The sequence below is a fragment of the Pteronotus mesoamericanus genome, unplaced genomic scaffold (genome assembly GCF_021234165.1).
Source record: "Pteronotus mesoamericanus isolate MK-2021 breed Mesoamerican mustached bat unplaced genomic scaffold, CSHL_Meso_final contig_24, whole genome shotgun sequence".
Taxonomy (NCBI): domain Eukaryota; kingdom Metazoa; phylum Chordata; class Mammalia; order Chiroptera; family Mormoopidae; genus Pteronotus; species Pteronotus mesoamericanus.
The window spans coordinates 27917118-28039013 of record NW_026555100.1 but is presented as its reverse complement, the minus strand read 5'-3'; the positions used below and the strand labels follow the sequence as shown (position 1 = coordinate 28039013).

Below are 121896 nucleotides of genomic sequence, written 5' to 3'. Positions count from 1 at the left end.
TATACTTAGCATATACCCAGACCTTCAACTTACCTGTGGCGCAGCGTGGGATTCTGATTTCTCATGGAGAACTTTGTTTCTGAGCTCCTAGACAGTTGTGCTAGTCCTGTTTGGAAGGGAGTAAGTTATAACTCCCTTTTCTCCTGCGTGCCTGGAACCAAGTCTTTTATCCTTACAAAGGTATTAGGATCTTTGTCCCTATGTTCTTCAACAACTTCACTGGCTTGAGGGAATTTACCAGAGACGAGGAATCCTTTTTCTTGAAGCAGGAGGCGACTTTTGTCTCCTTAGAGATGATGGCTGGCACTTACGTGTGTCAACAGTACACATTTTCTGCTAATTGGCATAGCTCCAGTTTTTGATTTATTGATTTACACTGAATACTCTGGCACTTGATAACATATTTACCTGCAATCGATTTCACTTAGAGCCCACTGATGCCAGCATATATTCTGGGAAATTGAGGTTTTTCTTTAATTAGGGAGAAGATTCTATTGAGATTATTTGAAATGATGGAATGCTTATTACTCTTTTATAATTTCTACTCTTAGAGGCAAAATTGGGGATACTATAAGTGGTCACATTCTCAAACAGCTTCACTGAAGTATTTACTTTTGAATAAGCTTATACTATACTGGGTCAATCAGTCCAACATCAGACTTTAACCCTTATTATTATAAGCTCCCGTTGAAAGACGAGAACCATTTTTGGAGAAATGTCTGTGGATATAGTCATATAGCAAAATTATACACAGAACCCTAAATTTTAATATTTCTTTAGTCCTAAAAACTGTTTCCTATAGGAATATCATGACAACTGATAATATCTGAATAGGTATTTTTAACTGAAATTTTCTGAGACAAAAAAAAGAGGGAGAACAGCATAATGGATATCCATGAACCCAAACACAGTTTAAAATGTTAACATTCTCTCATACTTGTTGTTTCCCACATTCACATATTGGAAAAAAAATTACCATATCATTAACACAGCCACAAAATTAACAGCTGTAATTTCTTTAATATCATTCTGACTCAGTTTAATTCTCCACATGTAGCCAATATTCTTAGGCTGCCCTACTATGACTCTTGCCTGTCTGGGCTACTAGAAATACTACTCTTAAAATTTAAACTGCCTCAACATCTTACTTCCAGCCGTGTTATTGCAATTTGGAAACAACTTTCACTTATGGTGTGAATTTTCTTATTTCTTTAATAATATACTGCTTCCTACATATTCTTAGAAAATATTAATTACTCTGAGCTATGTTAAATAGATGGCTTATGGAAATAGCATATAAATAGTTAATTTAAAAAATTAAACTCAGGCCCTGATCGAGTGGTTGGATCATCATCTCACATGACAAAAAGTTGCAGGTTTGATCCTCAGTTGGGGCGCATATGGGAATCAACCAATCAATATCTCTCTCCCAAAAATCAACACACACATCCTCAGGTAAGGATTAAAAAGTTTCAAATCAGAAATCCTGGCTCAGCTAGCCAGTGCTATATACAATGGATGTTCTATATAAAATCGGGAGTTTCCTTTCAATCCATCTTTTACAATTTGAGTGTAAATCTTAAACAATGAAGCAATTAACCGTTAGTAAGAAAAAGGTGTTGAGTTTTTCTAGAATCTATATACATAAGCTACTCATTTTAATCTTTTTCTAAAAATCATTTTGTACAAATAAAACACAGTTGCATACATTTTACAGTGTCAATCTTATTTATTATTCTCTGTGGAATGCTAGGTTTAATGGTACAGTATGGTTGTCAAAGCTACTGAAATGTGACAAATGTCCATGTCTAAATGCTGCAGAACAGTATAACTAATGATTTTAAACAGAAGTGTTATTTTAGAGCTGAGGTCTGATGGTTTTTAAACCAATACCTATGTGTATGGCCAGCCACAAACTTTGGGGATGTTCATTTCCTGTACATGTATATACAAATATATCCCATACATATATATATGCACACAGGCATGTATTAATTTATGTGTGAAATTTATAAAATTATATACATAGACATACATGCACATCTATACACACATACCCACCCTCACCATTGAGCTCACTTTTCTAACACTAGTTAATCAGCTTCAGGCCCAGTTATTATTGCTGCCCAGTATAATGACTACATGATTTTAGTACCAATACCTAGCACCTTTTTGGATGCAGGATAGGTGTATGCCTGTGCATAGAGATATGTATATTTATGTATGTTTGTACATATAAAGGAATTATTTCTCCCTTTTATGCATCAGTCATGCATTACTTCAATAAACAGTCTTATCACCATAGGTTTTGGAATTCTAAACAGTGTAAAATCTACTTCTGGAAAACTGTATTATGTTCATAGTTACAAAAAATATATATATATATATGATTGAAACCTATTGCGTACATATGTTCTCTGAATCTGGCTATGTCCTAGCCATTACATAAATTAAAAACAAAACAAAACAAACACCCTCTTAATAGGATGTTATTATGATAGCCTTAAATAGACCATTACATGTGTTTAGAATAATTGATAGATTTTAAAAGTTGACAAAATGATGTTAAAGACTTGAAAAACACTATGCATCTGCATTAAATATATAAAGATTTCCACCAAGGGCATGTTCAATTCATTGTCGAAGATTTTTCATGTTCCAAGAGTGACCAATATCATAGTCATTATTCTTAAAATTATGGCTCATTAAGGCCTTTTATACAAAAAAGCCCTATTTTTAATCATATATAAAAAACAAGTTTCATTTAAAAGAAAAAATGCACATGAACACTAAAGTCTTACGCATGGATATTCATCCTGTACAAAGTGACTATGTAAAGACAGGAGGCTCGTTCCCAGTAAGAACACCTCGTGGTAGCACATGTAAACCTGGTTTGGTTTCTCTGCTCTGCAGCTATTCAGCATGTAAAATTTAAACCATTTCACATTAACATTTAAATTTAATACAGTGCAAATATTTGAGAATAACTTGTTCCCCCCAGTGAAACAAGAACCAGCGTTATGCTGAATATTTTTCAGATCTATTTACACATTGAGCTAAAAGTTCACCATAAACTTTGAAATTTGCTGAATATCAGCAGAAATGTAACTGAACTAGCAGCAATTGCATTAACAATATTTGATAGTTACTTGAGAGATTGCATAAAATTTTCCAGGCTGTATTCTGAATCATATTGCTCTTGATCCCAAAGATCACTCAGGTTTTCAAGAATTGATTTTATACTTGCTTTCCCAGAAGTGGAGGTGTCAGCTTTTTCTGATTTTCCATCCTTAAGAAAAATTGGCAGAAAAATAAAATGAAAGATTATTAACTTCAAAAATTAGATTCCTTTAAAATATCATACTGGTTTCTAACATTGCACTTATGCCACAAATACTTCAAGTGATGGGTAAGTTCGTAAGATAGTTTATTCTGTTTTCCTAAAGACCTAATAATTTTATCTATCATTTTAACCTTTGAAAGGGAAGAATTTCAAGATTACAGAATTAAAAAAGAACAGTACAAAGAACTCACTGTTCACTGTGTCACATTGGCTTTGTAATCTGTGTGTGTGTGTGTGTATGAGCTAAATATATAGCGCAATAATAATCAGCTTTTTATCCAAACCATTCAAGAGTATGTTGTTGTTATGATCCTTTATCCCTAAAAAGAAGCTTGTATTCCTAAAAACTAAAATATAAAGATCAAATTAAGAAAACTTAATACAAGCTGATATATTAAAATGATCTAATATGCAGTTCATATTCAAATTTTCCTCTTTGTCCCAATAGTATCCTTTATAGCAACAGTTCTTGTTTACCTGGAACATCCCCAAGACCAGTTCTCCTTGCTAGAAGGCACACATAAGAATATTCTTTCAAACAAAAAAGAAGCTATTTGAAAGCAGCAATCCACATTACTTTGAGCCTTCTCTTTGGTAGGTTATACTGATACATGTCCTGTTTTTTCAATGTTACCTTACATAACATGATGGAAGAGCCTACCTGCATTCTGGCCATCTCTCAGGGACTTACATAATATTCTAAAAGTGGCTGAACACACGGAGTACAGTGGACCGACTTTCCCTCAGATGTGGATATTACATTTCTGTTATTACAGCTCGTTTAATTACATTATCTAAGGTCAGTTCTCACCATAATTTATATGGGTGTACAGCTGATTTTCTCAACCTAATGCAGGACTTTAAATCCAACCCCATTAATTTTACATTATTAGACTGACCAATACTTCCAGATGGTGCATCCTTTGATTATGGATCATACAATAACAACAATGGCTACTATTTACTGAGAATCTATACTAGCTACACTTCCCAAGTGTTTCCATATATTATTTTAACTTCATAACCATGCAGTAATATAGGCACTGTTATTCTCCCAAGGGTGTAGATGCTCAAAGGAGTTAACTTGCCTAAGGTTACCAGTTAACAGAAGGCAGGGCAAGAAACAAAGACCCAGGTTTAGCTGACTTCAGTGACAGATGTCCTTCAGCAGGAAAGGACTGAAGAAAGAAATCTTGGTGCAAGACACTGGAGACATTAATCAAAGTCAAAACTTCAAACATCCCCTAGAATCCTGGAGAGTTTTATCTGGATATCAAAAATTTCCTCAAAATGTTGTCTAGTTGATACTAAAGTGAAGGCCTTTTGCCACTCCTTTCAATAGTTTCACCAAGCACTCCCAGGAAGTCTGTGCATGCGTTAAGAGAAAGCAAACTGTGTAAGTCCGTTACCTTATCAAGTGTAAACAGATCGAGAAGTTGATCTGTCCCCATACTCTGCAAACTAGAATTCTCTTGGCTAATAACTGTATTTGCTATGTTCATCTTGAATTTCTGCAAACCCATTATTTTCTCTTCCAACGTTCCTCTTGTTATCAATCGGTACACGTTTACCACACGTTTCTGAATTAAGAAAAAGAAGTTAAGCAACTGTAGCACAAATTAATTGATAAGGTTTGAGGTTCAACAAACGAGGGGGCTTACATACTTAACTACCATCTAATTATGATTGGGTTTTCTTTATCTGGCCCCAGGAGCTTAAAATGTTTGCAAAGAATCACAGAATATTAGGAATGGAGAGTGTACCACTTTTCTTAGCCCAAGTCACTTCATTTAATGCATGAGGAAGTGATGCCTCAGAATTAAGTGACTTGCCTAAGGTGAAACATTTGTAACATCACAGTAGGAACTTAAACCAATTCTTGTCTCTTTGAGAGGTTTTCCCAGTTCACAGGTTAACACCTGTGAGTGGTGACTTTTTACCTGACCAATACGATGGGCCCGATCCATGGCTTGTAGATCACGCATGGGATTCCAGTCATGCTCCACAAATACCACTGTGTCAGCGCCTGTTAAGTTAAGCCCCAGGCCACCAACATGAGTTGTAAGTAAGAGAACGTCTATGGATGGATCATTGTTAAACCTAAAAATATAGATATTTAAAAATATAATTAGTACATTTCTTCCTAAGGCAGCTACATCACAGAAATAGGACATTTAATAAAAATTAAAGAACACAAATGAGAATTTAGGAGCGTTTAGTTATCTTTAACTTAATCCAAAACAATTTTGTTACACTGTATTGTGACAGGTGTCACATCAACATGTATTTAAAAAAACTTATCAAAATTGGTGAACTTTTGGGTAGCCATTTTAATATTGAAGATGGAAGAAAATACACATTTTCAGCATATTATGCTTTATTATTTTAAGAAAGGTAAAAACGCAACTGAAATGCTAAAAGATTTGTTCAGTGTATGGAGAAGGTGCTGTGACTGAACCTGTCAAAACTGATTTGTGAAGTTTTGTCCTGGAGAGTTGTCACAACGTTCCATGACTGGGTAGACCAGTTGAAGTTGATAGCAATCAAACTGAGACATTAATTGTGAACAATCAACATTCTACCATGTGGAAGATAGCTGACATACTCAAAATATCCAAATCAATAAACTTATTGGTGAAAATGAGAAATGTGTATTTTATTTTATGGAAAAAACTAAATGGACTTTTTGGCCAACCCAGTAATATATAGGGTGGGGCAAAAGTAGGTTCACATTTGATCGTATGGAAAATAATACAAGAATAAACTGTTTCACATACCAGCAATTGTAAACCTACTTTTGCCCCATCATGTACATAACATCTTTAGTAGCAGAAAGAATGTATTCTAGAACATGTCAGAAATTTTACAAACAGAAATAAATCCAACTGGATTATGTTTTAGAGTATCAGATAAAGACTAAATTGCAAAAATGTAATTAAACTAATTATAATTAAGACAAAACTCAACTATGAACCTTTCATGTATGGAGACAGAAGAGGACAATGGGGGAAAAGGCTGCATCAATTGCAGAAGGTACAGGATAAGTTGTTGAGGCTGCTATTGTACTAGTCCTAGAAGATATTGACAAAGGACACTAGTAACTTCTAGGAAAAGAAAAACTAACACTAATACCAAGCTACCTTTTATTACATCTCACCATGAGACAAACAATGGGCTTTGTACTTTATAGGCACTGTCAATTGTTAAAACAGCTCTATGAGGATATTATCATTGACCTTATTTTAGAAAGACTCAGACTCTGTGGATGATAAACAGGCCCAAAAGAACACTGCCTAAATAGCTGAGTCAGGAGTCAAAGCTAGGTATCTCTGCCTCCAAAGTCCTTTCACACATCTCTAACTGTATTGTGCCTAACAATCTCTTAAGGATGCTTGTCAAAAATGCTTACTCTTGAAGTTAGCAGGTCTGGAACAGAACCTAGGAATATGCATGTAGAAATCTGCCATTTCTAAAGCAGAGGGTGCAGGCCACACTTACAAAACACTGTACTCACTGATTTTGCTTCCTAGTTGGGCCAACTCCCAACTAACTCTTAGCAGAGACACAGAGATCAGGATACGGAACTCAGCTAAGCCATTTATTTGCTTCCTCCCACCCAAACTCCTCCCAAAAAGGTGAGGTGAAATGTAGTTATACCTATTTATTGTTGCCTTAAATTTCATATCTTTCAAAGTGCTATCCTAATATAGTCACACTTTTTTGTTTAAACATTTATTCAACTATATTTCTGTAGGTCTACATTTTTTGTTGTTTATCTTTTCTTATCAATTTGCTTTGTAGTTCTATATTTTTAAATGAGGCAAACTTCTATGTAAGTAATAATATGCTAACTACAGTCTTGATTTACAAGAGTTTTACAAGCCACTTACCGTGAAACAATGGAATGCCTTTGACCAGGAGGTATGCTTCCATCTAATCTCAAGTAAGTGACAGAGGGTAAGTGGGGTTTGAGAAGATCATATTCTACTATATCAAGCATGCTTTTGAGCTGACAGAAGATCAGGATCCTGTGCTGGGCCACAACAGACTCTGTGCCACTCTCTGAAGTGCTGCCATTCCCCAAACCACAGTCCAACAGCAACTTGAAAAAAGAGTAAATTCTTACGCAGGTGTTCAATAAAAGTAGGCAAGCAATAGTTTTTCAAGCTATACCTCATATAAAATGGTTTCTAGATTATTTATTTTAGTTATATACTTATATACTTATAGTGACCAAACTACAAATGATACTCAAAATTTGGTCTGACTGATATGAAATACAGTGAATCTGTCCTGGCTGGTGTGGCTCAGTGGCGGGCGCACCGGCCTGCGAACCAAAGCGTGGCCAGTTCAATTCCCAGTCAGGGCACATGCCTGGGTTGTGGGCCAGGTTCCCAAGTGGGGGCACTCAAGAGGCAACCACACATTGGTGTTTCTCTCCCTCCCCTCCTCCCTCCCTTCCCCTCTCTAAAAATAAATAAAAATCTTAAAAAAAAAACAACAGTGAAACTGTGATGACCTCATTACAATGCATTAATCATACCAAGATCATATTAGTTTTATTAACTGGCAACTAATTCATACAGGTGTGTAGAAAACTTGCCATCAAAGCAAACTCAACTTTACCCTATATAAAATGTTTGCCAAGTGTAACAATTTATTATATATTTACCTAAGTGTTTTCTTTTAAAATTGACTCTACTTATCACCATTAAATGTCACCTAGAGTTTCAGTTCATTCCACTCTACTGAAATTTTAAAATTCTGGCTCTAGCAATATTAGATACTTCTGGCACTATTACCTGCTGATAAACATATTTCTTTATTTCTACTGCCAGGTTTTTTTCAAAGCAAGTAAGATTTTTCCTCTACTTCAGAGAACAGACATATTTTAAATAAAAGAAAGCAAGCTAGTACTTTCCTGAGACAGAACTTTTACTCTGAATAGCTGAAAAGATCTAGGGAAATGTAAAAGGGTTCTAGAAAAGCCCTCCATGAGTATAGCCAAAAATAACCTGGGCCTGAATTGCAGAGTTCTTAAACTTCTTAATTCCAGACACTTCAGGGTGACAAGAGGCACTCTAAAAGAAGGGATTAGTTTAAGTAATAATTGCAGGTAAAAAAGTAATGTGCAAAAGTATAAGCTAAAAATAATTTAAAGCCTGTACTATAATTAAAATGTGGATGAAATTCAATTTTTATTTAAAGATAGATCCACACTGACACATTATAATCAAACTATTGAAAAACAAAATCTTAAAAGGAAAAAAAAGAAAAAAAAAGAAAAAAGTGACTTGTTATGTAAAAGAGATCCTCTTCAATAAGATTAACACTTGATTTCTCATGAGAAACTATGGAGGACATTATCAAGAAAGGGAAAGACAATATACAGGAAGGGGAGTAAATATTCAACATTTGCAAATCATATTTGGTAAGGGTTTAATATCTACAAAATATAAAAGATTCCCTAAAACTCAACCAAAAGACAAGCAATCCAATTCAAAAATGGTCAATGGACTTAAACAGGCGTTTTCCCAAATATACATAAATATCAAATGAGCACATGAAAAGAAGCTCAACATCACTGGTCATGAGGGACAGTAAATCAACAAGATGCCACATAAAAAAGCCTACTGGGATGACTATAATAAAAAAAAAATATTGGGGAGAATGTGGAGAAATTGCTGGTGGGAATGTAAATGGTGCACAAACAATGGAAAATAATTTGGCAACTCCTGAAAAATTTAAACAGAATTGCTGTAAGATGCAGCCAGCAATTCCACTCCCAGGTCTACATCCAAAAGAACTGAAAAGACAGACACAAATACTTTTAAGCCAATATTCACTGCAGTGTTATTCACAATAGCCAAAAGGTAAAACAGCTTATGACTGGATAAACAAAATGTGGTATATAAATGATAGTAGTAGTAATGGAAACTATTCAGCCATAAAAATGAAGTACCAGTCCATGCCAACAGGAATAAACCTTGAAGACAAGTGAAATAAGCCAGTCACAAAAGGACAAATATGACTCTACTTACATGAACTATTTAGAACATGAAAATTCAGAGACAAAGTAATCCAGAGAGACTGGATTAGAGGTAATCCAGTGTTGGGGGAAAAGGAGAATGGGAAGTTATTGTTCAATGGGTACAGAGTTTCTGTTTGACGATAGGAAAAAAAATTATTTTTAAAGATTATATTTTTTTTTAGAGAAAGGGGAAGGGAGGGAGAAAAAGAGGGAGAGATACATCAATGTGTGATTGCCTCTTGCATGGCCCTCCCCCCACTACACTACTGGGGACCCAGCCAGCAACCTAAGCATGTGCTCTGACTGGGAATTAAACCGGTGACCCCCTGGCTCGCAGGCCAGCACTCCACCACTGAGCCACACCAAGGCAGGGTGACAGAAAAATTTTTTAAATAAATAGTGGTACCAGTTCACACTGTGAATATAAATAATATCAGAGAATTATACACTTAATAATGGTTAAAACAGCACATCTTATGCCATATATATATTTTACCACAATTTTTTAAAAAGCTATACCAAAAACTTAACAAACCAAATTAAAAAATAAACAAAGTGGTGGATATATCAGTAATCTATTGGAAGTGCAATTTTACCTAGATTAGGAATGTTTAAGAGCTAACACTTAAAAGACCTACTTACTTGTTTCAAAGCTGAGAGTTTGGGGGCATGTTGAATATCATGAAGAGAAGAATTCTGAACTGCCAGTTTTTCAGTAGTGCTCTTGAACTCTGGATGTTGAGGTGTTAAGACTAAGGCTGGATGGTTGCACAGTTTACGTAAGTACTGCAATGCCTTTAAAAGGAAAAAAGTCTATATAAAAGTCCACTTCACATGCCACAGATGTTTGTACCTTATCTTTTCCTACTCTATTCTGTTTAGAATGCCTTTCCTTCCTATTCTGACTACTCCTACTCACTCATCCTTCAGGAACCAGTTCAAATATCTCATTTGTGATGCCTTCATCTGCATTTCTTGTGCGATTTGTATTTATTTTTGAGAGCATTTATAACTTATATAAATTGTACTGTTAATGTCTGTATTCCCTACTAGACAGTGAGCTGCTTATGGCAGAAAGAGTCTTATTCTGGTTTGATAGGTCTATGGCAGGGTGTTGGCTTGAAGCTAGGTGGTTATTTCAAGTGGTTGTGTTTGAGAATCAGAACCCTATAGGATCTCTTCCTTCTTTTCTCTGATTCAGCCACACCTTTTCTCTTTTGCTTTTTACTTGGGTTGTGATGATTTGTCTCTCACCCTTGGCATAGAGATTTGTAGTAGCAAGCTCCACCAACAAGGCTCAAGAGACTGTTGGGCACTCTAATAGAAACTGTAGGAGAAACATAAGCCTTTATAGCCAGCTACCTTTTCCCTTTTCTATCTTTAAAAATGCTACACTATTTAATTTATTGGTAGCAAGGGGGGTTGGTAGGTTTCCTATAGTGGAACATTTCAAACGGGGGAAAAAAGTAAGCTGACATTTTCCATGTCTTTTTCATCATGCTATGCCCTTGAGCACAAGGCATCAGGCCTCAGGACTTCTGTGCTTTTTGTACCCTCTGTCCAGAATTGCTTCCCCCTACACATCCGCCATTCCTCAGTCTTCCTTCAGATCTCTGCTAAGATTTCACTTTCTCAGTGAGTTCATCCCTCTTCCCTCAATGAAAAATCACAACCTGAATTCTATACTGGATAACCCATACTCTGCTTTTTTTCTCTTACATAATATGTATTTTACTTACTCATTTTTCATATCTACAAGGGAGGGAATCTGTTTTGTCTACTGCTTTAATTAATTCCTGAGCTTAAAAAAAGTACTGCCTTGTGGTAGGTGTTCAATATAAGATTCTCAATACTAAAACCCTTTTCCTGTAATAGACACATGCACCTTACATTTTTTACATTTAATTTTAACATTAAATTGTTAATTAGTAATTACAAATTAATATGAAAATAAAATTTGCTGCATTGAAGAATATTCTTAAGCAACGCTTAAAAGGTGGATTAGAATCTATACCTGGAATACATGGCCCGTAGCTTTAAGTTTTGGTTTTTCAGTTTCTTCGGAAAGTGCAGCTGTAGAAACTGTTTCATCAACATCACACTTGGCGCGAGACTTAGCAAAATCCTCATAGAGCTGAACCTGTAAAATTTCCCGAAAAAAGAAGTATATGTATTTTCAGTTGTTGAAAAAATAATTAGCACAGGCCAGTAAGAGCAATAATTTAAATTGACCATCATTAAAGAAATTAAGTGATGACACCTATACTTCACTACTAATTACAGATAATACACTGCATCTTGGTAAATTCCTTTAAATTTATATTTAGAAAACAAGTATAACATTAAGTTTGGCTGCTAAAATATTAAAAAATTAGTCAAATAGTTCTAAATTCAAATGTTCCGCTCCGTTCAGAAGATACCACTAAATACAACACCAGTAAAAGAGAACCTGAACCCTTACAAGTAAATGAGTAAACCTCCCTTAAGTGAAGTTATGTGATCAAGACTCTCCCTAGGTACATTTCAAGAGACCAACTTTTAAAAGAATACTGCTGCCTGAAAAGGGAACGCGTATCAAATCTGAAGTATTACCTTAGGGTCTGGGCTGTACTTGTACATGCTAAAACAGTGCAAAGGCAAGAAAATCTAGGGTGCTAAAGAACAGAAGTCAGAGTATAAAAACCATGAAAGCTGAATAAAGCCAATGTCACTTCCCTCCTCAACTCCCTTCCTCCAGGCTACTAATGTGTTTTATGCTCATGTCTTAACACCATTACTAGTATATCAACACTGCCTTTTTTCATATGGCACCTTTTCTTTATTGTATTTTAAAAAGCCTTCATCTCATTGCCCATAAAGTATTTCTTTTAAGAAACATTACTCTTATTTTTATAAATAAGGAATGGAGGACCAGAGAGATGAGGTAGACAAGATAAATGGTCATAGAATACTTAGCATCTAGATTAGTGTCTTGCCCTAAACTCAAGTTGTATAGACAAATACTAACAGGTTAACTGTCCATTTACTGGAGAGGAAAGAAGGTAGGTTTGTAGGGGTATGTCTATGTATTTTTAATTTATCTCATCAATGCATACTACTGAAATAGACTGATGAATAGTAACCTGGAACATAAAGTATTCAAACAGAAAATTCTGAGTGTAGGCCATATCTTAGTGGGACATGGCCTGTAAGAGATAGTTTCCTCTTACAAAATGCTCTATAAGGAAAGGCATACAATAAATTCCTTTCATAATGATCTCTATGTACGAAATCACAACTGGGCAGAAGCCAAATTTAATTTTGAAAATTTATTGGCAATGCAATAATCCTTTAAAAGGGGTGAGGTACCCCTTACCCAAGGCTTGAAACTCAGCCCTGACATGTATTAGCTATATAACCTTGAACAAGCTGCTTAGCTTTCTGAGCTTCAGTTTCCTTATTTTTAAAAATAGGGATTGATGATGCCTTATAATACTGTTGTGAGGATAAGACATTATAGGCAGATTTTTGGCCCTAAGAAATATTTCCAAAATTTAACCTTGCAACTTTTTCAATTAACTAGACATATAAAAGCAACTATGAGACTGAATTTTGTGTTTTAATGCTACAATCAAAATGCACATATCCAAATGTACCCACATACACAAACAGATTCACTTAGGTATCATCGACATCTGTTTGAAACAGAATATTTTTCAAGTCTAGGGAAGTAGAAGCTAGATTAGAGTGATAAGCCAAAGGCTATTCCCCTTTATTCAATCCTTTTGTGGCTTATTCAAAACATTCCACTAATAAATGTATCACCAGATTCCTAACCTGGAGAGGACTGAGATTACAGTAATAGTCTTGGATAATTTTGGGTGGCAGGTCCTGCAGAACATCTTCTTTCATCCTTCTCAAAAGAAATGGTAGGACTTGGCGGTGCAGTGCATCCATTGCAAGGACACCTGTTAATAATAGGAGAAAATGGCTCAAAAAAGTTAGAAATATATCATATCCACTTGTACAGAGAATATAATTATCTCTTTCTCATACCTGCTTCTTGTTCTCGACTGGAGCTTCGAGCATCCCTACTTGCTAATATAGGTTTACCATATCGAGCAGCAAACTGGCGTTCAGTCCCCAGAAATCCTGGCATGAGGAAATCAAATAATGACCACAGCTCCAAAACGTTGTTCTGAATACAAGAAAGGAACACGTGTTACCTTTTGCACTGGGATTATTTACTTAACACTTAAAAAATGAAACATTAACGAAAGCCCATTCTAATGACACAGATGAGAGATTATCACCACATTTTTAGGTGTATAATATAAGCCTATATTTTAATGTGTAAAATTCATGTCAGCATCCTTGGAGAAAATACTTTATCTTGCTTGGAGAGAAATTTCAAGTTTCCTCCACCAGATAAGTCTTGGTCCATAGTGTTTAAGTCCCACTGTTGGCATAAAGTAGTACATAAAGAGCAGAAGTTTGAATGAATGTGTTTCTGATTCTTTTAGTTTTGACACTCAAATTAATGGCAAAATTTAAGGAATTTGGCCAACATCACCATTTCTTCAACAAAGGAAAAACCTAAAAGAGTTTGGTGATATATCAAGTCTGTCCAATATTTATGAGTTATGATGAACAGGCAGAAGCTCTTCCCAATTCTGCTGAAGTTTCATGAGGAGGATGAGGGGGGGAGGGAGAAAGAAATGGTCTCATTTTGGATGCTTTCCCAGTATGTGTGATTCCTAAGGTACCACCGCACCCTTTAACCAAGGGGTCCCCAACTTCAAGAATGGAACCGGTCTGTGGCCTGTTAGGAACCGGGCCTTACAGCAGGAGGTAAGCACCGGCAAGCAAGCAAAGCTTTGAATTACTGCCTGAGCTGCCTCCTGTTTCATCCCAGCCCCACCTCCCCCACTCCCCCATCTCTGTCCATGGAAAACTGTCTGACATGAAACTGGTCCCTGGTGCCAAAAAGGTTGGGGACCGCTGCTTTAACCCTTCCAGATGTCCTCCTCACCCTGTTCATGCTCTAGCTCACCGTGCTGTACTGCCCTCCCATATGGTGGACACCCTTCAAATCTCACTTAAGTTTGACCCCCAACTCAGGGCTACCATGGCTCTTCGGTGCAGAAACCCACCTTAGAGCTTCAGACTTGAACTGTTCATGTGGGTATGAGGGAAAAGAAGATTGCCTTTAAGCAAACAAACCAAAACCAAAACAAACAGAAAAAAAAACCCTCTTTTATTGCCAACGCAATAAACTGTTTAAAAATACTGTGAAATTTCCATGTAATTTTAAATGGAAACAAAATAAATCTTGATAATTCAAGCCTAAAGAATCTTTCCCCGCCCCCCCATTAAAGGTACCTTTTCTTACTTGTAAAAACTTCTTGTGATTAAGTGATCTCTTGTGGTTATTAAAATCTGTGGTGTTCACTTAATGGACAAAACCCTAACACAATAATCAGTCCATCACAAAAAATAATTTTAAAGAAAAGTAACAAATAAATAAAAAATTTCAGAGTCAGACAGACTTAAAGGTCAGACTTGGTGTTTATCCTCCCACTAATTGGGGAGTGATGAAGGGTATCTTCCGATCAGAGTGGACTATCCAAGCTAGGTGTGAACATTTGCAACCAATTCTTCTGGAAAATAACACTTTTACATACTCAACCATCTTCTTCCTTTTTCAATATAAACTTCGACAATCTCCTTCCTTCAACTGCTCCCTAACCTCAAGTATTTGCACTCCTTACTATGTGAAGATTCACCTCTGAATCAGCACTAGCTTTTCAGTGTTAAATCACGTTGTGCTGAATTACTACACAAGGAGAATGGCAAGTCTGGAACAGAGTCTGACTGATGTCTCCCAGACTTTACACATAAGACTTGTATTTACATAGCCTAAAATTACATTTTAAATGACTTTAAAAACCTAGTTTGCTCAGATACTGCTACATACCAAATGAATCATTATAAAAGCAAGATAATTACTAGAAATTATCATTCCTATTAAACAAAAAAAAGAAACCCTCTTATTTAATTTACTGTCAATGTCAAGCCTTCTCTTCATATGGCACATAGTTAAAAAAAAAAAAAAGTAAATAATTACCTGTATTGGTGTTCCAGAAAGAATAATCCTGTAATTAGCAGTTAGTTGTTTTACTGCTTTTGACAATTTTGTTTTTCCATTTTTGATGACATGGCCTTCATCAAGAATACAGTAGTTAAATTTAATATTTCTAAGGGAGAATAAATAAAAACTTTTAGCGTCTTTTACTATATGTGAGGAACTATATGAAGAGTCTTTGAGGCAGGAAAATACAGTTTCTCCAAATGTGATACTAAGTTTCTCTAAATAAAAAATTTAATTCTTACCTAAAGAAATCTATGTCATTCCTCACAACATCATAAGAAGCCACTATCAGATTATGCCTTTTTACTTGATGCTGTAACCTGTATTTAAAAATAAATAAGATTAGGAAACGGGGAATCAGAGGGAAACTACAGCTACCATCATATGAGATGTTTTCCATCTGCCTACTAAAACTAACATTCCTTTCCATTTACAGTTACAACCCTGCTACTTGAAGGCCACTCTTTGTTTGTTTGAAGGTCATTCTTCTTCTAAGTGGGCCTTACTGCCCTAACTTAGTCTGATTAGAAAAGAGACGGATACCTGACTCAAAATGTGGTGAACATTTTAATTTTCCTTGCCAACAACTCTTCCTTGGAAGCAGTGTTCCCTCACTACTCAATCTTGTGTTGGGGGTTGAGGAGGAGCTATCAATCACATGTCCCGATATCCTCCAGAGATGAAGCATTTGAATCAGGTCAAGCCATTCACAGTATTTTATTCCCTGACCACAAAGGGCTGGTTTGTGGGCATGACCGAAACAAGACCAGTCAGTCATCTCCAATATCAATATATTCATGACTGGAGAGAGAAGATCTGGTTACTGTAGTTTCCAGCTTGAGAATGTGGGCCTAAGACTGCTCATGATCATCTTATCCACCAAATGGAGACTAACATCCCACACAGACCAAATACGACAAGTTATATATGAGGAGAAAGGGCAAACGAGAGTAATCTAGATGTGCCTGAAACAAGAACTCACTTCTGAAATTCTCAACTTAGTGAATTAGTGAATTTTCTACTTGCTTGAGCTAGTCTGATTTGAGTTTCTATCACATATAAATAAATGAATTCTAACTAACAGTAATTACAGTAAATTTAAGAGTGCAAGCTGTTGAACTGCCTGTTCAAATCTCACCCTGCTCATTTAATGAGCTGAATGACCTCAGACCTGGGCCCCATGTCCTAGACTGCTCATCTGCAAAATGGGAACAACAATTGTACTTACACCTCATAAGGTGATTGTGAGAATACACAATACAAAACTGCTTAAAACAATGCCTAGCCAGTAAGTGCTCAATACATGCTAGCTACTATCAATACAGAAAGGCAGCAAATCTAAGGACTAATCAGCAATCTCTGACTAATGCAAGCTTTGAAAGATGAACTGAAATCAACAAGATTCCCTCTTCAAAATTTATACTTAGGAAAAGAAGAGATGTCCCAGTGAATACAGAGAGGATAAAGCAAATAGAACTCTAGGGTTGCTACCATAGTAGCTGCCCTGATACGGGGGCACTGTGGACCAAAAGCACTTTTGAGAAGAGGGAACTCTTAGGGAAAGTGAACAGATCATGACACCTACGAGATGCTATGATCACAAGGCTCCTAACAAGGGCATAGAGAATGGATCTGGTTCCAGAAGTTTCCTAGCTCCAATACTTAGCCCAACTGATTGTTAACAATAGCTGAAGTCCTTGAATTATTTTTAAAAGGAACTTTAAATTTTATTTTTCAGTCACAGTTTACATTCCATATTATTTTTTATTAGTTTCAGGTATACAGCATAGTGGTTAGACAATATATACAAAGTGTTCTCCCCCAGTATTTCCAGTACCCATCTGGCACCACATACAGTTATTACAATATTATTGATTATATTCATTATTCTGTACTTTACATCCCTGTGACATCCCTTCACCTTTTCACTCAGTCCCGCAACTCCCTCCCCTCTGGGAACCAGTCTGTTCCCTGTGTCTATGAATCTGTTTTAGTTTTGTTTATTTTGTTCTTTAAATTCTAGATAAGTGAAAAAAATATGGTATTTGTCTTTCTCTGAGTGACTGATTTCACTTCGTATACTACCACCTAGAGTCATCCATGCTGTCACAAATGGTAAGATTTCATTCTTTTTTATGGCTAGTATTCCACTTTTTTATCTACTGTCTATTGATAGGCACTTGGGTTGTTTCCATATCTTGGCTATTGTAAGTAACAATGAAAATGGGGGGCTGTGGTGTGGGGGGTGTGGGGGTGTGTGTGTGTTCTTTTGAATTAGTGTTTTGGGTAAAGTCCTTAAATTTTCATGCGTGAGACTTATATATTATCTTTAAAATATATGTGCACTCACCTTTCTTAAATAAGTTTCTGTGTTTGACAACAAAAAAGCTAACTAAATTCACCCTCAATAAATTTCATTCTTCCAAACTACTTAGAGCAAAAGATTTCAGATTTTTTGGTTATACAATTCTTACCTTATTCTTTCAGTAGGAGGTCCGGTATAGTGCAATGGATTGAGATATTCTCTGGAGCAAAATTTACCTACTTCATCCACCCAGTGACCTGTTAATGTTGGTGGACAAACCACCAAGGAAGGAAGTGGCATACATTCTGCCAATTTTGACCTTGCATATTCCTGTGCCCTTTAAAACAAACAAAACAAAACAAAAACCCCATTTTATTTATTTACCTTTAGAGAGAGGGCAAGGGAGAGAATAAGTGAGGAGAGAAACATCAATGTGTCAGGGATACATTGATCTGTTGCCTCATGTTGCCAAATGGGGGCCTAGCTTCAATTCAGGCACATGCCTAACTGGGAATTGAACCGGTGACCTTTGGGTTTGCAGGATGGTGCTCAATCCACTGAGCCGCACCAGCCAGGGCTGGGAGCCTTCTTTTAATATAACATTTAAAATTACCTGTGACAGTGATCTCCTGCTAAAATGCAGATGGACTGTAAAGTTTTTCCTAAACCCATGTCATCACATAGAATTCCATGAAGTTTATACTTATTAAGAAATGCTAACCAGTTCACACCATCCTGAAATGTTGAAAGAGAAAAATTATTTTTACAGGCATGAGAGAAATAAATGGGTATAAGATAATAATCACAAGATTTTAGTAAATGAATTTAAAACACTCTGTTAGGTACATTTGAAAGGAATAGTCACTATTTATATTTACTAGGTAAGTATAAACTTTACCTGCTGATATTTTCTGAGTTCAGCATTGATTGGTACTGGAATTTTGTAATTTTCTAATTTCTTCCCATCTAACAATTGCTCCAAAAAGTGTCGCTCCTTGGCTTTCAGTTGGATTAATTCTTCTGACATATTTGGAGGGTCTGGAATGCCTGCCTAAAATGATTTTATAAAGTGTATTAAAACTGTTTACTCATAATTTTTTCATCTGTAGCTTATGCAATAATTTTAAGTCTTATCAAAATGTAAATGCAGAGAAAAAACTAATTCAAATTTGTATAATTTTAAAGATTGGACGACAGAGTTCAATGAACTTGGCAGGTATCAAAATGTTGCAATGAGACTACTAAACAAACACATCTGAGTTATTCTAAAGAACACATGTACAACTTAATTTTTCCCGTACCATGCATTACTTGATAAACAGGCAAACAAAGTTGTATAGATTATTTTTAGTGAAATGCTGTCACTGGAGCGTCTTAATTTTAGTGTTATGATGTCCCAGGATACTGGTTCTCAAAATGTGGGCTGCAGACCCCTCAGGATCCCCAAGACCTTTTCAAAGGGTCATGAGGTCAAAACTATTTCATAATAAAAGATATTGTTTACTTTTTTCACTGTGTTGACATTTGCACTGATGATACGAAAGTAATAATGGGCAAAACTCCTTGAGCATCAGAAAGAATCAGGGCAATGGCAACAAATACCACTAGTCACTGTACTCCTCACAGTCATGCACCAGCATTTTTAAAACAGCTGGTTTCATTTAGGAATGTTCTTGAAGTAGTAAAATTAATTTAATTAAACCTCAACCCTGAATGCACATCTTTTAAACATTCTATACAATAAGACGTGAAGTACAAATAAAACACTTCTACTTTTTAAGTTGAGGAAGAGTTCTTGTGAGTTTGCTTACATTGTGAGCTGACCTAGACATTTTTCATAGAACATTTTATCTGACTGGACTGATAAACTACTGTTATTCTGAGTCGGGTATCTGGCAGACATTTTCTCAAATATAAATTTGTCAATTCAAGGAGAACCACTGACATAACTTGTTGCCAATTACAAAATTCAAGCTGTCAAGAAAACAACTAAACACTGTGAACTTGACAGCTTCCCAATACTTAAAAGGAATTTTCTGTTGAAGTTATTAATTTGATGTTTTGCTACAGTATGGTGAAAATATACCAACCTTTAAAAACTTTACAAAACAGGGAATCAATACTTTCCAAATGACCAATGCACAATGCTACAAAACATGTACGGGGAAAAAATCTACTCAAAAGTGTAATATTAACCGATTAATTTTAAAGTGAGAGAAATTACACGTTCATTGATAGTATGTAGATTCTACACTGCAAATAAATTTAACAAGCTTTCTCTTTTTGAGTTTTGGTATGCTATCAGATAAAAGAATATCAATACTTATTTTGAAAAGGCGGTCAAAATGCTGTTCACTTTTCCAACTACCTATCTCTATGGGGCTTTCTTTGTATACCTCAATGTCCAGAACATACGGCAACAGACTAAATAAATGCCCAAGGAAATACAAGAATGTAGCTATTTACACTAGTTCAGGAATAAAAGAAATTTGCAAAAATGTCAAACACTGTGATTTTTCTACTAACTTATTTTTGTTTTAGAAAATACTTATTTTTCATTAAAATGTTACATATGATAACATCTAATGGTTTATTAAATAAATACTTTCACATTTATCAGTTTTACCTTTTATTACAGAAAATATGATACACAAAAGCTCTTTGGGGTCTTCAATTTTTGAAAGTGTAGCCTTGGCCTAGTGGCTCATGTAGTTGGAGCATTGTCCCATACACCAAAAAGATTATGAACTCTTTTGAAATCTTAATCAAAAAAGATTATTGAACTGATGGAAGAAATAGAAATTATCTATGGTTAACATTATTATAACCTGAAAATACTTCCAAAAGTACAGGGACAGGTTGGCTCCACACTATCACGAAAAGGTTTTACTAAAATGGCAGTGGCACTTACTATTTGCTAAGGGAGCTACTGTGGCCTTGTGCCCCTGTACAGGATCTTAAGAACAAAAATTGACTGCAGTGTACTCTGAAGACCATCAAGCCAGATCTGGGAGGGCTCAAGTGCCCTCTGAATGAGTATGTAGTGCTGAGGGGACAGGCTCCTCCGTGCTGAAATAAGTGGCTCACTGACTGGGATGTAGTCTGTACACTTTAGAGGTGCTGTGAGTGAGAGGGAATCTATCACCAAGCCCTGCAGATACTGCTCCCATAAGAGAAAAAAAAAAATTCTCCTGAACCACATACGCTTCCATTCCTTTCAGGAAATTTGGCTCCATTATAATCTTATGGGACCACCATAAAATATGTGGTCTGTTGTTAACCAAAAATGTTATGTGGCACAGAAGTATTTGTAATTATATTTTTTATTTATAGAAGTTCAATTTAGGTTGTTTTCATATTTCCCATTTTGCTCATTACACTCATGCTACCTTCTTGAACATATGGAGTATATTTTATGTATTTTAAAGTCCTTGTCTACTAATTCTATTATGTGGGCCATTTCAGAATCTGTTTCTATTAACTGACTTTTTTCGTCATTATTGGAAATATTTACATACCTAATAATTTTTTCAGGGATGTTAAACATCTTAAGTTTTACACTGTTAGGTGCTGGACTTTTTTGGTTTCAATATTTTTGCTTTTCCTTTTTTCGTGGAATGTAGTTTAGTTATTTGAAATTAACTTGATCCTTCTAAGGCTTTAGCTGAGTTCAAATGAAGCCTTTGTCAAGGCCTAATTTGGCCCCACTACTCAGGCAACAGACTTCTAACAACTGTATTTGATGCTCTGTATGGTAGGTCTTTTGACTCAGTTTGGTGGGCGCACAAACTATTCTGGTCCCATACAAGCTCTGGAAATTGTTCCACCTAGTCCTTTCTGTATTTCTCCCAGTCTCAAACATATTCTCATACATATGCCTGGATAAATGCTCAGCCCTTTTGGGGACCTCTGGAGCTTCCTCTCTGCACTACTTCCTGTTGGGTGCTTTGCCTTGCAAAGTATTGCCATCTTGTCCTCCCTGCACTCTATATTCTGACTCTTCAACTTGGCAAGACTACTAGGCTGTTTAGGTTTCACTTTCCTGTTTGATGGCCTGGAAACACTCTAGGCAGTAAACTAGGGCAGTTCATTTGTTTCCCTTCTCTATGAATCACTATTCTGTGCTGCCTGTTGTTCAACATCTGAACATCATTGTTTCATTCACCTTGTCTAGTTTTCTGGTTCAAGTAGAAGGATAAATATGGTCCCTGTTTTTCCATCATGGCTGGAAGCAAAATACGCATCACATTTTTATAATTTTCACATCAAAGGGAACCTTACTATATCTCTAACGTCGAAATCTCTTTTCTCTGCCAATGTTATCAAGCACTAACATTGCTTTTATAATCTCCTTTGCTCAAAGAATGCATGATTGTTTCCCATCACTCATTGATTCCAAAACTAAAAAGGGATAAGGTGACTAAATAAAACCCATTTAGTTTACAGATAAAATGATGGAAAGCTCAAGAGTTGAATGATATAAATAAGACCTAGGAAGCAGAGGATGAAAACAATTCTGGATATGTCACTTGGGTCCTTTGATACAATAGTCTAGTTTTTTTTGTTTTTTGGTTTTTTTTGGCAAGCTGTTTAACATTTTTATTGTGAAAATATCTATGTAGAGAAATATATAAATAAGCATACAGTTTAATAAATTATAAAACAAACACATCTATAACCATTATCCGATCAAGAAAAATAGCTCTGCCATCATCCTGAAAGATCCCCTATGTCCCTTCCCAGTGATAACTCACCCTGCTTTACCACACAGTACACATGCTATGGCCACACAGTACACATGCTCACTCAATGGTGTCTACTGTCCCCACTGACAAGTACGGTGAAACTGTCATTGTTTACGCATGCACATTCCAGACCACTGTCCTTGGCAGCCAAGTTACACTGATGTAGCGCAAACCGTTCTCATTATGTTAACAATGGTTTGACTTTTACTGGACAGACCTCACATAGTATAACATGAACTACATATCTACTTATTTCCTGAATTACAAAAATCCCACCAAAATATTTTAAGAGGCTTGGTGGCGGGGTTCTGGGTCTTCCCTTGCTTTAAGCCACAATATCCTTGTATTGGCCATAAATGTTATTTCTGCTTCATGAATATATTCCAAAATTCTCCAACTTTAGCCCTTCTAGTCTGCTTTCTCCATACTTCAACTGCTTTACATTTTCAATTGCCATCTCTCAAATTTACCTTTCATGTAAACTTCAGCACAGAATCCTTACATGGATGTTAGAAACAATTCTATTTCTAGAATAGTATCAATGAATTATTCTTTTAGGAACCATAGTTTTACTTAAAACCCTGTTTTTAAAAAATTACCCATTAAAATGTAAATATCTTAATGCTTGTAACAAACATATTCAACATTATTTTTAAAAACCTGACATTCTTTAAAAAGAATTACAATTACTGTGAAGTTATGAAAAATATTAAGTCCAAAAACCAAGTATCTTCCACTTACCTCAAGTGGCATGAGTCTAATTAATGTTGCAAAGCACTGCGTAGCCATGAATCTTACACTGTCTGTCTGATCGCTCATTCTTCCCAACACAGGCACAACTAAAAGGACAATATATGGAACAATACCAACATCCAGTTGTTCCATTACACCTGAGTAAGTTATTAAGGAAAATTTCCAAGTGGTTCTGAGGTAGATGTTTTCACAGATTGATACACCAAGATTATATATGCTAAAACAGTTCCTCATTTTCCCATCTGTTTTGAGGAACTAGACTGCCCTTCAATGTCTGATTCATTTATAACAGCATTTAAACACTGCTGCTCCTTTGTAAACATCATATAGTTTTCCCATGATTAAGAACATAAAAGCCCTAGCTGGTATGGCTCAGTGGATTGAGTGTTGGCCTGCAAACCGAAAGGTCACTGGGTCAATTCCCAGTTGGGGGACATGTGTGGGTTACAGGACAGGTCCCCATTTGGGGGCATGCAAGAGGCAACTGATTACTGTATCTTTTGCACATCGATGTTTCTCTCCCTTTCTCCCTGCTTTCCCTTCTGTCTAAAAATAATAAATAGAATATTTTTTAAAAAAAGAAAATTACGTTTTCATCTGAGGCAAGTTAGAAAAAGTTTTACTAATAAGATTTATTCCATTCCTGTAAGTTTCTAGACTACCAATGTGAAAATAAAATGAGTTAAATTACAAGCAGGGAGTACAACACTCCAAGGTTAATTCCAAATTCGCACCAAAATCATGACCATCATAAACTGGACATAGGCCAAGTAAGTTCAGTTCTCCTATAATCTTCAGCATTTCTGAACCTGATTTTTTCCTGATTTCCATCCATGTTTCTTGCTCTTAGAAATATCTTTCACAGAGATTCTCCATGATGGAAGCCTTGTTAACATGCCTCACATACTCACACAACCACATCAAAATTACAACTAAACTATGGAACAACCATTACTCACAACCACCAGAAATTAAGCTGAATGGAAGTCCTACAACTAAGGAATTAAAGAGGAAACCACACCCATCCAGAGAGGTAGGAGGACAGAGAGGCAGAGAGATGGAAGAGGCTGGTCCCACACCCATGTGTGGTGGGAAAAAATCGGGAGGATTATCTCAGGAGTTAGAGGTCCCAGCCCCATACCAGGCCCTCCCTACCCAGCATTCCAGAACCAGGAAGATAAGTCCCCATAACTCTGGCTGTGAAAACCAGTGGAGATTGAGTCAGTGGAAGAAACTTCTGGATTCCCAAGCAGTTCCTCTTAAGTGGATCACACAGACTTAATTAGACTCACTTCCTCTGAGCTCCAGCACTGGAGCAACAGTTTGGAAGGCATATAGGGAAGAACTGAAGTACTAGGAGGCAAGAGCTGGGAGACAGCTTTCTTCCAAATAGAACTGTTGACAGAGGCCACTGTTCCTTTTCTGAGCCCTCCACCTACAGAACCATAGAGCAGCAAACACTGTATCTGAGAATTCATCAGCCTGGCTCATACTGTTTGCCCCACCCAGGTGATTCCCTGAGACTCTGCCGCACCCCACTTACAGGCCCACCTAAGCTGTTAACAATGGCTTTTCCACACATGTCTTGGTTCATGCTTCAGATCTTCCTAGATCCTCAAACAAGCAGCAGCCGGCCTCAGTAGCCCCTGTATCTCTTGCTAAGTGGCCTGAGGCCTGGCACTAGAAGCAACTGGCCTTGGTTCACAGCCTGGCCATGCTTGGGCATCTCCAGGCCTAGCACAAGCAGCAGCCATTTGCACGTCACTTTATAGTTTATGCCAAGTGGCCCTAGAAAGAACACAGGCAGTGGCTGACCTTGGCCCACACCTCCCGGAAAAGTTGATAGCCTGTATACCCAGTGGACAGCTACAGACCACATCAGAGCACCACCATCCAAACACCTCCACAAACAACACACTCAAGGGGCAGACTGAGTGGGCACCAGAGCCCTGTTGAAGTAAGTCCTGCTTTGCTCTGCCCTGCACAGCTGATCCTCCACAGAGGATGGAGGTTGGTGGTCAGTGGTGTTAGCCAGTTCTCGCAGCTGACTAGCCCAGGCAAATCCCTTCCATCGACCTGCCAATAGCAATTAAGGCTCAACTACAAGAGGAGGGTATACTCAGACCACACGGAGGGCTCACCGTGAGTACCCAGCTTGGGTGACAGGAAAGGGTGTGCCACTTGACCCTACAGGACACCTACTGCATTAGGCAATGCTACCAAGACAGGGAGTCACAGCAGCTCTACCTAATATATAGAAACAAACACAGGGAGGCTAACAAAATGAGAAGACAAAGAAACATGGCCCAAATGAAAGAACAGATCAAAACTCCAGGAAAAGAACTAAACAAAAAGGAGATTAAACAATCTCTCAGATGCAGAGTTCAAAACACTGATCATAAGGATGCTCAAGGAACTTAGGACATAAACAGTATAAAAAAGATCCAGTCAGAAATGAAGAATATACTAATTGAAATAAAGAACTATTTAGAGGAAAACAACAGTAGAGTAGATAAAACAATCAATGATTTGGAACATAAGGAAGAAAAAAACAACCAATCAGAACAGCAAGAAGAAAAAAATACAAAAAAAATGAGGATAGTATAAGGAGCCCCTAGGACAACTTCAAGCATTCTAACATGTGCACCCTAGGGGTGCTAGAAGGAGAAGAGCAAAAAACTGGAAAACTGTTTGAAAAAATAATGAAGGAAAATTTACCTAATTTGGTGAAGGAGATAAGACAATCAAGTCCAGGAAGAACAGAGTTCCAAACAAGATGGATGCAAAGAGGCCCACACCAAGACATATCATAATTAAAATGCCAGGTTAAAGATAAAGAGAGACTCTTGCCTTGGGCTGGTGTGGCTCAGTGGACTGAGTGCCAGCCTGTGAACCAAAGGGTTGCCAGTTCAATTCCCAGTCAGGGCACATGCCCAGGTTGCAGGTCGGGTCCCCAGCTGGGGGCATGTGAGAGTCAACTGCACACTGATGTTTTTCTCCTTTTTTCTCTCCCTCCCTTCCCTTCTCTCTGAAAATAAATAAAATCTTAAAAGAAAAAAAAAAAAGAGTAAAGAATCTTAAAAGCAGCAAGAGAAAAAGTAGTTTCCTACAGAGAGTTCCCATAAGACTGTCAGCTGATTTCTCAAAAGAAAGTTTGCAGGCAAGAAGGGATTGGCAAGAAATATTCAAAGTCATGAAAACCAAGGACCTGCAACCAAGATTACTCTACCCATCAAAGTTATCACTTCGAATTGAAGGGCAGATAAAGAGCTTCCCAGAAGAAAAAAAGTTAAAGGAATTTATCATCACCAAACCACTATTAAATGAAATGTTAAAGGGACTTAAATTTAAGAAAAAGATCAAAACTATGAGCAATATAATGACAATAAATACATGCCTATTACTGATCGAATCTAAAATATAAACCAAACAAGCAGAACAGAAACAGAAACATAGATGCGCAGAACATTTTGATGGTTGCCAGAGGGGAGGGGTTCTGACAAGGGGTTGGGCTATTGGGAAGTACAAATAGGTAGTTACAGAATAGTCATGGAGATGTGAAGTACAGTATAGGAAAGAGAGTAGCCGAAGAACTTATATGCATGACCCACTGACATGAATAATGGTGTAGGGTTTGCTTGAGGAAGTGGTGGTTGCTGGTTGAGAGGGACAAAGCAGGAAAATCTGGACAACTGTAACAGCATAATCAATAAATATATTAAAAAAAAGGAATATGTTTGAGATATGACAATCTCAAGTTAAAGATTGTCAGTGGATGCCATACCATTTTAGCAAATAGTTTGCCTGTATATTTCTAGCAATTTAGTACATGTAGTCATATGCAAGTAAGGAACCAACTCTGGAAACAATGTTTTTTAATGCAAAGGGGAATCAAAAGAAACCCTAATTGTCTTCTGGAGGGTAGGGCCCTTGTTGTATAGGTTTACCCTGCTAGGAGATTGTTCTAGGAACCCATCTGTATCAGTGTGCCAGCTGGCATTGTTGTGAGAGGCTACATTTTGGCTTCAGTGAATTGTTTTTGAAGATTCTTTCAACACAGTCCCCCATTTCATTTTGGGTAATTTATGAGCATACCTGCCCACACTGCACTGAGTTATTGAGTGGTTTTTGAGCAAAAAAACGGCATGACCCCCATGCCTCACCTTCCCTATTCACCTGATCTTGCCCCAAGCAACTTTATTTTTGTTTCCCCAGATTAAAAAAACCCCTGAAAGGAAAATGTTTTCCCAATGTGGAAGAGGTGAAACAAAAAACAACAGAAGGACTAAAAGGCATCAAAATCAACAAGTTCAAACACTATTTTGAACATTTGAAAAAACGTCTCAATAGATGTACTGCATCAAATGGAGAGTGCTTTAAAGGTGATTAAAGTTTAAACATGTAAGAATACATACACAATTTTTTATAAAGAAATTGTGGATTTTTGGGGGTCCCCCCTCTTATAAGGACTAGCTATATAGTATCTGATTAATATTTTTTAAAAAGATTTTACTTATTTATTTTTTAGAGACAGGGGAAGGGAGAAAGAGAAAGACATTATTTATGCAAGAGAAACATCGACCAGTTGTCTCTCACACCCCCACAACTGGGGACCTGGCCTGCAACCCAGGCATGTGCCCCAACCAGGAATCAAACTGGTGACCTTCCAGTTAGCAGGCCGTTGCTCAATCCATTGAGCCACACTGGCCAAAGTGTATCTGATTAATATTAGTAAGAGATTAATTATAAATGAAATAAATCAATTACTAGAGATAGTTCATAAAGTACATAAAATTATTTTTGCCTATTAAAAAGATGTCCTTAAATAGCAATTCTTTAAACTTTCTGTGTAAAAACTTTCATCATAAAATAAATATATTTTAATGTATTTATAATATAATAAAAAATTACTTCAAAGTAAAATGTAAAAAAGTTTTCTTTTTGGAACAAGGCAGATTATTTATGTGCATATTTGAATAAATCAATTTTATTTTAGTCATCCTTAAATGAAATGAGTATAATTTATGAATAGTCTGTCAAAACAAAAAAAGGATACAGGCAAGTGCTTCAATTGCACCCTCTTGCTTGATATTGTCATCAATTGCTCCCAGCCATGGAAGAACCTTCTCCAAAAAAATATTCATTGTTTCCATGGTAGCTATTTTGCTCATGACCCCCACACAACGTGCAGCCATGTGTCTCACTGCAGTGCTCGGGTACTGAAGGCACATATAAAGATGAGGCAAATGCTGTACCAACTAAAAACAAAAAGTTTAAGACAATCAGAATACTCATTAGATAATCTACTGTTTAAAATAATATCTCCGATTACCTCAAAACATTACTCTCTACACATCCTCAATAAAAAATTAATCTTAATCCAAACTAAAGTATTATTAACTCTTTTCGAAAGAAAAGGTACAGAACTTCCCTATTCAATATCCTCTCTTCCATATTAGGGAACACAAAAGTCGTTCCAGAATTAACAGGGAACACATCAACAGGTACTTGGCAAGATTCTTCTACTGAGGCTGGGAAAATGGTATCACATATCACCAGCTCCTTCCAAATCTGGTAGCACTGGCTAAGGTTTAAGTACACACTTTTTATTCACTGGATTGAGTGATCCTGATTAGGTACCATAGTTTGATAGGTATATTTTCCACTTTAACTTCCTGGCTTACCACAGTGTTACAGCCATAATGGCATGATATATCCTATTATTAAATGTATGTTGTATTGAAGGCCAAGATTAATGTTGATGAGACCCAGGTACCTGCTCAACAGACTAGCCTTACAATTCAGGTGAATCCATGTTTTTTGTGGATGGATTCTGTCCTTCTTTGTCAATGATAAATCAGTGAAATTTAACAAGTGAAAGAACATACTTTATTACTATATAAACAGAAACAATTCATTCTTCTCTACTCTCTCCTAGATTCTCCCTTTTATATTAGCTATGGAGAATTGGAGTTAGAACTCTATGAATTTCAGAGAGCTTCCTATTGCAGCTATGTGGAAAAAAAATGATACTTTTTCTATGGAGAAGCCAGATAATTAATTTTCTACACTCCTCCTCCCTTTGTCTCAATTTTTTTTGTAAGAAATATTTTAATAGTCAAAAAACACAAATTAGTGTTCTAGCTTTGCCACTGACTAGTTTCATTTTTTTTCAGGTAACTTCCCTCTATCTTTACATGCATCTTAGGAAGAGGTTTTATTATCTGTGCCCTTCCTTTCTTAAATCTATATTACTAAGATGGTATGAATGAGTAGGGCTGCAGCTTTCTTTCCTGTTTAAAACCGGCTTCTGTGTCACCAAAGACCTGTCCCTACTGCCCTGTATTAAAAGATCCCAGAGTGGGTTTTCTATCATGTATGCATTCAACTCTGCCTCAAATCCCAGAAAAGTTATGCTGTCAGTAAGGAAGGAATCTAGATATACCCTATAAAATAAAATGCAATTACCAGGGATGACATCAACGTTGCATTTTTCAAGCTGTAAACCACTTATTTTAAGAGAAAAAAAACTACACTTGCATTAGTTAATTACCAGGGGATGAAGCTCAGAATCCATTGACGCTGCTGCTGTTTCAAAAACTTGTAGAGAATTCACCAATTCTTGGGCAGGGCCATCTCCCTTTTCCAGGAGAGACTTTCCATCTATTAAAATATATTGATTTAAGTGTATATCACCTTATAAATAAGTTTTCAAAATTTAGAGCCCAGAAAAAAATTTAGCACCTTCCCAGCTACGAGAGGAGAGCCTGTTTTGCTTTTTTTAATGTGAAAATGCTATGCCCTTAATTTAATTGCTGAGGTACGCTTAAAGCAACTAAAAAAGTTCAACATAATGATCCATTTCAAGTATCTTTCTAAATATGTAACAGAAAAAATAAAAAGCAAAAAAATATACAAAGTGAAAATAAATTAAAATAAATGCTTTTACTAACCTTCCATTTTAAAACTTACCAGCAAGTCTGAGATAAACAGGTATATGCATTTTTATAATGTACATGTAATAAATATACAGTGACATTTGTTAAAAACTCAACTCAGAAAAACATGTACACACCAAAATTATTTATGTCGATTGTATTTCTCAATGGACCAACCATAGCATCCCAAAGATGTGGCAACTTCACTGCCATTTGACCACCAAAATGCTTCACTATAGTAGTCAAGGCAAATTCAGCTCCTCTCCGTTGTACCAGGTAGGGTTTCTGGGCCTAAAATTATATGTTGTCGAAAAAAGAATTTCAGGAAAAAGTACAATGCACTTGAAATTTTATCAAGAGGCTATAAAAGTAACCATCTAAAAATTCAGTGTTACCATTAACTAATTAAGCAATTATAGGATACATTTATCACAACTATACATATTTTTTGACAATTAAATTTACAGTGGCATAAACTCCAAACTAGAGTTTTTTATGTCCAAGTAAAATACTGTTTTGGGTTGGGAATAAGGAATAGAAGAACATGTGCTGTTTCTAGAGACAATCCTAAGTGACCTGTTTCATTTTTTTCCCCCTCCCTACCCCAAAGAAGCTTATCCACTAGAGACAAAATTGAGATAAAATGATCTGTCCTTATTAAACATTTGCTTAAAGAATAGAATAAGAACATATGTTTAATCTAACTGCAAGATTAATAATCTCTTACTTAGCAATAATTTTACTATAACTAAATACAAAAACTGTTCCCCCAGAAAGATACATATTTTACAAATTATTTTAAGTGGAAGAACTATGGAAACCATAGAGGTGTAAGTAAGTATAAAAACCACAGTAAATTTTTTAATAAAATCATTATAGGAAGAAGAATATAATTAGTGAAATAGCCTTCATTTATAGAATATTTCAAAAGAAACATAGACAATAAGCTAAGATTTTTATTTTAAAAACTTAAAATAGGCCTATATTTTATAGAAATATATTAAACATATGTCTTTTGGCATTGATAGTTTACTGCTGAACTCAAGTAAGTTCCTATATCTTGCAACCAAAAGAGCTCTAGAGCATTAATTCCATTGTTAGTAATGTTACTCTATTATTTTTAAAAACCACTTTTATCATTTTTAAAGAATATTTACTGTAGAATAAGTCAACTGATTAAGTCGAATAGAAAGCCCAAATAGTTCTTCATAGTGTACATAATAAATCATGACATGTAACAGAGGTGCATTATGAATCAGTGAGGAAAGCATTCAATAGTGGCGTAACTGGCTATTTATAGGGGAGAATAAATTTAGATCCCTACCTCACATCACACATTTAATTAATTCCAGGTTGACTAAAATTCAGGTAGGTGACAATTAATTGACACTTAAAAACTTATGCTCTGAGTATCAAGAATAATTCCTGACACTGACAGTACTGAAAAAAGTCAGCCTTCACTGTTATTTAACATCTCTACAGTGACTGCTTTAGGAGTCAATTAGTTTATACTTATGAATGATTTATGCACCAAGAGGGTTTCTTGCCTAGGGAGATAATCAAAGTTAAGCTGGTAAAAATTTGAGGTATGAGAAATTGAAGAAGTTTGCAGTTTTTCTGGATCATGCTGTTGGAGTACTCCAAAATTTTTTAATTCTTTTACTTAAAAAAAATATAAAAATACAATTCTGAAAGCTGATATGACAATTGACAATTTAACTCTCACTCTGAAAGATATTTGTTTAAAAACCAGAGTATTCAGCCCTGACTAGTGGGGCTCAGTTGGTTGGGCATCATCCCACAAGGCTAAAGGTCACTGGTTTGATTCCTGGTCAGGGCACATGCCTGGGTTGTGGGTTCAGTCCCTGGTCAGGGCATGTTTGAGAAGTAATTGATTGATGTTTCTCACATCAATGTTTCTCTCCCTCTTTTCTCCCTCCCTTCTCCTCTCTCTAAAAATAAATAAATAAAATCTTTAAAAAAAAACCCCAACAACAGAAGAAACTACTTACCTCATCAAGTTCTACAAGGATATTTCCACTACTTCCTGCAGGAAGATCTGCTATTTGAGCTTTCACTGCTTTGGGGGTAGGACCTCGCCTGCTTGTGATAGCAAATGCAGCTTTCTGATGCCTGTAGAGTGTGATTATACCTCTGTGTTTGGTAACAGTGTGGTGCATTCCATCTTTTTCAGAGTTGGATCCTAATAAAGAAAAAAGGTAAATAATCTTTTAAGTGTAGTATATGTGACCAAATGCTTCCTGCTCAAAAAAACGTCTTTGAGCCTCAGTTTTTATAGGCCAAGGACATTTTCTTTAGACAATAAAAATGGTAATAAAATTGTCAGTAATTTAGAACATTAGGTTAAATGTTTTAATATCTGCATAGGTTTATACTTAATACAAAGTTGGATCATGTTAATAGGAACTATCATATGCAAGAATAATTGTGCCTTCAAGTTAAAATATATTTTAAAAAATGATTGTTCCTAGGTATAAAAATAAACAGTAAAAAAACATTGCAAACAAATTCTCTCTATAAGAAACACCCATAGGTATCATGAATTCAGGAACACTGACCCTGGAAAATACTGCTGCCTCATATAACATTAAGGTTTGGAGTAGGGACTAGAATCATCCTATCTTTTTTTTCCACAATGTTGATATTCAAAATGTCCACCACATTCCTCTTCCAGTTCACTCAAAATTTTTTCAAAATGTACATTGTGCCAAAGTTGTAAGTCTATTACCTTTTGAATGCAATAAATGAATCATATAGGACTAAGGGATGTAAAGAAACATTGGTCCTTGAAACTAGGCTGGAGAGAGCAGTTCTTGTTTCTCATATAAATTCTCCAGATGAAAACAGAGAAGTTGGTTAAGAGTTATTTGCTAAAGTTAATAGAATTCACTTATTTCATAAACATGTACCAAATTAGAGAAACCAGACCAGAGTTTTATAGGAAGAACTTTCATTCAACATCTGATACCATTAAGTTTTGTACCCCTGTTCACAGTAAACCCTGTAATGATGACCTTGAAAGGGGAGGTAAGGGTTAACACTTATCTCAGATTTCAGTCATCTTATATTAGATATCAGGCCTTTTATGAATAACTGATTTGAGTTTAGAGGGTTGAGACTTGATTAGCAGTATGTGCAAATTCTCTCAAAATGGGAAAAAGCTTTAACATAAATGGGATTTGTGCTTACCTTATACCGGTAAGTAAATGAAAACATATTTAAATTGTTAATTCTTTCTCTACCCAAAATGAAGGATTAGGTATATACCTTTGGAATTTTCCTGGCCACTCTGTGTTGGTACTGGACACGTGACACAAGGAGTTAGATAGGGGTCCACACAAAGTGAGCTACAAAGGTTTTTAATAATTTTTGAATTGGGACAGGGTGTCCTCGTTGTGCATTGCTGGAGTAGTCTGGCTATGGACTGAGCCGCATAGTTTTGCACTAGTGTATTTTCTTCCTTTTTAATTGTCTCCATTAAAGGTTTTATGATAGGATTTAATTTCTCTGGAAGCTGCTGCAAGCTCACAACTGCACATGCAGCAAAAGTATGCACTCTCAACTGCAACACTTGCCACTCCTGGTTGGTTTCTGTAATTGTCATTTGGACCTGTTGTCGTTTACTATCTAACTGCTGTGACACTTGAAGATTTAATTCGAAGGATGATGTGACTTCATTAAAAACAGTAGTGACCTATTAAAAAAAGAAAATAAAATCATTAATGACATCAACCCCAAAGTAGCTCATGAACTCCTAAAGGGCAGACAGCAAGCTTTCTGTTTCAATTTTAAGTTTCACAATATCTAGTATTATTTTAGTATTCAATAAACTAAATAAATGTCTAAAAGTCCCAACTACGCTTTAATCTGACTTAATTTTAGCATTATATTCTTTAAGAAAAACAAAGTCTCTTAAGAAGAAAAAAAATATCTATCCCTTAAATATATCTAATAAGCTTGAGTGAAAATCACACTCAACACCCACATAGTACTTTAGCCAATAAGAAAGCTGTAAGCAAATATAAACTCATTGTTAATTGACAAATAATAAAACTCACAAACTTCCTTCTAGGGAAAAAATATTCTTAACTCAGAAACTTTTAGGGTAGCTATTGCTAACTGGATTATTTTCACTCTTTCTTTGGCTTCCCTTCTGGTAATAATGCCCAAATAATAGGGGGGCGGGGAGGGGAGAACAGAGAATAGTACAACAGTCATTAATTCTTTAATTACCAAGAACTGCCTAAAGCTATAACACTGTGGCATCACACCACTTCATAAGCCCTATTAAAAAAGGCTTTTTTAACAATGTTATTCACATATTACTCACATATGTTACACCCATTTAAAGCATACAATTCAATGGTTTTGATTATATTCAGAGTTGTGTCACCATTGCCACAATTTTAGAACATTTTCGTCACTGCCAAAATGAAATTCATACCTATTAGCATTCATTCCTCATTTCCTCCCAGCCCTATGCAACCATTTATCCACTTTCTATCTGTACAGATTTGCCCATTCTAGACAGTTCATATGAATGGACTAATATAACACGTAATCTATAATGACTAGTTTCTTTTATTTAGCATAATGCTTTCATGATTCACCAATGTTGTAGCATGTATGAGTATTTCATTCCCTTTTTTTGCCAACTAATATATCAATACATGGATATACTACATTGTCTTTATCCATCCATTAGTTCATGAACATTTGAGTTTTCCCACCTTTTAGCCATAATGAATAATATGGCTATGAACATTTATGCACACATTTTAGTGTGAGGATACTTTTTAAATACCATCTAAAGATTGGCTTAGATAACAAAAGGAGTCTTCCTGTATGATAGGTAACTGCAATCATAAAGAGGTTCCATAAATAGATCCAGTCTGATCAATACTGGTCAGAAAGACTGTAACACTGAAGAACCTAACTTTTTTTTAATGGAGAACCTAATTTTTCAGACTTAGAAATGACTAATTCCATTATGGACAAGACTGATAATGCTGGCTTCTTATTATGAAAAACAGAATAGGCACATGAATAAGATCTTCTTTTATCATTTTAAAATGCCAAAGACTTAAAATTGAGCTGTATCTGCTTGACCTTATCAATCCGCTCACTACAAAGGAACATGACCACATACCACTATCTGTTTTATTTATTCGAGGTCTGTATAAAATTTATTTGACTCATGGACAAAACCAAAGGGGAAGGATTGAGGGAGGGAGGGGGGGAGAGGGCAAGGGAAAGTGGTGGGGAGAAGGCAGAGACAAATGTATTTGAAAAAATAAATTAATTTAAAAAAATTTATTTGAAACAGGGTTTCACTGCTAGAAGTCTGAAAACATTGTCATAAATACACTGTGTTTCTGTTTAGGCAACTGAGCTTTCCAATTTCCAAATTTACTGACTCATTCATTCATTCAACAAATATTTATTGAGTAATACTAAAAGATGTCTTCATACATTCAAAAAATGCAGAGACTAATGTGAGACACATATAAGCAAACAACTAAGACAACGCAACATAAAACTGAGGTAAGTGTAAGTTACTGTGGGCACATAAGTTGCATAACTCTTAGGTGACAAGATTATTGGAGGCTTGCCAGGAGGTTAACACCTGTGCTGAATTTTTAAGGAAGGAGAATTGTAGGGACATCTTGGCAAATAGTGAGTTAAGGAGTGGAAAGCAGGACATTGTCCAAGGAACTGAAAACAGCTTATCATGTCCTGAGCACAGGGCACAGATGGAGGAATATCAGAAGATGAACTTGGGATGAGCATAGAGGGTTGAAGTAGGGAGCTCTTGGCAAAGGAACAAGGAGCTCACACAAAGAAGTGAGAAAGAGGAAGACCCATAAAGTAAGTGTGGTATATTTTTCTGCAAGAGGAAGCTAACAAAGTTTAAGTGGAGGCTGACTAAGAAATAACAAGGAAAAAAGAGATGAGAAATTTAAACAAGATGCTCAGAAGTAAGGAAAAAAACCTAAAATCAAGAAAAAAGAAAATACTGCTTTTTTAGCAGGGGAGGGATGTATTCAGAGTGGCACTAGAGGATTTTACCATCTGGCACAGCATACAGAATGAAAGGAAGTGGAGACTGCCCGGAGGCTAAGAGATGAGTCAGGATCTCGTCATAGAGCACTAAGGCCTTTGACTAAGTTGCAGCAATGGAAACAAAGAAAGGATAAACATACGAGATTTCTTTTTAAAGGAAATGTTAACAAAATTTCTGAGTGTGAATAAAAGATGGAATTTTTCTATTAAAAAAATCCAGTTTTTAGTTGTGTTAATTTGAAGTGACAGTGAGATATACAAGTAAAAAACTGAAGAACCAAGCTTGCTCTGTTACTATTGGGATGATAACCTGAGACCCCCCACTGAAAATCTCCAATCTTTTGAAGGACCCGGAAGTGAGGAGTGTGCATGGATGCTGAGTATTTGTCAATGAGAGGATGAGTGACTGAGGCTTGAAATCACACCACCCTGAAAATCCTGCCACAGCAGCAGCTGCAGCCACAGTCACCAACAGCAGCGCTGTTAGTAAGCTAAGTAAATACTACCTTTATAGAAATCCTTAACATTGGCCTTGTTGTAACAGAGGAAAAAACAATGGATTTACTTGTTTAAAAAAAAGAAATGATCTCTTCCCAGGAGAGGCTAGAACTAGCTTCTTTTCTGTCGTTTAGCCGGTGCTGAGTGGAATGACTAGTTTGGGAGAGAAAGAGGGACTGGGTTCAGCTGTACTTCTTTGTTGTAAAAGGCAGCTTGGCCTTTGCCACTGACGAGAAAGATGGAGACTGGGTCTCAAGCCCACCTTTGGTGTATCTTGCCACACAGTGCTGTATACATGGTGGCTAAAAAGTGGGTGAGGGATTCTTTATAGTCTGAGAATGAGTGTGTGTGAGAGAGGTGGCATCCACATTCTCAACTTCAAGTTGTTGCTGTTTCTTTTTTTCAGAATGAAAGGGGTTAGACATTGCATTTCATAAAACTAACCAAAGTTCTATCTACTGATATAGCATAAGAGATGTTAAAAAAAAAAAAAGAGAGAGAGAGAGACAAAATAAAATAAAATATCCCTTTTCTCAATACTCTTCCAGGTAGTCTGATGTCCCAGGTCAAAGCAGCTGAACTAATAATGTTGATGAAACAAAACAGTAATTTCACTAGTGAGTAAGAGGTCTCAATAACAAAAGCTTTAAAAAGAAAAGTTGCCAGAGATGATGAAACAGGAACCCAGGCCACAAAAAAATTTTAACATTTCATTCCAGGCAAGCAAAAAAAAAAAAAAAAAAAAAAAAAAAAAAGGAGATGTGAAATTAGAAATTACAGGACAACAATCAGAAAAACTTTATGAAAGAGCACAGAAAAAATTAACAATTTTAGATTTCTCTCACTGGTGAGAACAAAAAAATTTCAACTACATTACTTTTTAATTAGAAAGGAGGATAAAAAATGAAGGCTGCTACTTCACAGGGACCAACACGAGTGGCTCAGTTTCTAATCCTCTAAGTCAAAAAACAAAAAAACGAATGAAAAAAAACAAACAAACTCCAAAACCCTCATTTACATTATTTAACTTACCTCAAAGACTTACTAAATAAAAAAAGCTATAGTAAGCAAGACATTGGTGATAGCCTAAGGAGAGACAAGTAGATTGAACAAGTAGAGCCCAGACAGACAACCACATTTATACTTCAACACATTTCTGACCAAGGTGCCAAAGCAATTCAGTGAGGGAAAGGAAGCTGGAAAAAAAATGGAAAAAATGGGTATCTTTAAGAAAGAAAAAACAAAATTCAAACTCTTCCTTACACTATACATAAACATTAATTCAATATGGATGAAAATCTAAACATACAAGCTAAAACTACAAAGCTTTAAAAGAAAATGTATGTGTATACCTTCACCACTGGGAGATAAGAAAAGGTACCTTAGCAGGTCACACAACACAATAACCATAAAAGAAAACAACTGATAAATTAGACTTCATCAAAATAAAAATATCTGCTCATCTAAAGACACCATTAAGAAAATGAAGGCAAACCACCCACCGGGAGAAAATATTCAGAAAGCATCTATCTGACAAAGGATTGGTATTTAGAACATACTGTATGAAAACTCCTACAACTCAACAATAAAAACAACCTTATTAAAAACAGACAAAAGATTTGAACAGACACTTCAGCAAGGAAGACCTATAAATGGCCAACAAGACATAAAGTAGGGCTGAATATATTAGTCATCAAGGTGACACCATCACACAACCACCAGAATGGCAAAAATTAAAAGGAGTGACTACACCAAATTACGGTGATGATGTGGAGCAAGAAGTCTCACATATTCTTGGTTAAAAGAAATACTATAGCCACTTTGGGAAAAGGTTTGCAATTTTTTATAAAACAAAATAAGCATCTATTCTACTACCCAGCATTTCTACTATTTATGTACCGAAGCGATATGAAAATACACTATTGACAAAGACTTGTACAAGAATGTTTATAGCAGCTCTGTTCATAATAGCCAAAAACTTGGAAAAGCCCAAGTATTCAACAGGAGAAGAGCTTAAACTAATTGTGGTATATTTATACAATGAAATAAAACTTGGTAATAAAAAAAAGTTATTGATACATATAACAACATGGATGAATTTTTAAAATGCCATGCTGAAAAAATCCTTACACCAATCAGCACAGAATATATGATTCCATTCATATGAAATTTTAAAGCAAGCAAAAGTACTCTATGGTGGCAAAAAAAAAAAAAAAAAAAAAAAATCCTAATAATCGTTGCTTGAGGGCACAGAGAGGCAGGGATTAACTGGGAAGTGGTGATGGTATTGTCTATATCTTGATAGGGATCTGGGTTTCACAGGTGTATGCATCTGTTAACATTTATCAAATGGTCCATTTAAGATCTGAATTTTAGTTAACGACATACATGCTGAAGTATACTGGTATCTGAAACTTGAAAATGCATCCAAAAATTAAGCTGGATTGATGATTAGACAGAGGGGTTGTTACTTGCATATACATACAAACATACATATATACATGTATGTATATATGTATATACACACATATACACACATATATGCAACTTTATATATAAAGCAAATTTAGTAAAATTTTAACTGGAATCTAGATGGTGAGCATGTATATGTAATGTTCATTGTGTAATTTTCTTATATTTTATGTTTGAATATTTTCACTAAGTTCTAAAGGGGAAGGAGAAATACTCAGAAACTTATAAAAGCAGTTTTTCCCTATACTCTGCCAGTCTTAAGATGGAGAAATAACAAAAAATGTAACATCTTTTCTAATAAAAGAGTATTGGAATCTGAGATTTAAAAAAAAATTCCTTTCCTATCTCCTTATTTCAAGAAAAGTCAATACAATAACTTTCTAAAGGGATGGCAGGAAATCAAGCCATAGAGTCAACAAATTAGTGTTTTGTGGTAAATATGATACAACAAGTTTCTAATCTTTATTTCATGTTCTATCTAAAATTAAGAAAGTTACTTCTTTACTCACCAGGTCATTAGCTTGATCTATTGTAAAAACATTGTTGCTTACTCTACTACCAACTTCAATATGTGCATCAGCTAATGATGAAATAAGCTGTTTACACTCATTCTGCATTCGTGTGAATGGGACGGCAATTTCATCATAATATAAATGTTCTGAAAGGATATCAAGTAAACGTGGCTGCACAGCTAGCGTAACAGCTTTGCACTCCTAAAACATAACAGACAACAAACATTCAGAGCAAATAAACATAATTCTAGAGATGCATAAATCTTTACTTGCAAACTACCTAGTTCTAAATTCCTACTGCTGTTGAATCTATGTTCTGTTATCTCCTATAACAATAGTTAGTTGCACAGAAAAAAGGTATCACAACCAAACTTCACTAAAATTTTAATATGAATGACTACAGAACATGCACATAGAACTATTAAAATTCCATTATATTTTCCAACTAATTATTGTTACTTTAAGTTTACTCCAAGTTTACATATATATATATATAGCACAGATTTAAAAATACATAACTTTAAAAAGAAATCAGTCAGATAAGAACACTTAGCATGCACTAAAAATGTTATTTAAAAACTCATTATTAGATTTCTTAACGGTCGAACCCATAGTTTCACATGCTATACTGTAGAAATGGATATATAATTTAAAAGCTACTTACCTGCCCCCAAATTTAACTAACCCTTCCCACTCTCTCTGGTTGTTGCCTGTCCCAACCAGAGGGGGACTGGCCTCAGTGATGAGCCATGAGGGGTTCTGTGGGATCTGGGTGATCAGCCTGGGCTTCACAGAGTAAGTCCAGAGAAGCTCTGTGAGGGTCCAGAAACCGAACTGTCAACACTTGCTGCTGAGTCTGAGAGGCACAAAAACACAGCATCACTGCCTCTCCAGCACACCGAGTCCTGACTAAAAACAGATGAGCCTTGCTTCTTTCTAGAAGCAAAGCTGGGGTCTCAGTTGCAAAAGAGCATGGCTCAATTACTTTTAGACACAGCTCTGACAAACTGCTAAGAGGCAGTACCAAGCAACTCTCACAGCAAGTGCAGACAGTTAAATTTCCAGAATTCCAGCCAATGGAATAAACAAAGCCAGCAGGAAGTTTCTTTAATTTACAGAAGCAAGTCTTATACAAAATCATGTATCTTACTAGAAGTTAAAGGTGCTGCAAGGGCATGGATTATCTGGAAACATAGATTTTGGCTTAAATGTGGTGCCTCTTCTTTCTGTGACCAAAAATTCTGCCCTTGCTAGACTACCCATGTGAGTGGACCTCTCGTACTCAAAGCCTCTTATCTTTTGTAGTTTTCAGTGATATCTGAGAGATATTGAAGAATGAATGACCAAAAGTTTCTGGACTACTTCCATGCATACTTCTTTTTTTCAGGAGAGACATTTCTTAACAGACTGTAGGATCAATAGCAAATATTAAGTATAGGAATAACTAACAATTGCAGGTTTATGAGACTGGGGGCTCTAAGAAAAAAGTCCAGGGTTAAAGGCAAATGAGAAACAATGTTTCAGTGTAATCTGGAATACTTTTCTATAACTGCTGGATTTTTATAGAGAGAAAATTTTAGCTTTTCTGTTTATAAAATAAAATGAAAACAATTCTAATAGCTAATGGAAATTGCTTTACTTAATAAGACTTCATTACTTTTTGGATAAAATCTTACCTTTTGTAAAGCAGCCCATTCACAGATTACCAAAGCAACACTAATTCTCTGTAAGGCAGATTTGGAGTTCAAATGGAAGAGTAGTAACTGGCCAAGGGATTCAGCTGGTTTAATTTCTTGGGTTACTACATTTACACTTGGATCGCAAATACAGCAACAAAGTGCTCCTAACAACCTAAAAGGGAGAAAAAAAAGAAGTTACTATAGAAGTTACCTGAGGTAGTTTCTCCTATTGAAATTTTAACTTTTCCCAAGAAGACATAACTCCAATCTTCATAAAAATATATAAGCCCCATTTAAAACTTCCAAAACTTAAAAGTTTTCTTACATGTTAATTTTTTTCTTACATGTTAATTTTTTTCTTATTTTGTACCTAGTGTGATGGAAGAAGAATTGATAGACATATTAGAGGAATCTCTGGGTTAAATGACTCTTGAATTTAGGTATACTCACTTGGCTGCCATCATTCTGGCTCGCATAACCACAAAATCCCTGGTGGCAGGGTCTTCCATGATGGTGTCTGCACCTGCAATGTACTCCTGCAATACTTCTTTACTCTGGCTTTGTCCTTGGCGTATCTTACCACCTGTTTTTTCCTATAGGAAATGAGAAAAAAACAAATTAAAAAAGCCCAAAAAGCAAGAGTTAAAGATTAATCACAAAAGTTTAATAAATAGCAACATCAAAAATATTCTCATTTGTTACAATCTCAGTAAAATATCATTCACAAAATTTTAATAGATAAAAATTACTATTCATTTTGTCATGATCCAAATAAAATATTTGTTCCTTAAGTTAAATAAAATCTTATTTTAACTTAAGATTTAACACTTATAATAAAACAATACAGATTTCATACATGGTTACCATATTAATAATTATGAACTGAGCATACAAATATAGTATTGTCCTGCTTCACTTACCTTGGTTCTAGCTTTTACTTCCAGCAGCATATTTAAATCAATAGGTAAATGTGAAGGCTGCATCATTAAGCAAAGCCATGCGCCCATCCATGGACAAGCAGCTGCTACTACATACTGAACTGAAGCCTTGCTCAACAATTCCATCCAAACCTACAGTGAAAGGGAAACGTGAAAGTGAAATTTTTCTAGTAAGGGCTAATAAAGCCTAACTTATTTTTAGGGATACTGAATTGAAAAAATTAATTCAGGCCCTGGCTGGTGTGGCTCAGTTGATTGAGTGTGGCCTGTGAACCAAAGGGTGGCCAGTTCGATTCCCAGTCAGGGCACATGCCTGGGTTGCAGGCCAGGTCCCCTTACTGGTGTAGGAGAGGCAACCACAATTGATGTTTCTCTCCCTCTCCTTCCCTCTCCCTTCCCCTCTCTAAAGATAAGTAAATAAAATCTTTTAAGAAAAGAAAAAATTAATTCAGAAATAGCATACAGATTAATTTTAAAATTCAAATATAGAGGCCTATTTTTAAAATACTGGGTTTTTTAGGGTGGGTCTATATACTAAAATATGTAATAAAAGAGTAAGTTAAAAAGAAAAGGAATACAAAGAATTTTCTTCAGTATTTTACAAATGTCATTTAAAAGATACCCATAAAAATAAGAGTTGTCAAAATCTCAATTAAGTCACTAAAATCCTTTGCGTATATCATACAGTTCAATACTTCAATACTAATACAGCCCTATATTCAACTCACACTTCAAATACAATAGTTCCCGATAAATATCCTCTGCTAACTTTAAAGGTCATAATATCCTAGTATAAATTAAGAATAGTATAAGTCTTGATTCAGGATCTTACTCAGTAAGGCACCTTACTTGATGTCTAACATTAAGTGGGATAGGTCCAGTATAAAATAACTGGTAGAAATACCATCACTGTTAATCCAAGGCTATTAACAATAAGCTACCTCAGAGGCCAATAATTCAAAACTAATTAATAGGTTTTATAATCACAACAGTGCCATTTCCCCCATAAATGTTATTAAATATATCACATGGTTATTCTTTAAAGATGCCAACACATGTAACCAATCTTGGTAAGTAAGGGGAAAAAAGTACAAGACTGAACTATGACAATCAAGACTACATATTACCAATGAACCCCAAAGATATTTTGCATATCAATAAGCATTCTGATAAATAGCAAAATGAGTGATAGAGAAAAGCAGTTCATTTTATTTTCTGTACTGAGGCTATCAGAAAATACTTAAAACACTTGCATGGACGGTCACCTAAGTGAAAGAGGCATAGCCAATCAGGACTTAAAACTACTATATTGCATAAGAAACCTATTTCCTTGTCTCACCTTGTCTCACACCTTGCACGTCTCCAGACTTTTCAAATCTCTTAAATGATTTCTAATTTCTTAAAAATCCCTGACCAACTACAGTATAGCAATTATGAAAAAATTTTAAAACCACGAGGTTACTGGAAAAAAAGTAGTACAGATATATTCACTGCGTACCTTGTGAATGAGGTCCAGAATTTCCTGGCTGCTTTCTAAAACACAAAACTGAAATATGTGTCGGAGCATATCAGGCAGAATAGGTATAAGCCAAGATGAAGAATTCTGAAAACAAAAACAGTACCAAAGCTATAGTACATAATTCACAGGTATTAGCTTATTTGAAGAGTTATAAAACAAATAATCCCAAAGTACTACCATGGAAAGACTATGTAGTTTTATCAAAAAGGTTCAACTAGTGATAAATTCTGACAAGATTTTAGAGCAAGGGTACCATATTTATTATTCCAGTGATTTGGAGAAACTGAATGGCATATAATTACTTGAGGGGCTGGAGAAAGTCTGATTATGATTAACAATACTAAATTTTATTTCAAATATGTTAAAATTGTCCTTCACGTGGAAGCAAGCTCTAACCAGGAACATCCCTTGGTTACATTATACATTATAGTTTTGTTGGGAAAATCTGAAAGATGATCAGATTACTGCCACTGTGCTGGGTGATCAGAATTTAAATTCTGTTGTGCTTACCAGCACTCCAAGTAAGGAATTATAAGAGATACCCAACCTAGAAAACTGTACTTTGTGTTCAGTACAAAATTAAGGCAAATGTTCTTAATCTATTTTGGGTTAGGGGCCCTTTGAAAATCTGATGAAAACTATGCACACTCTTTTCTTAGAAAAACACACTTACATACTCATACATATTTAGGTAAAACATTTGGTTCCAATTTCAGAGGGTTCAGGGATTCCCTTATTCCCAGTTTAGCACCTCAACCTAAGGAATTTCTCAACAATTCAAAAGCCCACCCAAATTAAGCAGTCAAATAGTGCTCAACCAAATACTTATTATGTACCCAGGATTCTAAGAAAGGAATCTCGCATGTTGTCTATTGTTATTCAAAAAATTATAAGCTCACTGAATAAGATTAACAAACTGAAAAATTCTAGTAACTCAACTCACAGTACCTATCACTACACCTCACCACATTTTTTTTTTAAGCAAAAAAAAAAAAAAAATGTTGTCTGGAAGAAATTGAAGAGAAATTTGAAAATTTAAACTGAAATTCCAGAAAGCCAGAAGTTCAAGGGATAATGCATAACTCAGAAAGTTGCCTATAATTTTCTAACCAATGGAAAACTACTGAATGACAAAGATAAGGCCAGGATAATATGGTCTCCAAATAGTCTGAAAGATGTTTACAACAGACAACAGAATCATCAGCTGGGGGAGCCCACTCACTGATTTGCTATGCCTTAACTACTTTTCACTGAAAGGGCTAGGAAAGCTCAGATGTTCTCTCTTTCCTCATCAGACAGGATTAAGGACAATCGTTAACAGAATTAGGAAAGCTGTAATAGCAACAAGCAAATAATTTAATATTACTTTTCTATAATCTCTTCTCACTTATGATTTTCCCCCATATTTACCAACTTAAAAAAATTTTAATTGATTTTGAGAGACAGACAGACAGACAGACAGACTGATTTGCTGTTTCAGTTATTTATGCATTCATCGGTTGCTTCTTTTATGTGCCCTGATGGGAGATAGAACCCATGACCTTGGCATGTTGGGACAATGCCCTAGCCAGGGCAATATGAACTTTTTTTAACCCACCCCGCAACCCCATTACTGGAAAATCTAAACAGTTGCTTGTAGGTCCCAAAGATGTATCTATAGAAGAATAGTGTTTCTGCTATATTTATAAACAATAAATGTGATATAAATTGGAGTAGCATTCTCAGGCTACATGCTTAGTTATTACAGTAAGTTCTACTTTATAGTAATTAAAACAAGGGAGAAGTATGAATAGTTAGAGAACAGGGATGGGGGAGCAGGGCTTACGGTAGAGAAACTATTCTGTATGATACAGTAATGAAGAAATGTCATTATACACTTGTCAAAACCCATAAAATGAATGTACAACAACAAGAGTGAAATCTAATGTAAACTATGGACTTTGATAATGGTGTGTCAATGTTGGCTCACTGATTCTAATAAATGTAGCACTCTGGTGTGCCATGTTAATGGTTGGAGAAGCCATGTTTGGGGTGGTGGAGGAGGTATATGCTATAAACCAAAAACTACTCTAAAAAGTAAACAAATAAAATAAAGAAGAAAATAAAATTTAAAAAATGAAAGCACCCAAATTTTTACAAAAACTCACTCCAGAATATACAGAACATCATCATCACAGGAATTAGTATTTGAAAAAAATGCAGATTCTCCAGTAGCACAGCAAATTACAAGATGAGGCTGGGAAAACATCTGCAGGCCAAATTCAGTCCACCTGAACAAGTATACAAGTATCTCCTTTTAGATATGGTTGCAAAAAGTACATGCTTTTAGCTCACTATTAGTACTATCTTAAAAGACCACAAGGTATATAGTTCAGTGCATCCAGGGTCAATTCATCTCTTACTAAACTCAAAGTTGGCCCACCTATTTTCATTTATTTTGCACCTGACTGCTAGTAGGCATTGATTTAGACAGGTTAACTCAGTGCTGTTGCTTTGTATTTATAGATTTATTAACTGGATTAATACATACTGGAGACTGTAGTATTTTCAGTCTTTTAGAGATTATCCACCTTGGGGTTTCCCCTGCTCCCAAATTTTTTAGATATTTCAATAAACTTCTAGATGCCACTACTAACTAGGACTCTACCATTCTTCATTCATCTTAAGCAAAGTCTAGAAAGCTTTGATGAATGTTTAATATTAATTTAGCGTAGTGTAAACTAAAATACAGAAAAATTCCTACCACAAACTGTTTAATTCAGGTTTAAATTCACTATAATCTGGACCACTATAACTCGTTATAAATGAATTCAAGTTTTACGAGGTTTACAAGAATTTTTTTGTATGATTTCACTCATATGTGGAATCTAATGAACAAACAAGGAAAATAGAGACAAACACAGACAGAGAGCAGGATGACATGTAAGGGGTGGTGGGATTAAGCAAAAAGGAAAAAGGACCCACGGACATGGACAACAGTGTGGTGACTGCAGAGGATAGAGGAGGTATACAGGGACTAAATAGTAATGGGAAAGAAATACAATTATAAATCAGAGTGAATAAAAAACTTTTGTGTTAAATAATTAACATAATATTAGCACTTCATGCCAGTGCTAGATGTAGTCCCCGTTTGTGGGAATTATGCAGGAAAAATGACTGGCAGTTATTTAGTGTAACCCGCACTAAATAGTGTAACACATACACATATGAGTTACACTAAATAACTTCCCGGCTGTTTTATTCAGATTGATGTCTCCTCCTGTGTTCAGCTCTCCCACATTCTACCCTCTAGCCTGATCAATTTCCTTTCACCTCTTTGGTGCCATCATGCTCTCTCCTGCTTCCAGATTTTCACACACTGCACTTTCCTCTGACTCTTACCCTGCTCTTCACATGGTTAAATTCCACTAATCCTTAAGATCTCAACTTAAACTTCACTTTTAACAGGATACCTTCCTTGATCTTCACTCACCTCACTAGCTAGAACCCAACAGCACCATCTACTTCTCCTACAAGATACTTACCTCATTATGTTATTAGAGCTGGGCTACTCGTCTGTCTTCTCCTGTTCTAAACTCTATAGAAGGGCAGAAACCTCATCTCTTACTGATCACTATCTAGAAAATTGTAGCCATGTAGGCACTAAAATATTTGTTGAATAAATCCACCTTTCGCATGGGAAATGGTCCAAAGTCACAGTGAGTAATTGGTAATATGCAAAAGTTTCCGAGAATTTTAGTTGGCAAGAAATCTCTAACTGGCAAAACTGGCATACTAGGTGGCATAAGATCTGGCCAGTACTCTTTTGCCCTGTCCCCTCTTTTATTTCCCTACAAAATGGGTAGGTGTGGAAAAAATGGGTAAGTGTAGATCAGCAATCTGATCATCATTACCATAAACATCTGATTCCTGCCTGTAGGCAGAGTAATCATTATTTTTATCTCCACAGCTAATGAGTCTGGGTTGCAGGGAAGAACAACTGGTAAGAAGCAATAGAAAGTGAAGAATCACACTGAGTTTTTTCACTAATTTGGTATTATTAAACCCAATTCTATATTTAGACAATTTATAAGGCCTTATCTTACTCATATGCCCAACCAACTTATCGAAAGCAACTAAATATTTACACTCTGTCTTCCCTGTCCATATGTTATAAAATCTGGCCAAACCTAATTGTCCTAATGTTCTCTAAAGCCAAAGTCTTAGTCAAGACAGGTCTATTCTTTTGGTCTTTCTTTCTTTCTCTACATATGCATGTTAAATTTTCTTACACCCTGGATTAAGTATACCTCAGATTCCAACTTATTGTCATGTATATTTTCATACTAAATATAAACTTCATGCCAGAACTTGCCTATCAAACATGATTCACAAAGTGACTGTGATGCAAATGGAATGGAAAAGTTGACTCAGTCAGCAGAACATGGCTAAACAAGAGATTCATATCCTGAAGTACACCTTTCTAGATCTTGGAGTCAAGTTCTGGCTACAACAGTTAGTGCTTATCAACACTAGTTAATCTAGATAGTCCAGTAAAGTAGTTTACTGATGGACATATACCTTCATAGCTACCCTCTTGCACATATAAACACAGTCACAGGCTAAAAAGAAAATGTAAGAAGGAAAAACAAGTAGTAAGTCCCTCTACTTTGACTGCCAAGCTGCTAGTTTAGCAAAAAATGTTACACCTTGATTTTAAGTTATTACCGAATGAAACTAGTTTGGTTTGCTAAAGAGTTATTTCATGCTCCCTAAGAAGCCAGGCTTACAAACACTTTCACAGGTTTACATCACAGACAAAGAAAGGCATAGGGATTAAACAAGTTATTTTCACAGATGCCATGGTATGTTCGATAGGTTATAAAATTCGTAAGTAACTGTATTAACTGTGGTTCTATTTAAGGACATTTTAGAGCTGTGCATGCCTGCATATATACTTATGACCAAAAAAATTTAAAGATTAAGTATACTTTCCTCATAAACTTCTGGTTTTATAAAACAAAACAAGCCCTGGATGGTGTGGTTCAGTAGACTGAGTGATGGCCTGTGAACCAAAATGTCACAGGTTCGATCCCTGGTCAGGGCACATGCCTGGGTTGTAGGCCAGGTCTCCAGGTGAGGGAAGGCGAGAAGCAACCAATTGATATATCTCTCGCACATCGATGTTTCCCTCCCTCTGTTTCTCCCTCCCTTCCCATCTCTCTAAAATAAATAAATAAAACATTTACAAAACAAAACAAAAATTACTGAAGATAATCAAAAGTACTTTCAAGGGAACAGAAGTATCAGTCTTTATAAGGTATAAATGCACTGAGCTACATCCAAGGTTAGCCTACTAAATTATCCTGGAATTACTGAGGGGAATAGGTTGAAAGCTTAAAAACTAAAACCAGAACAGAGTTACTAGTAATTTAGAAATGAGGTTCATTTTTTCACTTTGTACTTAAGATGACTTCATATTCAGAAGTGGGAAAACAATTTAATAAACACAATTCATTTTATCTCCATGTAAAATTAAGAACTAAACTACAGGACTTCTGGTCAAGATGGAGGCATAGGTAGATATGCTTCACCTCCTTGCACAACCATAAGAAGAATCACAACTAACCTCAAAACAAAAAACCCCCAGAACTGCCGGAAAATTGAACTGTATGGAAGTTCAACAAACAAAGAAGCTAGGGTAGGAGGGTGGGAATGGTGAGCCGGGGGTGGAGAGGATGTGGTATGGTGGTGGTGAGGCAGCTGGTCGAATGGGCAGTCCCACATTCACACGTTGTGGATAAAATCAGGACGGGTAGCGAGGAAGCAAGTGATCCCAGCCTCAGGCCAGACTGCACAGCCCAGGGTTTTTGTGCCGAGTAATAAAGCCTCATAACATCTGACTCTGGTTGTGAAAATCAGTGGGGGTTGGGGTGGCAGAAAAAACTGCTGGTCTCTCGGAAGAGGCCGTTTAAAGGGCCCCAAACCCATCCACTCTGGGAAACACCTTGGGGGCAGCAGCAGGAGGGGCGCCAGTTGCAACATGGGAAGGGGTGAAGTGACTGGAAACGGATGAGTGCCAAGCAAGCTTCAGCAGCATTGTTCCCTTTCTAACGCCTCCCCCCACACAGAGCCAGAAAGCAGTGAAAGGAGTTGCCCCACCCTGGCAAATATCTAAGGGTCAGCCCCACACAACCTATCAGGTGTGCTAAGACAGAGAGTCAAAGCAGCCCTACCCAATATACAGAAACAAACACAGGCAGGCTGCCAAATCGAGGAGACAAAGAAATATGGCCCAAATGAAAGAACAGAACAAAACCCCAGAAAAGAACTAAGCAAAATGGAGCTAGCCAGCCTAACAGATGCAGGGTCCAAAACACTGGTGATAAGGATGCTTAGAGATCTCACTGAGTACAGCAAAAGCACAAGGGAAGAAACGAAGGCTACACTAAGTGAAATAAAGAAAAACCCAGAGGGAACCAACAGATGAAAGAAGGAACCCAGGGTTCGAATCAATGATTTGGAACATAAGAAGGAAAAAAACAATCAACCACAACAGAATTAAGAAACAAGAATTCAAAAAACAAACAAACAAACAAACAAAACAACACAAAGATAAAATAAGACGACTCTGGGACATCTCCAAAAGTGCCAACATCCAAATCATAAGCGATGCTAGAAGGAGAGAAGAAGTGCAAGAAATTAAAAACTTATTTGAAAAAATGAAAAATTCCCTTTTTTGGTGAAGGAAATACACATACAAGTACAGGAAGCACAGAGAATCCCAAACAAGTTGGACCCAACACCAAGACATATCATCATTAAAATGCCAAAGGTTAAAGATAAACAGCAAAGGAGTTCCCATAAGACTGTCAGCCAATTTCTTAAAAGAAACTTTGCAGACTAGAAGGGACTGGCAAGAAATATTCAAAAGCAAGGACCTAGAACCCAGATTACTTTATACAGCAAAGCTATCATTTAGAATGGAAGAGCAGATAAAGTGCTTTCCAGAAAAGGCAAAACTAAAGATGTTCAACATCATCAAGCCCTTATTATATGAAACATTCAAGTGACTTATTTAAGAAAAAGATCAAAGCTATGAACATTAAAATGACACCAAACTCACAACCTTAAACTGAATCTAAAAAACAAAAACAAACTAAGCAAAAAACTAGAACAGGAACAGAATCATAGATATGGAGATCATTTGGAGGGTTATCAGTGGGGAGGGGGAGGGAGGAGAAGGGGGGGGAGGTACAGGGGGTTAAGAAGCATAATTGGTAGGTACAAAACAGACAGGGGGATGTTAAGAAAAGTATAGGAAATGGAAAAGCCAAAGAACTTACGCATGACCCATGGACATGAATTAAGGCAGGGGGATTGCTTTTGATAAGGGAGGTACCAGGTGGAGGGGGGCAAAGGGGGAAAAATTGGGACAACATTAACAACATAATCAATAAAATATACTTAAAAAAAAAAAAAAAGAACTAAACTACAGAACAACCAAGATTCAGAACCACCTGAAATCTAGCCAAACGGAAGTCCTACAAGTAAGACTATAAAGAAGCAGCCACATCAAGCTGCCACATCCTCCTGGTAGGAGAAGCGGAGGTGCAAAACACCCACACCCACACCAGCCCACACTCACATGGGGTGGATAATAATCAGGAGGGGTATCTTGGCTGCAAAGATTCCCCCTAAGGAGTGAGAGGTCCCAGCCTGACACCAGGACCTCCAGCCCAGGGTTCCAGTGCCAGAAAGAGAAGACCCCTTAACTTCTGACTGTAAAAACCAATGGGAATTGTGGCTGAGCGAGACAGGTTTCTGGGACCTTAGGTGTTTCTCTCAAAGGACCTGAGCACAACTTACTCAGACACACTCCTTTTTAATTCCAGCACTGAGGTAACAGCTCAAAAAACTCCAGGGACATATGGGAGGAACTGAAGTATCTGGCATCAGGGCAAGAGCTGCAGAAGCAACTTTCTCCCAGAGGGAAGTTCTGGCAGAGGCCATTGTTCTTTTGCTGAGCCACATCTGAGTCTCTATCAACCTGGTTATCACTGTTTCCCTCCCACTCAAACCCTGTGACTCCCTAAGACCTGTCCCATCCAATTGGTGGTCCCACCCAAGCTATTTCCAGTGGCTTTTCCATACAAATGGCTTGTCCTGGTTCATGCTTCAGACTTTCCTAAAATCTCTCAAATAAGCAAGCAGCACCTGGTCTTGGTGTGCTGTGCCTATACCTCTCACTAAGTGGTCCCAGGTCCAGCACTAGCAGCAGCTGGCCTTGATTTCACACCTTGGCCTCTCCAGGGCACCTCCAAGCCCAGCACAATTAGCAGCCATCTGCAGATCGCTTTGTAGCTCATGCTGGGAGGCCTTGAGTAGAACACAGATGGTGGCTGACCTTGGCATGCACCTCCTCAGAGGCCCAAGAGCCAGTGCACCAGGTAAATACTCTCAAACCACGTCAAACACCAGTCAACCTCCTCCACAATGGGCACGTTCAAGAGGCAGGCTCAGTGGGAACCAGAGCCCTGCTGAAGTATTGCTCTGTGGGTTGGGACCCTGCACAGCTGATTTTCCAGAGTGGTTGCAGCCAGTCCTTGAAGCTAGTCAGACTGGGGGAAATTCTTCCCATCAAAATGCCAACAGCAATCAAGGCTCAACTATAACAGGAAGGTGAACACAGCCCTAAGGAGCTGAAACACACGGGAGGGGTATGACACCTGGAATGCCCAGCCCGGTTGAACTTGGAGGCTGTGCCACTGGACCCTTCAGGACACCTACTATGTAAGGCCACTCTACCAAGCCCAGGGGATGTAGCAGCTCTACCTAACACATAGAAACAAACACAGGGAGGCTGACAAATACAGGGAGACAAAGAAACATGTCTCAGATGAAAGAACAAAATAAACTCAGAAAAAGAACAAAATGAAGACAAGCAATGTACTAGATGCAGAATTCAAAATAATGGTTATAAGGATGCTCAATTAACTTAAGGGAAGAGATGGATTTAGTGAGAAAACTTCAACAGCATGAAAAAGGACATGGAAATCACAAAAAACAATCAATCTGTAATGAAGGTTAGATTAACTGAAATGAAGACTACATTACAGAGAATCAATAATGGAATAAATGAAGCAGAGGATCAAAGCAGAAATTTGCAGATAAGGAAGCAGAAACACCCAATGAGAACAGCAAAAGACAAAGGAATCCAAAAAATGAAGATAGTGTTAAGGAGCCTCTGGGACAACTTCAAGCATACCAATGGGGGTGCTGGGAGGAGAAGAAAGAGAAAAAGAAATTGAAAACTTATTTGAAAAAATGACAACAGAAAACTTTCCTAACCTTGTGAAGGAGAAGCAAGGTCCTGCAAAGATTACTCTTCCCTGGAAAGCTATCATTTAGAATCAAAGGACATTTAAAGAGCCTCCCAGACAAGAAAAAGCTAACAGAGCCCTGGCGAAGTAGCTCAGTTGGTTGGAACATCATCTCATACACCAAAAGGTTGCAGGTTTGATACCCGGTCAGGGAGTGTAAGAGATGCAACCAATCGATGTTTTTCCCTCTCTCTCTTCCACCCTCAAACTTCCTCTCTTTCTAAAATCAATAAACATATCCTTGAGTAAGGACTAAAAAAAAAAGAAAAGCTAAAGGAGTTCATCACCACCAAACCAGTATTAAATAGAATGTTAAAGGGTCTTCTTTAATACGAAAAGATAAAAAATATAAACAATAATATGACAATAAGTACATACCTATCAATAATGGAATCCACAAAACAAAATAAACAAGCAGAATAGAGACAGACTCACAGATACAGAGAACATTTTGACAGTTGTCAGATGAGATGGTCATTGGGGGGATGGATGAAAAAGGTGAAGGTAAGAAGTACAAATTGGTTGTTACAGAACAGTTACGGTGATGTAAAGTACAGCCTAGGGAATATAGCCAATAATATTCTAATAACTATGTATGATGTCAGATGGGTACAATGATCTCATTGGGGAGATCACTGGGGTGTGCACCTGAAATAACTGTAATTGAAAAATAAAACATGTTTAACAAAAAATAAAAGTAAAAAAAAAGAACTGAATGCCAGCCAGAATTAGATCCAATTCTGAGTTGAGTTGAGCTGCTTACCGTGAGTTTTATAGCTATGTGAGTTTGGGAAAGTTGCTTTATTTTAATCATTAGTTCCCTCATCTGCAAAACAGGAATGGGAGTAGCCATCCCATGTAAAGTTCTTATCAGTTCATAACATTAACAGTTCACAGAATAGAGTACACCCTCAGTAATAGCTTGGATTATAATTATTAAAATTAAATATCATTCTTAAACAACAGAATATAATGAACTGTCATAAAAGAATTCACAGAAGTGTTAATTATTGTCCTCACTATCTGTACTATTAATTATTTAGATTTGTGTAGCATTAACATTCTTAAAGCACTTTCATATACATTATTTTACTTGGTCCTATAACACTAAGAAAGTCTGGGTAGGGATTATTGTCAAAAGGGTTAAATAAATTTGATTGAGGTCATAGAGTTAACAAATGGAAGAGCTGAGGTTAAAATCCAGATTCTCTGTTTAATTAAACCATTGACAAGGAAAAATAGTGACAAAAAGCAGCTTAGAAAAAGTAAGGCCAGTTAAAGTCCAGGCAGACTTTATCAATAGCACAGGTCTATCATTTCTTGTCAAAATTCCCCGGATACAAATTTGTTTTGAAATTTGGTGTTTTTCAAATTTTAGAATAATAATGAGATTGTATATAGTCTGTTACATAATATCCTCAATAGGATCTGAGGCAGCACCTGAATAAAATATATTAATATTTCTGCAGAAAAATTTAAAATTAGACATATTAAGGAGACTGAAGACTTATTAATAGCCTTTCTTAAGAATGGTGTTTTCCTCAAATGAGTTCTTTAAGTTAACCCAAATTACCAAAAAAACCTTTGAATTTCAAAATTAAAGACAAGAGATCAGAGACTTGCATTACAAGAGTTTGCATGTAGCTACAAATCAATCAATAATAACCATCAGGCTATGCCATGGAAGGGAATACAAAAACAGATAAAAGCATCAGAAAGCATTAGACATCGTTTACTCTGATAATGTCTCAGAAAGCAAATAATGTTGCTGGGATCACAAGATTAACAATAACCATTAAATAAGTAAGTGTTTCATTGCATGATGACTTTGAGCAATGGTTCAGATAAAAAACAAATCAAAGTGAATTGTAGAACTAGAATAGCTTTGTGGCCATAGAGGTTTGACCTGTTCCCTGAAGGAAAGAAACAGAGAGGGGAAAAAGGGAGATAATAGTTATGAAGGAGGGGGCAGGTAATGAGCCATGTACAGATAAAATGCACGTAACATGCTTACAGTTGGGATTCAGGGGCAGACTTGGAAAATTTTCTTGGAGACTTCAGGTTGTATATTAGGAAATAGGAGAAAAGGTTGACAAGAACCAAGTAACAGAAGACGCAGACAGGAATTTAATTCTAATGTAGTAGGCAATGACAAATCACTAACCAGTCTGCAAGTAATTGATCAATGGTCCCCAAAACTATCCTGAGGCCATAATTTTATTTACCAATATCAACAATCATTTAAGGACTAAAAAGTATTTGGAAGGGGATTTGGAACAATCTTGTGATCTTAAAAAATTTCTATTCATGGCAGGAAACACCACATTATAAGACTAACAAAAATGAGAAATCACAACTTACAGCTAGGAAAAAGCCAACTGAAAAGGAATAATTCAAATGACATCAGAAAAATAGTAGTGTGAGAGATCCCTTTGCCTCTCCCCTTGAAGTCTGAACAATTTAAATAGCTATGATTCAACAAAGGATTCCTTGCTCAACATACAAACACACCTGAGAGATCTGCACATTGAAATATCTAAAGGTGGCAAGTGGAAGCAAATTGGGGAGGCAAGAAGGGAGAAGTGCTGGGCTGAGCCAAGCCATAGGTGCAGCCAGGTGCCCATGGTGTGGCTCACCCTGGAGAGGGGAGGAATCAGGTTGTGGCTGGAACTCTCCTCAACTAGGAGGAACTGAGGGATTTGGTGGGCATTCCTGCAGGGGTGGGCAGCACCAGCTGCAGCTGAGCCCAGTGACCTGGGCAAGGACACAACACAGAGATATGGCCACAGTTGTCCCTGCATCAGCGTTCCAGAAAGCCATAGAGCCTGACTGCCTCTTAACCTCCCAGAGTTTGCCTCCCTTTGTAGGTTGTGGAGCAAATCTCAGAACTGGTACTACTACAGAATCATTTTTTCCCTGAGCAAAGGGCAAACTCTGCTACTGATCCTGGTATTGGGGAATGGGGGGACTCTGTGGATGGCTGAGATTGCCATTATCGAGAGGGCAAAGCCACTGAGAAGTTGGGAGGGTTCCCCCAGCCCAACCCACTGCCTCATATCATAGCTACACTGATGGTAGCATCTAGCTGCAGAGGACAGCACTGGGATTTCATGGATTTGGAGCCCCATCGTCCAATGTTTTCTCCTATGAGGTTGGTCCCCTGGGACTGGGAAAACCTGTTCACAGGCGAGGCACTCAGCTCCCATTTTCCACCACCCCAGGGGGATCTGAAAAGCCAGAGGAGTGCAAGAGAGCCAAAAAGCTTCTGATTCAGCACCACCTATTGAAAAATAACACTGCTTCTTCATATCAATCTACTAGAGACATGCCATAAATGTACAGATGCCTAGACAGAGAAGGAAATATCAACTACCATGAATAACCAAGGCAGCACAGCAGCTAGGAAAGAAAATGAAAAATCTCCAGAAAATAAACTGAATGACATGGAAATATGTGATTTAAATGAGAGAATTCATGATGGCAGTTCTGAAAAAACAGAGATGCAAGAAAATACATATACTCAATTTAATGAGCCCAGAAAGCAAATAAAGGAACAAAACGAGTACTTTACCAAAGAGACTGAAACATTAAAAAAAAAAACCCCAGCCCTAGCAGGGTGGCTCAGTTGGTTGGAGTGCTGTCTGTGTACCATAAAGGTTGTAGATCTGATCCCAGGTCTGGGTGAATACAGAAGGCAACTGATCAATGTTTCTCTCTCACATGGATGTTCCTCTCTCCCTGCCACCACAAACCAATAAAACATATTGCCCTGGCTAGTGTGATTCAGTTGATTGAAGCGTCTTCCCATAACTGAAGGGTTGTAAATTTGTTCCCTGGTCCAGGCACATATGGGAGGCAACCAATCGATGTTTCTCTCTCCCTTCCATTCTCTCTAAAAAAACAATGAAAAACTGTCCTTGGGTATGGATTAAAAAAAATTTTTTTAAAGAATGGAACAGAAATTACAGAACTGAAGAACTCAATAAAAGGGATCACGAATGAACTAGCAAGCATATGAAAAAGAGAGCACCAGATGGATGAAAGAATTAGTGAATCTGGAGACAGAAATCTAGAAATGACATAGGGGAAAGAAGAGAGAGTACTGAGCATTAAAAAAAAAAAAAGAATGAACTCTATGAAAACTATCTGGTTCCACCAGAAAGAGCAATATAAGAACAATAGACATACCAAAGAAGAGAGGGGGAAGAGAACAGAGAACCTCTTCAAACAAATATCTGGTAAGAACTTCTCAAACCTATGCAAAGAGCTAGATCCTCTAATCCAAAAAGCAAGCAGGACACCTAATTACCTCAATCGAAAAAGGCCTTCTCCAGGCACATTATAGTAAAATTGTCAAAAATTAATGACAAAGAGCCCTGGCCAGGTAACTCAGTTGGTTACAGCCTTGTCCCAATATACCAAGATCGCAGGTTCAATCCCTGGTCAGGGCATATCCAGGAAGCAACCAATGAATGAACAAGTAAGTGGAACAACGAATTGATGTGTCTCTCTTTCTTCCCCTTCCCCTCCCTCTCTCTCTCTTTGTGTTTCTCTCTCTAGTATCAATAAATAAAATTTTTTAAAAAGTTACTGGCAAAGAAAGAATTCTCAAGGGGGCCAGGGAAATGAAGAAAGTAACCTATAAAGGAAAGTCATAGGCTATCATCAGACTTCTCTGCAGAAACTTTATAGGCCAGGAGAGAGTGAGACCAAATACTCAAACTACTGAAGGAGAGAAATTACCAGCCAAAAATAAAATATCCAGCAAAGTTATCCTTTAGCTACGAAGGAGGAATAAAGACTTTTCCAGTCATACAGAATCTGAGGGAATTTATCACCAGAGGATCTCCACTGCAGGAAATACTCAAGGGGGTTATTCTACCTGAAACAAAGAACAAAAGGTCACAAAACTACAAGTAAGATCACCAACAAACTTACAGCATAAACAGGGACAATTTGTGAGAACAAAAAACATAAAAGTGGAGGGAGTAAAGGTCTAAATCTGCAAAGGAGGATGAAGATCAGACGCATTCAAAAGGAAAAGGACTACTGTGTATATGAAATTTTCTTTTTTATAAACTCAGTGGTAAACACATGCAAAAAACCCTCAACACTGAGACACATAACCTAAAAAAAAAAAAAGAAAAAAAAAGAGGAAACAGAGTAACAAGGTATGGAATACCACCAAACAAAAACAGACAGAAACACAAAGGAAAAGAACCAATGGAGCCTTGACCAGAGTGGCTCAGTTGGTTGGGTGTCATCCCGCAAAGCAAAAGATTGCCAGTTTGATTACCGGTTAGGACAGGTGCCTGGGTTCTGGGTTCAGTCTCAGGTTGGGGTATGTTCAAAAGGCAATCAATCGGTGTTTCTCTATCACATCGATGTTTCCCTCCCTCTCTTTCTCCCTCCCTTCCCCTCTCTCTAAAAAGAAATAAATAAAATATTTATAAATAAAAGGAACCAATGGATATACAGAGCTATCAGAAAGCAAAAGATAAAATGGCCATAGAAAATCCTAATACACTGCCCTGCCTGAGATGGCTCAGTGGACTGAGTGCCGGCCTGCAAACCAAAAGGTTGCTGGTTTGAAGCCCAATCAGGGCACATGCCTGGGCTGCGGGCAAGGTCCCCAATTGGGGGCATGTGAGAGGCAACCTACTAATGTATCACCACATGTCGATGTTTCTTTCACTCTCTTTCTCCCCGCTCCCTTTAAAAATAAATATATAAAATACTTTAAAAAAATCCTCATACATCAGTAGTTACCCTAAATGTAAATGAACCATATTCACCAATAAAAAGGCACAGAGTAGCAGACTGGATTTAAAAACAAAACCTGAACATTTGCTGCCTTCAGGAAACACATCTAAGCTGCAAAGACAAAGACAGACTCAAAATGAAAGGGCGGAAAATGATTCTCCAAGTAAATAGCATCCACAGATACTGATCAAATTGAGACAATAATTGAGGACAATCAACGTTATACCACACGGGAGATAGCCAACATACTCAAAATATCCAAATTATAACGTTACTGGTGAAGATGAAAATGTGTCTTTTAGTTTACAGAAAAAACTAAACGGACTTTTTGGCTACCCATTATGAAAGATTATATGCCACCAAATTCAATAATCTAGAAGAAGTGCTAAGTTCCAGAAATATATAACCTTCTTAGATTGAATCATGGAGAACTGGAAAATCTAAATAGATCAACAGAGAGGAAATTGAAACCACCATCAAAAACCTCCCAAAAAAACAAAAGTCTAGGAGCAGATGCCTTCATTAGTGAATTCTAACCAAACATTCAAAGAAGATTTGATAGTTATCCTTCTCAAACTCTTCCAAAATATTGAAGAAGAGGCAATACTTCCTAACACATTTTATGAAACCAACATAACCCTGACACCAAAACCTGGCAAGGATAAACCAAAAAACAAAGAAAACAACAGACCACTATCTCTGAAAAATACAGATGCAAAAATCTTAAACTAAAGACTAGCAAGCCAAATACAACAATACATTAAAAAAAAAATCATGCTCAAGTGCGGTTCATTTCAGGGCACAAGGATGGCTTAATATACAGAATCCGATAATGTAATATACATGAACAAAACAAAGGATAAAAATCTTATGACCTTATTAATAAATGCAGAAAAAGCATTTGATAGCATACAACATTCATTTATGATTACAGCACTCAATAAAATGGGTATAGAAGGAAAGTACCTCAACTTAATAAAGACCATATATGACAAACCCTCAGCTAACATATTCAATGGTGAAAAACTGAAAGTTTTGCCTCTAAAATCAGGAATAAGACAAGGATGCCCACACTCACCACTCTTATTCAACATAACTCTGGAAGTCCTAGCCAGAGCAATTAAGCAAGAGAAAGAAATAAAATAATGGGGAAAAAAATAAAATTAAAAAAATTTTAAAATATGAGAGAGAGAGAGAGAGAGAGAGAAATAAAAGACATCCAAATTGGGAATGTTGGCCATTTGCATGTCTTCTGGGGATAAGTACCTATTCAGGTCTCTGCCCATTTTTTTAACTGAATTGTTTGTTTGGATTGTTGCAGATGACATGATTTTGTTTATAGGAAATCCTAGACTCCACAAAAAAAACTATTAGGAACAATAAATAAATAAAGGTGCAGCATACAAAATCAATGTACAAAAATGTACTGCTTTCCTGTATACTAACAATGAAATTTCAGAAAATGTAATGAAAAAAACAATTCCTTTTGCAATTGCAACCAAAGAATAAAACACCTAAGGATAAACTTAACAAAGGATGTGAAGCAACTATATTTGAAAACTACAAAGCATTATTAAGAGACTGAAAAGATACAATGACATGAAAAGATAATCCCTGTTCATGGATTGGAAGAATCAACATAGTTGCAATGGTCGTATTACCCAAAACAATCCCCATCAAAATCTCAATGTCATTTTTTTAAAGAAACAGAACAAAAAAATCATCAGATTTGTATGGAACTAAAAAAGTCCCTGAATAGACAAGGCTATTCTGAGGAAAAAAAAACAAAGCGGAAAGTATCACAATACCTGACTTCAAATTATACAAAAGAGCTAATGGTTATTAAAACAGCATGGTACTAGCAGAAAAAGACACACAGACTAATGGAACAGAACTGAGAGCCCAGAAATAAAACCACATGTATATGAGCAAGTGATTCTTAACAAAGGAGAAAAAAACACACAATGGAAAAGAAAGCCTCTTCAAGAATTAGTGGTGGGAAAACTGGAAAGCCACATGCAAAAGAATGAAACTAGATTATAGCTTGTCCCCATGTACAAAAATTAATTCCAAATGATCAAGGACGTAAATATAAGATCTGAAACAATAAAGTGCATAGAAGACGACAACAAAACTAAAACAAAAATAAAGTAAAAATTGAGAATAACCCATGCCAGTTTTGTTGCATCAACCCATGCCTGACAAACTGAGGATTATAAAACAGACCTGATCATTTTTCCTCAGAAGAATCTGATTAGACAAAATCAAAAAAGATAATGCAAAACAAAATTTACAGATGCTAATTCATGGAAGTGCAACACAGTATCATGCTGCTGATGAAAGCAAGTGGAATATTCCTAATTCATCACATAGAAGTACATGGTTACTGAACCAAAAGAGACATTTATTTATATTATAACCTATGTCTAAAAAAATTAACCACTGCTTTAAAGAGTACTGGCTCAAACTGTAGTACCTATAAATAACAGCACTATAGAAGAATGGATTCCTTATGATATTTCCCTAATTTCTAGTATTTTGTTTGACCTATAGGGTTATTTTAAAAACAGAATGTGAAGCCTTTTATACACAGGGCAAGGACTCCTCAGCTCACCTCAGATTCCATTCACACACTGATATTACCTGATTTCTGTAGGCATTTTGACTTACAACTCCTGAAGTATACTATCCTTGGAAATACCATGCTTCTTAAAATTGACTAATCCTTAAAAGGAGGCAAGTGCCAAGCAATTTCACTGTTAGTCTTTAGAAGTACTACAGAGCTTCAAATGTGACCTTCTAACCTGAGATGGATTCTTCCAACCATCAAATTATCAACTACACAGAACAAAGAGTGACTGTAACAGGTGTTTTGACAAGAAGGGACTATTCAAGCTTTCACTCAACAAATATTTACTTAGGGTCTCCTATGTGTTAAACACTATTCCAAGTGCTAGGAATACAACCTAGAGCAAAATATTAAAATAGTTCTGCCCTGGTGATTATATCCTTATGTGTCTACATGGTTACCATACGATTTCTACTACTATGTCCAGTATTCTCCTGATCTTTGGATATGTAACAAGGATAATCTAAAGGTCTGATTTATTTTGTAAAATTAATTTATATAAACTTTAAGATTACTATACATAATTATTCCTTCTTACCTGGTCCTGTGTTGATAATAATGTAAACAGAGTTTCCAGTGCTGCTCTTCGAACTGACGATATAGTGTGATGCAAAAAAGGCCAGACACGTGGAACTAAAACTGTGAGTGACTGCTGAATACTAATAAAGAAGACACAAGTTAATCTAATTATTCTCAGTTGCAACTCCATTGATACATTATCTAAATATCATTTCCTTGTGGAACTACTAATTTTTGTGATGAGTAAATTCTAAAAATATATTTTCCATATGAACATTCATTTAACACCCTCATTCTAAACTGTTATTATAGTACTAGAATAGCCAGAGCAAATACAGTCAAAAAGAAGAACAGAAATATTAATATTAGGTACTTCTATGGCACTAATATCACAAATTACCTTTATCTAATTAGAACTTTCCAATAGAGATGTTCTTATTCTCAATCTGTTCTTACCCAGGAAAATGGGACATGTATCTTAGCTCATAGTAAGCCTACACAAAATCAGGATTGTTAATCCTTACTTCTTCCCTATGAGTAACCATTAGATAAACATAATTTACATCCCCTCAGGGACTATCTCTGTGATATATCAAATGAGCTAGAAGTGGTATGGTACAAGTAGCTTTGAAATTTAGCTTGATCTAGCACTACTAAGTTAAGAAAACTCAAATATCTTCCTTCTTAGAGAGTAGATTTTAAATGGGGAAGCAAGCAAAGCCACACCTAGGCTAACAACTTGCATCACAGGATTCCTGTCACATCCATGAGTGATTTTTAAATGCTACATGGAATTAGGAAATGATTTGTCAGTAGCATTTGAAATACATATGTAACCTCTGTACAAAAAGGCATGAATAAAAAAGAATATGTCAGTGTAATTGCGGTTCTCCTCCGGAGGCCTATATTTTAATACTTTATTACTGAAAGGTTTGTATAAACAGGACTTCTTACATTAATTTACACATTTAGTACACATGCACACAGACATAAAACAGACTTGAAATATGTAAAAGCATTATAACAAAGCCTTGTTAATAGTGTAACTGCTCATGCTCCAAATGACATGCTGCATTTCTTCTTATATACACTGGAAAGTTTCTGCCAAATACCACAATGTATGAAGCAAATTTTCATATAAAGCAATTTTTTAAAAAAGATAAAAACTACATTATTTCATAATGAATTAACAGAACTTTCACTACATCCTTTCATTTTCTTACATTATCTCGCTTTTCTGACACTATCTAGCTGGTGATTTCTTTTAAAGTCCTAAGTCCTTTATTTAAAGCATGTGTCAATAAACTAAGGCCCATGATCCAAATTCATTCTACTTGGTTTTTTAAATAAAGTTTTATTGGAAAACAGATGCATTCATTCTTTCATGTATAGTCTACGGCTGCTTTTGTTTTATAGCAGCAAAGCTGAGCCATTCTAACATAGATCATATGGCCCACAAAACCAAAAATATCATTACCTGCAGAGTTGAATAGTTTTGACAAAGATAGTATGGTCCGCGAAGCCAAAAATATCATTATCTGCCTTCACAGAAAAAGTCTGCCCACCACTAAGGGTAATTAGAAAACCCTTGCATTTTGCATCTTAAGGAGGGCTTTCATGCAGACTAACCCATTTATTCTCTATAGCTTTCATTACCAATGAAGGCAACTGAAAATTAGGAAATCCCATGTATGCATTACCACCTCATTTTTTTTTTCTTTCTGTTCGCTTTTACAGGCACTTACTTTGCTATAGCAATCTGTGTGCCATCCTATGAGCTTAAATTTATCATTGAAGTACTACCAGTAGGTATTATTTGACACATTTTCTACATATTTTCATACATCTACAATTTTCATTGGAAACAGACTCACTCACAGAACCAGAAATCATTTATGATCATGATCATATGAACATTCATTAGGCTAACACCAGTAATTAATTTTTTCATCTGTGACTTTTTTAAAAGTTGTATGCAAATTTTTACTTCTGAACCTCCAAGGATACTATTAATAGAAACAACAACATTCACACGCCAGTCTAAAAGGCAGGGAATGCACTAATTAGCTGAGCTTCATTTCAAATATCAGGAAAGGAAAATAATGTGACACTAAATTTTTATTTATGTTTTTGGATTTACCCAATCTCTACCGTTGGACATTATATTACATTATTATGTACCTACTTCCTGATGGATAATTCTTGAAACCAAGAACGAGAGTTGCAATGAACATTATAAAGAAACAGTTCCTAGAGGAGGTATTTTGTGAAAAGTAATGCTGATGTTTAATGATAAATCTAACTAAGTTTATGTCACTAAACTAGGCTAAAATTCTGTATTCTGGGTCTAGAGTGAAAATAATATACAATTATTATATTTTTGAAATCAACTATTATAAGATGCATAATGTGAAGAATTCTCTAACAGAAGTAACCAAAGGGTAAAAAAATATGACCTTTTTAAGCTCTTTCCCCAAATATGCCAGTGGCTCGATAGTTGGGGGGGAGGAAAAAAAAAAGCAATCTTTGGCACCCCCAACTTATATTATCATTCCTAAAGGTAATTATTACTGTTCCTTTTTTAAAGGTAATTATTATTTGTTCCAGCTTAAATATCTGGAAATTTATAAATACTTTTCACTTTATTCCACTAAATAATTACCTGCACTGTTGGACCTGAGGATAAGTTAACAGGGATGAAAGAAGAGTCATAATACTATTTGTTGACGCTGTTAGATCATCTAGTTCCAGAAGAGCATCCCATAATGTGTTTATAATGAAGGGTACCTATAAGATCAATTATCAAGAAATCAGTTACTAATTTTACACAAAATATTCACAAGCCATGCCAGGTTGTATCCTTCGTGTCACTACTGATTCAGCAACATATACAGTCCCAATGACTGTGCATTGTGCCAGTATTAGGCAGAGTTAAGGAGATATTATTTGCCTTTAACATTTCCCTATCCGTTTTTAATGTCATTCACATCTACTCTGAAACTTCACTTCCTAACCAGATTCACAATGGGAGGGAGAATTCAGTAAATAAGATAGCCAATACTTTATTTTATGTAAAAATCTAAACTTTAAAAAGAATACAGTATAGACACACAAGATCTGACTCTGTAATTGTATTTACAATAGAACTAAAGACAAATTTTGTTTGTAAAATACTGCTTGCTGCACTTCCAAATATTCATGTCCTGGTTTTGATAATACAAAGGAAACTCAGATAGACCTTGAAAGAGGCACTTCAAAATATGAGACCAGATTTAAAAACCAAATTCAAAACAAATAAAAATCGCATGTCTAAAAACCAAGAGTGAAATAGAGAAAAAATGTTCGCTTTTTTTCCTCAGGGAAGTTCCCCACATATTGTGTACACAAATATGAGGTAGATTAGCAGACACAATTCACTCTTTCCAAGGCTAGTATATAATTGATAACACATACATCAGAGAAGGTTGTTGTAAGAAAAACACAGGATAAAGGAGGAAAAAAGTACTCAATGTTTTTCCTAATACTTTACACCTCAAATGTAAACAAGCTCTACAAGAAGAACATACAAAAATATTAAATTCACCTTTTGTGTCTGAAGATACACGAGGCTTTCTACCACAGGTACTAATGATGCTGCAGCAACAGCTCTGACATCATCATCAAGGTCCTGGAGTCCTTCAATTATTTTACTTAAAACTTTAGGCAATAAAGTATCAATTACATCCTGTAAAACAATACATCAAAACAAATTAACTTTCTGCAGTACAAGTATTGTGCTTAAACATTTTTATTAAACTTGCCATATGAAAACAAATTCCAATCTTTATTAAAAAAGCATCACATAAAGTGAAAAGTAACACCATTAGAAGACTATCTAGCTAATCTTATTTGAAAAAGACTACAAAAGTATCAAATACTTTACTACTGAGTATGACTTAAAACATCAGAACATGTTATCAAGGTAAGACTATATATATATATATATACACACACACACACACACACACATATATAGCCCTGGTACTAAAACCGTACCTTGTATTTCTCATTCAACCTCACTAACAACCAAAGACTATGAGAAGAGGAAAAGAAAAGCCAGCCCCTTCCTGCTTCTCTTTATTCCAATCTACTCTCTTTTCAAGTTCCCCAACAGAGCTAGCGCTCAGAGGCCACTCCTGTGTGATCATACAAGATGGAATCTCACACCTAGAATTAGTCTTGCAATGAACCAGGAACAGGTTTCCAAACCTAATTCATCATCTTTTGATTTGTACTTCAATTCTTATTAGCATCACCTATCTCTATGACACTACCTCAAGAGGGCAAATCTTGAAGGACTGACTTATCTGTAACACCCAGAATTTAGAGCCATTTCATATAATTCATAAAAATGAATTAAGAACGGAAAAACTCTTCCATATATGCTTCAAAAAGTTAAGTGTTTACCTGACGAACTGCCAGAGCATATTTTATTCCTAGCAGACCACCATGTCTAACTTCCCATTGTTCTTGTGTAAGTAATTTAAGCAGAACATCGACAGTCTTATGAACTCCTGTTTCATTCATGTGTTTTAACACCACACCTAGTGTTTGAGCACAAGTTTCACGAACTGGTGCCACAACCTGAAAGCGAAAGAGAGAACTTTTACTTGCAAAAAAGCTTACTTTGCTGAATTTGAAATTTGATCGGGCAAAGCCTCCCTCATGTGATAACTTACTTCATCAGAAACGAAGTCTCCAAATCTGTCTAATGCGAAAACACAGAGGAGTCTAATAACCAAGTCTTCCAACCATTCTTGATGCTGCTGAATCATCTGTTAAACAATCATTTTTTAGTAACAAAGATAACACTTTACATTGCAGGCTGGGGAAACATATTAGGTCCAAACAAAAATTAAAATATTAGGATGGGTTATTATAGCTATAGGAACAATAATCAAACTATATTAGAGTTCCAACTGCTATCTTTAATATTAGCCACATCCTCTTTATTAATTAACTTCAGATACACTACACCAAAATCTTTAAAATTCATGAATTTCATTATATTACTTGCACTTCAAGAAAAATTAAGAAATTCCTTAGGGTTTCTCTATTATCAATTGTATGTTATTTATCTACTATCAATCCTGTTACCAGCGTCTCCATGCTACATCAATCATATTACTCACTGACCTCTAAATTTTCCTCTTATTCATCTCATTGTACTTTCCAATCTATTATATACTGCTAAAATACTACTGCTTCTATATATTTTTCCACTCAATGTTTCTGAACATCTTTCCCCTGAACTCATTCTTCCTGTCTATAAAAAGACTTCTTCCGAATCTTTTTACTTTTCCCTCATTGCTTTTCAGTATTTATTATTTACCTCTCATTACTACTTCATGTCACATGCTCTGTTACCTCTCTAATTGGAAAAAGAGCCAACTGCTGAAACTTGATAATAACTGTGGCTTTATTACACTTACCTCTTCTAAAGTACTGTCTCCCATTTTACCACCGCTTTTCCCATGAGCTTTAAGGATTTCCCTAAGTCCAGTGCCTGCACCATGTCGAACCTAAGAAGAACCAGGAAGCAAATGTCAGAGGTTAAATGCTTAAGAAACTGAGTTTAACTTTTCTTTCATTTGAAAAGGGAATATTATATTTTTAAGAAATTAGAATAAACTAGGTAGCATTTCACAAGAAGGCCTTTTCCTTCTACTATCCAAGGGGAATTACATATATAAATTTTACAATTTTGATTATAAGGAATGTTTTTTAAATCAAGCTAAGAAAATAAATATTCTTTTTATATATATGTACATATATATATATTCCACTTGGTTTTCCCTCCTCTACCCTTTATCTGTATTCAGCATTACTGACACTAAAAAACAAAGTATCTCATATTGTTCCTTATAGCCCCAAAATCAGTATTTTACCAATACACGCATCAAAACTAAGTTCTATAGTCACTAGTGTTAGGCATCACAGGAAGACAATTCAAATAAAATATCACATGACTAATGCTTCACCTTAGCCCTGTAAGCCCTCAGAAGTGTCATTTGAAATGGAGGAATCAGGCCACTGACACTGTACCCACTTACTCAAGAATCCATGTGAGTTAAAACTTGAAGAGCTTTAAACAGAGATACAACAAGGAGCAGAAAGATTTCTAAAAGGTACTCCAAACAGGTGCTTTTAAAATTACCCAGAGGCCAATCTAAGTAGAACAGAATGATTTGAGGCCACCAATCCTCAATTTTAACCAGGGCAACTTCACTCTCATCTCTTTTACATACAGGGACCTAATAAAGATTATCTTTGAAAAAATGTTTCCAAGTTAAAAAGCTGGTGTGGAAACTACAGCTTTTAATCAAAACTGTCCACTTCCAAAGGAAATTTTTATAGTCTGGGAGAGATATACAAGTCCTTGTATTATAGTAAAAAGAAATGAACAAGTCACCACAGAAATACAACAAAAATTACATGAAAGGTGAAAATCAGTCTAAAGTCTTCTACTTGGTGAGTAATATAAAATGCCTTGAGCAGTGGTCCTGAGAGCAACATAGAGATGAATAAGGACAATGACGAAAGAGATTATGCTTGATATGATTCCCTTCATTAGCAAAGAAAATAAAGCTGAGATAAACTGTAATGAAGAAATCATAGACAGTGAGACTGGTAGGAAGGGGAGAAATTCGAAAAGAGCTGATGACGCTCCCATAGGCAATGGTGAGATTCTGAAGAGATATTCAGTTGCAGGGGTTCCTCATGGAGCACCCAGCTCAGGTGATCATGGAGAGCATTGGGTCCTACAGGACACCTACTACATAAGGCCACCCTACTAAGACTGGGAGTCATAGCACATCTCACTAATACACAAAGAGGCAGCCAAAATAGGGAGACAAAGAAAAAGGCCCCAAATGAAAGACCAGGAGAATTCTCCAGAAAAAGAGCTAAATGAAATGGAGACCAGCAATTTATCAGATATAGAGGTCAAAAAAACAAAAAACAAAAAAGGTTATAACAATGCTCAAGGAACTTAGTGACAACTATAACAGCATAAAAAGGACATAGAAAACATAAAAAAGGAACCAGTCAGAGATGAAGAATACAATACCTGAAATGAAGAACACACTGGAAGAAATAAACAGTAGGTAGGGTGAAGCAGAGGATCAAATCAGCAATTTGGAAGACAAGGTAATAGAAAACACCCAATCAGAGTAGAAAAAAGAAAAAAGAATTTTAAAAAATGAGGTGAGGAAATTTAGACTTCTGGTCAAGATGGCAGCACAGGTAAACATGGCTTATCTCCTTGCACAACCACATCAAAATTATAACTAAATTATAGAACCATCACTCAGAACTGGCAGAAATCAAGTAGAATGGAAGTCTGACAACTACAGAATTAAAGAAACCACATCCATCCAGACTGGTAGGAGGTACCGAGACATCGAATGGGCTGGTACCACATCAACATGTGATGGATAAAAAATTTGGGAGGGGTATCTCAGGAGCAAGGAGTCCCAGCCCACATCAAGACACATCATAATTAAAATGGCCAAGATTAAAGACAAAGAAAGAACCCTAAAAGCAGAAAGAGAAAAAGTTAGTTAACTACCACGGAGCTCCCATAAGACTGTGAGCTGATTTCTCAACAGACATTTCAGGCTAGAAGACACTGGCATGAAATAGTCCAAGTTATGAAAAGCAAGGACCTACAACCAAGGCTACTTTACCCAGTAAGGCTGTCATTTAAAATTGAAGGAGAAATAAAAAGCTTCACCAACAAAAGAAAGCTTCAAGTTCATTACCACCAAACCAGTACTACAAGAAATGTTAAAAGGTGTTCTTTAAGAAGAAGGAAAAACATCAGAGGAACATAGATAAAAGGATAAAATTGCAATAAATACATACCTATCAATGATCATTTTAAATATAAATGGCTTAAATGCGCCAATCAAAAGACACAGGGTAGCTAAATGGATAAGAAAACAAGACTCATATATATATATATATACATGCTGTCTACAAGAGGCCCACCTCAGAATGAAAGATATACACATATTAAAAGTAAAGGGATGGAAAAGATATTTCATGCAAATGGAAATGAAAAAAGAGTTGGGGTACAAGTACTTATATTGGACATAACAGGCTTTAAAACAAAAGCTATAGTAAGAGACAAAGAAGGATATTACATAATTATAAAGGAAGCAATCCAACAAGAGGATATAACCCCTGTAAACACTTATGAGCCCAACATAGGAACACTGAAATATATAAAGTAAATCTTGATGGACATAAAGGGAGAGATCAACAGTAATACAGTCAGAATAGAGGACTTTAACAACCCATTGGCATCAATGGCTAGATCTCCCAGACAGCAAATCAACAGGGAAACAGGCCTTAAATGACACACTAGATCAAATGGATTTAAATGATATCTAGAACATTCCACCCCAAAGCAGCGTAATATACATCCTTTACAAGTTCACATGGAACATTTTCTATGACAGACCATATGTCAGGACACAAAACAAGTCTCAATAAATATAAGAAGACTGAAATCATATCAAGAATCTTCTCTGACCATAGTGGCATGCAACTTGAAATCAATCACAAGAAAGCAAACAAAAACCACACAAAGACATGGAGGCTAAATAACAAGTTAATAAATGACTCAGTTAACAATGAGATCAAGGAAGAAACCAAGATACCTTGCAACAAATGAAAATGAGAACACAACAACCAAAAATCTATGGGACACAGTGAAATTCGTCCTAAGGGGGAAATCCACAGTATTGCATGCCTACTTCAAGAAACAAGAAAAACTCAAACTATCTAACTTTACATTTAAAGGAACTAGAAAAAGAACAATAAAACCCAACGTGAGTAAATAAAGGAAATAATAAAGATCAGAGCAGAAATAAATGAAATAGAGTCTTAAAAAAACAATAGAAAGACCAATACCAAGAGCTGGTTCTCTGAAGAGATAAACAAGATGGACAAACCTTTAACCAGGCTCATCAAGAAAAAGAGAGGACCCAAATAAATAAAATCAGAAATGGGAGAGGAGAAGTAACTCACTCCACAGAAATACCAGGAACTGTAAGAAAATATTATGAACAACTACATGCCAACAAATTGGACAACCTGGAAGAAATGCATAAATTCCTAAAATACCCAATCTTCCAAAACTGAATCAGGAAAAACGAGAATCTCTGAATAGATTACAACTAGTAAAGTTAAAGCAGTAACCAAAACACACCCAGCGGACAAAAGTCCTGGACTGGATGACTTCACAAGAGACTTATACCACACATTTAAAGAAGAATTAACATCATTAAAATGTCTATACTACCCAACGCAAGCCATAGATTCAATGCAATTCCTATTAAGATATCAATGGTGTATTTCACAAAACTATAAAATATATTCCAAAAATTTACATGGAACTACAAAAGACCCTGAACAGCCACAGCAGTCTTGAGAAACAACAAAGTTGGAGGAATCATGCTACCTGATATCAAACTATACTACAAGGTCATGGTAATGAAAACAGCATAATACTGGCGTAAAAACAGACATATAAATCAAAGAAACGGAATAGAGAGCTGAGAAATAAACCCATGTCTTTATGGTCAATTAATATTTGACAAAGAAGGCAAGAACAGAAAATGGAGTAAAGACAGTCTATACAATAAATAGTGTTGGAAAATTGAACAGGTCCATGCAACAAAAATGAAACAAGACTACTATCTTATACCATACACAAGAATAAGCTGAAAATGGCTAAAAGACTTAAATGTAAGTCGCAAAACCATAAAAATCCAAAAGAAAACACAGGCAGTAAAACCTCGGACATTTCTACTAGCAATATTTTTTCAAATGTATCACTTTGGGCAAAGCAAACAAAAGAAAAAAAAAACACAAATGGGACTACATCAAATTAAAAAGTTTTGCAGGGCAAAGGAAACCATCAACAAATGAAAACACAATCCACTGAATGGAAGAACACATTCGCCAATGATACGTGCGATAAAGGGTTAATATCCAAAATTTGTAAAGAATTTATAAAATTTAACACCAAAAAAAACAAACAATCCAATTTACAAATGGGCAAAGGACTTGAATAGACACTTCTCCAAAGGGGACATACTGGTGGCCAAGAGACACATGAAAAGATGCTCAATCTCACAAACCATCAGAGAGATGCAAATTAAAACCACAATGAGATATCACATAATACCTGTCAGAATGACTACCAGCAATAAATGAACAAACGATAAGTGCTGGCAAGGATGTGGAGAAAAGGGAACCCTCATGCACTACTGGTGAAAATGCAGACTGGTGCAGCCACTGTGGAAAGCAATAAGGAGCGCTACCACAAAAAATTAAAAATGGAACTGCCTTATGACCCAGTGAGTCCACTTCTGGGTATATATCTGAAGAAACCTGAAACACTAATTCAATAGAATATATGCACCGCTATGTTCATTGCAGCATTATTTACAAGAGCCAAGATCTGGCAGCAGCCCAAGTGCCCATCAGTAGACGAGTGGATTAAAAAAACTGGTACTTTTACACCGTTGAAATACTACTTAGCTGTAAAAACGAAGGAAATCTTACCTTTTACGACAGCATGGATGGACCTGGAGAGTACTATACTAAGTGACATAAGCCACTCAGAGAGAGACAAGTATCATATGATTTCACTTGTATGTGGAATCCAATGAACAAAATAACCTAACAAACAAACTAGAAACTGACTCATTTTACAAAGAATAGACTGACAACTATCAAGAGTGGAGGGAGTTGAAGGGCTGGATGAAAAAGCTCAAGGAATTAAGGAAACAAACAAATGAAAAAACAACTCTGAGACACACTCAACAGCATGGCGATTACCAGAGGAAAAGAGGAGTGAGGGGAGGTAGAAGAGGGAAGAGGGGAAAATAGTGATGGAAGGAGACTTGGGGTGGTGAACACACAATATAATATACAGAGGATGTATTACAGACTCTACACCCAAAACCTACATATTTTTATTAACCAATGTCATCCCAATAACTTTACAATAAAAAATAATACTGAAAACATTTTTAAAATACCTAAAAAAAAAAAAGAGAAAAGAAAAGAAGTCATACCTCCCAGGAGGGATTAAAAAGGTCATTGCAAAGTTCTTCACAAAAGCTCTCCAAAGGCCATTCATTTGTCTAAATAAGAAAAATAAAATTAGTACTAAGATCTATTTTATGCTAATAATTGAAGTATTAATAAAGTGCTTTTATCTGGAGGTCTAGTAATAATAGTTTTTTAAATTTTTAAGTAATTAAAATTTTTATTAATGAAGTAAAGATATAAGAGTTTTAATAACATTTCTTTCTGTTAACAGATTATTAAATACCATCCACTGACATATTAGTATGAAAAGATGATTCACAATTTCAAAGGACACTTTAGGGCATTTCATAGTACCTCTTCAATTAAGGAAGAACTGTCTGGAATATTATCAATCAAGACTTTGGAATCATTTGCAGACTGATTAATAACAACATTTGCTATTTTTCGTCTCTTTTCTTCTGGTTCTCCATCAGTGCTATCATTGCTAAAAAAGAAAGTCACCATTTAAAACACGAATAAGGATAATGAGAACCACAATGAATGTAAGAGAATACATCATTTGAACAAATGTTTTGTCATATTCTGCTTACATGCTTTACCTATAATTTCATGTATCAAATAATCAAAATTAACCACTTAAAGTTTTTTGAGCAAAAATATCCTACTACTTTTATTGACAAATATAAAATAATCAATGAATTCTTGCTTTCAAACTGGATCTCAAATCTAACAACACTTTTTTTCCTTCCTCTCTAGAACTAGTTCTTCTTTTTATTTTAAACTCCCTTGGTCTAACAACCTAAATCTAGCCTAGCATAACTGTTTTAGGCTTTTGTACCCAGGAAAAAAGTAATATACTGAGTGATATTCTATAATTTTACTAGTTTTTAAAAAACACAAAAGACAACTGATCAATGAAAAATGTGTCTAGAAAATTTGAGGAAGTGTTATTTTATGACTTAAAGACCAAAAATATTGAGGCTACCCTCATAACAAAATATTACAAAGGAGAAGACAAGTAAAACTATTCAGAATTAATGAAAAGGAACAAATTAGCACTGTTGAGGTATATACAGCATTATTTTCTACAAATATTCCCTCCCCATATTAACAGTGTAATTTGTTTGGCCAACCATTTTTTTCTATAAAGTAATGCATAAAATCTGAGCCTCTCTAATCTTACTCCTTACCGTTTTTAATCTAATTCTCTCCAATCTAGCCACATTGGTCACTCTACTATCCTTAAACTTGTTAGGCATGTTTCTACTTCCAGGCATTTGCCCTTATTATTCCCTCTATGTGGAATGCCTTTCCAAAATACAGAATCCTCACTTCTTTCAGGTCTCCACTGAAAAGTCAATTTTGTGAATCCTTGCTTGACCAGCCCATTTAAATTTTAAACTCTCTTTCCACAAAACATTTCACATGTTCCTTACTTGCTTTATCTCTTTTTTCTTTCTTATTCCTTACCATTAACATGTGATTTAGTTATTTATCTTGTTCTTCATCTCTCTTTCCCTCTAGAAAGCAAGCTCTACAAAAGCAGAAATCTTATCTGTTTTATTCACCACTGGATGCTGAGGGCCTAGTACAGTATCTGGCATATAAAGATATTGAGTCAATATCTGGGGAATGAACAATTCACAAACCTGAAAAATAAGGTTTACCCAATATTCCAGTATTTGGATAAAAATGCTTATATAAATAAAAGCCAGTGGAAACAATTACTAGGTTACCATACTATCCTAATGAGCTCTTAAGTTAAAAAAAAACCCCATAGTTAATAAGCAATAAAGATTCTGTACTTAAAAATAAAACAACCTCATATAAAAATTTGTATCAAGTAGATGTTTATTATTTATCCTCCTTTGTGCCTAGCTTTCACACTTACTTTTTAGTTATATATGAATGAGAAGAACAAAATGTCATCTGTAACAAACATTTATTTCATAGGCTCTCGTGTTTAATTCATTTGCTCAAACACTGCTTGAATACCACTAAAAATTCTGATATAATAGAGCTGAGTAGGGGCCAAGAAATCTGCATTTTAACAAACCCCTCAAAATGCTTCTAAAGAGGGTTTAGAAGCATAAAGAACCCTAAAGAGGGTTGTTTTGAACCATCCTTTGAGAAATGCTGCTCCAAGCCATGCACAGATACCACTTTTATTAACTCACTAAGAATGTGAAGACCATGAGATTACCAGAGTTCTTTCCTACGTTATTACGTAAATAAGCCCAGATTATTACCTGCTCTCTGGTTTAGTCTCCAGCCTAGGGAACAGCTGATGTAATACTGTAATAGTTCTCACTTTACTAATGCAGTATTCTTTACTTGTGCCCTTAGACCATCATCCCTCTGTCTTCACTCTTTATTGCTCTCATTTCCGTCCACTCATCCTAGCTGTACTGCCCTTCTATTTCTTCAATATTCCACAATTAAGGCATTTACACTGTTGCCTCTGCCTGGAATATGCTCCCCTTGAAAAACCTTCAGCCCTCATCCAGATTTCATAAGTAGTAACAAAAAATATCTGCACATGTAAAGTCTTCTGGAAAGTTGTCCTAGTCCCTAGTAATAGTATATACTCTCTGACAGTTGAACAAGACAATCCAAATGGTACTTCACAGCTAGAGACAACGTCAGCAAAATGTTTTTAGAGATCAGGCAGACACACATTTAAGCTATACAGTATCACTGTTTTAAATGAATAGCACAAAAAGATTACTACCTCTTCTCATTAGTTTCCACTGCATCCCTGGATCTCTGTTTTGCAAATAACTTGGCCATTCTTTTAGCTTTGTTCTTTTGTCTATTGCTCATTCCTGCTCGAAATTCTGAGTCAATCAATTCAGCTGCCTGAAGAGTCTAAAAGAATAAAAGAATAACGAGTTTGAACTTTAGAAGTTAAAATAAATATCCACCGAATCACAGCCTTAGAAGAGGACTAAGTGTACAAATTTCACTATATACAAATTGATCAAATTCTTTTTTGACAGCTTCATGCTATTTTAGTGTATGGCTGTACCATAATTTTACTCTCTTCTTCCTTCCTTATTCTTCCTATTTCCAATAGATTCTCATGTGTTTCTTAACTTTTCCTATGTCATAGATGTGGCACAAATGTATGATCCTAATCCACAGAGAGGGCTTTGAAGAGGAGAGATTTCAAAATAACTGTAATACCAACCAAAAATTATAAGAATAAAGAATGTAAATGAAAGAAACTAGTAATTTTCACCTGCTGGAAAAAAATTAAAATATTTATAGCCAGAAGTGACTGGTCCAGTATCCTATAGTCAACTTACCCCATAAGCTCTCTTATTCTTAAGTACTCATTGCGTATTCTTTTTGATCTCTTCTCCATACATGGAAGACATTGTAAAGGCTGTGAGTTAGAAAAGCTTTAAGCCCAAGTCTAAAAATCTGTTCTGCCTTTAACTGATTAAGATACAAATGAAGCCCTGACCGGCATGGCTCAGTTGGTTGAGCATCATCTCACAAAGTGAAAGGTCACCACTTTGATTCCCAGTCAGGACACGTCCCTGGGCTACCGGCCTGATCCATGGTTGGGGGCATGAGGGAGGTGACTGATTGATGTTTCTCTTACACATCAGTGTTTCTCTCCCTCACTTTCTCCCTCCCTTCCCCCCTCTCTAAAAAGTTCAAATGAAAATCCAAATAAAATTTACCATTTCACAACCATTTAAGGTCACTGGTGTGGATGCCAAGCTACAGCCTTGATCTAGGGACTACAGGCACTTATAAAAGGCAGTGAGAATGAGCCTATGGCAATTCCTTGGATCTTTCAAACTATAAAATGGCTGTTGCCTATCCCATGTCAAACTATTCGGTATATAGATCATATTCTCTATTACACCCGCCATTTATTTTCTTACACCATGTCCAATTACCACACTGTGATCATAGAACTTTTTGTTCTCCTGTATTTTCTTTTCTTTTTCATTTACATCTTAAGCTTCCTTTTGTAGCCAATTTCTTTCCATTTCCTGCTGGCTTTCATTATATTTTCTGCCTCTTTACACTCCTTCCTCCCTATAGTATGTGTAATACATGTAATTTTTTGTCTGCAAGTTATTCACCATCTGCCCTTGCCAGGTAGCTCAGTTGGTTGGAGCATGATCCCACACACCAAAAAGCTGCAGGGTAGATTCCCAGTCAGGGCACATACTGAAGTTGCAAATTTGATCCCCGGGTGGGGCATGCACAAGAGGCAACTGACTGATGTTTCTCACATTGATGTTTCTCTCTCTTCCTCTCTCTAAAATCAGTAAAACATATCATCAGATGAGGATTAAATAAAAAAGCTATTCATCATGGCACACCCCCAACCCTAAAATATATATTGTAGTTTACAAATTTGAATGGTTAAGAGAACCGCTAGTTTAAAGGCAAATAGACCATTCTCAACTTAAGCAAAGGGAATGAAAAGGTAAGGGTTTCATGACTGTAAAGCAGGAAATCCTAACAGAGCTGGCTCAAATAACCTACAAGGATATTGCAGGGGCAAGAGAAATGGTACTGAACCGCTGAAAAGTAACATTACAGTTATATGTGAATTTTTCTGAGGAGAAAGCTGCAGCTTTTACTGGAGCCTACAAAGAGTCTGAGGCACGCACACATGCGCGCTCACACAAGACACACACACGTATGCGCACGTGCACCCACTGGGAATTAAAAGAATAGAAAGAAAAGGAGGAATACAGAACAAAGTTATGGTATAGCCACCAACAAAATAGCCTGCAGCTGTCAAAAAAAGAATGTGATCAATCTGTATATACTGATATTTAAGCTACGTGAAGCAGGTAAAAGTAAACATGGCTTAAAAGGACATATATACTTGTATATACATAGAAAACTTCAAGAAGGACACACAAATAAAAAAAGGTTGCCTATGGCATACGGGGACATAGGTGTCTATCAATTATTGGAAAGAATTTCTTTTACTTCATAGTGTATATCCTTTTGCATTGTTTAAAGATCCTTTTTATGTTTGTTACTTTTTCAAATTAAAAAATGAATCACAGCTCTAAAGATTTTAGTATCACATCTGACTATGATAGCCCTTACTATCTCCCACTCTCTCAAACATTCGCTTTTGTCCTTTGCTAAAAAACAAAGAAAAGAACAATTGGTGCAATTAGGATCTCTTAATATTAAGAGGCTCCTAAAATTTCACCACAGCTTTGATCTAATATACCAGTTCTTACAAGGTAGGTTGAACTTCTGTCCCTTTAAAATCTGTCACCAGAAATCCAATTTATGGAGATATTACATATGGTGGCACTAAGCAGCAATGAATAGAATTAAGGATAGCATTTTATTGTAAAATTGCAATTGCACCGCAAAATGAAGCAAGCCCTTTTTATCATTACTTAAAATCAAACAAATAAAGGTTTTACCTACAGGTTGTTTGTTTACAAGGGCTGCTGAAATAGGGGTATAATCCAAATCTTCATCATTGAAGAGTTCTTCAGTACTCATTCCAATGGCTTCTCCCATATTAAGACCAAGTTTCTTCTGTAATAGTTTTCGTTGGCGTGCTATCCTCTCTTTAGGATCCACTTCACCTTTAAACAGAGAAGAAATACATTTCCTTCAAATTAGTTATGAAGTGTTCTAATATATGAAGATCAGACTTGATTAAAATACAAAAAAATTTTAACTATTAAAACACCCCTCCTGACAATAAGGAAATCATACTTCTTGTCTCAGAATATGTCGTCAAGTTCTATTACCTACGATTAGAAAAGAGTGTATTATCTAACAAAAAACTCAAGTAGTTTTCACTGAGACTTCCCTATTGCCCCACTGTCAACTACCAAGTATATATAAAATGAGATCCATCCTATGGAAAAAAAAATCTTATTTTATAGCTACACCTTGTACATTCTCTAAAAGATCTAACCAAGCTAAAAAAAAGAAAAAATCTAGATTTTATTTGACAGTAAAGATCTCAACAAACACATGCTTATTCCAAATGTGGTCTTTATATATTCTGAGAGGACACAGCCCTAATAACCCAAATAACAAAGATAAAGGCATAAAAGCAGATGGAGTTTAAATGTCTCAACTATAACCTATTAATACTTCAGTGGAAAACAGATCAAAAGGTATTATTTTTAAAATAAAAATTTACACCCTGGCTGGTGTGGCTCAGCAGATTGAGTGCTGGCCTGTGTATCGCAGGGTTGTTAATTTGATTTCCAGCCAGGGCAGAGGCCTGGGTTACAGGCCAGACCCCTCGGTTGGGGCCGTGCAAGAGGCAACAGATGGATATTCCTTGCACACTGATGTTTCTTTCCCTCTCTTTCTCCCTCCCTTCCCCTACTCTCTATAAAATAAATAAAGCCTTAAAAATAAGTAAAAATAAAAATAAAAATTTAGGCCCTGGTCACTGTGGCTCAATTGGTTGGAACATCATCCCAAAGGCTGGGGGTTTGACTCCTGGTCAGGGCACATGCTTAGATTGTAGGTTCAATCCCCGGTTGGGGCGCATATTAGAGGCAACCAATGAATGTTTCTCTCTCACATCCATGTTTCTCTCTCTCTGTTCCTCTCTCTCTAGTGTCAATAAACATATTTTTTTTTAAGTTTTGAAAAAATTTTAAAAATAAAAATTTGGGGCCCTAGACATGTGGCTCAGTTGGTTGGAGCACTGTGCCACACACCAAAAGGCTGGGGGTTTGGTTCCTGATCAGGGCACATACCTAGGTTGTGGGTTCGATCCCTGGTCAGGGCACATATGGGAGGCAAGCAATTGATGTTTCTCGCTCACATTGATGTTCCTCCCTCTCCCTCTCTCTTTCTCTCTTCCCCTCAATTAAATAAATATAATAAAGAAAAACAAATAAAATAAAAAAATTTTGAGCTTAAAATAGCTAAGTTGCAAGAGACGGCTCTACAAAATTGGAAAAAAACTTAACATTCTAAAAACAATGATCTGCTTCTAGTAACTCTCTGTTGGACTAACTCTCCACATATAATAAACTCTAGGCAAAATACTTTTAAAATAACTACCTGAGGGCACTGGAAAGAGTACAAAAGTAGGGATATACTTGGGAGAGCTGTCAATACCTGGAAGAAGGGCATGGCACTGGGTGAGTTTCCCAATTTTGCAGCTTTTAACCTTAGGATATGTGGGGCAGCTAAGAGCTGGATAAATAACCCAGTCCTTCTGGCTTGAAGAACTAGAGGAAAGAGAGTCAGGGGTCAGTCTAGCCACTGAAAGATAGAGAAAACCCAGAAAGGAGAGTGCCAGGGAGAGGGAGAAGGACCAAATCCTGTGTACTCAGTCAAATCTCTGGCTGAATTCTGAACTATGCATGCACACAGGAGACTCCTCACAGTCCAGCTAAAAGCTAAAAACTTAACTGAGATTTGAGCTGTTGCTCACTGCAAAGGAATCTGTAATTTGAGTTTTGCCAAATTAAATGCATGCTAAAACAACCAACAAGCAAGCAAAAACCAAACCAAACAAAAACACTCTTTGGAAGAATGTAACAGAATCCAGCCAGCACAACATTATCAGCAGCACTTACAATGTGATGGATACAATCCAAAATTAACTGACATACAAAGAATAGTAACCCATTCTCAAAAGACAAGACAATTAATGGAGACCAACTCTGAAATGACCCAGATGTTGAAATCAGATGACAGGATTTTTAAGCTGAGTTTAACAATGCTCAATGTGAAGACACTGTCACAATTATAAAAATGTAGGATACCTCAATAGAGAAACAGAAACAGTACAAAGTACCCAATCTAAAGAACAGGGAGAAAAATGATTTAAAGAAGCAAACAAGCCAAAAATGAAATTAAAAGAGCAATTCTACTTACAAATAGCATCAAAAGCAAAATTTAAAACTTATATTCTAAAAACTAAATGTCCCAAACAATCCTGAAAAAGAACAACAAAGTCGGAGGCCCATGCTTCTTGATTTTAAAACTTACCACAAAGCAACAGTAACCAAGCTAATGAAGTATTGGCATAAACACAGACACCAATGGAATAGAACTGAGAATTCAGGAACAAAACAGGGTCTACAGCCAGCTGGTTTTCAACAACGGCGCCAGGTAATTCAATGGGGGAAAGAATAGTTTTCAACAAATGCTGTTGAGACAACAGGATGGCCACATACAAAAGAATGAAGTTGGACCAATAATCCCACAACACAGATAAAAATTTATTCAAAATGAATCAAACATCTGATAGCAGGAACTAAAGCTATAACACTCTTAGAAGAAAATGTAGGAGTAAGTGACCTTAGATTTGGCAACAGCTTCTAATATAGGACATCAAAAGCTTGCGAAACAAAACAAAAAGATATATTGGACTTCTTTAAAATAGTAACTTTTGTGCTTCATGAAAGTGAAAATACTACCCATAAAATGGGAGGATATGTTTGTAAATCACATATCAAATAAAAGGTTTGTGTCTAAAATGTTTATCTTACAACTCAGTAATAAAAGAACAATATTCCACTTAAAAATGAGTAAAAGATCTAAATAGTTCTCCAAAGAAGATAAATGATTGATAAACACATGAAAAAATGTTCAATATTATTAGTTATCAGGAAAATGTAAATCAAAACTATAAGATAGCACTTCCCACTCAAAAGTCAGTTAATAAGTACTGTCGAGAACATGGAGAAATCAGCACCTTTATATACTACTGGTAGAATGTAAAATGGTAGGACCACCTTGGGAAAGTTTGGCATTTTCTCAGAATGGTAATACTATAAGTGGTAAAATATAGTTGTATGACCCAGCAATTCCACTCTTATGTTGAAAACATATGTCCACACAAAAACTTGTACCTAAATGTTTACTGCAGCACTACTCATAATAGCCAAAAGGTAGAAACAACCCAAATGTCATCATTGACCAAGGAATGGATAAACAAAATGTGATTTCCATACAATGGAATATTATTCAGCTACAAAATGAAGACCACTTCACATTCTTTAGGATGACTATCATCAAAAAAATAAAACAAAACCCCCAGAAAATAACAAGTGTTGAAGTGTGTTGAAAAACCAGTTACTCTGATGTGCTGCTGAGGCATTTCACATTATGACAACCCTCCTCTTCTTACCCAGAGTCTGGACATTTAGATAAGGGCTTGAATTAAGGATTCCCACAAGTTCCCATTTTGCCTTTCCATGCACCTTTTCAAATAACCATTTAGAGCAGCGGTCCCCAACATTTTGGCATCAGGAACTGGTTTCATGGAAGACAATTTTTCCACTGATGGGGAGAGGGGCAAGGAGGCAGAGCTCAGGTGGTAATGCCAGCATTAGGCTTGTTCGCCTCCTGCTGTGCAGCCCAGTTCCTAACAGGCCATGGACAGGTACCTCACCCCTACCTCCACAGGTTGGGGACCCCTGATTTAGAGCCCTGTGGCTCAGCAGGTTAGGCATCACCCCACAAAGCAAAAGGTTGCTGATTCAGTTCTGAGTCAGGCCATGTGCCTGGGTTGCGGGCCAGGTCCCTGCTTGGCAGCGTGAGATGCAACCAATTGATGTTTCTCTCCCCCTTTCTCCTTCCCTTCACCTCTCTCTAAAAATAAATGAAATAACCACTTACAGATGAGTCTGGGAAAAATCAGTGACCTCCCTCCCAACAACCTTATAAGCAATAGGTACCAGCTACCCTGATCGCCATCTCCTGCTTACTCATGACCTGGGACAGAGGACTGCCCTTTCCCTACTCTCAGTGCCCTCACCAGCCATTTCTAGGATCTGTAAGTCATAAACCTTGTGACTTTACTTCCTTTGTGTGATTATACTGAAAATGTGCCTTCAATCAAAACAACCTGAAGTTTTCACTTCCCCATAGTGAGAGCTCAGATGCTGAGGGAGCTACCTTTGAGGGCGGTTTGTGCCTCCTCATTCAGCAGGTCACACTCTGCATAGTCTTAATTTAATACGCCAGAATCCCAACACAGCAAAGATGTGAAGAAATTTGAAACCCTGTGAATTGTTGGTAAGAATGTAAAATGGTGTAGCCACTATGAAAAATAGTATGACAGTTCCTAAAAAAATTAAAAATAGAATTAACATATGACCCAGTAATTTTACTTCTGGGTATATACCCAAAAAGTACTAAAAGCAGCAATTCGAACAGATATTTGTATACCCACATTCATAGCAGCATTACTCACAATAACCAAAAGGTAGAAGCAATCCAAGTGTCTGCTGGTGGATGAATAAATAAACAAAATGTAGTAGAAACATACAGTGAAATATTATTCAGCCTTAAAAAGGAAAGAAATTGTGACATATACTACAACATGGAGAAACCCTGAGGAAATTATATCAAGTGAAATAAGCCAGTCACAAAAGGACAAATACTGTGTGATTCCATTTATATAAAGTATATAAAGTATTCAAATTCATAAAGACAAAAAAAATAGAACAGTCATTTCCAGGGGATGAGGGAGAGAGAGAAATGGGACTTGTTTAATGGGTACAGAATTTCAGTTTTACAAGATGAAAAGAGTTCTGAAGACTGGCTGCATGACAAAGTGAGTGTACTTACTACTACTGAATGGTATGTACACTTAAAAATAGTTAAGATGGCAAATGTTATCTATATTCTACCACAATTAAAAAATGAATATATTCTACAACAGTAATAACTATTTAGAAAAAAACGAAATAGGTACTGATATATACTACAATATAGATAAACCTTGGAAACATTCTGCTAAGTAAAAGAAATTAGTCACAAAAGACCACATATTTATGATTCAATTTATATGAAATGTCCAGAATAGGCAAATCTATAGAGAAAGAAAGTCGCTCAGGGCTGGGAAGGTGAGGAAAGAAGTAGGGGGATAAAAGGGTGATAGCTAAAGTATATGGGGTTTTCTTCCTGAGGCAATAAAAATATTCTAAAATTGCAGATATCTGTGAACATATTAAAAACCAATGACTTATACATTTTAAAATGAGTGACCTGTAGAAATGTGAATTGTATCTTAATAAAGCTACTTAAAAAAAATTTAAGACTGCTCTACCCAAAGGGAAATACACTAGGACCAAAATTAAAAATTAGTCCTCTTGTTCCAGGGTAAGTCCTACTGGGAAAAATAACCTACATAACTGCAAAAGAAACTCGGACCAGCAACTAAACTAATCATGAATGTGTTCTTCATGTACATAAGAAGACAAACACAGATGAACAGACATATACAGAAAACCTAATTTTAGCATTTACATAAGCACTGTTCAGCATGCTATGACTTACCAGAATTTAAAACTGAGTTCCAAAAAATTAGGATTTCCAATCCTGCTTACATATTAGAGTCACAAGTGGAGTTTTTTCTTTTAAATACAATTTCCTAGCGCTCTCCAGATACCTATTAAGTTAGAACCTCTGGGATAAGATCTGAGTACTCTCTCTCTCTCTTTTTTTTTTTTTAAATGACAAAGGTGAAATTGACTTTTATCCCTGTCTTAGGGCCAAAGATCTCTGATAAATGTCTACGGGTACCCTAGAAAGATTTGTAAACTTACTGTTTAGGGTTAACTTTTTTTCAAATTGAAAAGTTTCTACCTCTTTAGGAAACTATGCTTTTCCGGAATTTGAGCAAATTTTCCTCTTAATTTTCTCCAAAAATAATCAAACCATATTTTTCTACAGAAACCATATTAAGAGAGAGAGAATGGGTACTTGACATTTTTTTAAGATGTACAAATTGAAGATCATTTCCTTAACTAGAGAGATATGCTTTGACTAATGATTAATTAACAACAAAACAAAACACTGTTCTGTTTTGGTTTTAGTCAAAAGGACAAATTACTTACTTACAGAAATCCACTAAAAACATCAAGGTTTTTTCCACTCAAGGCATCAATCTTGAATGGCCAAAACATTTATTTTAAATCCAGAAAGATTCTGTAAGTTTAAAGATAATGGAACAATTACCTATCCAAGATTTAGTTTTCATTTTAATTTTTTGCTTTGGTCACCAGCAAGAGTAGATCCAATTATTTAAATATTTAAAAAACATAATAAAAATAAAACTATCATACAGACTCTCAAATTTCCAGAATTGTGAAAACATTACCAATCTGTACCAATCCTGGCTTTTAAAATCTATTCAACTGAGGCCCTTGGGCAACAACTTATACTTTCTATGTTATATAAAATGGCTGCTGAAATATTAATATGTACCCATTAATAATGCACACAGGGTGGGGCAAAAGTAGGTTTACAGCTGTGTGCATGCAAAACAAAACTTATTCTTGTATCAATTTATTAATTATGGTATTATTTTCCACATCAACAACTGTAAACTTACTTTTGTCCCACCCTGCATGTATAGTACACACTCAGTTAAGGGAGGAAAAATATTCATGTGGTAGCATTAGACCAAGCACTTCTGATTATCTTACTCACAGCATTCCCAACTACAAACTTCAATCAACCTACATTTTGTGATGTCAGATTTTGCATGACTGATACATAGCATATCAAGTGATAAATAAGTCTGAACCCAAGCATTTCAGACTTTATTCTATGGAACTACTACATACCTGATTTTTCATCTTGTACTTCAAATTCGGCACCAGCAGATCCCAATAGTGATGCCCCATGTTGTAGCAATCTACATATATCAAATCTGTCAAAATTCAATCGATCTGTAGTAGATGAATCTTCCATAGCACTTTCTGAAGTAGGTTCTAGATGAAGTTTAAAAATATTTAATTTGATCATATAGCCAAAATGTAAAATGAAAGAAAACAGCATTACTTATAGTGGATGAGTAATATTTTAAGAAAAGTAGATGAAGGAAGTAGGAAAGCTACTGTGGGTTTATTTATAACAGCTCTTAGTTATTTATGAATAAGCTATTCAGTTGGTGGCTCCTCTTCCAAAAACCATTAGAATATTAGTGGATGTATGTGTAGCTGTTGTTGACTGCAAAACCACAATGTTATATGACAAAAATGTATCTCGTACTGAAATATGAATGTTAAATTTCATGCTGTCTCCACTTACTGTTAAATTGTTTAAAAATACCAAGGGTAACAGTATGAGTTTATTATAGTGCTAAACTGGAAGATAAACATTTTCACAGACTATATTCATAAATAAGACTAATAAGCATTATCCCTCCCTATACCTGAGGAATATTCAGGAGACAAAAGAACTCTATTATTCGATTGAACTCATTTCTCACAATATGAAGCAAACAATAATCCCCTGGTAAATTGCTAAAATTATATATCCATCTGAGGCCTAAAAATATCTACGTATTCTGTATTCCTTCCCCCCAAAAGTTATGGCATTAAAAATTTAAAAATATATTGTAATTGTTCACAGGCTTGTTTAGTTGGCATTTGTATATACTCATCTATACACTGTAACTGCTTGACTTAAAGAGAACTGCTACAAATATTTTAAATTTTCTACTGATAAGCAATATTACTATAAATTTTAATGCCAGTGTAACTAATTTAATAAGTTTATAAAAAGAATCTGAGTTCTAGTATCTCCATATACCAAAATAATCAGAAATAATAAGCTGGAAAAGAAAAAGCTCTTTTCTAAAAACAATTTATAACTTCTTCTGGTTATATATTTCATTTGATGAGAGAAAACACAAATTAACATAATTATGCAAAATAATGTGCCAGCAAATTAAAGCAAAAATTTTAAACAAGCTGAGACTTATGACAAACCAATGTTATCAAAGTGACTTGAAAATGAAACCCGGTTGCACCATATTAAATTTTCACTTGATTAAAATGGGTACTCTTACACATTTTTTAAAAGCATACACTCAGTTTTAAATATCATTACAGGAAATCAGAAAAATAATTTCCACTACAAGATACCTAAAGGACACAAAAAGAAACAGACATACCCACCCATATAGCCATATATAATTGTGCTTAAATTTAGAAAATAATTATACTATTTTTCCACCAATGAAAATTAGGCTACTTCAAATATTTACTTTGTATTGTTTTAATTTTGTTTTTAAAACATAAGTTCCTTCAGGGAACTAATTATTTCTATAAATCAAGCATACTCTAGAATAATTTTAAAAAATATATATGAAAACATTTGGTAGTTTTTTTTAAAGCGTAGTGAAAAATCACCTTATTCAATGTCATTTCTTGACAAGGCTACATCTAAAAGCACGAAAATGATGACTTGAAATTAAAACTGAAATTGTTGAAATATAAAATGTATAGTATAGTTAATTCTACAGTTAGGATTTTACTGCAAACAATTTTTCCACTTAAAAGCACCTTGTTGGGGCGCTGACCCACGTGGCTCAGTTGGTTGAGCATTGTCCTGCAGAGCAAGAGGTCGCTGGTTCAATTTCTAGTCAAGGCACATGCCTGTGTGGCGGGCTGGTCCAGGGTTGGAGCATGAAAAGCAACCCATCCATGTTTCTCTCACAATCGATGTTTCCCTCCCTCTCTTTTTCCCTCCCTTCCCCTCTCAAAATCTTTTTTTTTTTTTTTTTAAAGCACCTGGTTTGGTTCTTGGCACTGGATTCCACTCAGGCACGTTTTTCACTATAGCTTCCACAGCTTGTCCTGCTGCTATCCGAGTATCCCAATTTGTACTTCTTAAGTATATCAACACCTTAAAAAATTATAAAATAATAATAGTTATATACCAAAAAATGTTGTTTGTTCAAGGTAGCCAAAAGAAAGATAAATTTACATGTTATTATTCAATAATTTAGCAGCCCTCAAATTTATATAAAACATCTTGAAATTATTAAATCATCTATAAAATTATATCATTCACAGGAAATATCACTACACCTTAAAAAATGGGGAACTTTTAATAACAGAACATTTAAGTGCATTTAAAAAACAACATAGCTTTTAACATGCTAAAAAGCAAAGAGTGTGATATTGGCAAAAGGACAGGTATATACATTAATAGACTAGAATTGAGAGTACAGAAACAATACTGTGTGTCTATGGCCAACTGATTTTCAACAAGACTGCCAAGGTAATTCAATAGGTAAAGAGTAGTTTTTTATCAACAAATGGTGCTGGGGCAACAAATTTAACATCATATTATACACAAAAACAAACTCAAAATAGGCTATAAGTCTAAAACTAAGAGCCAAAAACTACTAAATTCTTAAACCAAAGGGGTAAATATTTGTGACATTAAGTTAGGTAAGGGTTTTTTTAGATATGACTCCAACAGCAGAAGTGATGTTAAAAAAAATAGACTTCATCAATATTAATAACTTATGTACTTCAAGGATACTATCAAGTAAGCAAAAAGACAACCAACCCACCGACCAGAAGAACATATTTACAAATCAAATACCTGACAAGGGACTTGTATACAAAACATATAAAGGAATCTCACAACTCAATAAAAAAAAACAAACCAACAAATACGCCACTTTAAAAACACATAAATGATCGGAATAGACAATTATCCAAAAAAGATATACAAATGGTCAATAAACACATGAAAACAAGCTCAACGTCACCAGGAAAATGCATATCAAAAGTACAATGAGGTATCACTTTACACTCACTAATATGGATATAATCAAAGTTATTTAATAACAAGTTCCAGCAAAGACACGGAGAAATCAGGTCTCTCATACACTGCTGTTGGGAATGTAAAATGGTGGAGCCAATTCGGAAAACAGCCTGGTAGTTCCTTATAAAGTTAAACATAGTTAGCAGATGATCCCGTAGTTTTACTCCAGGTACACATCCAAGAGAAATAAAAACATACATCCACACAAAAATCTATACATGGATTTTCATAGCAGCATTTTCATTATAGGCTGAAAAGTGTAAAGAACCCAAATGTCCATCAACTGATGAACAGATAAATAAGATATATCCATATAGTATATCCATATCCATGCAATGGAATATTATTTGGCAATGAAAAGAAATATAGTAATGAGACATTCTACAATATGAAAGAACTTTGAAAATATTATTTTAAGTAAAAGAAACCAGTCACAAAAGTTCACACATTTATATAAAATGTTCAGAATAGGCAACTCTATAGACAAAACTAGGTTACTGGTTGCCTAGAACTGGGTATGGAAGGGGGAGTGATGGAAAGTGACTGCTAATGAGCATGAGGATTCTTTTGGGGGAGAAAAAAATGTTTTAAAATTAGATTGTGGCAATGGTTGCACATATCTGTGAATATAATTAAAAAATCATTGAATTGTATACTTTACATGGGTGAACTGTATTGCATGTAAATTATATTTCAATAAACCTGTTTAAAAAACAAAACTGAAGGCAACAGAAAAACAATGAAGGCAGAGAAAAGAGGATAGGAAGAGGTGCTAAAGACAAACTTTGCCTCTTTTGTAATTATCTGATGGCAGCCAGTATCCTGGGGTCTCAGTTATAAAGACCAGAACTCACTTGAAAGGCTGGAAACCTTTTCTCGGTTCAGCACAGATTAGTCTTGCTCATTGTTTCCAGTTTGCACTCATTCAGTCCTCCTTTCTTCCCTTGGGATGAGAGGAAATGGGTATGCTCCTCTATCCCACACCTTATACATGAGTATAATATTGCCTAATATGTACTGTTCTCCATTCTGAGAACATGGAGCCTGTAGATGTCAAATCACTGTCTCTCTCCACCTATATCTTGGATGTAAAGCAGGGAATATATCGGGTCACTGTTAGCCCTTGTGGTAGGAACCAAGTAGTATAGATTTGTACAATATATACCAACAAAGGGCTTTGAAACCCTACTCATAAGAATCAGAGAGGGACAAATGAAAATGAAAAAAGGGGGAAGACCAGTGGGAAAAGAAGTACCTTGGGGCTTCCAATGTCTGGGTTATCATATTGCTCCCACATCCTATTCCCTATTCTCCCATCTCTCAAAGCACTCTTGTTCTTACTTTGCATCCTAGAGATTTAAACACATAGAATTTGCTGCTTACTATCATGCAGGCACACTTCTATAAGCCCAGAGTTCAGTGACAATACCACTATTGCCTAGGGAAAGAACATAGGCTAGAACTATGAAAACTGATTCACCAAAGCAGAAAGCCTCTACTTTCAAAAAGCTGATAACTAAGAATGTAATGACAACTAGCTTCTCATGTATTTTTAGTCATTGCACATGAGTACTCATCCATTTGAAGACTGCCAACTATGATATAATTACTAGCTGTTAAGAACAAGTTATACCACTAACAAACTAGATTAACAACTTAGTTCATTACCAAATTGGGTCAGATTCAAATTTGTGCCACAGGTAAAAGATTTTATGTTGTGTCAAAGCCCTTCAACAATTAAACTTGATGCAAAAAAAAAAAAAAGAAAGAAAAACTAATCTTCCAATAGAAAAAAATAAAGTATGAAGAAATAGCAAAAATTTTTAAATATTAGGAGAAATGTTAAGATATTTAATGAAATTTGAAGATCACAAGCTGTCTCTAAAATAAAATAAGACAATTTCTGTCTTTGCTTTTATGTTCATATCTAATTGTGGAGAACAAATCTCCACAATTGTATTATACTCAAAGGAAAAAAAAAAGAGTTCTTACTTTAGATAAGAGATTATTTAATTCATGGGGATGAAGCTTTACCACTTCTCCAAGTTGTTGTGCAGCAGCTTTTCTTGTAACTGGAGTAGTGCCAGTATCCAGTAAGATAAAAAGACGGTCAAGCCTAAAACAACAAAAATATAATGGTTACTCTGAAACATGTTCTCTCGTATGTATAAGTACGAGTCAATAAAGGTACTGAGCATCTTTCATCAAAGATCTACACTAAGGTTGCAAGGAGAATCTCTACTTCCAAGCAATTTCCTATGACGGTTGAGCGAGAGGGTAAGGCAAATACACAAATAAGTAAAATAGAGAGTACAGTAAGATACATGTCAGAAAAGATGTACTAAATGCTTTAAGGAATGGGAACAAAGAAAGCAAATGCTATATATTCCAAACCGTGTAATACTGTAAAGGTGCCATAAAACACACAGTGTATGAGATGGACCATAATGGTAGAAAAGGAATTCAATACTGGTGGAGAGGAGGTGACAAAAGGAAAAGAGGGAGAGCCACCTGCAAGAAGGAATAACGACACAGCAATAGGAAAAGGAAAACTATACTTAAGGAAGGGACTAAAAACTTGACTGCAATTCAGGATATATTTAAGACAACAGTGTGCGATACAGTTATAGAAATAACTAGAGCCTTTTGTGGGTGGTGGCAAACTCAGAGAGAAGCCTACAAAGGCCTCAGGCATGCCGCAGAATACAAGGTGGTGGGGTATTGCCTGCCCACCTCCAAGTGCTGCACACTGACCCTCTGCCACATGCACCTCTTTCCACCTAATCATGTCGTTGCCAAATCTCGCTTCCGGTACTTCATATCTCAACTGAAGAAGATGAAGAAACCTTCAGGGGAAATTGTCTACTGAGGACAGGTATTCAAAATATCTTCCCTTAGGGGAAGAACTTTGGCATCTGGCTGCAGTGGTCACCACAACATGCACCAGGAGTACCAGGGCCTGACACCAGAGATGCCATCAACCAGTGGTACTGAGAAAGGAGGGCCTGTACCCACTCAATTCAGATCATGGAGGTGGAGGAGATCGCTGCAGCCAGCAAGAGTCCTTGACGAACAGTCAAGCAGTTCCACAACTCTAAGATCAAGTTCCTGCTGTCCCACTGTATCCTTCATTGACAGCACAAGCCATGCTTAATCGCCAAAAGACCCAACATCTTCTCTTAGATGCAGAGTTGCCCAGTCCCCTGGTGTGCCCAAATAAACTCTTTGGAAAAACAAACAAACAAACAAACAAACAAAGAAGTAGCTAGAGCCCTAATGTGGAGACCTTTGAAGGTATAGTTCAACCAACTGTGAAGGTCTTGGGTTAAGAAAATGAAGGGACTGGAGCTATGTTTTAGAAAGACTAATCTGGAAGCACTGTGAAGCATGAAATAAAATGGAAGGAAACTTTTAGAGAATTTAAAGCTAAAAGTGCAGGCCTGAACTATAATCATGGCAAGAATACCATAAAGAGGTTGGGAGAAATGCTGCATAAGTAAATCACACATGGTATAGTAAATGAAATGTTAAGGAAATAAAAAGATTCTGAGACTATGAATCTTAGAAAATGAAGGTGTCATTAAAAGAAATGGGAAGAACAAGTGAGGAAATGTTATAAGATGACAAGTTTACTAGTGGTAGGGAGAGTATAGCAAAGGGGAACCAAAAAGGATAGTTGGAATACAGGTCTGATATTTAGGAGAAAGTTGAGACGAAAAGTATATAGGTATATGTGTCATTTGTATAGAAGTGACAGATATGGCAATAAATAAAATCTCTGAGGAAAGAGTCAAGGCATATGACATAATGTCACAAATTCTAGAGCCATGGCGCCATGGTTCAAATCCCACCAAAGAATACAGTTTGGAATAAAATTACAATGCCTTATATCTGGAAAAAGTAGGGGGAAGTGGAAAACTGTGTTATTTTGTTTTGAGCATATAGTAAAATCCTAAGGTTTTAAAAAGAAAGTCACAAGTAACTACTACAGCTGTCCATATATCATATAGGCCTGGCCCTCCTGTCACAATACTAATCAGGCTTAATGAGATAAAGTGGATGCTGCAAGTAATGAAAGGAAGATGGCTTCACATATGGCATTAATATGTACTTTAAACAAGATGGAGGGTGACAATAGGCAAGGTTACACTGGCTGTTCCCAATCTTATACAAGGGAAAATTTAGGGAATACACCTTCAAATTTAATCAAATGAAGAACAGAAGGCAAGCAAAGTCCCAAAGCTAGTCATGAACATTAAGCATTAATACACTGTAAAGCGGCTCATATTTTACTTCTGGGATTCTTTTTCTTTCGTAAAGAGCTAAAAAATTACAAAACAAAGCTCTGAAAGCCTTTCACAAGATAAACCTCTACGGTGGCAAGTGAAATAGGCAGAGTTTTTTGTTTCTTTTTTATTGTAGTATTTCAAATTAGCCAGTCATTAAGAACTACAAAATCATTGCAACTGGTAAGAAATATAACTAAAACATATTTTTCTGTCAAGAAGGCTAAGGGTACTATAAAAACTTTTCAATTATTTCAGAACAAAACACTAAAAGGCAAGGTTCAAATTTTATAGTTACGGGTATATAAGAAGGACATACATCAAGAAAAATATTTGAGCCCTGCCCAGGTGGCTTGGTTGGCTGAAGCGATGTCATGTACACCAAAAGGCTGCAAGTTCAATCCTCAGTGAAGGCACATACCTAGGTCGTGGGTTCAATGTTTCTCACTTTCTTTCTCTCTAAAATCAATTAACACATTCTTGAGGATTAAAAAATAAATAATTTTTTAAAAAGTATTTGAGGCAATTAAAGTCAGTAACATAAGACAAAAATAATACACACAATTTTTGCTCCCAATATACTGTATGGCACACAGAGTTATTAAAGGAAATGAATTTTTATAAAACATGCAAAAATTAACTTAAACATACTCTGTGCATAGATACATCCCACTTATTCATTTAATGCTATCTAAGTATTTGTCTTTACCCATTCATTCATCAATTTTTCTAAAGGATTTGGTGAACACTGACTCAGAGAGATAATGGAACAAAAGAAAGGGGAAAAAAATTTTTTTTCACAGTTGGTGTTCTTAAAAATTTCCAAGACTAAGTCAGATCCTAAACCCCACCTCAGAAAATGATTTCCCACACCCATCCCATACATAACTCTCAGAATGCCCTTTATTTCCATCTTTAAAAGTGGTTGCAACATTAAAGATTGTAAGAACCCTTGCCAAACCAACAAGCATCTGCATACTGCCATGACCACATAATTTAGAATGCCTATGCTCAATGAAAAGAAATATGTGAAAAGAAAATTTAAACATCTACAAATTACTTTCTGTAAGCATCAAGGCAAGTATTCATTTAAATCTTCTGTGGCAGGCAAAATTATCCAAAATTAAGTAAGTTTTACTATAAAGAATATATTATCCTTAGGTCAAATCTACGCTACAGTGGACTTACAATTGCATGTGCTGCACGTATTCATGTATTCTTTATAACAATATGGGCTTCTCTTGTATGCATACAGTTCACATAGATCCAGCACTTCCCTATAAGAAATAGTTGTAAAATGGAAACTAGACTGAAATTAGAAGACCTTGAAAGGTCCTACCTCTGTCACTTATAAGAGGACTTAGGTAAGCTCACTTTGTTTTAACCTCTTATTTTGGAGGTAAAACTAGATAATTTAGCTGTATTTTATAGCTTCACATCATTGCAATATTTTTTGTACTTTTCCCCCCTTATATAACATGTTTTTCAGTGTCAGTTTCCTTAGACCTCTGCAAAGATTTTAACTACTTCATAATTCCTTTTCCATATGGAGTTTCTGCTTTTTGTGAAAGCAAAGCAGGCTGCAAAACGAATACTCTAAGGAAGTGACAATAACAACCTCTATAAATCCATGTGTAACAAGTTAAAAGAAAAATGACAGCTTTCAAAGTTTCCCCCAATCATTTCCACATTCCTTAAGTCCCAATTACACCATTCCCTATTCCTTAAAAAAAGAATGGACTACTTCACTGAGTACCTAGATCTCCAGGTTATGGTACACAAACAACCTCAGGCCCTCTCCTCACTATCTCTAAAGACTGATCTTTACACTTACCCTCCCTCTATTTCAGATGAAAAGAGTGTCCCCATTCTTCAAGATTTAGATATTAACCCACTGTTTCTTGACACCATCCCCTTCTATCTTCACTCAATTATCTTTTCTACATCATCTCAAACACTGCCTTATTAATTCATTCTTTTCTATCTTCAAATATGCAGAGGTCTGTCCCTAATGAGCAAATAAATTCCCAGACCTTCATCATCTAGAACACTTTTCTTCCTGCCAAGTATCTTGAACCAGTGTTCAAAATCACCTTTCACTTCATTACCATACACAATTTAATCTGTATGAGTCAAGTTCCTAATCCTTTTCCACTGCTGAAATAGCACACCTGAAAGTCACCAATTAACTTGTAAGATCCAAATTCGATTTTTTAATCCAATTTTATTTACTCCTCTATGACATCTGATATAAGCAAATACTCTATTCTTAAAATACTTTCCTTCCTAAATTTTCATGTTATTACCCTGTTCTCTAAACTCAATTTTTCTTTGGTTTCCTTACTCTTAACATTCTTAATATGAACATTCTCCCAGATTCAATCTTTGGTGGCTTATCGCTCTCGTTTCTCACTTAGGAAACTGTATTATTTGTTAAAACTATAACACAGTACAAATAACCCCTAATTTGTCCTCTCTGGAAGCTCTGCCACACTTACGATTGCCTGGTGAGCATAACTCCATACTAATGTGATCTTATTGCCAGATTTACTTCCTAAAGTACAGTTTGATCAAATTATACCTTTCTCTAAACTGTTTAATGGCTCACCCTCACCTATCAGCAATCAAAAATGAAAAAGTACCTCCCAAACATGGACCTTCTGGTGTTCATAACTTTGTCTATATTGTTTCCTCCACTTGAGATGTCTTGTCTTGGTTCAATTCTTCAGCTAGCTCCCACCCATCAAGATTTAAAGTCCTTTACCCTCCTGAAACCATCTCAAATTATTACTTCCTCTTCTGAAATCCACATGAATTCTCATCTTAGACAGACGTTTTGGCATTTATTATGCTTTGTTTTGTGGCATCTCCTACATTGAGTTGTCACATGATGTTTTATGCTCATTAGACTTGACCTCCTTCAGAGACTGAAGTCTCCCACAACACTTTGCGCAGTATTTAAATATAGTTGAGTCGCTGGTGTTCACTATAATTAAAATTACAGATAAAGACAAGTTCAAATTTCTTGGTGACAAATTTAAGCACCATTTTTAACAAAAAAAAAAAAAGTGTGCTATATTACAGTTTCTATGCTTCCTTTGAGAAACATCCTTAATCTACAACAGATGTATTATGTAAAAACAAGCTATAAAAATAACAGAACTGATGGTAAGGTAATGCTTCAGTTAGTGAGAAGATCAGCATAACAGTACTTTAGTATTCTAAACTTCAAGGCAGTTATATCTGCTTCAAACAGCAAACTAAAAGAGACCAAGCAGTAGGCACTGTATTCCTTCAATAATCTCCACCCTTGCTAAACTTTCCTTTAGTCCCCTGTTACCTAACTTCATTAGAACCACACACCTGCCCAAAGACCTTCAACCCCTCTCTAACCTAAGGCTGATCTGTCTCACAGCAACATAGTTCTTCTTGCCTCTCCTTTCTGCAAAGCCTTTTATCTCAGTGCCATGTCATGTCACCTGTGCTCCTCCACCAGCCAACTCCCCTAAGGGTAGCCGATCAGCTCACTCTCTCATCCAGTTCCAGGCCTGTTTATTCTCACATCTTCCACCTTGGTGGTAACCAAACATGCCACCCTGAATAGAGGAATGAGGACACAAGAATGTTTACTTGGTCCTCTTGGCTCAAAACCCCTTTTGGGGTTCTCCATTCCTTTCTCCAGGACAGCGGATTCAATACCACTCAAAAGGAAGAACGAAGTGGCGCACAGACCAGGATCTGACAAGGGGGCAGTCTGACCTGTTAACCCAGGGTAGCCAGCTATAAGGAAAGCAGGGTAAGCATCAGGGCCAGGCCACAGTGGGAAAGGCTGGTAGAGTGAACTAGCGGGAGAGGGGCAAGGGCTTGAGACTGAGTATTATGTTGGAGGGCAGACAGGGTCCTTGGCAAGGGAGAGTCCTGAAGGAAGCTGGGTGGTCAGAAGAAAAAGGAAGTTAAAAGAAGGGCGGTTTGAGGGAACACAGTACTTATCATAATACTTCTTCAAGCTAAACTTTCTCTTGAAGGTAGTAGGAAAAAAAAATGTCATTCTTCATTCTCTGAAGACAGACAGATGGAGAAGAAAGAGGTAACAGATGTCAACTGAATGTAAGGTACCAAAGACTACAGGAGAATAATTTAAATAAAACATAAGGTAATTCTATTCGACAACATCCACTGCTTCTGAATCTACTGATGATAAGAAACCTGGCCCACTTTCAATCTGGATTTTAATTCAGAGAGATAACTATACAAGACATGATTCATATTTTGTTTACCAACTTGTGATTTCAGCCAACTGCTCTAAAGACTGCCTAGAAAAAGAGAACAGGAAGTTTGCAGAGGTTATACTGGCGGCTGCCATCCAACCCCTCTTCTCTTCAGCTCTTTGCATTACGATATTTCATAAAGACATAAAAAGAAACTGAAATAAATCATACAAAGATGCACAAAAGTAGGTTTACAGTTGTAAAACCAGTACATAAACAATAATACAAGAATAAACTGTGTTTTGCATACTCACAACTCTGAACAACTTTTGCCTACCCCATATATATTTTGAAATATGCCCTAGATTACCACTTCATCGTGAATAACAGGTATGTGTTGCATTTCTACTCCTAAGTTATTTGATTAAGAATCAAAGATATAAAATATAACTTCCTCAATCTATTTCCAATCTCAATATTCTCAGAATAAATTTAATCTCTGAAAATTTGTGGAGAGTCAACCAACAGAATACATCACAAGAATGGCTTTGTAAACTTCACTAAAAGAGAGTGATCAGTCAAGTTTGTCCATTTTGTATTTTTTACATTTAGCAAAAGTGCACTAAAATTTAAAACAAAAACTATTTGAATTTTTACTTTTCTGTGTTACATAGGGAATAAGTATCTGATATAAATACTGTCCTAAGTACCACAGATTACCATTAAGCAAGAAAGTTATGGTCGAAAGAAAACAACTTCCAAGAAATTCCCTAAACTGGTGTTTTAAAATGCAAATCTTCAAGTTCATACTGTGGCTAATTTGAAACTATGTTAATGTTATGTTCTTTAAACAAGAAAGTAGATTAATTTAAGATACCATATAGAACACAAGAGTGAGGGGAAGAGTTGGGGGAGGGGAAATGGCAAAAACTGTACTTGAACAACAATTAAAAAAGGAAAAAAAAAAAAGAACACAAGGGTGAATATGCAGATGTGAAACCACACCAAAACGAGGGGCATGGCGAGGTACATGCTAGATAAATTTTATTTCCCCCATTCCCACACTAGAACATAAATGTCATGGGAACGGGGACTCCATTTTTGTTCTGTGCTGTATCTCCAGCACCTAGAACACAGGAAGCATTCTTGTTAAATAAATGCTAAAAAAAAAAAACAAAAAAAAACAAACACCAAAATAACCAAGTTGTATTACCGCCTTCAGGACACTTTTACCTAATCTTTACCCCAATCTAACAGCCCATAGCCTTTTGCATGACTTTCTTAAGGTAAAATCTGGGTTCCTCAGCAGAAATATGTTTTTTTTTATCTTTAAAAATATATTTAATTTTTACATCTTCAGGCCATTTCTTTTTTTAATATTTTATTGTTTATGCTATTACAGTTGTCCCACCTTTCTCCCTTCTCCCCATTCTCCACCCAGCTACTTCCATAATCAGTCCCTTCACCATTGTCCATGCACAGAAATAGTGGTGGTCTTAAAATTTCATACAAAATTATATATTTTAAAATGGTAAGTTTTATGTTATGTTTTTTATCCCATTAAAAAAAAAACCCTTTATTCAAGTATTTTGAGTAATAAACCAAAGATACAGGAAAGAATTTACCATAAGGATTGAAATGAAAGCTTCTATAATGCCTCCTCTACCTTTTCTGGCTTCTTTGTACCTAAATTTGTTTAAGTATGAAATACGTGATAGAGAGTCATCCTTTAGTAGCAAGGGAGATTGGTCCCAGGACACACCCACTCCACCCTCCTTGGATACCAAAATCTGCGGATGCTCATATCCACTATATAAAATGGCATAGTATTTGCATATAACCTATGTATATCTTCCTATATACAGCAGGTCCTCAAATAACATCATTTTGTTCAAGGTCATTTCATTATAATGTTGATGAAATGATGAGATGCCACAGGAACTTACTGTTGTTTATATCAATTAGTGTTTGATAAAATGGTTTCATTTTAAGTTGTCTCCCTTAGAGTCTCAGGACCTACCAACTGTTAAGTGAGGACTCAGTGTACTTTAAATCATCTCTAGGTTCTTATACCAAAGACAAAGCAAATGCTATGTAAATAGTTATTATACGGTATTGTTTAGGGAATGACAAGAGTCTGTACACGCCCAGTACAGAGGCAACCACTGTAGGCCTAACTACATAGCACACATCAACAACATAACCTTTTTCCCCCAAATATTTTTGATCCACAGTTGGTTGAATCCAGATGCAGAACCTACAGATATGGACCACCCACTGTATGCAATTTACAATAATCCCTTCTGTCAATCCTATAATGAATTGAAATTAGCAGTAAAGGAGGAATAGGCCTAGCAAACACATGAAACATGCTGTCCTATAAATAATTAAGATCATTCTGGCATCTCCCCTGTTATTAGGAAGAATCCACTGCAACTTCCCCCACATCAAGACTTCCTTTTATTTGGCAGAACATACCTGTTGAAACAATGTTTCTCTGGAGTATCAGCAGTGCAGAAAGAAAATTAACAAAACAGAGCAAAGTTCTGTTAGTATGTAGCAATTTGTTTCTTCCATAACGGGGGATGTTCTGACTTTTTCCTGAATCTTTTCTGAACACTGCATCATTTTCAAACGCAAAGATGTATGTGACAGGTATAAGGAATGGCTTCTAAGTAGTCAAATTGTAATTACTGTATAGACATTTTAGGTATGAGCCTTTATAGCTTAAGTCACTGAGGAAAATTTCTCTAAGTTTAATTTTTTTTCTATATGATCAAGGAAAAACTGTGTTCGTATTAGCTAGACAATGTAAAACAATAGTCGACTGATCCAATTATGGCATAAACAGGCAAAGGTTATCAAAAAACAACCTTTAAAAAAATCTGTATTAAGCCATAGAACCCAGTAATTTACAGATTCACCATCTTCTGTAATGAGCATAATTCCCCTTAACAATTCTTCTAAAGCTGCCTTTACTGTTGGGAGCCCAACCCCAACTAGGTAGGTAACAGATGATACTGGGAGAAAGGCTCACAAAACAAAACAGCTGTATTCAAAGATTTAACAATTGTAATATCAATTGTTTGCAAACAACACTGGAAGCTGTAATGCTACTAATTTGTCCTTTTCCTGAAGCTAGTTTCATAGGAGCAAGTCAAGTAGCTAGTGAGTGAGCTTAACTGATTTTCTGGCATTCACATTCAAAGGGCAACATTGTTTTCTACTCCTACATTTGTATATCATCTCTTTTATTAAGGGTCTAGAGGAATTACACATTCTTCAGTAATACTTCACTGCATTTTATGGAGAACTTCAAATGTTATAATTGTATATGTGCTGCTGAAGGGAGCACAAAATGCTATAATTGTGTTTGCAGTTTCAGAGAGTCACAAAGTTTGTGGTGAGTTTTTTTGAGGGGCGAGGGGGCAAGATTTAACTCACCCACGCATCAAGAGTTGACCATGCATTTCATAATTTGCCACATTCTTACAATTCAAAGTACAGTAAAACTATACGCTTTTATAAAACTATAAGCAGGGTCTAAAAAATTTGATCATACAAAATGCACGGTTACATTATAGCCAATTTGCATTTTAAAATACCACACTATCTGGCTTTTTTTGGGGGGGAGGGCTACACAAGAAAGAAGTGTCGCAGAGATAAAAGCTTAAAGGGTGAGAACACAGATTTAGAAAAGGGGGAGGGAAATGTGGAGAGAGAGATGCATAGACCTTGACACAAGATGAAGCTAAAAAGGTGAAATAGGAGCCAGATCACAAAGGATCTGGTAAGATACATTTAAGAAATTTGGACTTTATCCTATGGCATTCAGAAGAAAAATGACCACATTAAAATTTGTATATTAGCAAATAATATGGCTGAAGTGAAGAATAAAGTAGAAAGAGACGCTACAGGAAGCAAAAAGATCAGGTGGCTGCTGTTGCAGTTGTCTTGGATTAGAGATGACGGTGTTATGAAGCAGGATAGTGGTAACTGGTATGGGGGGTGGGGAACTGACCAAAGATTAGAACGGTAGAATGGACAGGACTGGGTTTGGTGACTTGCTGGCTGAGGGGAAAGGAGGGAGGGAGAAGTCAAATATTATTCCCAATTTCTGAACCTGGCAATTGAGGGAATAATGGTACCACCTTACTGTTTCCTTTCTGTTGGAAATATTTACGAGGTCCTAAAAATATTACAAAGACTCTTTTCAACTATGTGCATTGATATAAATGGAGCAAAAATATTTCAGATTTAATTCTAGCAAATATGATTTTTATCTCTTGAACCATCTCCCACCTATTCTGCATAAAATATTAAAATGAGTTTGTATTCCACAAGCATACATGAACAGGAGAAAAAGAATGGTTAAGAATAGTTATTAAAGAAACATGTTTAGTGCATGGAGAAGGTCAGTTTGAAATTAAAGTTTGCTATTCAGAGTGAATCCGCAGATGAAAAAGGAAAGAACTGACAGTATCCCCAAAATACAAGTCTCAAAAGTGTTTTCTCTGAACTACTATATTACTAAAATATGCACAGGAATAGCTCCTTCATAAAACCATGACAGGCTTTTAGAAAAATAGAATTTAACAAAATTTTGGCAAAGTGAATAATAAAGAACCTCCAGAGGAAAAAAAAGCACTATCCTTTTAAAATCCAGTATCAAGAACAAAAGGCAGTACCTTTAGAAATCCACTCACTCATGTTCAGAAATTTAGGTGCCCTGAACTTCTATAAATAGATTAGCATTGGTCAAGCAGATTAGGCTCTTCTTAAACACTTTCATTTTTGTGTCTATAAAACTATATCCCATACTGTGAAAATGCACTTAGCTGTAAGAAATGAATTTCAAGAGCGACTCATTCCCTTAAACATTGTTATCACCTGATAAACAAATCTCATCTTAAGTTTATGTATCAATGTCCTTATAATGAATGTATGTATGTATGTATGCATGTATTTATATGGACAGTAACATTAGAAAATAACAATTTTCTGTATTTGCAGAAAATACAATTTTCTGTACAATTTTCTGCATATACCACTGTATTCTCTCAAGACACTTCACTATATATCACAAAATAAGAATTTTCTCACATTGAATGGATTCAATTAAACTATGAAACTAAAATTAGATGCTCCATACTACAGGTACCTAGCAACCCCCTTCACCCAGCTCCCATGGGCTTCTTCCACAAACTATTTCATCAGTTATCTGGGGAGTCTGTGAGGCACGGGTGATCTTTTTCTCTTGCAAAACAGATAAAGCTTGAACACATATAGTATTGAAGAAATGTATTTAATTAATTATGAAAAAAAGGAAAACTATTTGTTTTCTGAACTATCATTTTTCCTTCAGTTTATGTGGTGAGAGGACCCAAATCTCATGAAAATTTACCCCATAAACTCCAATGAACTTGCTAAACCCTTCTGGCTGCTATCGGAGGGACTGTCCCCTACTTACACGGACCTAGACCCACTAAAATCAAACCTCTAACAAAAAGTTGTCCCACCATTAGGCCATATTGCAGGGAAGGAAGGCTTGCCTCCTATAGTTATCGAAGCACGTTGACTTTCCTACGGTTCTCCTAGACTTTCCTGTTGATAGACAATATTGTTAGTTTAAGATCTGTGATATATCTTTCACGCTTTAGTTAAGGAAAATGAAACTAATACAATAATTTGCCAAAGACTACAATGCTCACAATTGAATGCTTACTGCTACACAGAATGAAGAATTTTTACTGTGAAGTTAAAAAAAAAAAAAAAAGTCCTCAGGAAAAAAACATATCCTTAAAGCCGCAAATACAAAATTTCAACGTAACTAGGTCTCTTAGATAATAGTACTCTAATAGCCCCGACTTAGACAGTTGCCACCAAGTTTCCCCGTGAAATGGAGGTTAGGGATCAGCCTTAGAGTACTAAGAGAGAAGGGTCTCCTAAAACTGAAAGAGGGAAGAGAAACCAGACAAGAGAATCATGATGATGAAGACAAAAACCAGCTCCATCGTGGCCATAAGTCAATTCCACAATTACAAAAAGATATTTCGAACCATTCATGAAGAGTAACCCGAGCCCAAAGCTCCGCAGACTGAGGGACGAACTCCGAAGTCTGTGGAAGAAGGCGCCCGAGCCCAGTGACAACGGGAACCTCTCCCTTCTAGGAGTGGGGTCACCGAGAAGAGACGGTGCCTTGCCTGGGCCGCCTTCCTGCCCGCTCGTCAGGAGCGAGACCCACCTGGAGACCGCCATGACCGAGCGCCGGCGGTTCGAGGTTCCCCGCGAGCTAGGCGCCGAGCCGCTGAGGCGCTAGTTTCCAGGGACTAGGGCGGCGCAGGCCCAGGACGCGGAGCAGAGACGAGCGGACGGTGCGGCGCGGAGCGTCCCAGCACGGGCCCTCGGGCATCTGTCCCACCACCTACACAAGCTCGTCCCCGCCGCTTCGCGGGAGCAGGGGGTCTGACACAGCCGAGGCGGCAGTCCGCCGACCCGCACGACTTCAAACCCGGTGCCCCCAGCTCCGCTCTTTGCTGACGCAGGCGTCGGCACGCCGAACTGGGCGTCAGCGCGCCGGAAGTGACGTCACTCACCGTGAGGGGCTCCGCTCTTCCATGAGGGTAGTTTCGTTGGAGCAGCTTTGGCCTGCTGTGCGCGCTCAAAAAATAAAATAAAATAAAACAAGTCCCTTCGTGGTCATCTGGAGAGGATCGTTAGTCTTAAAACAAGGCGGAAGGAAGACATACGGGACCCCTTATTTTCTAGAAAAGGAAAAAAGGCGATTTAGCCAAGGTTCCGGAAGTTCAAAAACTTGGTTTCTAAATCTTTACTGTCCCATCCTCATCCCACCGGACTGCTTATAGAGAAAGCAATTACGACGGACCTTAGGATGCTCTAATTCAGGTGGTGATGCCAGGGGGAGGGGTAAAATTAAGAAAGATCTGCAGTGGCGCTTTGACACGGCTCACATTTGCCACGTTTGCCAAAAGTTCTACACATGAATTCGAGGGAAGGTCTTTTGGCAACCATTTTGCCAAGTTTGATTTCTTAATTGTTTATGTTTTTGGTACCTTTATTTTCTCAACCAGACTTGAAAACCCAGGGGATTGGGGAGGGGGGGAGATTTATCTGGCTGTTCGGGTGCTTAATTCATTAGGCTGTTAAACTTTATCCTGTCACCTTGTGCAGGCGCTTATTATCATAAACTTGATTTTAATGGAAGTAGTCAAAAGTAATATTTCTCCACCTACTTAAGTCGAGCCCATCTTATGCGCCACTAAACAGCTTCATCTAAATTAAAAAACAAAACAAAACTGCTTTTATTGTGTCACTCTTCTGCTTGTAAAATCTGTACAGGGGCTTCTTATTACCTGAAGAGGCTATGTCTCAACTCGAGTCTGTTTTTCATCTATAAAAAGAGGCTAATGAGAAGTACTCTAGAAGGTCATAGAAAAAAAATGAGGTCATGTATCTAGAAGAGCTTAAAAGAGCCTTGTAAACAATAAAGAAGTATAAAAATATAAGGGGAAAGAAACTAGCTTAAATACCTGCTATGTCATAGGCATTTGGCATGCATTATCTCATATAATTTGTGGGCTAGCTTTGCAAAGTAAGTTTTAATCTTTGCTTTATACTTGAATAAACTAAGCTTAGAAAGTTTAAGTAATTTGCCCAAGATCCAAGCTAGTAATAACATTTACTGTTCATTCATTCATCAAATATTTATTTGGCATCTATTCTGTGTCAGACACTGTGCTAGGCACTGTTGTTCAGATATCTTCACATTTCACAGTCTCCTCTCACCTGCATTCTCAAATTTATCTCCCACCACTGAAACTAACCAGCAGATACTATTCACCGACTGGGACTACATTGATTTATTCAGCCAAAATTAGGTACCTACCACATTTGTAAACTGTGCACTAGAAAATAGGGCTTCAAAAGAAACCAGAACAGAGAAGGTGCCCAGTCTGGTTGAACTTACATTCTAAAGGAAGGAAAAAGAGGAAACATATTTGTGTGTGTGTGTGTGTGTGTGTGTGTGTGTGTACACATATATACATATATAAACTTTATGTGTACATAAACTTTACATGTTATGTAAAACAGAATGATGAGGTAGAGAAAGTGATTAGAAAGTCTAGACTCTAGACTGGGTAATTAGTGAAAAACCAAAGAATCACTTAAGCTGAGGCCCAAATGGCAAAAGGAAGCCTTTCAGGTAGAGGAGACACTAAGTGTAAATGTAAAAACTGAAGAGAAGTCAGCTGTGTTGGGAGACAAACTGGGTGAGGTAGAAAGGAGGCATTATAAGGAATTGGGATTATACTACAAATGCAGTAAAAAGTCATAGGAGGGTTTTAAGCATGTGAATAAAATGATCTGACATTTTTAAAGTCTTTAATATCCAAGAGGTAATTAAATATATAGTCCTAAATGACATTTAGAAGAAAGAGCTGATACTATAGGTTTGTAAGGGATAGTGTAATCAAATATACTGATATTAGACTGAATTGTCTTTAAATCATTTCTCACCATGCTTAACAGCTGTGTGTCCAGGGGAGTTGTATAACTTGTAAGCTTCAGTTCCTTCACCTGGGAAATGGGAATAATAATAGTAACTCATAGGGCTGTGGTGAGAATTAACTGAGATAATGAATATACCGCATTTAACCAAATGACTGTCACTATAAACACTAAAAGTATTAATTACATGGATTATTCTTTTGTTAACTACATGATCTTAAGCAAGTGACTTAACTTCTATATCTCAATTTCCTCAGCTGTAAAATTGGGATAAAAATAGTAGTGGTCCACAACCCTTACCTGAAACCCCTGCCAGATGGTTTTCTAAATTTAGAATTCTTTCGATTTTGAAAAGCTATCCTAAATACATACCTTGTTTATGTCACATCCCAACACCTTCAAGGGCAGCATCTTATAATCAAATACACTTATAGTTCTGCAGCAAAATGTATTAATAGCCATATTAAGAGTAATAAATAAAAGACTGTAGATAGCTACATACCAATTCAGGTGAAGTTTTGCTGCCAAATGGAAGTTTTAAAAGTATGGTTTATAGAACTTAATTTCAGAATTATAAATAATGAATCATATACCTTCTACATATATATAAAGGTATGTATAAAGTTGTAAGGATTAAATAAGTTTATATGTGATACACTTACAAAACACTAAATACTAAGTAAATATTAAGGGTTTTTTGTTTTGTTTTGTTTTTTTGGTTTTTTTTTTTTACCACCAGAAAGGTAGCTTCAAAAGTCAATTGCAAAAAAAAAAAAAGCTACTGAAAAAAGAAAGTTGGACACTTGGCTCTACATGTGGCAGGGGAAAATCAAATTCCTACTTCATATCACATCCCAAATAAATCTCATGTGGATTAGAGATCTAAAAAGGAAAAAACAGAACTCTGAAACTATTAGGACGCTATATTAAAGAATATTTTAACCTCGAGTAGGAATGGATTTATTAATGTACAAAAAAAATTTACCACTGAGGGAAAAATAGACAAACTTGAACCAACTAAACTGTAAAACTTATATAGTACAAAAGGAAAACATCCAAGGGAATATGGAGGGAGAATGGCTTTCGAACAGACTCTTTTAAGAGCAAGGAAGAACTTTCCCAGAAGCAGACAGAAAACTTCACCAAGTGTGCAGAATTGGGTCACACATGGATAACTAAACCAACCATTAGCAACGGGGATGGAATTATTCTTAGACCAACCAAGACAAGAGAATGGATTCTCCTTTCCCTGGGATATGCTCTCCTGGGAGGGTTGGAACAAATGTTGCTTCACTTTCAGGCATCATACATCCAGGAAACAAAAGGAAAAGGGGTAAGAGGCAGTTTTTCTCTCAAAAAAAATCTTTTTTTTTATTGTTCAAATACATTGGTCTCCATTTTCCCACCACCACTTTCCCCTGCCCCGCCCACCATCACCTCCCACCCTCAATCCTTCCCCACTTTGGCTTTGGCCTTAGGTCCTTTATACATGTTCCTTGATTTGACCCTTCCCCTTCTTTTGTCCGTTACCACCCTCCCCACTTCCCTCTCCTTACTGTTAGTTTGTTTTTTTCTTTCAATGTTGTTAATTATATTTTTACTGCTTTTTTTGTTGATTAGGTTCCACTTTTAGGTGAGATCATATGGTATTGGTCTTTCACCCCCTGGCTTATTTCACTTAGCATAATGCTCTCCAGTTCCATCCATGCTGTTGCGAAGGGTAGTAGCTCTTTCTTTCTGCTGCATAGTATTCCACTGTGTAAATGTACCATAGTTTTTTGATCCACTCATTTATTGATGGGCACTTAGGCTGCTTCCAGCACATGACTACTGTAAATTGTGCTATTGTGAACATTGGGGTGCATATGTCCTTTTGAACTGGGGGTTTGAATTGGAATTCTTAGGGATAATCCCCAGCAGTGGAATCACTGGGTCAAAAGGCAGTGTCATTTTTAGCTTTTTGAGGAAATACCAAACTGTTTTCCACAGTGGCTGCACCAGTCTGCATAACTACCAACACTGTACTAGGGTTTCCTTTTCTCCACAACCTCACCAGCACTTGTTGTTTGTTGATTTGTTTATGATGGCCATTCCGATTGGTGTGAAGTGGCATCTCATTGTGGCTTTAATTTGCACTTCTCTAATGGCTAGTGATGCTGAGCATCTTTTCATATGTCTCTGGGCCCTGTGTATGTCCTCCTTGGAAAAGGGTCTGTTCAGGTCCTTTGCCCATTTTTTAATTGGATTGTTTGTCTTCCTGGAGTGAAGTTATATGAGTTCTTTATATATTTTGGAGATCAAACCCTTGTCTGAGGTATCGTAGGCAAATACATTTTCCCATACGGTTGGTTCCCTTTTCATTTTGCTAATGTTTTCTTTTGTCATGCAGAAGCTTCTTATTTTGATGAAGTTCCATGTGTTTATTCTTTCGTTTATGCTCCTTGCTCTAGGGGACATATCAGTGAAAGTATTGCTGCATGGAATATCTGAGAGTTTTCTACCTGTTCTCTTATAGGACTTTTATGGTATTGTGACTTATATTTAAATCTTTTATCCATCTGGAGTTTATTTTTGTGTATGGTGTAAGTTGGTGGTCAAATTTCATTTTTTGCATGTAGCCGTCCAGCTCTCCCAACATCATGTGTTGAAGAGGCTATTTTTACTTCATTTTATGCTTCTGCCTCCTTTGTTGAATATTAATTGACCACAGAGACATGGGTTTCTTTCTGAGCTCCCTGTTCTGTTCCATTGATCTATGTGTCTGTTCTTATGCCAGTAGCACACTGTTTTGATTACAGTGGCCTTGTAATATAGTTTGATGTCAGATATTGTGATCCCTCCTACTTTGTTCTTCTTTCTTAAAATTGCTGTGGCTATTTGGGGTCATTTATGGCTCTGTATAAATTTTTTAAATGTTTGTTCTATATGTATGGAATACGTCCTTGGTATTTTAATAGGGATTGCGTTGAATCCATAAATTACTTTGGTTAGTATGGACATTTTGATGATGTTAATTCTTCCAATCCATGAACACCGTATATGCAATTTATTTGTGTCTTCCTTAATTTCTTCCTTCAGTGTTGGGTAGTTTTCTGAGTACAGGTCTTTTACCTCTTTGGTTAAGTTTATTCCTACGTACTTTATTTTTCTTGTTGCTATAGCAAATGGAATTTTTTTCCTGATTTCTGATTCTGATATTTTATTGTTGGTATACAAAAATGCCTTCAACTGCTGAATATTGACTTTGTATCCCGCTGTTTTGCCAAATTCACTTATTAGGTCAAGTAGATTTTTGGTGGAGTCCATGGGGTTTTCTATGTACGTTATCATGTCATCTGCAAACAATGACAGTTTTACTTCCCCCTTCCCAATTTGGATGCCTTTTATTTCTTTTTCTTGTCTGATTGCTGTAGCTAGGACTTCCAATACTATGTTGAATAGAAGTGGTAACAGTGGACAACCTTGCCTTGTTCCCAATCTTAATGGGAAATCTTTTAGCATATAAGCATAGCCCATTGAATATGATGTTGGCTGTAGGTTTTTCATATATGGCCTTTATTATGTTGAAGTATGCCCCCTTAATTCCCACTTTGCTGAGTGTTTTTTATCTTAAATGGATGCTGTGCCTTACCAAATGCTTTTCCACACCTATTGATATGATCATGTGATTTTTGTCTTTCCTTTTGTTTATGTGATGTAGTACGTTTACTGATTTGTGGATATTGAACCATCCTTGCATCCCTAGGATGAATCCCACTTGATCATAGTGGACAATCTTTTTAACGTATTGCTGGATGCAGTTCGCTAATACTTTGTTGAGGATTTTAGTGTCTATGTTCATCAGAGATATTGGCCTGTAGTTTTCCTTCTTTGCTGTGTTTTTATCTGGTTTTCAGATTAGGATGATGCCGGCCTCATAAAAAGAGTTTGGGAGTCTTCCCTCTTCTTGTATTTTTTGGAATGATCTGAGAAGGACAGGGGTTGACTCTTCCTTAAATGCTTTGTAAAATTCTTCTGTGAAACTGTCCAGTCCAGGGCTTTTGTGTGCCTGGAGTTTTTTTTATTACTGCTTCAATTTCACCAGCTGTTATCAGTCTGTTCAGGCTTTCTGCTGCTTCTTCATTCAGTGTTGAGAGATTATACTTTTCTAGAAATTTGTCCATTTCATCAAGGTTTTCAAATTTCTTGGCATATAATTGTTCATAGTAATTTCTTACAATCCTTTGTATTTCTGTGGTGTCAGTTGTTATTTCTCCTCCTTCATTTCTGGTATTTATGTGGGTCCTCTCCCTTTTTTTCTTGAAGAGTCTGATTAAAGGCTTGCTGATTTTGTTTATCTCTTCAAAGAACCAGTTCCTGTATTTGTTGATCCTTTAAATTGTTCTTTTAGTCTCCATGTCATTCAATTCTGCTCTGATCTTGATTATTTCCTTCCTTTTACTCGCTCTGTGCTTTCTTTGTTGTTGTTTCTCCAGTTCTTGAAGACATAGGGTTAGGTCATTTATTTGAAATATTTCTATCTTTTTTAGGTAGGCCTGTATTGCTATGAACTTCCCTCTCAGGACTGCCTTTGCTGTGTCCCATAGGTTTTGGACTGTTGTGTGTTTATTTTCATTTGTTCCCAGAAACTTTTTGATTTGTTCTCTAATCTCATTATTGACCCATTCATTGTTTAATAACACGTTATTCAGTCTCCATGAGTTTGAATGTTTTTGAGTTTTTTCTTTGAGGTTGGTTTCTAATTTCAAGCCCTTGAGGTCTAAGAAAATGCTTGTTATGATTTCAATTTTCTTGAATTTGTTGAGGCTTGTTTTGTGTCCTGGCATGTGGTCTATCTTTGAAAATGTTCCATGTGCATTTGAAAAGAATATGTATTTTGCTTCTTTGGAATGAAAGGTTCTATATGTGTCAGTTAAGTCCATTTGATCTAATGCATCATTCAGTTCCACAATATCCTTGTTGATGTTTTGTTTCTAAGATCTATACATTGTTGACAGTGGGGTGTTAAAATCCCCTACTATTAGTGTGTTGCTGTCTATACTTTTCATGAAGTCCTCCAAGATTTTCCTTATATATTTGGGTGCTCCTGTGTTGAGTTTATATAGGTTTACAAGGTTTATGTTTTCTTGATGGATTCTTCCTTTGAATAGTATAAAGTGTCCTGAGTCTCTTTTTATGGCCTTTGCTTTGAATTCTACTTTGTCTGATATAAGTATTGCTACCCCGGCTTTTTTTTTCCTGTCCATTTGCTTGGAATATTTTTTTCCATCTATATACTTTCAGTCTGTGTAGGTCCTTTGTTCTGAGGTGAGTCTCTTGTAGGCAGCATATGTGTGGGTCATGTTTTCTTATCTATTCAGCTACTCTATGTCTTTTGATTGGAGCACTTATGTCTTTTGATTGGAACAATAACATTCAAAGTTATTGTTGATAGATATTTATTCATTTTTTCCCCTTTGTATTTGTGTTCTTCTCTTTCTCACTCTTTTTCTTCATCTTCTTAAACCAGTCCCTTTAGTGTACCTTGCAGTCCTGGTTTGGTTAAGGTATGTTCTTTTAGCCTTCTTTTCTCTGGGAAACTCCTTATTTCATCTTCCATTTTAATTGAGAACCTTGCTGGGTAGAGCAGTCTTGGTTGCAGGCCTTTGCTTTTCATTACTTCGAGTATTTCTTGCCATTCCCTTCTGGCTTGTAGTGTTTCTGTTGAGAAGTCAGCTGCTAGCCATATCGGGACTCCCTTGTATGTTACTACCTTTTTCTCCCTTGCTGCCTTTAGGATTCTCTGTTTTTGTCTTTGATATTTGCTATTTTCATGATGGTGTGTCTTGGACTGGGCCTCATTTGGTTCCTCTTGAATGGGACCCTCTGTGCTTCCTGGACATGACTTTTTCTCTTCTCAAATTAGGGAAGATTCCCATCATTACTTTTTCAAACAGGCTCTGTATCACTTCCTCCTCTTCTTCTCCTTCTGGTACCCTAATATATGGATATTATTATGTTTCAGGTTGTCCTGCATGTCCCTCAATGCCTCTTCATTCTTTTTTAGTCTTTTTTCATTTTCTTGCTCTTTCTGGGAGTTTTTTTCTACCTTGTCCTCCAGCTCACTGATTCGATCCTCTGCTTCACCTAGTCTGTTTTTGATTTCCTTCTCCTGTGTTCTTCAATTCAGAAATTGTATTCTTCATTTCCTCTTGCCTCTTGTCGATAGTTTCTACATCCTTTTTCATGCTGATATAGTTTGCAGTAAGTTCCTTGTAGTTTCCCTGTAGTTTTGGTAATTCTCTCTGAGCTCACTGAGCTCATTGAGCTTCCTTAGAACCATCGTTTTGAACTCAATATCTGATAGTTTATTTGCTTCTATTTCATTTAGTCCTCTTTCTGGGAATCCCTCCTTTCCCTTTAATCAGGGGGGTGTTTCTTTGTCTTCCAATTATTTGTGAAACTCTTCTTTTTGGCTTCTGCTTCTTAAATTGATCTGATTTGACTTCCTGACTTTGTGGTGTGAAATTCTATGGTAGGAGAGCGCTGTTTTTACTTTCTGGATCTGCCTCTGATGATGTCAGATGTTGACCCTGTCTGACCTTAGGCAGACTGTTCGAGACTTCCAGGAATCTACTAGTCTGTGGCTGTCTCCTTCAGTTGTTAATCTAGTCACTCTGCACTCAGCAGTCAGGCTTGGGCCACAGGGCGGGACAGAGTCCCTCCTGTGGATGGGGTTATTGTGTCCTCTCATGCTGCTGCTGCTCAGGGGAGTGCTCTGCCTGAGCAAGATGGCTGCTGCCATGGGGTGAGGAGTCAGCACCAGGATCCCACAGGCCACTCTCTCAGTTCTCTCACCAAAGCCTCCATCTCCAGTCTCTCCTCAAGTGCCTCCCGACCCTTCTGCACCCCCTTTAGCCAGAGATCTACTGTCTTTGACTGCCACTCTGTACTCAGAAGTCAGGCTTAAGCTCCACCAGGCCAGGGCAGAGTCCCTCCTGGGGGGTAAAGTTATTGTGTCCTCTCACACTGCTGCCACTCAGGGGAGTGGTCTGCCTGAGAAAGATGGCTGCTGCCATATGGGGGAGGAGTCAGCCCAGGATCTCACCAACTATTACCTCAGTTCTCTCCCCAAAGTCTCTTTCCCCAGTCTCTCTTCAGGCATCTCTAGCCCACTCTGCCCCCGCCTTTGCTGGAGCCCAGGGTAAGTGGCTGAAAATAAAAATTTATACGTTGGCCTTTTAAATGGCTCTTTGTGTCTCCAGCCACCATTTATGGCAGAGAGCAACCCTGCCACTATTCGCAGATGGCTGTTATCTGTGTATTTTTTTGGCTCTGGTGCTGTAGGCTAGAGATCCCCGCTTATAGTTTAGATCCCACTCTTCTCAGGGGGATCTAGCTGGCCATTTAAATATCCCTCTGGCACTGCCATCCGTGGGCGCCCTGCCTGCCTTCTTGAGTCTCTACCACACTCCTTACCAGTGAGGTTGTGCTAAAGCTGATTCTTCTGTCCAAGGTTATAAAGCTCCTCTCTTGCTATTGTTCAGTTGTTTGTTCCAGGTGATTTCTCCACAATTTAGTTGTAATTCCAGATGGGTCCTGGGAGGAGGTCAGTGTGACTTCCATTCACTCCTTTGCCATCTTGCCCCTCCCAAAATCTTTTCTAATTCTTAGCAGACTTAATATCTAATTAGCCAGAAGAGTGTCATGTGGCCACTACAACTACAGGGAATCTGGGAAAATAGTGGGATGAGACATCCATTAACTGTATCATTTTCTCATATGCACAAAAGAACTTTGATATGAATATAAAAGTGTACATTACCCAGTTAAATTATTTAGATGTTTTCATCAAAGTTATTCGATATACAGATATATTACTGTCTTGTGTTAAATAAGAAATAAATTTTAGATAAATTAACAAATTTTAAAAATAAAAACTAAATATAAAAACTATATATGTTAAATTTTATGTATTAAATTCCAAATGAGATTTGACATGGATGCAAACTATGCCTTTCTGTAGTCAAATGAGAGAAGGGCAATTGTGAAAGGAGGGGAAAAAGTAGAACCAGATCAATATCCTAACCACAGGTCCATACACAGGTCTACGGTTGAGATAAACATATGGAGGAAAGCATGCACATTCAGGTTGAGGATCTTGAAACTCAATTTCTAAAAGTCTACTTAGGTCTCTATACTTCTTGAAAAGTTTTTGGGTATCCTCAGGAATACATAGACTCCAGTTTAAAGACCACCGTTCTGGGGAAAAACTCTTGTCCACAAGGTCTCCACAAGAGTGTTCGCTGCAGCACTGTTTATCATCTAGAAAACCTAGAAATGACCTATATGTCCATCAGTAGAAAGATGGATAAATTAAATGAAATATATGATGAGATAACAATAGAATTAGTTAAACTAAATTAACTTGATCTACACATGCCAATATGGGTGAAGCCTAAAACCACAAGTTGTCTTAAATAAGCAAGATAGATACAGAACAATATTTATATATCATGCAATTTCTATAAATTATAAAAATTGTATTTACAAAGAAATATTATTTATATTTTAAATTATGGAGTATGTTCAACATACAAATATAGAGAAAAAAATCCAGGCATGTACTCACTCCAAGGTTTAACAAATGTTAGTATTTTGCCATATTTGCTTCAATAAATTCTTAAGAAATTGAAGGTGTAATTGGGGTCTTTTATTCCTCTCTAATCCCATTTTCCTCCTTACCGTCCTAGAAATAACTTATTATGAAGTTGGTGTGTATGCTTTCTGTCCATGTTACCATTTTGCTACATATATGTGTATCCATAAACAATAAAAATATCATTTATAGGTTTGTTTTTAATTAACATGTTTCCGAGATCTATCTCATTGTATGAAAACCCATAATTTATTCACTGCTCTATTCATTGATATTTAGGTTTCTCCAATTTTTCATTAGTATAAATAAAGGTACAATGACTGTACCTGACATGAGCTTTATATACATGTGTATAAACAAGCACAAAATTATTATTGTAAAAGTGGACTGAAATAATAAAACGCACATTTATGATAAATGCTGGTTACCTGTAGGTGGGAAGGGGCAAAATGGAATTCAAAACAGTTATGGAAATGGAAGAGCTATATGATTTGGTTTTCTTTAGAAAGTGTGGAACACAAATATGACAAAATATTAATATACATTAACTCTTAGTGGTAGGAATATAATTTTTAATATAGTATTTGTTATTTTCTATTTTCAACATATATTAGGAAACTTTTCAAAAATATAGAAAAGTTGAAAAAAGTTATGATTGAATACTCATATACCTACCACCTAAATTCTACAATTAATTTTTTACTATATTAAGTTTTTCACATATCTGCTTCTCATTTCCCTCTATTCATGTCACCCTTTTTAAATACATCTAAAAATACACTGCAAACATCATCTATTTCACCCTTACACACTTCAGCATGAGTATCATTAACTTGGGTTTAATAATCATTTACAGGTTTGGCTTCTTCTATAGGTAAAATTTACATACAGTGAAATACACAAATCTTAACAGTAACCCAAACCTCTACCAAGATGTAATATAGTGCCATAATACCAAAAAGTTCTTTATATTTTTCTGGTCAATACAAACCCCGACTCATTCCCTCGAGGCAGCCACCCCTGATCTGATTTTTTTTCAACCATTTATTAGTTTTCTTTGTTCTAGAACTTCATATAGATGCAGTCATACAATAAGGGCTCTTTTGTGTCTGGCTTCATTTGCTCAACATTATGATTTTGAGATTAATCCACTTTGGGCATATTGCAGTAGTTCATTCATTTTTATTGCTGAGTAATAAACAGATTGTGCCACAGATTGTTGATGGATAAGTGGGTTGTTTCCACTTTGGAGTTATTATTATGAATAAAGTTCTATGAACGTTCTCGTACCTGTTTTTTGCGGTCATATGTTTTCATTTACTTTGGGCAGATACATAAGAGTAGAATGACTGCATCATAAAGTAGGTGTATATTTAACTTTATAAGAAAATGTCAGTTTTCTAAAGGGATTATACCATTTTATACTACTACCAGCAATGTATGAGAATTCAAGCAATCAGCCATTTACCTTGACCACTGTATTAGGTACAAAAGAAGTTGAAAAAATTATCCTTGTATATAAACTTACAATATACAGCAGTACCTCAGTACCTGTTGTTAATTTTTTCTGGAACTCTCAACAAATACCAAAACCAACGAATACTGAGCAATGAAGAATTTTCTCTTGAGGGGTGGCTTAGTGACTCATACAAGTTCTAGTGAGTGCGACTAGTCTCAAGCAAGCAGCAATAGCTGAAACATTTTTTTTCTCATGAAAATGTGATGAGTACAGGGTTTGACAAGTTCTGAAGCCGATGAGTACCGAGCTATGGCTGTAATTTGTGAGATTAGGCCAATACACATGAAACAAGGAAAATTTGAATATTAAGCTGTTCAAAGCTTATTTTATGTGAGGGACGAATTATGTAGTCTTGCCCTGGCTGTGTAGTTCAGTTGGCTGGAGCATTGTCCCCATATGCCAGGGTTGCAGGTACAATCCCTGGTCAGGGCACATGCAAGAATCCACCACTAATGGATGCACAGATGGATGGAACAAAAAAAATTGATGCCTCGCTCTCTCCCTCTTTCAAATCAATGAATAAAATTTTTTAAAAAATATGTAGTCTTAAGAAACCAAGAGGCAGAAGGTCTCCAGACCTCACCCAATTTACCACAGAAATGTGCTGGGTCAGTTGTTGCAGCTAACCTTCTCCAGGGAAAGAAGGAAAGGAGGTGGGGCATAATTTGTTCCTTATGGTAGGATTTTTTCTTTGTAAGGCTCACAGGGCAGGACTAAGCATTAATCACTGAAATTATCATGAAATTTTACCCCATTCTAAATTATTAAGTAGCATAGGGTATGAGTCCAAACAGGCCTATTGGATCACTGATGCAAAAAGAAAAGGTACTTTTAAAATCAATATTAAGATGAACTTTCATATTTTCTTACACATATCACATCATGATTTTTTTCCAAAGCATCTTCCTTTGGACTACATAAAAATTTAACGCCTTCAGACATCAAAGGACACTATGAAGAGGATGAAAAGACAACCTACAGAATGGGAGAAAATATTTGCAATCATGCATCCTCTAAGAAGTTAATATCCACAATATATGAAGAACTCTTACAACTCAACAACCAAGCAACCTGATTAAAAAATTGGCAAGAGACTTGAATAGACATTTCTACAAATACATACAAATGGCCTATAAACACATTTAACGATGCTCAACAACACTAATCATTAGAAAAATGCAAATCACAACCACAATGATACCACTTTGCACCCATTAGGATGGCTATTATAAAAACAATAATATGCAACCAATCAAGAATTTGGATAAATTGGAACCCTTGTGCACTGTTGATGGGAATGTAAAATGGTACAGCCACATTGGGAAAGTCAATATAGAGGTTTCTCAAAGTCAGAAATACAATTACCATGATTCAGTAATTCCACTTCTAGGTATAAACCCAAAAGACTGAAAGCAAGAGCTCAAACAGATGTTTTTATGCCCATGTTCATAGCAGCATTATTCACAATAGACAAAACATGGAAGCAAACCCAAGAGCCCATTGACAAATGAATGGATAAACAAAATGTGTACATACATCCAATGCAATATTATTCAGTCTTTAAAAGGAAAGAAACTCCAGTACATGCTACAACATGGATGGACCTTGAAGACATTATATGAAGTTAAATAAACCAGTCACAAAAGGACAAATATGTATCATTCTATTTACATGAGATACCTAGAGTAGTCAAGTTCATAGATACAGAAAGTAGAATAATGGTTGCCAGGAGGTGAAGGGAAGGAGGAATGCCTTATCATTTAATGTGTATAATTTCAGTTTTGGAAGATGAAAAATATTCTGGGGATGGATGATGATGATGGTTGCACAACAGTGTGAATGTACTTAACGCCTATGAACTGTACAGCTAAAATGACTAAAATGGCCAATTTTAGGTTAAGTATATGTTACCAGAATTTATAAAAAGTAACTTCTGGTAATAAGTTACCCCTTTATGACATGGCACATCTGTGTGTCTTTAGTTATTTCTCTGGGAACAATGTTTCTGACTGAAAGCATGGTCTCTGGAATAAATAATTATGGTTCTTCAGATAATAATCTTTTTATTGTAATTATGGCAGAATGTCACAAGATGTCACTCTTTAGCTGAGAAAATATTCCAATTTGGTTCAGTAGCTGATAATAAAACGCCAGAGCAACTAACAAAAGCCTGTAACTACACCTCAGTGCTTTCCTCATACAAGCATTGTTTTCTGAGACAGAGGTTTTCACTTTTGAAGTGTATTAAGAAGCTACTCTTGTTTATGCAACTTATGTGAATATTTTTTCTTCTATTAGGCAGCTACTCTTGTTTATGCAACTTATGTGAATATTTTTTCTTCGTTGGTATTAACTGCTTTTTATTATAAACCAAAAATTTTTTAAATATATTTATTTAATCTTTATTTTTTCCATTACCATTTAGCACCCTTATACCCCAGACATAACTAACTTTGAAATTGATTGTAGTAATACAAACCTGAAATGTAGAAATCATTGATTATTGAGAGTTAGGTGGCACATCAAAATTACAACTAAAATAGAGAACAACCATCACTCAGAACCATCAGAAATTGAGTTAATGGAAGTCTGATAACAACTGAATTAAAGAAACCACATCCATCCAGACTGGTGGTAGGGCAGAGAAACAGAATGGGCTGGTCCCACATCCGTGTATGGTGGATAAAAACTCGGGAGGGACATCTCAGGAGTGAGAAGTCCTAGTCCCACAACAGGCTCTCCAGCCCAGGGTTCCAGTGCCAGGAACATAGGTCCCCATAACTTCTGGCTGCAAAAACCAGAAGAGGTTGATTCGGTGGAAGAAACTTCTGGAGTCCCATGCAGTTCCTTTTTAAGAACCCACACATGCACTTACTAAGCCTCAACCCCTCTGAGCTCTAGTACCAGAGTAGCAGCTTTAAACGTACTCGTGGCATACAGGGAGGAACTGAAATGTCTGGCATCAAGGTGAGAGCAGGGGGACAACTTTCTCCCAGACAGAAAGACAGGCAGAGGCCATGGTCCCTTTTCTGAACCCTCCCCACACAGATCCACAGAGCTGGTAGGTGGGGGCCATGTCTGAGACTTCATCAACCTGGCTAACACTGTTTGCCCCACCCTGGAGATCCCCTGAGACTCTGTCTCACCCAACTTACAGGCCTACCCCAGCAACCTTTCCGTAAAAATGAATCATCTTGATTCATGCTTCGCAACCTTGTAAATCCTCTCAAATAAGCAAGAATTGGCCACAGTGATACCCCAGTCCCCATTCCTCTTGCTAAGTGGCTGCATGCACAGCACTATCAGCAGCCAGCCTAGAATCACATCTTGGCTTTGCCTGGGAATCTCCAAGACCAGCACAAGTAGCAGGCATTTCAGGTTGCTTTATAGCTCATGCAGGGTGGACCCAGGCAGAACACAGTTGGGGGCTGACCTTGGCCTGCACCACCTGGGAAACTCCAGAGCCTGTGCACCCAGTGGACAGCTACAGACCACCTCAAAGCACCACCACTCTGCCCCTGCACAGAGGGTGGAAATTGGTGGTCAGTGGTCACAGCCAATACTTGCAGCTGACTGGTCAGGGTAAATCCCTACCATTGATTTGCCAACAGCAATCAAGGCTCAATTACAAGAGGAGCAAGTACGCATCTTGGGTGATAGGGAAGACTGTGCCACTGGACCCTACAGGACAGCCACTACATTAGGCAATGCCACCAAGACAGGGAGTCATAGCAGTTCTACCTGATACATAGAAACAAACACAGGGAGGCTGCCAAAATGAACAAAGAAACATGGTCCACATAACAGAACAGATGAAAACCAAAGAAAAAGAACTAAACAAAATGGAGATAAACATTCTATCAGGTGCAGAGTTCAAAACACTGCTTATAAGGATATTCATAGAACTGAGTGAGGACCTCAACCGCATAAAAGAGATCCAGTCAGAAATGAAGGATACACTAATTGAAATTAAGAACAATCTACAGGGAAACAACAGTGGAGTGGATAAAGCCGAGAACTGAATCAATGAGTTGGAACATAAGGAAGCAAAAAACAACCATTCAGAACAAGAAAAAAAAAGACCCCCCCCCTCCAAAATGAGAATAGTTAAGCAGCTTCTGTAACAATTTCAAGTGTTCCGACATTAGCATCATAGCGGTGCCAGAAGAAGAGAAAGAGCAAGAAATTGGAAATCTGTTTGAAAAAATAAAGAAAACTTACCTTATTTGGTGAAGGAAATAGACATGCAAGTCCAGGAAGCACAGAGAGTCCCAAATAAGATGAATACAAAGAGGCCCACTCCAAGACACATCATAATTAAAATGCCAAAGGTTAAAGATAAAGAGAATCTTAAAGGCTGCAAGAGAAAAGCAGTTAGTCTCCTACAGAGGAATTCCCATAAGACTGTCAGCTGATTTCTCAAAAGAAACTTTACAGGCTAGAAGAGATTGACAAGAAATATTCAAAGTCATGAAAAGCAGGGACCTACAGCCAAGACTGCTGTACCCAGCAAAGATATTTAGAATCGAAAGGCACATAAAGAGCTTCCCAGAAAGAGAAAACTAAAGGAGTTCATCATCACCAAACCATTATTACATGAAATGTTAAAGAGACTTATTTAAGAAAAAGATCAAAACTATGAACAATAAAATCGCAATAAATACATATATATCAACAACTGAATCTAAAATACAAACTAAGCAAACAGGAAGAACAGAGACAGAACCTTGGATACAGAGAGTGTTTTGGTAGTTGCCAGGTGAGAGGGAGTTTTAGGGGAATGGGTAAAGAGATGAAGAGAGTAAGAGGTACAAATAGGTAGTTATAGAATAGCCATGGGGATGTAAAGTACGGTACTGGAACTGGAGTAGCCAAAGAACTTATATGCATGAACCACGGACAGGAACAACGGTGTGGGATTGTCTGAGGGAGTGGGGGGTGCTGGGTGGAAGAGGTAAAGGGGGGAAAGTTGGGACAAGTATAATAGCATAATCAATAAAATATAAATAAAAAACAAAATAAATAAGACAATCAGGTGGCTTGTGGATTTTTCACTCAACAATGTGTGTGGCCTTGGGTAAATCATTTCATTTCTCTCTCATTTCACCAGAGTGGTAAAAACTTCCTTTCTTAGGTCAATATACACCACTGTATATTTAATATATGTTAACATATAAGTACATTCTTCTAATTTAAAATATTTTGGAAGTGCGGAGCCCAGGGCAGAGGCGGCAACGTAGCTGGCGGGAGGCTCAGGGGCAAGATGCTCTGGTTTCAAGGAAATAGTATGCAACTTTCTAAGTACTGCTTTCGACCCTTCCTGAGAAATCTCTCTGCCTCTAAAACTGTACTGCCTGTGCTGACCTTATTCACAAAGGATCCATGTCCCCTCTGTGATGAAGCTAAGGAAGTTCTGGAGCCTTATAAAAACAGGTTTGTTTTATAGGAAGTGGACATCACACTTCCAGAAAACTCCACTTGGTATGAGAGGTATAAATATGACATCCCTGTCTTTCATTTGAATGGCAAGTTTCTGATGATGTATCGAGTAAACATCTCGAAACTTGAAAAACGGCTCCAGAAACTTGAGCAACAAGGTACTGGGGGTTGATGAAAGCCCGCATGATTTTCCACCCTCGCTGTCCAGAAGGCATCTTCCTGAGGAAGTGACCATGGCCTTATACTCCTTTTGTCACTGTTATACAGCCCTAATGACGTTTTGAACTTAGTGGTGCCAAGTAAATGTTGACATTCTTCTTCTGATTAATGGGAATACTGGTGTAGGAAGTATTTACCTTTTGTCATTTTATAAAATAA

General features: G+C 36.4%; 1 protein-coding gene and 1 pseudogene across 1 annotated transcript; one reads left to right on the top strand and one right to left on the bottom strand.

Moving 5' to 3' along the window:
• Nucleotides 1–1720: 1720 nt before the first annotated feature.
• On the bottom strand, nt 1721–103942 carry BTAF1 (B-TFIID TATA-box binding protein associated factor 1). Its single transcript, XM_054572850.1, has 38 exons — nt 103638–103942; nt 90892–91015; nt 87852–87966; nt 85899–86045; nt 78757–78920; nt 76061–76197; nt 73684–73813; nt 73353–73421; nt 67692–67781; nt 66939–67034; nt 66667–66843; nt 65804–65944; nt 64883–65007; nt 62240–62360; nt 43927–44031; nt 42411–42560; nt 41941–42083; nt 41488–41662; nt 39809–40012; nt 33534–33960; nt 32258–32448; nt 30383–30536; nt 29861–29970; nt 28364–28565; nt 23296–23444; nt 18708–18860; nt 18423–18544; nt 17979–18146; nt 15747–15824; nt 15481–15610; nt 13410–13551; nt 13191–13321; nt 11389–11514; nt 10017–10169; nt 7234–7445; nt 5284–5443; nt 4753–4923; nt 1721–3289 (listed from the first exon to the last, which is right to left on the bottom strand). The coding sequence occupies exons 1-38, from the start codon at nt 103649–103651 to the stop codon at nt 3146–3148; spliced, it is 5550 nt and encodes a 1849-aa protein (XP_054428825.1). The 5' UTR covers nt 103652–103942; the 3' UTR covers nt 1721–3145.
• A 17400-nt stretch (nt 103943–121342) lies between these two features.
• On the top strand, nt 121343–121690 carry LOC129069821 (glutaredoxin-like protein C5orf63 homolog; annotated as a pseudogene).
• The last annotated feature ends 206 nt before the right edge of the window (nt 121691–121896 follow it).

What these genes read in the sequence shown, in the direction of transcription:
- BTAF1 (XM_054572850.1), bottom strand. An exon ending in TAAATAATCTCTTATCTAAA is followed by an intron (nt 87,967 to 90,891) that starts GTAAGAACTCTT and finishes TAATTTTTTAAG; the next exon opens with GTGTTGATATACTTAAGAAG. An exon ending in TTTTTAATCCCTCCTGGGAG is followed by an intron (nt 67,782 to 73,352) that starts GTATGACTTCTT and finishes GGTTCTTCTTAG; the next exon opens with GTTCGACATGGTGCAGGCAC.